General features: G+C 41.8%; 1 protein-coding gene across 3 annotated transcripts; it reads left to right on the forward strand.

The window, feature by feature from the left end:
- The first annotated feature begins 11,079 nt into the window (after window positions 1-11,079).
- Window positions 11,080-80,213, forward strand: RNF144B (ring finger protein 144B). 3 transcript variants are annotated; one of them, XM_056483965.1, is made up of 8 exons: window positions 11,080-11,121; window positions 50,751-50,940; window positions 63,606-63,710; window positions 71,395-71,455; window positions 76,020-76,224; window positions 77,329-77,473; window positions 79,169-79,258; window positions 79,453-80,213. In XM_056483965.1, the coding sequence occupies exons 2-8, from the start codon at window positions 50,776-50,778 to the stop codon at window positions 79,591-79,593; spliced, it is 912 nt and encodes a 303-aa protein (XP_056339940.1). In that variant the 5' UTR covers window positions 11,080-11,121; window positions 50,751-50,775; the 3' UTR covers window positions 79,594-80,213. The 3 variants fall into 3 exon arrangements, with proteins under 3 accessions (XP_056339940.1, XP_056339939.1, XP_056339941.1); XM_056483964.1 differs by lacking the exon at window positions 11,080-11,121 and adding an exon at window positions 33,712-34,055; XM_056483966.1 differs by lacking the exon at window positions 11,080-11,121 and adding an exon at window positions 34,003-34,038.
- The last annotated feature ends 63,966 nt before the right edge of the window (window positions 80,214-144,179 follow it).

Consider the following 144,179-nt stretch of genomic DNA (forward strand, 5'->3'; position numbering starts at 1 on the left):
TACTTGAGGTAATCCTAAAAATTAGATTGCTCTGTAAAATACTTGGGTTACAGCAATCCTTGTACAAGTCAAAATTATTGCAAGGCTGCCAGAGAAGGCGGAATTTGAGTACTGAATTGCCTGAAGATGAGTGATGCCACATGTGAAATGTGGACATTACAAATAGACTTTCCAGGAATAACATCACATTGCTGCCCACATGCATCTGTGGGTAGTTGGTTAAGCTTCTTCAGAAAATTCACAGACTAGCTAGGGGGTAAAATTCTTAAACTAGTTGGAATTTGCCAGTTAGTGTCTCTAAGTGAGACCACCTCCAAAACACCAAATTTGGACTAGCTGCTCAGGTAAAGTCAGTGTTTTTTTTTCCTGTTTTTTATTTTAGGTGATTGGTTTTTTTTCTTTTTCCCATTTTATGGCTTGGTGAATTGAGGATTAACATACTATGAATATTATTTAATAGCAGAACTGGAAATAGGCTGCAAGTTTTCTGATTTCCATCCATACTGTGTGGGCAGTGGAAAAAGAAAATGGAAATTTACAACATCTTTCCTAAAAGTCAGTAGAAAAGGGCAGAGTAAACCAATTAGTAAACTGTACAGTCCCAGAGGAACTTTAATTGGTAACAGGAACAGTTTATCTGGAAATTGTTCTGATGCCCATTCTGACTCCTTTGGTGGTTTTGCTGCCTATGAAGCTGCAGCCTCACTGTGCTCTACAGCTCGGTGTGTTAGGGTGAAATACTGGGTTGCAATCCATGGAAGGCGGCTGGGATTTGGGACAGAATCCCAAACATATACTGGGTATATGCTGATGACTTTTCACTTCCAAATATTTTTTTCTATGTTTGTGAATGTGTATGTGTTTTATGATGCATGTTTTGCTGGCATGAAAACTGTAACACAATTATTTTCTTCAGTTTTTAGGGGTGACTTTAGAACTTTGGCTCCTTGTGCTTTTCAGGATTCCAGCACAAAGCAGTCAAACATCTGTTACTGTAGGTGCCCTATTTTATTTAGGGCCAACAGAGTAAAGTATGCACAGGTCTGATGTCTCCTGCATTCTCACTCCCACATTTTTATGTACATTGTGAACAGATTTTAAGGTAGATCTTGAAATGCAAAACTGGTAATTTTTTTTTAATGTGTTTGGTAAGATGGTGCTTTATTTAGAGCATTATGTAGAACAACTGTTTCACTTAAATCTTACTAATGATCCAATATCCACTGATAGGTGCATTACAATAGTTTTGAAAGATTTAAGAATTGGTAAAGTAGGATTTGTTCATTTTCTGCAAAAGTTTCTGGCGTGTTTAAAATTTGACTCTATAGTTTTTATATAAATAATTTTACAAGACACTTCAGACTTTTTGTTCTTACAAAACCTTTGTTGTTGCAGGTATTTTTATTATTTCTTCAGTTTAGAGGAAGGTAATACGTATTTCAAAATAAATATCCCAGCTTCTCCAAGTAATTATTTTATAAATATGCTAAAAGTCTTTAATACTGTAAAAATGAAAACCACCAAACTTGTCAAAATTCTGTGATGCTGTGAAATTATCTACTACTTTTTGGAACAAAACATGCATAGTTATGTGAACAAAAGTAGCTTTGTGGAATAAAACAGATTCTTCTGCTTTTTGGTCATTCGTTCCTGATGCTGAACAAAAGTGTACAAAAATCAGAAGTAGAGATCACACAATATAGTGCCTGTGTCTTGAATTCAGTTGAGCTTTTTGAAATAAATTATTATGTTCTTGTTAAAATAGGTAGTAGTCTGTAGTAGCTGCTGAGTGGAAAGTTATGTAAGAATTTTCTCCATCATTCTATGTCTGAATGTTGTCTTTGCATATTCACAGTTTAATGAAATATTCTCCTTTCTTGATGAAAGTTTTATGTTTGGTTTTAGTCCAGAGGTTGACTTTCCTGGAAAGCTTATGGGAAAATACTTTGGCTGGTTTTGATTAAAAAAAAATTTGTATGCTTTTCCTATTTGAAATGTAGCTGGAGAAAGAGACTGGTGTTGTATAAACACAACTGTATAGTTTGACAGTTTTAGCCTGTCCGTTTCTCACTGAGGGTTTAATTACTTTGGAAATAAAAGATTGAAAAAGTATTTTAAAATTTTGGTGTCTGTTTCTACTTGCTTTATGCTGTTTCGAAAGACTTGCACCCTGGTTGCTACCATTTTGTGAGGCTTGTACCACTGTGCTTTTAAACTGCTGTAAATTAGTACAAATTAATAAATACCAACTAAACTTGCTGCTGCCTTTGGTGGGGGGAGGCTTTCTTGGATGCTTAGTTAGGCCTTAAGGGAGACACTTAATACCTGCTATGTAAAGCAGCTTTTATTACTCATGAGAATTAGACTTTTTAGTGGTGGGTTGCAGCATTGATTACAAGATCCTTGATCCCACATGAACTTTGTAACCCAAGTACTCTGATGTGTTGGAAGAAGTCTGCTTCTCAGAAATAGGTCTTGAAACCCCAATACTGTAAGTACCTATGAGAATGGTTTCCTGATTTGCTTACCAAATAAAGATGGATTATTCATACACTCAAGGCTTCTACAGTTGTGTGCAGGATTGTAGACCTTAATAATGTAACATAGCTGACATCTCTATAACAGATTTTAAAGCTTTATATAAGATTGTGCTATCTAATATTTTTAGGTCTGATTGTTCTATAACACTTCCCATTTTGGGCTTTAAAACATGTTAAAACACTAACAATTTGCTTAATTTTCCTTAAAATTTGGTACAAGACCTGCCAGGCCCTAAAACCTTGTAAAATCTTTCCAATGTTTTAAGTAAGTCCTGGATGTAGCAACTGTGAGAAAAGTCTTCTTGTCCATGGTAAATTGCAATCTGATGTATCCTATTACTGAAGCCAACTGGGAGTGTACTCAGACTGAGTGATTCAGTTGCAGTTTGTGTGTGTCACTTCTGACTTGTAAATGTCAGTTCAATTTGTAAATTTGAGCCTCTAATCTGCAGCAGGCTTTGCTGTGAGGGAATGCAGATGCTGAAAAGTGAAGCAGGATCTAGCATTAACTACAGAACTTAAGGCTTATTAAAAACAAATGCCATGACTCTCATCAGGGTAAGAATTTAGTTATGTTATGGCTATTTCTTATTTAAAATGTGCATATAATATGTAATTTTCTGTGTTTTTTTTTTTTTTTTTTTTTTTTTTTTTCTGATGTGTTTAAGAGGTGACTTGCCAAGGTAGAATTTGGAGTGCATTATGCATCAGAATGGTCAATAATACAGGGTGGTATCATACATGCATTTTCTTAGAAGTCTGAGTGTTGTTAGATTACTTATTTTTGTGTGTGTGTGTTTCATTGACTAAGCAATTATCCTTTAGAAAATGCACTCACCTTTAGCTTTTCCAAAAAAGTTTTGCTTGTCTTTTCAGACTACTTTTTACTTTTAAACTTTATTGAAACAAAACCAACCAAACCCAGATATGTGACCTTACTTGGCACAGAAGGTCACATATCTTGGCTTTCCATCTGGTTAAGTAATTTAGTTGAAAAATGAGCTAGGCAACAGAGCCATTTTTGTCATTTTTGCAAGTGCCTTACAAAAATACTTACTTGAAATGCTTTCACTTCACACTTCTTCATAGCTACCTTCCTGCCCAGTTTTAAACACAGCTCTCTGTCTTCACTGCATTTTCTGTCTCAGAAAAAATGAATAGCAGTCGCTAAGCTTGCATACATAGGAACATTCAGGAAAACTAGTCTAAATTACTACATGGACATTCTGTATTATGAATTTGAGCTAGCTTCAAAAGTTTATCAATTAAATCACATTCCAATCTGTTATGGATTCTTTTATTTGGAAGTGATTTTTGTTTGTGAATTCTAAGGTGAATTAAGTTAAATTTACTTTTTAAGTAAATTACACAAGAGCATTTTACAGTAACTTTTAAACTTTAGTTATGGTTTAACTAATACATTTTAAAAGCTTTTTCAAATTTATCTTCCCGAAAGTTCTGGCTAATAAACCCTCCTAAGTTGTGGTAGGGTGGTGGCAGAGGTTACTATGTCCAGTTCTCTGTTCTGCTCCTCTCCTCAGTCTGCTGGACAAAGAGCACCAGAACAACGTGGAGACTTGTTGAGCAGCCAGGGTGGTTCACAGATGGTACAGAGCACAAACTTGCATTCAGAGAAAGCAAATACGAGGGAGTGTGAGCTGGGGAGGCACGAGGCACGGACAGATTGCTTATTGTGCTGCAGCAAGGGCCGTCTTTTGCAGAAAGTGGGGCAGGCAGCAGAAAGGGGTAACATCTTCAGTGCTCCCTGACATCTTCAGCTGGAGGTTTTGGCAGGACTTGCGTCAGTGGCAGGAACATCTCTGTATGATATGTCTGCAAACAGTGAAGTAGGAATGTGCTTGCTCCTGGAAATCTGTGTTAAGTTAAACTGTATAGTGAGGTGGTTTTGGTGTCTTTTTTTTTTTTTTTCTCGTTTGTTTGGTTTCTGTTGTTGGTTTTGTTTTGTTTAAGTTTTTACTGATACTGAAAATGCTCCTTCCAAGGGAATTTTCTGGGGAAAAAGGCAGAATATACATAACATGCATTGCTACACACTGACTCCAGTTTTGGGTGCTACCGAATATTCTTGTTCAATGTAAATTATGCTGAATTATAATGCGTATTATGCTGGAGTGTTCAGCTCATTGCACATGGAAGTAGTCATTGAGTGTTTGGATTTGTACTATATATTCATACCCTCAAATAATACAGAGTAAATTCTTTCTGTAGATAAGCTGTAAGAGTCCTTTTCTTCATTCATGCAATTCTTGAATGTATTCTTGAAGATCTTTCCACACTTTTCAAGCAGTACAAAAGTCTGCTTCTCATGTGGACATTCCTGATTCCGAAGATCCTCACACAGTGAGGATCCACATCCTGGAGAAACTGTGCAAGAGGAAACTTTGAATGCAGTTAGTGGTGGGATAAGGCAAGCTTCCTTCTCTGGAGTAATGATTATATTCTGTACAGATTGATTTGGATGGACATGTGGAATCTTTCTCGTTTATGTGGTTCTGGCTGGGAACACTGACTGCTTTTCAAACTTAGTGTGTAGTAATGCATATTGAACTTCTTTATAACCTGTAAGTAGTTACACATCACTTTCTTCTCTGGTAATCCAGACTCAATAATCTGGAATTTTCCTGGTAAGTAACTTGAGAAAAGCTCCAAAATATGTGCCCTTAAATATTCCTGATGCTTCTCAAACCAAGTACTCCCTTTTGACTAGTGAAACAGATCATGTTCTCTGGCATGGGCTCTGCTCCTGACCTCAGAGAAACAGTCATGAAAATGAATTGAAACAGTTCAGAGCATTTGGAGCAGCTTCTTTGGAATTACTACTAGGTGTTGGTTTCTGATTTCTTCTGAGGATACCTGGTTTTGTGCTTGAGGGTCTTCTGTAAAGGCTGGTATAAGTCATCTTCATAGACTTGAAACTATTTCTATTCTGTATTTTGCTCATGTTTTATCCTTACAGGATATTGGGACTTTTAAATATTTATTTTTTGGAATACGGATTTTTTGCTTACTTGCATTCTGTCATCATTGCAGAGCTGAGTACTGGCCCATTTTGCTTTCTGTATTGCATTTTATTCTGGCAGATATAGTATAATATGGAAATTTGTGTATATTTGTTTCTGCCAGTTGACATTTTCAGATAAGTACAATAAAACTCCAGTGTTTCAGGATATTTTAAAAGAAAATTGTAGCTGATTGAGAAAATGAATTAATCGATGTTTACAGCTGATGAGGAGAGGGATGAAGGGAAAAACGTTGCATGTACAGTTATTGTAAGTTTGCATGGCAGTAGATTTTCAGATTTTTCTAGTGTACAATGAGATGAAAATGGGAAGAAAAAAAAAACCAGCTTAAGTGAAATGATTTGGTTTATTTATTTATTAAAATAGTAGTGGACTAGGAAGAGAACTCCTATTTATATATTGCAGAAGTGGTGCTGCTTTAGCAGGATCACTCTGCCAATCATTTAACTGTCAGAAGAAAATGAACAATACTGGGGAGTGCAAGGATGTGAAAAACTGTAGAACCCACTCAAACACAAGGAAGTTTCTCGCGTGCCTGACCATTCATCCATTGCAAGGGACTGTGCAGGGATTACAGAACGAATGTGTGGGTTGGTGCCTGTTGGCCTCACGAGGTGGAGCTCCTCTCCTGCCTTACCTTGCTCTGGGCCCTTGGAGGAATTGCCCTTGTCCTGCCTTGGCACAGAAATACCTTCAGTCCGTGCTTCTGTCTCTGTTCTCCTCCTGGCCATCACCAAATGGTGCTGCTCTCCTCCGTGCTACTTCTAGCATTTATTATCCACATGATTAACTGGATAATAGACATGGACCAGTTGAAAAGGGATCAGGTTTTTGTCATTTAAGGCTTTGCTCAGTGCCCAGACCTTGCAGTAACATCCCTGCACCGGGGCTATTTTGGCATAAATAGAAGTCACGACCCTCTTTTTTTTTGGTGGGGGGGGGGTAAGATGAAATTAGATCAGTTTTAGCTTTAAACTATGCCTTGAGCATGTGGCTGGATATGATGCTGTCTAGTACAACTGCCATCCCCATAGGAAGAAGGGGATTTCTATTACATTTTTGTTCCAATTCATGTACTTCCTCTGTTCCTGGGGCAAGTCCAGTACACTGGTCTGATGAAAATAGTTTTTCTTTTTTGGAGGTTGACAGAAGACTGACTAGATCTTCTGTCAGATGAGTCAGCTGGACGTTGTGTTTGCACAATTACCAGGTCTGGTGGAGAGGAAGCTAAGGAAGAGAGAGGTGAGGGGGAAGGAGGCTACTAGGAGCTCTTCTTTCAGGGGAAGACCACAGTTGCACCAGATTGGAAGGTGTTAGAGACATACTACATCAAAATGTTTAATAACAGAGTACAAATTTGAGTAAAATTTCAGTTGCGGGTACGTTTCTTTCTGTCCTCACAGTTCTAATGACTTGCTTTTGAATCAAAAAAAGTTGGTCTTTTATCATAAAGGGGAAGAATTAATAAGAATTAGAACTACTTTGTCATTAACAAAACCAGCCACTGTTTTAATTATTTTGAATGCTTCTGGGGTTTTTTAGCTCTTATGAAATATTTCTCTTTTTTCTGTGTGTTAATGAAGTCAGTCTTAATCATCAGATTTTGCAGTATCCACAGAGATTAGCTGACTTCGGCCTTAAAACCAAATGCAAAGTAATATGAATACTAGTTCATTGAATAATTTTATTTATTGAATAAAACATTAGATTTTTTACATATTTTTACTAGCAGAAGAAAAGTTACAATTATAATATGTCCTAAAACCTGAAAATTATACTTGCTTATTTTTAACATTTGAATACATTGATTTTTTTCTTACAGATGACTCAGATTCCCACCAGCCAGTGTTTTAATTTACAAAAGCTGTAAAAGGCAGGCATAAAAAAAAGTCATAGAGTGTGCAGTGTGCCCTTCAGCACTGATTACAGGCTCATTACCTCTGGCTCCCCTTGTGCAGTTTGTATCCTGATTCCTTAGTCTCAGAAGACACATGTGTGTGCCACTTTGTCCTGTGTTGCTGCCTGGGAATTAAGAGAGCTGTGATGGTCCTGTTGTCCATCAGCTCAGGAGATCCAACTAGTGAATGAAAGGGTGCATAAGTGAATTAAAGCACAGGCAGAAGCCGGACTGGCACAATGTGTGGAGGGATTGAGAGCGTGCACATGGTGATACCCTTGGGGTGGGAGGAGGGAACCGATGGCCCCTGAGAACCTCCCTCATCCAGAATATTGGTGTGTGTGGAATTACTGAGCCTCAATGCGTCCATCTTCTGGAGGAGTTCCACCAAGCACTCATTTGTCATTTGCCTGTTCATTATCCATTCTCTTCCTTTGGCCCTGTGACAGAAGAGTTTGGGATATAAAGCTATTAGTTCAAGCTCAACTCAGACAACCTGATGACATTAACAAGGGAAAGGGAGGATGTGTTCTGAGCAAACAGTGGGTTGTTTGTTCACTGACATTATTTTAGGTTTAGGACTGCTGCTTGTGCTTGAGGAGTACAAGCAAAAACTATTCAGCAAGTTTGTTGATGACACCAAGCTGTGTGGGAGGTTGACAGGCTGGAGGGAAAGGATGCCATCCAGAGGGACCTGGACAGGCCTGAGAGGTGGGACTGTGCTATCAACAATTGAGAGAGATGGGGACTAGTGATTCATGATCAGAATCTGAATTTACTGTGAGCTACATATGCTTATATACCATTTTCAGGAAGGCTAGTAATTTTTTACTACATTCATTTAGTTAAACATCACACAGACAAACTTTACATTTCTACTTAGTTAAATCTTTCCTGTCAGCCAGACTTGATCCAATCTTCTTGTAATCTTCACAGCTCTGTTTGCTCTTGCCAAGGCATCTTGGTTATCAAACTGCATATGCTGATTAAATCTACAGTGCTATCAGTCTCAATTACCACACTGTGCAAACCTCATGAAGTTCAACAAGGCCAAGTGCAAGGTCCTGCACCTGGGCTGGGGCAATGCCAGCCATGGATACAGGCTGTGCCACGAGTGGATTGAGAACAGCCCTGTGGAGAAGGTCTAGGGGCAATTGCTGGATGAAAAACTGAATATGAAAGCCTATTGCATTCTGAGCTGCATCCAAAGAAGCATGGTGTATGTTGAGGAGGGGATTCTGCTTCTGCTTTGCTCTGGTGAGACCCACCTGGCGTGCTGCATCCAGCTCTGGGGCCCCCAGCATAGGAAAGATGTGGATCTGTTGGAGCAAGTCCAGGGAAAGGCCATGAAGAGTGTCAGAGGCCTGGAGCACCTTCCATGTGAGGCCAGGCTGAGAGAGCTGGGGTGGTTCAGGCTGAAGAAGGCTCTGGGTAGCCCTTAGAGCAGTCTCCCAGTACCTAAAGAGGGCTCAGCTATGCCATGTGAGCCACAGATATTAAAGTACACAGTGGAGCACTGTGGAGCTGGACAGCTTTCCAGAGCAGTTGGTTTTACCCTCCCCCACTGCTTCATTAAACTTTAAACAAATAGCTAAATGTATAAAAAGACTTTTACAGCAAAAACTTTTAGAAGTTCCCAAATCCTATTGCCTTCCCAATTATGTTTATTTTAGAAGTGAAAACTTGCTGGTTCTAATGTATAGAGCCAAGTTCTAATACATTCTTTTCTTTTGTATTATGTCAGTGTTGGTAAATTTGAGCTTTGAAGGCATGACCATAAAGGTTTGAGTGTTTTTTTGTAGGAAGGGCAATTGTAGACACGATAGTTGATTAATAACTGATTAAAATCAGGTTCATAGTGTTGGACACATGCCAAACATGGTCCCTGGACACCTCTGCTGAGAGGTGAGCACTCCAGCTGCCTCTGGAAGGTCCAAGAGTTTGGCTGCTTTTCTGGTTGTTTACAATTATGATCTGCTCTGAAGTGCTGAATTTTAATGTCACACCATTCTTAATTCTGTATCATTCTACCAGTTTCCAGTATGAGGCCTGTGAAGGACTGGTGGCTGCTCTCTTTGAAGCTTTCATAGCTAGAAGTGGACATTGAGTACAGGGCTACAAACTCATTTTGCCAGGCAGGATGGTGGCTGTAGCATATACTGCCTTTGTGCAGCAGTTCCCTGCTTTGTTCTGTGTTCCACACAATTTTAAGTAGCTTCAGTTTCAACTAGGAGCTCAGTTCATACTTGACTTTACATGAAGTAGTTGTAAAATTTTTAATGGCTGACATTTATTTCACTTGAAATGGGTTGAAAGCATCTCGGGCAGATATATAAACCTCCTCATCTTTCACTTGTGATGTTGACAGGCATTTGAAGAGATCAGTATGAAGTCTTATGAGATCCATAAACCTTTTTGATTGCAGAAGGAAGATGCATTCATTTCTGAAATCTCTCTGGGAAGTGGAAAAGAAAAATAGGTCATTAATCAAACGTGGAACAGAAAGTGTGAAGTTACAGCTTGCAAATTATTTTTGTTCAATGTACTTTTAAAAGATGAAGACAGAAGCACTTGTAACCTTTGTAACTACAGAATTACAGATCTTTTTAAAGCATTTGCAGAAGATGCATATTCATGCTATGGTTTTCAGTTTTCAGATGAAGAAAATGTTCTTGCTTACTTGAGTTGACCTTTACAGAGTCATCTTTCAGTAGGGATCTGTAGGGCTTTTTTTTTTTCCTTACACTGACCTTTTTTCATCGAGGAGAGGAAAAAATGTTGAATGAATTTGGTGTATTGTGTCTTTCTCAGGGGATAGTTTAGTTGATAGTTTTGGTTGTGTCAGGGTGAAAATGAAACCTTGTGTTTGTGACAGGTGACCTGAGAGCAGCTGTCAAACATGTTTTTGAGTCGTGGAAGTATTTGAAAATGTTTCTGTAAAATAATGGCATATGAAGTTCTTTCCTGACCTTGGAAATTACTGCTTGTTTTAAAAAACAGTCTTGTGGCATCTCTAGTTTTTGTGAATTAGGACCACTAGGGTTCTTCAAAATTAATCTATGTTATCGTTAATATAATAAAACAATCCAATCCCCCATGTCAGAGCATCATAATTAATTTGTTCTAGTGTCAGTCTGCTTTCTTTCATGCTGCATTTCATTTTCTAATGGAGGTTACAGGAAGAGGGAAATCATAACAGGACGCTTAGAATTGAACCCTAATTTACATGGGAAAACATAAGAATAGTAAAGTAGCAGTGAATTTCCTTTGGGAAAACAAGGTTTTCTTTGGTACTGTTGTTCTTGGTGAAGCTGTATGTGCTTTGACCTTGTCGTTAATGACCTCAGTAGAATAATTCCATAGACTTAAATTCAGTACAGGATTTAATATATTTTCCTTTTTCTTATATTCCCTAGATAATTTACTGATTTCATAGGAAACATAAATTTCATTTACTTTCAGATAACCAGCTTGTGCTAATTCCAGGATGATATGAATATTTCTGAAGCTTTTGCACAAATGTTCTGTAACTGAGGAGAGTGAGCTGACATTTTCATTCCATATTTAAAATAATTTGCACTTCTTGTTCTTACAGTGACTGCAACACAGAAGTGTCCCTTCAAGTCCCTGAAGAAAGAATCCTGTAAGTAAATGCATGGGAGTTAAGACTGTGTTACTTATTCTATATTCTTCCTAATGGAAGTGTGAACAAGAAGTCACTATATGGCTTTTCATATGTCCAGCTTGCCAGACAGGGCTCAGACACTTCCTAACCCTGCTAATTTAGCAGTGATTTTAATTGTGCATAATACATACTTATAATCAAGCAAATGTAATGTGGACTTTGAAATCACATCTTGAGGACGAATATCAGTTTAGTCAGAGGGTGTATCTTTGCTATCAAACTTTATTCTCAAAACTTTTGCACAGTCTTTCTAAAAATGAAGAAGTTATAGAAATCTAGTATTTTTTTGTAAGAGTATTTAATATGTTAGCTTTTATCTCACTGCAGCAGTACATTTCTAGCCCTTTTTCAATTGCAATTGTGTCATGGATATAAAAAACTACTACAAATCATGAAGGAGCAGGAATAAAATATCATAATACTTTGACATCTATTGCATTATCTCCCTAAAGCAAATGCTTTGGTGTAGATGAAGAATTGCCTCTCTTGCTGACAACAAGGGTCCTTTGGGTTGAGAAACTTTTAAAAATTCACTTTCAATAGCTGTATCAAGGCTAGTTAAAGTGCTGTAGAAGTACCAGTGTAACCATTCAGTCCATACAAGTTGCATTTTTATAGCTTAAAGAACACAATATTTTTGTCTTTGCCATCTCATTATCCTCTAGACACATATATTCCCTACTCCTGGCATAGGTAGTGGAGGTGCCTTGTCCTGGACAGTTTTGGGTGAGTACTGGGGTCTAGGAGAATTGTGAGAGCTGGAGTAACCTCATAATCTCTTGTGGAAGTTTCATGTCTTTAAGGGTGGCAGTGTTACATCCAACTCTTTGCCATTGCTAAGACCAAAGGCTCTGTCTGTCCCTCTGTAAATACAGGATAGATAGGTCTTCAGCTAAACTAGAGGGGAGGTTTGGTGCTTTTGGGGGGCTTTGCAGGTGGTTGGTTTTTTTGTTTGCTTTTTGTTTTGTTTTGTTGTTGGTTTTGTTTTGTTTTGTTTTGTTTTGTTGAAAGCTTCCTGCAGAGCCTGGGTATCGAATTTTGTATTACACTCATTGCACAGTGAAAGAATAACTCTTTGGCATGTGTTTGTAAATATAAAAGTAGTTACTTAAATTTGAAGTGCAGAGAATATATTTTTCTTTCACATCTGGGATGTGACTGCAGTTGACAAAACAGTGTTTTTAAGGTGTAAGTGACAGTAACTTGCTGATATTAGGATAATAAAAGGAAATTAATTACAATTTTGTACTAACTTCATTCTAATATTACAGCTGCTTGGATAATAATCAGTTTCTGCTTAAAAATGGGAATGGTATTCATTTTGGGATAGCTGGCAACCACCCTTCAGGGGTAAATCTGTTGTGAGATTGTTACTGGTGGATGTTGGAAGATTCAATAACAAGTACTGCTAAACTAAACTTTTTTAGGAACAGGAACTCAAGATACTGCACATTACAAAGGGAATCAAATTAGTCTAGACTCCCTCTGGACAAAATTTAAACTAATAAAAAATAAAATAAAAATTTAAATTAGTATTTTGTCCTATTTGATGGGTTGCCACATCTCTGTTTTGCAGCTCTTTTCAGTGGAGGAATGGGTTAAAATCCTTTCTCAGATGGTGGATAGGGAACTTGAAGTCATATTCTCTATATGTTTTTTTCTACAGCCTGTGGTAGCACTGAGGAGTGTCATGCTGTGGTTCACAGCTTATCTCCACAGGCAGTTTTGTTGACCCAGATAAGGGAGTGGGGCATGTGAATGAATAAGAAATCTTAAGCTAATAGCACCTTTTCTCCACAACATGATCTAAAGGATTTTGTTTAAAGTGAATTAATAGTTTAAAGTGGAATGGGGTGGTCCTTCATGAACTTACTTGAATAGAACCTCTATAGAAAAAAGTCTTTCTGGAGATGATTGCAGTGTGACCTATTAGTCATTGACTTTCATCAATAGTGACTGAGAGAGCTGAATCATTTTGAAAACTGAAGACTCTTTTTCAATATACAAATAAGCTTGTATCAATAAATATTATTAGTGGATGACTGAAATATTGTATAAACACGAGTCCTTTAAAATTATACAGAAAGCAAAGTAAACATATTTTCCATATAACAGTCTTAACTATGGAATTTAAATTACTTTCTTCATGCAGATATATCACCCAGTGCCTCAAATTCATTTTCTTTCCCTTAGCTGAAGGTGTCTGGTAGAGCTAATAGGCATGGATTTGCTAGGAAGTTCCTTACTTATTTGAAATAATATATCATAGCTGCTGTTAGTGAGCACTAGAGGGCTCTTTAGACTAAAGCAAAAGAATACAATGTCATGTTTATCATCAAGGATATGTCTGAGGCATTTCAGTATTTTGATTTAGATCATCAAAACCACTGTTTTCATTGGAATAGTGTAAGGCTTCCCTTTTCAAGAAAAAAATGAATCAATGTGTTTGAAAGGAGAGAAGTATACGCTATTGTTATGTAGCAAGTGTTTGAATTTTTGAGAATTTTTGATGACTATATGTAGTCATCCTAATGTTTTAAATTTTTATATATATATTTTTTTTTTATTAGCAGTCAAGAGTTTTTTCAAGTTTCTTTTCCAAGTGGTTTATTTTAAGATAACTTATATTCATGGTTTATATTTCTTTCTGCTTGTCTGTCCACCTTTAAATGTTTCTCCTTACATGGTGGTTAGTTTATAAAAGCCCCTATATTATGAAGCCCAAGTCTGCCTTGCAATCTAATAAATGTGATTGCTGTACATATAGGTGAATGTAAAATGTAGCTATGCTTCTTTGGAAGTGTTTTTCAATCACTTTGAACTTGCTTTTCAAAAAAGGGCAAAATGTTATAAGTTCCATGAATGTCAGAAGCTATTCTTAGCTGGTCTGAGTTTCTAGTGCAGCCTGAACAGTCTCTGCCATCTTACACTGGCTGATGTGTGGACTGAGTGTGTTTATTCCAGTGTTAATTGATGCCGTTTGGGGGGAGAGGAGGAGCTGTAAAACCTACTCTATGCTGATGGGTAAAAAAAACCAACATAAAAGAGGACCAGTCTATAAGCTGTAGAGGAACAGTGGTCTCATTGTCTTGGTTTATACAGTCTTTGTAGTCAGATATATTTTTTTCATACATTCTCTTGATTTTTCCTTGTATAGTGGTTCTTGTGCATAATTCCTTTGAGAGTTTTTCAAGGACACTGTGGTGTTGCAGAAGGCAATTGATATTAGAGAAAGGGAGAGACATTAAAAATTGAGGTAGTTATTATGGTACCAAATTTACATCACACTAGGTAGCATAATTTTTTATTGTCAGAGGGAAGCCTGAAATTATGAACCAGAATTAATACAACTGTGCTTTCAAATGTAAAGCTTTCACATAGACACAAATGTGCACTTGTTTCAATAAGACTTTGTAGAGAACAATGAGTAGGCTGCTTATTTAGAAAAATTAAGGACGTTTTTTTCCCAATAGCAAGTCAATCATTAAAGCAACAAATGAGACTTTAAATAAAGGCTGAGAGATAGTTTGTTTGTGGGACCAATGTCCTAGAAATCAGTGGAGATTTTTCTGTCTTAAATAATGCTGGCAGCAGCAGGATAATTTTACTTGAGACACTTTCTTTGTCTGTCAAATGTTCCCCATTTTCTTGGATTTTCCTGGCCCTGATGTACTGTTCCCAGTCACAGGTATATGCAACTTATTTTTAGCCCTTGGTGGTGGTGTTCTGTACAAAATATTCTGCCTCCAAGTGGAATTTTTGGAAATAAAGAAATGTAATGTTGTAGTGGGCCCAAGAGTAGGAGATCTATTTGAATTGTTTCAAGATCAGTGATCTCTTCCCATCTGGCTTTTCTTTCAGGTTCCTGAGAATTGGTGATTCAAAATATCCTTTATTCAAAAGGGGGCTGTGAATTTACAAGAGGGAATATTTCCTGGTCAGGAAGGATTCTTACTGATGTTGAGTGAAGTGTTACCTGACCAGAACAGCTTGCAAGGAGAGCAAGGAAAGAATATTGTGGTCCATTTTATAATTTTCCCTCCTTCAAGTGTCATCAAGCTCACTTTATTGTTCTTACATGCCAGAAGCTCTCAGAGGAAGTGGGAGAAAGAGAATATTTGGAGAAGGGTATCTAAGAGTGATGGAGGTGGAATTGCCTGCCAGGGAAAAAGACAGGGAAAGAATACACAGTGTTGGAAAGCAATAGGCTGAGGGATTCACTGTACTGAGGTCAGATTGTGAGGAGGAATGAGGAGGGTTAGGGGGAAAGGAGGCAAAGAAGACCTGCTACAGGCACAAATTGTCCCTGACTGCTCCTAAGCATTCCACCCCTCTCAGAACACTCAAACTTCTTGCTGGTACTCTCTCCCTAGGGACATTTGGGAGTCCCTCCAGACCTCTTTCAGGTCCTCACCCCTTTTCTACTGCAGTCCAACAACTTCCTCACCTACCATAACCCCATTCCTATCACCTCTGCTCTACCTATACCCCTGCTCTGCTGCTGTTTCCAAATATTGCTGGCACAGGAATGAGGACAGAAGTACTTAGTTTCTTCTTATCCTCAGGGCAGTAGCATTTAGTTTTATCCATCCTGCTGAAGTGCCTTGAAGTGATTCCATGGAGGATAGCATAGCTCTCTTCCCCAAACTGTGCTAATATTAGACCTAACAATTACCAGAATCAAAGTAATTTCAGTTTTCTTTGAGGATGAATGCACTATCTGTGTAGTTCCCTTTGCTGCACACAAAGTGAATTTGAGCTATGGACTATAGACTTCATTAAAATATCTTCTGGACACTCTATGGCCAAAGCCATGTCCGGCTGTTATATTTCTGTTTTTCATCACTGATGAAGCATGATGCATGTGGTGACTTAGATTAGAAGATGACAGGCTTGGATCTGTCTCTGCTGCTTCTAGGTATCATAGAACCAAAATAGCATAAGCTACAACACAGTTCATAGAGCTTGCAAAACATACTTGCCTAGGGAAAATGCCAGCCAGGTATCAAATACTTTGGCAACGAGAAGGTTCCTTGGATACAATCAGCAGTTTATCCCGTGAGTGCAGTCTAGGATTTAAGGAGAGCCTGTGCTAGCACTAAGCTGAACAGACTGAATGCTCAGTGAAAAGAACATAATGCATTTTAAAAATATTTCAGTCTTCGTGCTATGGTCAGTTCTATTTGACTAGGCTTTGTTTGAATAAAAAATAGAAAAATAGAATGCAAAATACTGTGATTCTGGGAAGCCCGAGCTCCTTTCTAGCTCTACTAAGTTTTTGCTAATGTGACTTAATAGATACATATATGTAATTCCTACTTGAAATAATGTATTGTAATATTTTTAGCTTTTTCAATTCTAAGTTTTAGGGCAAGATTCAAATAATTGCCAAGAATTGCAGCATATTAGGAGGAAACTAAATTGTGACAAATAGAGTCAGGGAAGATTAATGTATTTCACATTATTAGAAGATAATGGCTTATGTTTAAAAGAATCAAGTAATTCTAAAATTCTAACTTGTCTGAGGACAGGACTCTTTGAAGGAGAATAATTTTTTTCTGTACTACATAAATTCTGAAGCAAAAACTTGCTGCAGACAACATTTGACTATATTGCTGGTAAAAACATTTTGAAAAATTAATGAAATGTATAATTTTGACATTTTCTAAATAAGTAATTATGCCAAGCCTAATCATCAACAAAAAGATCAGGAATTAAAAGCACATTTAGAACTCTGTCTTTCTGATGAAAGAAATTCCATTGGGAATTTAATAAATGTGAGGAATGGGAATTTTAACAAATGTGGAGAAGCCTCTTTCATATATAGTATTATTTGCCTCAATGCCTCTTTTAGTTTATACAAGTTAATATTAATATTGTTCTTCAAAGGCATGGCTGTTTCTAGAGGAAATGTTTTCCTGGTTTGTAGAGAGGGAGTGAAAGACAAGGAAGGGAAGAAAGTGAAATGTTAATGTTAGGCCCTGATTTCTGCTGATAGGGATGGGAATGCTGAAGAGGTCTGTGGTTTTGATGAAGTTTATAAACCCCACAGATATTAATAAGCCATATAAGCAATATAATTAATGTTAATAGCTTTTCATATAAAGGCAGCTTGTTCCTTTTCTCAGAAGGTGGGTGTTGGCAATTATAATCACAGCTCAATACTTTTCTGTGATAGGTATGCAGATATATTTTTCTCTACCTATTATCTAAAATTGATGTCTCCCAGTTTTCAGCTAAGAAGTTCAGCTGGAAGTGGGAAATTTGATGTGGGTAGTGGCAAAAAATAACCCTTATTCCAATGCAAAGCATACAGACACACTCAGTGTATCCATGACTGTATCCCTATCTTTCAAGTCTTGCTTTTTATTTCGTTTTCATGGGACAGCCTGTCCAAATATTCACAAAGACAGACTGGATCCTGTGAGCTTGTCCTATCTATCCATTTTCATTTTGCTAAGACTTCATACTTTTTCCAATTGCACATTTGCTCCACAGAGTAAATTTTGCTTTAGGCTCCATGACACTGTTTAAAAATACAAAAACCATGAAAACTGTCTGACTGTTATTGAGATCTCTCTTATAATACAGCAGCCAAAATCTTGTTAAATCTCTTGCTGATACAGCTCTGATATCTCACAGCCAGAGGAAACTCAAAAGCTGGCCACAAGTTCACTTCTTTTGAGGAATTGCATAGTGCATCCTCTTCTGTCATGCCATGGCCTTTCTGTAGGTGGAAGATAGGGCTGAGAACCTCAGTCTGAGGCAGCAGCACTGATCTTTTTAGATAGCTTCTTATTGGCTTCAATAAAATGCGTAAAACTTAATAACATACTTACTGGCTATTTTCTCTCCCTTGAGTTAGCTGTGCAAATAAACTCCCAGAAGCAGAAGTTGTGCTATGAAAATAATTATCCAGGACATTTTTGAAGAGTGAATTTTCTGGTAAGTCTGTCATACTGATGTGTTTCCTGAAAAGAAGCACCAAGGAGCATCTCAGCAGCTTTTTCAAGAGACTAGATTTTCTGCTTCCAAATAAAACACAGTGTGTGCAACCACCCTATGTATCCCTTTGTCTGTCCATCTTCCCTCTAATGGTGTTGGACTCACTGCCCAACTTGTAATGGTTCCTGCCAGGCTGGAGGAGACAGAGTTCAGGTCTAGTTCATTATGTTCAGCTGCTGCTGGTCACCCTTGAGTGCAGATGCAGCACTGGCAGCAGCTGGGAAGGAGGAAGGATGAGGGTGGTGACTCTAGGAAGGGGAAGGGCATGGAGAGGGGGCAGTGGAGAAATGCTGTGGGAGGACACTCAGGCAGGGCTGTGTGTGATGGAGCAGTTCAGGTATTGTTCAGGATTGCTGTGAGGGAGCACAGGGAATTCAGCTGTGCTGCACTGGAGGGTTCAGGCACTGCATTACACTGTGGGTGCAAAATGTAGGACGTGATTCTGTAGGAAACCAGGCTTCATTAGTCCTGCTGATCCCAGGGTGACTTACAGAACAGTAGCCAAGCTTTGACATATGGCTGTATACCAGCAAAACTTTCTGTGAATGGCTGGAAGACTGAGTGCTTTCTTTTGTTCCAAAGATGCATTTTCATTTCTACAGAAAATGGAATTATTGAGAGCCTGCTGTGGATAGAAAGCCTGTAATTTATCAGGGAGCTGCACTGGTAGGCATATCTAATCTGCCTAATCCATTGCCATTAGCATTGAACAGACAAAATGTTGAAAGCATACCTAAGCCTGCTGGTGATATAAAAGCGCCTACAGCTAAATAGATTTTTTTTTGTTTCTTGAGATTTATAGCTCACATATGTTTGCTATACAAAAAACCATATCCAACTGAATAGTATTACTGTAACTTAGTTAAAGCTTTCTATTGACAATATAAATCATGAGGACAAAGCTAGATTCCCGTTTATGTGCCTTTAGAATATTGATATAAAAATAGATCTTTTTGTGTTCATATTTCTTCACAATAGCTTAAGAGAATGCAGAGGCAGTAGTTCTACTGAAATGGATCTTTAAAATCGAGACTGGCATGTAGTTGCATCAAAAGGGAAATTCAAGCACTTCTGATGAGCTACAGTTTTGGAGGGGATGGAATCTTTGGTCCTTGTATGCAGCTCCTCTGCTGATTCCCACTGAATTATTTGAAAAGGATACTTTTATATAACATTCACAAATGTGATTGTTTAACAACATTGTAATGCAGAACAAAATAAAAGGAAGGCAGAAAGAGAAGTGAGTAAAGCTTAGAGAGCAAGCTGCAGTCAGTGTGGCAAAACAAACAAACAAAAAAGGTGAAGTGTAGTTTGGTGCACTGTTTGGTGCTCTGGATCTCAAAGGCATTTATACTGTGAGTGAGCCACTGGGAACACCACTAACTTCCTCCTCCAGCAGCATCTATCTGATTTCAGCTAACAAAGATCCTCATGAACCTATTTGGTGTAGTCTGAGGAGATAGCTGGTCCTAAGAGCTCTTATTTTCAGACATTATTCATCTTTTACACACTAGTGTGTTTTTCTTCAGTCTACTAATGCCAGACACTGTCCCGTTATCACAGCTCTTAATTTCCATTCTCTCTTTAATGTTTTCTGTGTTTTTGAACTGCAGTAGCTTTGACTAAGTAGTCTTCTGTTTTATTGACTATTCCACCTTTAAGCTAGAGTAAATAAAAACTCTGACTTGCATTTTGAAGTGTTCAGTTTTTTGTTCTTGAAGAACCACTGAATAACTGGTCAGAGCTGGTTTTCAGGTGACTTATGTTCGTTTAGCACTTTGCTCAGCAGCTCTTTGAAGGAGATGGGGTACAGAAGCAGAGGGCTTATATCACATTTTTTTTCCCCTCTTGGAAACCTTTTTGGAAATTCACACACAGTGTTAGTATGCAGTAGTGCTTTTGCCTTTTGCAGAAGTTGAAAAGCTCCCTAGAGACCATCAGGTTTGTTTTGTGCATGATATTAAGACAAATAATGCAATTATATGATCAAAACACTTGACTAAAGGTTGTCCAACACTCCAGATGTTGGTAACATCCTGTGGGAACCCTTTGACTTTCAGACTAGACCCCTCTGTGAGCTGTTTCTTGTTTTGCTGTAGTTTTACCCAACATGGAGCAGTCATCCTGAGAGGAAGTCTACAAATGTGGCACAGCCCAGAGGAGGATGAATAGCTGCAGGGAGCATAAATGGGCCAGTACTGTTTTCTTGTAATGGGTGTCAGTATGGGGAGAAGAAACTGCAAAATACATGTATATAAAAAAGATGAGACCTTGTTCATTTGGGTCAGGCTGGCAAAAATGATCATTTATTCACACTTTGAAGTAGAGGTGGAAATGGGGGAGAAGCTCTGGAGCCCATGATGTTTCTCAAAGGCAAAATCTTTCCCAGTGTCTAAAATCATGGCAAGGCAATGCTCAAGAGTTATCTGAGCTTCAGGAGAGCAGAGTCCTGTTCTGCACACACTGGGTTTCAATTACTCTGCCAGACAGTATTGAGTAGTATTGAATCTGCCACTTGACTGGAGGCAGGCTTGATAAAGACAGCATTCATGATAATTAAATGCTCAAACAGACTTTGAAAAGAGAAACGTGTCCAGCTAAGGACTGGGATAGTTGATCCCTTGCCGACTTTGTCAGCATGGCTTGGGACTTTGTATCTGAGAAAAGGCAAAGCTTTGTGTGACACTGCAAGGGGCTGAGTCAGGGGATCAGTAACCTGTCTGCTACTGCCAACCCCACTGACAGACAGACAGACAGACAAACAGAAGCTTTCTAGAGCCTTGTCTCTGCATTTTTCTGTGTCTGTTTTTCAGGAAGCTGATCCACAGAACTGTTCTTCCAGAGTGGTCTGTGGAGTGCTCCTTGATTTCATGGCATTTGAACACTCTGCTTTGTTTCTATCCCCTAACTAAGAGCTAATCCCTCCTAGAATAGTTTCCTTGTATAATTTTTCAGGACAATCAGTTACTGAGGCTCCAATTACAAATGCCAGGGAAAGTTCCTCTCAGTTGTGCATGTCAGCAAAATGTCTTCTTTTATTAAGGTGACTCCCATTGTGGAGGAAAGCTACATGGCAAAACACAAACTCTGCCAGAAACACCTCCGCATTTGAGGTGTTGGCAATATTTGTCATGATGAAGTAATTGGAGCACCCTACTGATTGCTAAAACAGGTTCTTCACTGACCTGTCTGAAACATTCAGGATTTTTTGAGGGGGAGGAGGCAGGTGGGGAAGGGGTTGGTGGATGAACTAGGAAGAGCTGAAAAGGGGAAATATCCTAGAAATTATTCAGTCCATGTAGGGACTGTCAGCTTTGTGATAAAATGTTTGAGATCAACTGATGCAGGAATGCTTTATGGGGCTCTTGAATCTGGAAAAGTGTCTTTGCCAATGGATAAAATCTGCTTGAAAAAGTTTGTTGTTGTTTTGGAGATTTTTTGGGTTTTTTTAAAGTGACAAAATGACTGATTCTGGAAACAGTGAAAGGAAGTGTGTGGTTTTGTTGTGAGTGTTTTTTCAGGCATTAGGTGCTACCATCAAACATCCTGTGGTGCTGTGGCTGTTCAGCTGTTGGTTCAGTCCCTACACCAGTGTGTGGCTTGTGCTGAGAGCCCTCTCTCCCACAGCCTGTCAGCAGGGAGGATTGCTGCTTCTGCTCTCTACCTTTCTGGTCCTCCACAACTCACTGCTACTCCTTTGTCTTGTGCCAACGGTGTCATCCTTGCTTGTGGTGTTACGAATTTTTATGTGGGCTCATCTATTAAAAAAAGCACCTTGCCTTATTATTCATAAAGGAAACATATTTCCTTTCAGCTTCTTTGCTTCCTCTATGACTTGTACCAGTGGCTAGCCAACAGTGATGACTAGTTAATGCTGGTCAAGAATTGCAGCTATTTATTTTCTTGATGAGGAGGAAAGGAGGCTGAAGAAGAAATGTCAAATGTTTTGACTGATTTCATTGTGTACAAAGGTATCTTGTATCTTCTTCCTGTCGCATTCTTCCTGCCCTGGTTTTTTTATTATTTCACAACTTTTCCTCTGGTTCCCTCAGACTGCAACTCAGACTGTGAACTCTTTCTGGCAGTGTGTCCCCCCCCTTGCAGGGGGACCACAGTCTGAAGTAGAGTACAGAAAATCTGTAACATAAGAAGTATTGATACCAGGCTACAATCTCACAAAGTACAGCCTCTTATCATTACTTTTAAAAGTAGAAATGTTGGCAGTTAGGAATTGTCAAATAGGTGTTACCTAAAGGAGTTGCCTTCTGATAATCCTATGCACACATTAATGACAAACATTAAAATGTCATGGTCATGCACGTTACATTTGCAGTAACACAGGGACCCAGCTGTAAATACTAGAAGAAAAACTGTTTGTTCAACACATTTCACAAGAAGGCCTTTAAGGCAAAAACAAGATCAAGCACACTGGTGCATGTTTAATATTTCTACAGATAAACTCATGAGCTAGTGCCATATTCACAGTGTGATATTTGGGATTTTGCTTACTGCTGGAAGTAACTCCTCTGAAGTAAAGGTGCAAGGACTTTAGACTTTTAGAGTAGATTCAGACAGATTTCAGACAGGTCATGCAGGAAGTTTTAGGAACTGTCTGCCAAACATTTTGTGTAGCTGAAGTAACAAGATAGAAAGGGCATGAGTCAAAAGGAAGATGGTGGGAAGGTGGGAGGAAGAATACAGGAAGAGATTCAGAAATGAGAGGTTTTAGTGGCCCCTTGGCTCCTCTGCAGGCATTTTGTATTTATTTTGTATTAGCATCTAGTATTTAGGCAGATAGAGTGTATATGGCATTTATCTCTTCTACCTTAGTTAAGGCAGGATTGATAGAAACACATGTAGACACTTTGTATTATTTGAATGATCATTTGTATTATCTTCCAAATAAATACACTTCATCAGATCAGTGATGTTCACTGGAAAGCTTCTTTTTAACTTTTCATCTTCTCATTCATTCATTCATTCATTCATTCCAGATTTCGCTTTGAAAATTTGTTTCACTGCTTTGCCCTTGAATGCAAGGCACTTTACAGTCTGTAACAAACCATACAGGGTAGCTGAGGCATGTGATATGTACTTTGTATACAAGTAAGTAAGGTTGTGGAGGTTTTTTTAGTGGTGTTATAGGTGATAAATTTACTGTGCTTTTCCAAGGTCAGAGGGTGTTTGTGGCAAAGCCTGGAAAAAAAAAGAAAAAAAAGTCTAAACCTTTTATCTGTGCTGCAGGTGTTTTTTGTTAAAGAGCTGGACAGCCTATTGCAAAACTTCTGAAATTGACTTCTAATGGTCAAAACCTGAATGTCAAATGAAAGCATTTCCTCTTTGCTTCCTACTGTGTATAATGAAACTGAAAGGCTCTACAGAGTCACGTATTTGAAGAGTACCCAGTAAAGTGCCCTGACTTTTGCTATGATTTTGTGAAATGATCAGGCTAATCCTAAAAGGTTTGAGCTGATTTAAATCTCCTGCTTAACTGAATTTCATAGGGACATAGAGCTCATGTAGATTACACTCTTTGTTTGCTGATACACTTGACAACTTCCTGAGCCATTGATGTAAAAAGGCAGGCTGGACTCTCCTGTTGTACATATCCTGGTACATCCAGTCAAAAAACCCAGCATCACATAAAAGGCTGATCAGTGTGTACGTGAGGCAGTGCAGTTTATGACTGCTCCAGGGAATCTTTGGAACCAATAGCAGGGAACTAGGGTTATTGTTTTAGTAGTGTTAAGGGACACAAATCATTAGAAACCAGGCTTCATCAGTTTTGCTGCTCAACCATTTCTTCACATACAAGTTTGGAGCATAAAATCTGCCAAATTAATAAACTTTCATTCCTCAGGAAAGCCATGGTTTACAATGCCTTCTGAATGAGGAAAATAATTTATTCACTGAGTGTTTTTCAGCAACATGCTGGAAACAATTGTACAAATATGTGTTATTTTAAATTCATAAGCTTTTTTCAATCTTTTTGCAACAGGAAAAATAAAGTTGTTAGGCAATGGATAGTATAGAGAGCAGAGATCTTATTTGTCAGTTTAGGGATGCTTTAATGTTAGAGAATCTTAAACCTTCATACAGTGCCAGTAACAGACTTTGTGTGGTCTAGACAGAGTGATGGATGGGCCTTGTGGCCCATAATAGTATTGAAACTCAAAACATCTTGGTATGTGGAGTGTTGCACATTTTTTATCACTAAGAGATAAAAAATTTATTGTGCACTTGTTGCCATTTGAAGGAGGCTGAAGCAACTTCTCTGTTTCCTGGAAAGGCAATCAAAGAATGAAAGCACATTATTGGAATTTTTCCTTCTCCGTCACTATCTCCATTCCCGTCATACTCTGCTGTGTTTAGTGGAAATTAACTGCAGCAGAACATCCAGAGAACATCTGATTTCCTGTAAAACATTAATTTTATTTATTCTTCGTGCATGTTTTTCAGTTCTCTCCTCTCCTTCCTAATCCTACTGACAACAAAAGAAATTACCCAAACATCAACTGTTGGCTTTATGTAAAATATTTCATCAAAAATAATGATTCATTGAAAAAAGATTTCACACAGTAAACACACCCACAAATACCCACTCAGGTTACAAAACCAAAAATGTTATCAATAAGGACAAAGGAAGTTGTTATTTTAGTTTTTGAACAGGCTTGATTCATGTTTCCTGTCATTTTGCTTGGGGAAAGAGAAACAATTATCTTTAAATAAACAATTTAACAGAACTGCCAGAAATTCTTCAAATCCTTAAACCAGTATTATCAGGAATAAATCCAAAGCTGAAATAAGCTGCGTTCTCCTGCTGTCCAAATTCAGTTTCCACATAAAAGTTTGAGTGCTACATCTCACATCACAATCTGATATTATTTTTAACCCAAAGGCAAGGAGCCATTATTGTAAACCCTGTTTCTGTGGCATAGTGGGATGTTCACCATGTTTGAAGATGATCTCAGGTGGAGTTTCATGGTTCTTACCAAGTTGTGCTGTATAGTTGCTCTGAGGTTTGCTCAGTAGGAAGCAGCCTATTTGTTCCAGTTTTGCCAGCCCAGAGAGGTGCTTGGTGCTGCTTTCCAGCTGAAGCCTGTGGCAGCTTGCTCCCTGAGACACCCAGTGAGATGTTTGGGATCACCAACAGGGGTGCTGGAGATGCTACTGTCTGGATTCTGACTTTGTTCTCTGCAAGGCTATTGGGAAATGCTGTTTGTCATCTTTTTGTTTGTGTTGTTCAAAAAGCCATGAAGATACACAAAGCTAAAAGGTCTTAGTGTTTTTCCATGTAATGTTAGAAATATTCTGTAAGTGTATATGATTCTTGCCTTTCACTTGCCTTTCTTTCAGTATAGCAAATGTACTCTATTCATGAACCAAGACTAGAAAGACTGGAGAATGTTATGCTCAGTCTCTTCATGCTGTTAATTTCATATTTAGGAGAGTCAAATGGTTTTCCTGCCTCTGGCCTCTGTTAGAATCGTGGAACATTTTGGGTTGAATGGACTCATCTAGTACAACTCCCCTGCAATGAGCAGGGACATCTTCAACTGGATGAGATCTCTCAGAGCCACATCCAGCCTAACCTAGAGCAATTGCAGGAGTGCAGCATCCACCACCTTGCTAGGCCATGTGTTCCATGGTTTTACCACCCTCTGCTCCTAATATCTAATTTAAACTGACTCTCAGTTTAAAGGCATTCCCCCTGACCTGTCACTACTCACCTTTGTACAAAGTTTCTCCCTAGCTCTCAGGTGGGTCCCTGGACCCTTCTCCAGGCTGAGCAGCCCCAATTCTCTCAGCCTGTCTTTGTAGGAGGTGTGCTCCAGCCCTCTGATCATCTTTGTGGTCCTCCTCTGAACTGACTCCAGCAAGTCCATGGCCTTCTAGTGTGTGGGACCCGAGAGGGGCAAGCATCACCCCAGGTGGGGTCTCATGAGAGCAGAGAGGGGAAGAATCCCCTCCCTCACACTCTGGCCATGGTTCCTGTTATGCAGCCCAGCATACAATTGGCTTTCTGGGCTGCAAGTGTGCTTTGCTGGGTCATGTTCAGCCTCTCATCCACCACACCTTCCTTGAACTTCATGCTAAGCTCCTCCTTAAACTTCATGTTCTCTTATACCTCCTTGGCAGATTTCAAGATCCTCAAATTTCTTCCCATCTGCCTTCTGCAGGTGGGATCTGACCTAGCTTTGCTCGTTTGGTAAGTGAGAGAGGTGTCAGGACTTCTTCCTTGCAAGTAGGCCAGTTGCTTCTCTTTTTGTCTAAAGTCTCTCTCTTCTTCCACCATGCAGCATTTCCATTCCCTGTGATTTAGGATATTGTTTTTCCCAAGATATGTAAATTCCATGTATGTAGAGTGTTATCCCAAGGATAACATAAGGAAAAATTTTGTTTAGAAAAATTTACTCACAGTCAGAGGTCATTGAATGGATTTCTTCACCTTGTAAGATAGAACTCATGGAAACTAAAAATTCCAGAGTTCACACTTCAAAGCTTTGTTTATATTGTATAACACAAAGTAATTCTCTGTGGGAAGAGATTTATTGATGCATTTTTGTCCTGACTGTGTTTTTTCATACCACAGAAAATGTGTATACATGTATGAAATCAAAACTTGATCTGTTAAAATTTCTTCCAGGTGAGTATAGGGCAGTTAAGTGGAGCCAGGGGCTTTTCAAAGATGAAGTCAAGCTTAACAGAAAGATGAGTTCATTTGTCATTTCTTCAATGACCGCAGATTGCACTGAAGCAGAAAACACTATTTGCTTAGATTTTAGCAGTGTTTGGAAAACCAAAGGTTTAGGTATACCTCTTGCCCTTCTGCCCCTGATCAGTCTTGTAAAACTCAAGTTTCTTTTCCTAGAGATTCTTTCTGTCCAGCTGGGTATCTCTAATTTTATAAGAGTCTTAAACAAATTACTAGGTCAAAAGCACCTATTTTTAATGAAGTTACCTGGCAGTTGATTGTAACAGATACAAAAATAAACAACCTTAAGTAAAGTCCTCCCAAATTATTTCAGTGCAGCTGAATAAATCCTCACGTCACCTGCAGCAAGCAAGCAATGTGCTTGGCTTTGAGTTCCCACTCTCCTAATTTTGGGATTGTTGAATTTAACAACTGCTTGCTAGCTGGTGCATGTTAAAGGTGTCCTTTCAAGGAGAATTGTCTGCTCTGCTCTGAGCAGAGGAGGGAAAAAAGTTTTATCACTGTCCTAACGAGAGACTGGGATGTGAAGCAATCTTGGATTTTGTTACTACAGCTGTGATGTGATAAGAATGCTGCCAGCAAACATTTGCACGTGTTTTAACATGTTGGTGCTTCTCATCTAGGAAGTGGTACTGTGTCCTTGCTGGATGCTGCCATTACAAAGGTGGGCAGCCTAAAGCAGCAGGGAGGAGACAGGCTCACTCAAACAGCCCTGCTGGGGTGCACTGAGAGGCTGAAATCCTTAGAAACTATTAATTGTGTTATCTGACCACATGATTACATTCCACAGAGAGAAAAGTGGATCTGGACAAACCTTCTCATACCTGGTCTCACCATAAATGGGTGAGATGTAAATTCTGGTAGGTGACTGTTAAAGGGTTGGGGAATGGCATGGAGACCCTTCCTGGAAGTTGAGTAAGGAGAGAGATGCTGGGAGAGAAGGACAAGTTCTTGGTTTTCCCCTATGGGTATGTTTCAGCTCTGTTATTTCCCTGCATAGCCAGTCAATTGGAGTAACCCCTCTCCAACCCCTCTTGGAAACTATTTCTCACCCTAAATCAACCAAATGCTAAGTGTGTCATACTTAAATACTAAAGAAAAGTTACAAATCAAAGGTATCTATTAGCTCCACACCTTGGTCTTCCTGCCAGATGTCTCTGAAAGTCCTGTTGATGGCTTTTATAGCCATAAAATTAAGTGCCTGGACTCTGTCTCATCTCTGACCTGTCCATCCTTGACTTCAGAAGTTAGTTAAAACAAAAAGGTCTGGGCTGAAATGTATTATTAGGTACTCCCTGCCACCCTCCCTCCAAATTCTACCTGTGTTTTAAACCTGCAGATAGAATCTCATTAGGCTAAGGCAAAGCCATCACCTAGGAGACTGGATTGGGTTGGAAGGAATAAAGCTGTCTCTTAATATTTCCAAATAAAGCAGTTAAGAGCTTGAGACAGGACAGAAAACACAGCAGAATCAGAGACATGAAAACAGTGCACATTTTTATCTCATGACACAGACAGGTTGATGACCTCCTCTGCTACAGAGGAAGCTTTCTGTGTTGGCTGCCAGGATGGTTTTCCCCTCTCAATTTTTAAACTGATGGTGATTCTGATGTCTGAAATCACTGCAATTCCAGGTACGTTACCAAAACACTTTGTTAAAAGTCAACAGAATGTGTCATTTTGGGCACACAATCAAAAGGAAGAAAAATGCTTGTGCATGATTGCAAGTCTGTGCCATGCTCTGAAGTTAGCTATAAGCACAGTTAATAGAAAATAATTTATCTGAGTTTTAAGTTATCCCCATGGAATCTTTATATACTCTTGTTAAAATGTGTGCTAACTTTAAGAGAAGGCAGGAGACGAGGACAACTTCAGTGTCTCCTCTTTCATTTGTATTTAGTATGATCCCTTCAATGCTACTTTATAAATTACTCTTTTCACAGCTAGAGAGTCTCACCTGTTACCTGATGCCCATAAGAACTGAGCAACTCCACTTCTGTATGTGTAACACAAGAATATGAGAGCAAAGCAAGCTGTTTGGTTCCATTTTATTTTTTATCATCAGTTCACGAGGTGGTGCTGGTCTGGGGGGAGCTACATGTGCTGTCCAGCTGGGGAACTGCACCTGCTTGCACAGGGTGGCCTCTGAGCCCAGGTGGTATCCCATGTCCCTGGCTGCAGGGCTGTCACCTCATTGATGATCACTGTGCAGCTGGGGAGGGACATGACTGCCTTGTGAGCTGATGGCTGGTACTCCTCGTGTCACAGGAGAAGGTCAAGGGGCAGTGTGACAGTAGCCTGCAAGGAGGTGGCTGGGGACGTGCCCTGGGGCTGAGGGCGCTGCTCTGGCTGGATGGCTGCTGCTCATCAGTGTCTTATTTATGGCAGGCTCACAGCAACGTGGCTTGTTTTCTTCTTGTAGGCTGGTTCTCCATACTCTTAGTGAGCAGGAAGGAGCTAGCCCAAGCAAAAATTTCTGTAGAGCTGTTGCAGAGCTCTTTGGTTGCCAGTGGCAAAATGCCTGCTCCTGGTGGTACTGCCAGTGGAGCTCTGCCACCAGCAGGTTTTGCTATGGGGGCAGGTACACTTTGTCTCAGTGCCTCCAGGTCCCAAGAAGACAAGCTGTGCTGCAATTCTGGTAATACACTGTCAAAGCCATTGGCCTGGATACTTAAACTGAAACTTCTAAGCATCTGAAACCCACCCACTGAGGTAGCAGGCTCACTCTTATGGTTTTCTGCTGAGGCTCTATTTTTTTTTCCTCTAGCACGGTTCTGTATGGATCAAACACCAAAAGACAGTTTAAAGTATAAACACAGGAAAAAATGTGGATATAGAAGAAATACAAAACTTATGGAAGCCATATGATTGTGTTTGGAGATGGTTCACTATGCCAACAAAGTTTGATGAATAGTGCATTTTGCATTGTTGGAAGGAGCAGGATGAGTGTACGTCACCTACCACTTTTCTTTGTGTCTGAGACAAATCCACACATTTTGAGATCATAATCATAAATGTTCAGTAGACATTGTGCCATCCCACTCCCTTTTTTATGGTAAAATAAAAAGCTCTTTACACTGCACCTATTATTCTTTCAAAATAATTTAACTTGATTTATTTCACTACAATAGAAAACTCCTTATAATAAAGTTTTATGTTTTAGCTAAAGGGATTAATGAAGATTTCAAGCCTGGTTTCTCAGTGAGTGACTTGCATACCAACTCAGAATTGTAGAACAATAGGGTTATTTAAAAAGGAAAATATGTGGTCCTGATTTTGTTGTAGCTATGCTGATTAAAGCTTGTCTGCGTGCAAAATATTACATAGCTCTTATTTTTCTGCACTGACATCTGATTTCTAGCATTGTATGACTGCATAAATGCATATATGGAATAGAGATTCCTTTTAAAACATTTGGTTAATGAAGGTACCACAAATGACTTTTGATGGTGTAATCCCCCTTTAAAATAGTTCCCATTGAAGACAACTATTTAGTCCATGATATCAGGGGTGTCACACTTGCAGCTTCAGATAATGTATGTATACTCCCTGTGCATAACCTCTTCCTGTTTTGTTTTCAGCTTTGGTTATGTTACTCATTAGTATCTATTTTTGTTGTGAAACTGTCTCTCTTACATCTACAAATACTTTCTTTTTCCATAGGGAAATTGATTATTTACATGTACACTAAGTAAAATGGACAGAGATTCATTTTTTAAAGTTAGGCTTTGATTTTAAAAAGCTTGTTATAAAACCTGTTTTAATATTACACCTATGGATAGCAACTGCTTTTCAGGTTATTTATTTTTTGTTAGTTGAAAACTGTGAAACAGGGGAGTGAATTTTTTTGTTTTTTCCCCTCATAAGCAAATCGTATTTCTTTATGTAGAACTGCAATTAAACTGTTAGTTATATTCTAACTCAGTGTTTTCACTTGGTATTTTGTTTGTGGGATGTGAGTGATCTTTTCACTGGGCACACTATTACTTTTTTACCTATCTATGTCAAAAATTAATTAGTAATTTCAGTTAATGCAGAGTGGCTTAGTCATTTCTGAAGTATTTCAAATCACTGCAAGGATGACACAGCCATGTTAGTAATTAACTATGCCAGCCTTTATTCTTATTCTGGCTAGAAACTCAACTAAAAGTTTCCAGTGATATTGCATTTTGACATCTCAAAGGCTCAGCTATTCCCCCAGCCTAGAGGTATAAAAGCATCAGTTAAGAGTGTCCAAAAAATTAATTGGACCCTCTCAGTTTTGTGCTTTACATCACTGCTATCCAAACAGAAAGCAAATAGGGAGAACTTAGCTTGTGCCTTGTCTGGAATTGTGTGACAATGTGAACTTGTGTTTTATTTGTTGGCTCAGAAAGGAAGCCAATCAATCTGGGTTAAGAGATTCAGGGATTTGAGCTGGGTAGCAATTTTAGCATGACTCATAACATTTCACAAAATTAGCTTGCCAAGAAGATGTGCTTCTGTGCAACTGTGAAGTACCTGGGCTTGAGGTATAGCTGGAAGAGAAATCATTTTGACAGAAGAGCTCATAAAAGTTCAGCTCACGTCTTTTGGTGATGGCAATTGGAAGAATCATCAGTATTGATCATCTCAAGTCCTTATAGCCTGAGCTCCTGCAGTGCCACGTCACCTTCAGCTCCTCTTTGCTGTGGGGATCCTGGGTAAGCACAAAAGTAGTATGTATATATATATATATATATATATATATATATGTACTGAAGAGAAGATGGAAGCAGGGGCATAGCCAGCTGTCCACAGAGCATCAGTAAGTGATTGCCCAGTGTGTAAATCTGGGCCCCACAGAAGAGAAGCGTTTGGAACAAGCATATCTTAACATTTCCAGTTAATTAAATCTCTTGAGAAACATCTTTGATTTTCCTCACCAATTTTGTGATGTCTAAGGGAAAATAATTTTCTTGTAAGCAGTTTTGCACGTTTATGCAATCACATTTTAACTTGCGTGGAGACAGTAGGAGATAGGATAAAAATATGATGGGATGCTTGTAGCTGAAGTTTCCAGAATTTTTGTGCATTTTAATGTACAAAGTCTAGTTTTCATAGTTTAAAAGAACACCCCCTTAGATACAAGCTGGCCTCATCATTTATCTGAAAGGAAGATGACTAATCTTTGTTGTAGTTGTGTCTCTTCACTGGTGGAGGCTACTTCAGTGAAGCTTGTTTTTGTTTTGTTGTGCCAGCAATGAGTAAGAACCAAACCAGATGTTACTTTTGCTACTCTGGTATTGGCAGCTGCCCTGCTCTGCTTCTGAACTTCATGCCCTGCCATTTCCCCTACACCTGCATGAATGACTTGATTTCCTTCATCCTTCTCTCTCACCACTCTCCTCCTTGAGATAATTGCCTTTTGCTGTTCAAGTGCTCTGGTGCTGAGCACAGGGGCTGAGAACAGGAAGAGTTTTCTTGCTGAGCTTCATCTGTGGCCCATCAAGAAATAGTGTGATGGAGGCAGAACAACAAAGGGGGCAGCTGCAGGAGGAAAACATGGAGCTGGAAGCAGAGGGAAGGTAGTAAAGAGAGCAGTGATGGCCACTGCTGAGAATTTATATGTCTGCTTCTGCTGGGAAATGCTCTGACAGCTCAAGTGGCACTATATGTGACATGGCTCTAGTTTGCCTAATCTTGTTGCAGCCCTGTTGATGAGCACCATAGGGATCAACAAGATTCCACATGTTGGAACAGTTATATTTTTTCTTGTTATTATTCTCTCAGTCCCTAAATATATATATAAATAATACATAAATATATAAAAATTGTATATATAAAATTATATAAATTATATATATTATATAACTATATATAAAATTATGTATAACACCCAGTGTTAAATAGATAAATTCTAAGTTTGTACTTATTCTGAGAGGAAAAGAATATATGATGTAATTCAAGCAAAGCTGTAATATAAAGGAATAATTCAGCAAAGAGGCTGAATTAAAGTTGCACAACCTTTTTTCCTCCCTCTTAAATTAATCTGATGCAGTATAATTGTCTGAAAATAACAAAAATAACTGAAAAATAACTAAAAGCTCAGCTGTGAGCTTTTATATACCCCGGAAGAAATGCTTATATATAATTTTTCACAGGAAAGTACTGAAGGCAAAATGCCAGCAATGATTGCATGAAGTACAAAATAAATTTATTTCATCTTAAGAAAATTGTAGATTAACATTTATACTTCCTTCTGTTTTTCTGCACCTTCTGCACTCTTGGTATATCTGTGTTTCTTATCTGTGGGTGTGGTGCATTTCGTACAGCAGGAAAAGTTCTTGCGGGTTTGGTGTCATGTGGCACAATTAGATATTCTCCTGCTACTTGCTGTGAATCACACCCTTAAGTCTGGAATACAGAACTGCAGGATTCCCAACCCCTCTTGCACACAGGGACAGCTTAAAGAGCGAAATTTTAGTATTGACAGAACAAGGTGAGCACCATCATCATTAAACACTCAGATCTGAAATTACACAGGTACTTTACTTTTGATTTTTTTTTTTTTTTTTTTTTTTTTTTTTTTTTTTTTTTTGGATGACATTTCATTTGGATGACAAGCAGAAGCCAGCAAGGTTTCAGACAGACATCAGCTGCTGTGCAAACAGGTTAATTTTGGAGGGCTTTGATGGGTGTCACATCAGATGCTTAAAAGCGCTCCCAGTTTTACCTGGCCAGGCTGGGATGGGCGCTGCGGTTCAGAGCTGCGCAGAGACCCAGATCAGCACGGCGGGGCGTGTGCATTGGCTGGGAGCTGACGGGGTTTAAGGAATCACCTGCGGCGGGATGGAGTCTGGCATGGGAAGTAGGAAGTGCTGTGCCGAAGCTTCCTGTATAAATAAACGCAGCTTTCCCACCGCCGCTGCATGCGGGCGGTGACGCGCTCGGGATACAATGGCTCGGTAGCCGGGCATGGTTCGGCGGAGCGGCACCGGGGCTGGCGGACGAGTCCTGCGGCAGCCCTTGAGGGTGTCCAGCTGGCCGGCAGCCGGAGGAGAGGCAGGCGTGCGGGAGCGATCTGCCCTGTGCGAGCCCGGGTCCGTGACATCCTGCGCTGCGGGAATGCCCCGCGCCCAGCGCGGCCGCTGAGGAGGCGCGCCGCGGGCAGCGAGTGCCGCTCTGCTTTCCAGGTGTGCTGGGATACAAGGTGTGCTTCTAACGAGTGCAAAAGGCTGCTCTTCTTCTTCTCTCTCTCTTTTTTTTTTTTTTTTTTTTTTTTTTTTTTAAGGTAAGCACTAGAATGATTAAATAGCTAAAATAAACGTTGCTTTTGGTTTGGCCAGAATCAAACTATGCGGTGCTTAGAGCTGAGGCAGAAGGAAAGCTTGGTCTCCCCTTAAAGGCTGAAAATAGACATCAAGTACTTCCCAAAAGGGTGTAATGACTTTTGTCAGTGTAACTTTTGGAGGAATATCTGTTCGAAGTGTTTAAGAATGCTGCGCTATTAGGAGATGTGTGAAAGGCAATTGCTAAAATGGCATACTGTCAGTATGTTTTAGTTTAAATGGATTAACTTCTTTCATGCTGGAAAAAATACCTGACTAAGCTGGAGGAAGCCTGAGTTTAAAATGCTGATACTTCCTCCTGCTTTAAAGGCATTTCTTCTGCCACGGTCTCATGCAGCTGGTATCAGGAAGGAAAAAAAAATGTTTGCCTGCATTGTAAGTGTTAACTTCTAATCCGTGTTAATGTACACTTCTAATCTGCTCAGGGTTTAGGGTTACATCATTTATGTAAGCACATACAAAATATACCATGCTTTTGTTTTCTAGTTTGCATTTGAAATTTTTTGACACTAAGAATAGACAACTGCATTTACTGGAATGTTTGCACTGCCTTCTCATCATAAGGCTTTCTCAGTGCAAAGCAGCTTTAGTAATGAAGATGCTTCAGTCTAGTTTGTTTTAAAGCTCTGCATTTTCTGTAATATGAAAGCACTCTGCTTTCTAACTGCTTACAGCAATATCAAATGTCTTCCTTCAGAGAGCACTGTAAGTTGTAAAATATTTAGAATTACTGTAGCGAAGAAAGCACTGCATGACGACTTTGAATCCTCTTGGCCAATAGACACTGAGTGCTTTAAAGAAGTAAATTTTAGCAGAGGTACAGGCTATGACTGAAATACCCCCATGCAGCTTTCCAGCAGGCAGAGCAATCTGATATGTTTGGCTGCCCTCAGCCTGAAGGGCAAGTTGTCTCACTTAAGGGCAGGCACGGGGTTTGGGATTCCAGTATTTACATAAACAGAAGTTTCAGAATCCTGTCCTTAAATATTTTTCAAAACAAATATATTGTCCTGATTCTTGTCCTGTATAGGACTTGTCCTTGCATGAATGTGAGTGGGTGTTTGAATTGTTGCTTTAACATGAAAGTGACTGAAACACTTCCATCAATGAATGTAAGCTGTTTTGGAGAAAGTACTGCACATTGATAAAGGCATGGCTGCAGCTATGGTGCTGGAAGTAATGCTTTAGATTATGGATTGAGAGGTGTGTCTTTGCAGAGTGTCTAAAGCTGTAGTAAAGTGGAGTTATTCTCTCAAAATAAACCAGAGCTACTCCAGAGCCAAGCCAGTACGATGAGAATCAGACTCCTTTTCTCCCATGCATCTTACTGCCTGATGGGGGTATTTCACACAAAGTCCTGTCTGCTCACACAAGGACACAGAAACCTCCCTAGGCTTCATGTGGAACTAGCATTTGGCAACCTGGAATAGTGTCTGTTCCCCATGCTGAGGTATATTATGCATGTACCTCGCTGGTGGTCGTGGGCTTCTTTCCTGCAGATTTTGGTGACTCTGTGTGATAGTATGCTTTGGGGCAAAAGTTAGCAATATAAATAGCAAACAGTATGGAGTTTTTTCTCTCTAGCTAGGTTCTTGGATTGCATTCTGTTCTATAAACACTTCACAAGCTTTGTAGAAATAAATAGTGTGGAAGTGGTTGCCTGGCCTTTCCCTTTTGGTGGAGGAAAGTATGTACTTGTCCATATTATTATTGTGAGTTTAAAACACAACTGTGAGAAGCAGCAAGCCACTCCACAGGGAAACAAGCAGTGCTAATGCTTAACCTGGTTTGCAGCTCATTAGTATACCTCTGATAATATCTGTGGTGTGAGCCCAAGCCCTGTGCTTGCAGCTCACCCTGTTCAGACCTTTCAGTGATTTTCAGTGGTGAGACCCAGTGGAGTGTGTTGCTTTGATGTAGCTTGAAAGAACTGCTACAGACTTGCTGTCCCTCTTCTGGAGTGGGGAGTTACCTTGAATGTGCCTGAAACTTCACAGTGCCTATAGGTTGTACGTATCAGATCCATAAATATCTCCTGGGCTAGTAGTACTGTGATATCTGAGACCATAATTACAGCTCTGGGCCCATGGATGTCTCAGGCACACGTGAACAAAATACTGTGGCAAGCTGCCAGTGTTGCTGTGAGCTGAGTCTGTCAGACCTCCTTGCATGTCCTAAAGCAGACATTGCCTTCAGTGTCATGAGGCTGGAAGTGATTCTGGAGCTGTGCTTTTCCTCTGGTACTTGCCCAGAGCTGGGTGCAGTTCCCTTCTCTTCCTCTGGTTTCTCCATGGCAAAGCAGAGCCCGGTATAATGCACTTCACAAATTGTCTTCTTTGCCCTTCTATTCATTCCATTTGAAAACTAATCTTTTGGTTTGCAGAAGGAAGCATTGAACAAAACAAGAAAGAACAGATCCAGAGGGAAAGACAGCAATGATACTAAGCTCAGCCTCTAGCACTTTGTATTTCTGCTGAAGCATAGCTGAGTTTCAGTGCTAGACTATGAGCCTTCTCACTTGACAGAAGCACAGGTCTGAGGGCCATCGTGCACTGCAAATTTACCTAGTCTTGGACAAACATTTACAGAGATGCTTGTGCCAAATAACTTTGTGCTGATCAGTAAGAAAATAGTGTTCAGTACTCGTTCTGTGTCTCTTCTAAATGGTTCCGGCTCAGTGGGAACTGAGTGGGCTTTACATCCATAAAGTAGGTCACTGCTAGGAGATACTAAAACACTAAAAAAAAAAGAAAGAGTGTCTCAAATTACAAAGGTCCTTATCCTTCCCTTCCTGCTGAAGTTTTCCAACTCCTAGTCTTCCAGGAGGAGCAGAGGTGCCAAGTAGAAATTTCTAGGCTTGAGAGCATAACTAGGTTAACTACATTGCAAACACACTTTCAAATAAAAAGTGCAGCTATGTGAAAAACCACTTTGTTTCTGGAGTTTCCTAGATCTCTTTGTATGTATTGGTACTTTTGCACAATCACATATGTGTTTCTCATTCCTGGTTTCTTTTACTCTGTTATAATAATGAAAAAATGTCATGAGTTGACCAAGGTCTGGGTGTTTTTTTATTGTATTTTTGGGGGAATCTGCTCAGCCCGCAGGAGAAAACCCATAGTATGTAGTTAGAAAGGTCACCAGTTTGTCTTCTGCTTTGAGTGTCCTTGATTCCTGCAAGTACAGTTTCAGTTTTGGTGGAGCTTGGGCTAACTTAGCTATGGGACCTACAAGCATCCTTGCTCCTTCTGAGTGAGTCAGTATCTCTGGAGTCCCAAAGCCAGCCAGCACCAGGCACAACGATTTGGGACGCATGAATCTGAATTTTGGACCTGTGCACACTAGAGCAAATTCCTTGCATGGAGTTTCTTCCTGTGGATTTCTTGAGATTGTTGTAGACACAGCCATCATGGGTACTTGTTATACATGATTTTTGTGGCAAGGAGAGACAAGAGAGCATAGAATCATGCAATAGCTTGGGTTGGAAGGGACCTTGAAGACAGACCATCTAGTTTCAACCTACCTGCCATGGGCAGGGACACCTTCCACTTGACCAGGTTGTTCACAGTCCTATCCAACCTGGCATTCCATGAATGAGACATCCACAGCTTTTCTAGGCAGTCTGTTCAGTGTTTCACTACTCCTCTGAGGAAAGAATTTATTCCTAGCATCTAATGTAAATCTCCCCTCTTCTAGCTCAGAACCATTCAGCTTGTTTTATTGCTATCTGCCTGTGTAAAAATTACTTTTCCTTTTTTTATAGACCCCTTTTAGATACTGGAATGCCACACCAGTGTGTTCCTGGAGCCTTTCCCTCTCCAGGCAGAACAATCCCAGCTCTCTCAGCCTGTCTCTGGAGGAGAATTATTCCAGCCCTCTGATCATCTTTGTGGCTCTTTTCTAGTCATGCTGTCTCAGGGTCACATGCTTGCTGTGCTGAGGACTCCAGGGCTGGATTCAGAATTCCAGGTGGAGTCTCAGCAGAGTAGAGGGGCAGAATCCCCTCCCTTGATCTGCTGCCCCCATTGCTTTTCATGCAGCCCAGGGTGTGATTGGCATTTTGGACTGCAAGCACTGATGCTGTTGACTCATGTCCAGGTTTTCATCCATGAGAACCTCCAAGTCCTTTTTGTCAGAGCAGCTCTCAGTGAGTTCTTCTCACATTCTGTACCCGTGTCTGGGATTGCCCTGAGCCAGGTGCAGCACCTTGCACTTGGACTTGTCAAACCATTTAGTTCTTAAGCACCCACTTCTCTAGTTTGTCCAGATACTGGTTAGGAGACAGAATACAGAATCACTTTTTATTAGAAGGAAAAATTACCATTTTACTGCCATGCTCATGCTTCTACCCTTTAATTGAGGCTGTCAGTATTTGTGTCTGTTGCAAGCTTTTCTGCCTTTTGCTTTGTTGTAAAAATGAGAAGAGGATGGAAAGTTTGAGTCATTACTCAAGGAGTGGACATTGTCTGGGTATCTGACAGAGGCTTTGATGATACTCATGTTTGGTTATACAAACTTGAATTTTCAGATAGATGGGAAAAACACCTAGCAAATCTGAAAACATTTAAGTGTTCTATATATTTGCAAGAAGGAAAAATCACTGGAACAGAAGAGCTGTATGTGATTTCTTTGGGGCTGCCTCTGCTTACACTCTTATGTACTGTATGTTGCTATGGCATGGGGAAGATTTCTTTGCTACATGTGAACATGTAGCTGCAAATAATTCAAAATTACACGCTCTAAATCTCTATGTACATAGAAGGAAAAACACATTTCATGACAACCAGCATCCAGGCTGATCCTTTGCATGCAAAGAAAATTCCAGAGTTAAGTAGAAGCAGTGACACGCAGGCTGGCACTGGTTATGTCTGAGCAGTCGATGGGAGAGTTCATGTGTCCTGCCTGTGATTAATTTTTGAAGCATTCTGATGGAGGTGGGGAGATGACCAGGGAAAACAAGCCAGTCTTCCCCCTCCCCTCTCCTTTCAAAAAAAAAAAAAAAAAAAAAAGAAAAGAAGGTTATGAAGCTGTAGTCATTGGGGAAATCAAGCTGATCCTGTGTGCTGTTTACCACTGCACTCACTGGAACATTTTTCACAGCAGCAGGCACTCTGCCAACCACTGGTACTGGAACTCTTCCCCATGGGGTTTACCCATTTTAGGGCTAAGATAACATCCACGGGGCCAGCAATAACTTGCTTGCTGAAATTTTTCACAATAGAGAAGATGCAATCTTGCACCCTCTTGACCTCTCCACAGTTGCACTCATGGTTTCAGTGGTGGGGACTCTTCATCACAGTTTCCACAGAAAATCTGTGGGAAAGGCAGTCATGCCCTTTGCCAGGAGTGAAGCAGAAGCCACGTACATGTACATAATTTAGACAGTACTACTATGAGGAATGTATTTTTTGGATTGGTCAATGTTTTTGTTGCAAATGCACAAGCAATGTGCATGGCTTGAGCAATTTCAATCCCCTTGTTAACTTTGCTTATCCTATTTTGGGAGGATGGACCAACAAATTAAGGAAATGTACACTTGTAAAGACTAGAGAAAAAGTCAAGAATTCTTGTCTTTTCTCCACATTCCACAAAAATGAGGACAAAATGCCTATTTTGCCAATGGGCATTAGTTGTCACAGTCATGATTAGAATACCAGCTAGCAGAAAGTTTCTAGAAAGGTTTCTGTAAGACTGTCATCCTATAATATAACAAATCTATGAGTTCTTTTCAGTTCTACTTCCTCATTTTTCTGAGAGTTTGGGAGGTGGGGCAGCTTCTATCAAAGATAAGCTTCCAGTTGCTTATCTTTGCACACATAATGCACAGGTACATTGAAAAACACTCCTTTGGAGGCACTCCCGCTGGCAGGACTTTGCATGGATCATGTAGAGACTAGCCAGTTGTTCCCAGATGCTGAGGCACTTGAGGCTGAAATCTTGTATGTTTACAGGTTGCTATTCTCCCTTGTAATTATTTCTGTAATGAATGTTGAAATTTGGAGTTGAAGTGAGGGAGTGATGAACACAAACTTCGAACTGTGTTTCTTGGACACTTCTGGTTTATTACATGTCTTGTGCTAACATCTGGATTTCTAAGTAGTTGCATCGAGCCCCTGAGAAACTAACTGTGTTCCCTGTGCTTGGCACAGTACAGGCAAAAATCTTTTTGTGAATCCTTGGAGCCTGAAGTACAGAGACAGAAGGGGGATGTGAAAAATAGAGTGGGAGAGGGCAGGGCAGCAGTGAGACAACATTGGGTTGTGTGATAGACAGTGTCATCAGTCAAACAGCTTTTTTACTCATCTTTAAGAAAATATCATATTTGTCTTACACTGTTAATAAAATGCAGAGCAGAATAGATAGTGTGTGTTAAAAATGTTTATTTATAAAAATGGGAATATACAGTTGTCTTAAAAATGCATGGCTGTTAAAGTTAGTCAAGAGTGTAAGACTAATAGTAGTTGAAGGTATTTTTCCTGTTCCAGCATAGTTTGCAACTTCTGTTCAGTAGCATGTATATGAGGCCTATCAGAGGTTAGAGGTGCCCCAAATTCAAAGTCTGGGCACATGGGGCTCCTCCACACTGGAGTAGTAGGCGATATGGAAGGAATTACCTGCAGCAGAATTCCTCCCAGGATCTCTCTCACAGCATGTCTGGCTCTTACCTTTTCCCATCCCTGGGCTGGGAAAGAGGGAGATGAAATGTGAATACTGAGAGTACAAGCAGAGAGATGTTCAATAATGGATTGTTACTGGTGTTTACTTCTCCTTTTTGCCTCTGCAGATCTGGCCAGAGCTGGAACTTGTCCTTTCCTCATCTCCAGTTGCCCTTGGAAGGACTCATTGAGGAGCTTGCAGAGGAGTGGTTTAGGGATACATTCTGACTAGTTTAATTGCCAGTTATGAAAAGCAGTAGTAATAGTTACTTCAGTAAATGTGTTTGGTTTCAAAACAGCCTCATGTCCGGGTCCAAACCTCTTCTTGCCAAATCTCAGCAAGTCAGTAGCTGTTCATGTTGTTTTCTTAATGTGGCAAAGGCTTTTGTTAGAGATAGTGACTTCCCCAAGGTCTAATCCTCAGCTTTGTCTCCCAGTGTTTGATTCACTGACTGTCCTTGTAGCTAAGATTTGAAAGTTTCCACTGGGTAAGCTTTCTAAGTCATTGAGATACATTTGATACATTGGCAGTTGTCAATGTTTTAATTGTTTTAATTTTGGCTACATTGAATAACATATTTACTGTATAATAATCAGCAATGTATTTGATTGTAAGATTACATAGGGGCAGATTAAAATATTATAGGTACTATTTTTGTTCACTGAGCAGTCACACCAAAATTGTTATGGAAGGAAAATCAACTTATTCCATTATTTCTGTTGATGTAAATCTAAAATTGTTAAAAGTGCTTTTCAGTGCTTGCAGTGGAAAAAAGTCTGTAGGACCTTATTCTTGCAAGTTTGCACTTTTTGTGGCTTGACAAGATGAAATGGCAGAGTTGTTAAAGGTACCATCTTATTGCAAGTGCTGAAAGAAAAATTCTCAGATCACCCCTTCTGAAAATAAATACATGGAAATTTTTTTTTCAATAGATGGCTTTCAGTACATTTTGCAGAATTCAGTGCAGGATCAGTTTCCTTGTTCCTGTCAGTTGAGTTGTTCCTTGGCTTCTGGCAAGCTCTGCATGCTTCTCTTGATGTCAAGAAGTTTGTTGCTGGCCCTTTGGAGGTCTGGCTTTGTGTCACATCTCTGTTTGCCTTGATCTGCTTGCCTTGCAGTCAGGACACTGCTTGCTCCAGACACAGTTTTGGCAATCTCCAGCCAGGGGACCTTGAGAGCCCAGTTAGTTTCTTGTTAGAAGAAGGGTGCAAACTGCAATGACATGAAGCTGGTCCCTCTGTTTTCCACTGCTTTCACTTTAACAGTGTGTGTTTACAAATATCTCCTAAAAGTCCTTGTTTTAGAACAGGCCAATGTTGCAAATGTCTTCTGAGCACACCCTATCTAAACTGTAAACATTCCAGCTCAGAGATTTAGCACATCCCAAGGTTCTGTTATCCGATCAACAAAAACAAACATTTTTTTTCTGTGTCAAAGGCAAATTGTTACATCTGACTTCCTATTCCTGTTTCAGCAGAGACAGCTAGCCAAGTTATCAACCCATTTGACCTCCCAAAAGCTCAATTCCTTTTACTTAGTAAATGCCACAGTTACCAAAAGCCTTCATGTGGTCTGACAGAAAGATTTATCATTTGTCATTTTGAAGAATGTGTTTTATTTAATAGTGCTATATTACCTCTTGTCAACAGGATGTTAAAAGTAAAGTGCACCAAACTAGTTTGGGTGGAAATTCCTTGCAGCTTAGCATTAACATATGTTGCATAGTGTCATTAAGAACAGAGGATGTTATTTAGAAAAGCTTTAGATTTTAATCTCAGACCTGGTAACCAGTACTTGGAATTCCACTTGGTATAATTTTGTTGTTTGAGTATGTTTTGGAAATATTTGGAAATGTTTGATGCCAAAACACTCCAGTTCTCTTGTCTGACCTCACTTTGTTTCACCATGTTTTGTGCTGATCAGCTTTGCTGAGCACTGTGACTGGGATGAGCATAAAACCTTAGGAGAATCCTGCTGTTGACCTCCTGCAGGAGCAGAACATGTCACCATAAGCAACCCTGTGCCTGGGGCCAGCACTATCCCACTGCTCAGGCACAGTAAGCCTGGTACATCTGGGTCACCCCAAGACAAACCCACAGGCCTGCCCAGGACTCACATCCAGTAGATCTGGTGCAGGAAGCTGTGGCTCTCTCTGCCAGTGTTGATAGAGCTGTGTCCTGAACTTTGGTGTGTCCTAGTTTCAAGCACAGAACTGAGTGAAAGTGGTGGCTTCTGCAGTAAGGTGTGACCTCATCCCATGCAGAATGGATTGCTCCCATCCTCATGGATTCAATGAGTATTGCCATTGTGTGGCTCCTGTCAGTTTTGGAAAGAGTCGAATACCATGGTTTGATTTTTGCATTTCAGTTTAGTAACAGAGTTATTTCTCTTTTAGTTGACATGTTTTTATCTTTAAGGGATCCAAAAGTGCTTTTCCTAGTTCCCTTCAGCTATGAATGGCAGCATTTATTTCATCATTAGCTCATAGACTTCCTGTTCTTGGACTCTCTTGCTTTTTGAGAGTGGAAAGGGGAAAACCCCACTTTTTTCCCTCTTGCCTGTTCTCAAGCACTATTGCAAGAAAATCTGTACAGAATTCCCACAATTGCAGAGTCACATCTGTTTGAGAAAAAAAATCAATTCTGCTATATTCAATTAATATCCATGATCTTCTTGCAAAAAAACCCATCTCCCCGAGGACATACTACTGACATAGGGTCACAAGAAGTTGCTGTGGAGAACTGGTGTTCTAAATTTTCAGTTATTCATACCTCACAGAATTAAAGTGAAGTAGACAAATTATCCAACAACTGTACTCTCAAAGCCTTGTGGAGACTGATATGTATATGTGTCCTAGTGGTGTTTTGGTTTGTTAGAATGTTTTGGAATGATTGAGTGCATGTGACATTTGGGAAGCTGTTCAATGTGTATTTTAAATATCCCAAAGTGCTGGTATAAAAATTCCTGGCAGAAGTCTGGATCATATTCTGGATTACTGTAGTCAGTTCCTTAACTTTTTTGTGCAAGAGGCCTTCCACTCACTGCATTCCAATAAAAGTATTTGATATATTTATTTTTTGGTTGCTAGCATGATATGAAAATACTCCATATAGCTACTGCTTCTTGAACAGCAGCTCAAGGTTTTGGGTTTTTTTCCCCAGGCATTTCAATGAAAACAAGTGAGAGAAACTGCCTCTGGTGTGTTCTCATATACCAGCACATTTACCTAGGCTGCTTGTCCTTTAGACAAGTTTTCTGACAAAAAAAATTTTACAGTGTAGAAAGCTGTAATGAAATGTTATACATCTGACTTTTCTTAAGCCTTGCTCAAAGAGAACAGATACTGAAATGCTTTTATTCTCTCTAATGCTTCGGCTTGGTAGCATATTATGGTAATCCAGAAATGGGTACTCCTCATACATGCATGTAATCAAGTGCTTGCTGTTTTAAGGCTCAGAACTAACACAATAATTCTAAATATATTAAAAATGTATTTAAAATGAGATCTTCTATTTGTGGATCTGGTTGCTTTTTTTTTTGAGACCATGATTTCAGAAAATCTAAGTACTTGTTTAACTTCTTAATAACCTCGTTGCAATGAAGCAGAATATTCAGGCTTTGATACACAGGAGCACTTAAACATATGATTAAATGTCATTCTTGAAGATGAAGGCTTATTTAAATTGAGGCTTTAATCATATGTTTTACAGCCTAACTGGATCACTGCCTGATAAGCAATGCTGTGTGGACTGGATAGGTAGCTCTGTGTAGGCAGTGCATATCATAAGGAGAAATTATTGCACTGTGGGTTAGTGGTCTGTCTGAAAGACCACAGAAGCTCCAGTGTACTTGACTAGGACTAATTCTCTGAGCAGAAATGCTGAGTTTAAAAAAAGCTGTCTTTGTAATGAATTTTGAATGACATTATCTTATCTTGAGAGATTTGGGACAGCTAAGGACTGGTAACCAAAACTGGCAATGATGGCATTTCACTGAAATTGATAGAAATGTGGGCTTCTGACAGTTGTCTTCACAAGTCCTAATTTCATATCTTGTAATTTGACCCCATTATCTTAATACCCCTCTGTTATATTTTTTAAATCTTTCTGTAATTGCTCTTTTCGCCCAAGGGCCTGATTTTTAGCATTGGTTTTTAACACTCATGTTTTTCAGGCAGTTTTCTTTTTTTATCTTTTAATGAGGGAACCTTAGTTACAGGAAACAACAGAATCCTGAGTGAACAATGTCAAACCAGGTTTTTGTATGGCACTGAAGTAATTTCATAATGGGTGGAGTACTTGAAAAATTTCTAAGGCATGAGAAAGAACTTGCAGTGCTTGCAAATGTTTCTCTAAGAGATTTTAGCAAATACCTGGTACACTAAATAGGAGTGTAACACACATGCTGAGACTTTGATGCTAAGTTTGGGGTTTTTTTTGTTTGTTTGGGGTTTTTTTGGAGGTTTTTTGGGTTTTTTTGGTAAAAGAGGGAAGTGCTGTGTTATATATTAGACCAACATGTATCCTTATACCTCTTTTCAGTCTCACCATGTTTATCCAAGTCCACATGTCTGAGTGCTGGTTTATAGGTGTACTGGGGCAGAGAGGCCTCTCAGGTCTCACCCTGCTCACAGGATGGACCTGCCAGCCCAAGGGGAAAACATATTAAGGACCCTTTTTGTTCCATTGCTGTTTCCTGGAGCAGTGTGTTTAATACTTGTGCATTCCTTGCCTTCCTTTAAATTCTATTTGCAGGTAAAAGCATACAGCTTGATGAACTTCAGCAGAATTGTTTATAAACACAAGACTTGAAGTAGCTTCTCCAGGAGCTCTGCTTTTGCAATTGGATGCAGCATGTGAAAAAATGAAAGCAGAATTTGTGGTGCTGAACATACTCCATTCATTCTCCTCCAGCTTCAGTGCAGGAGGCTTTAATGATTCTATGTGATGTTTCTAAGTGGTGAAAGTCACATTCAGACACTTTTTTTTACTGAATACAGTGAGTTGGTTGCAGGCATGCCGACAATGTCCTGATGTTGCAGGTCAGGAGACTGCCTGGCTTGTTTTCTCTATGGCATACACAGAGTAACTTCTGTTCTTTGGTAGTAGTCATGGTTTGAGGCAGACTCAAGTGAGCCTTTGTGTGACTCTAACAAGATGTTACCTTAAAATTCCTGCTTCCAGGGAAAGTTTCAGCAGTAGGTTGCATCAATTTTTTGATACCTCTGTGAAGCTGGGGTGGCTTGACCTTGGCTGTCTCCCAGACACCCACCCAGCTGCTCTGTGACCCTCATCACAGGGAGTTTGGGACTCTAATGCCAGGCTTTGCAATGGGTACCTGTCTAGAAGCAGGCATTGCAGATACTTGCTGTTAGGAAGTCATTTTCAAGGTTAGACATCAGACACACTGCTGTCAGGAGGCCCTGAAGGCAGACAAGTTCTGCATTCCTTCCTCCAGTGCTTTACTTCTGCTTTTAATATTTCATTCAAAATCTCCATGCTTTGGTGTTAGTGCTTCTGCTTGTACTTACCCTTTTCAGCTCTTTCTGCTTTGAGCACTCTCTGATGTTTTCTTGCTTGTGGGCAGTGTTGAGATGTTTCAGGGCTACAAGAAAGCACAAAGCTGTGTCACCTCCCAAAGCGAAAGTGTCCACAGGCAGATGAGTGCAATGGAAATGGTGACAGGTCTGAGTGCTTGGCAAGCTGAGGTCCTGGTGACCCTGCAGTTCACACCCCACCAGGGCTGGCTCTCCATAACTCGCTCACATTTGTTCAGACTTGCTGGTGCTGCCTTATCCTGTGGCAGTAGGGTCACAGCCAGGGAAGTATGAGTCTTCTTAGGAGGTGAGCAGCGTACAATTTGAGGAAAGATGCCCAATTTCCTGGAAATCCTGTGCAGTGTGAAAGGAGTGTCATCCGTGTGTGTGCGTGTACGTGGCTGATAGAAGTAGACAAAAAAAGTGGATCTTCAGAGTTCCTGAGTGTTCATGGATCATGGGGCCAGTTTGACCCTTCCCAGCCATGACTCATGCTGTATATTTCAGTACATTCAAACCAGTATATTTCTCTGGATTAGAATGCCCCCAAGAAGCATTTATCTGTATTCCATAACATCTCATTGAGCCTGTGCTGCTGTTAGGTGGAGATTTTTTTTGTGGAGTTGAGGTGCTGCATTACAGTTTCAGTGACACATTTCTTGCTTTGGGATGCTTTCCTAAACAGGTAATTTGTGTTTGTAAGCACGAAAGGGAAGGTTTTAATGCTTCACAATGCATTGAACTTATATGAATGTCCATTGTTTTCCAGAAACTTTCCATTTACTTTTATTTCTGATCACTTTTGTTCGTATAACCCAATATGGAATGGTCTTTTACTTTTTGTTCCTAACTCAATCTTCAGTGACTCCCTCTTCCCTGCTCAACACATACACCCAAGATGCTTTATTTTCAATCTACCCTATTGGCAACTCACTTGTAATTACAATAGGAATTTTAATGGATGGATGTGTAATTAAATAATGACAGTCTGTGGGATAAGCATAGCAAAGTGAAAGCCGTAAAAATTCAGAGCAACTGAGGTGGAGCTTCATGGCTTCCCTGCAGCACCTGGAAAAGTCAGTTCTTCTGGGTTGATAAAGTTGAGGAGATAGTTGGAGAGCTTGAGAGAGGGCAATACATTTTTGAAGTGTTGGGGAAGAACAGGAGGGGCAGAGGCTGGGAGCTGGAGGAAGATGTGTCTTTCTTTCTTTCCCCACTGTTTCCACCATCTGATGTGATGGTGATGAGAATGAGCCTCCCCTGCAGAGGGGATTCCAGAGCCCAGCTGCTGTAGGATGGGGCTCCCTTGGGCAGGCAGGTGTACAGGATGGCTGTGCCTGTGCCAGCCTGACCTGGAGAGCTGCTCCTGGACAAGCTGGCCCTGGCAGGAGTGCTCTTCCTGGTAGCCACAGTGTTTCCTTCCAGGACTGAGCAGGCAGGACATTGAGCTATTCTCTGATCCTGTTCACTTCATTTGATGAGCTCTGATGGAGTTAATGAGGCTGTGGTGAGGTGAGCCAGCCTGGCTGTCTGGAGCTGGATCCTTGCATGTGCCAGGCTTGCTTGGTGTTGTCTGCTGGAGATTCCCACAGGATGCCCTGCTTATTTGAGGGAGAACCTCAGCTGTGCTCTGGCATTGTGGTGTGAGGGAAAGATGGATGTGTGGAGGGACAGGGAGCAAAACTGAATTTAAGCTACAGCCTTCAGGGACAAGGGTTATCATCAATGACAATGGGATATCATAATGAGTCCCTACAGCCATCACACTGTGGCATTAGGTTGCTGCTAGCACAGTATGGTGTATCAGGAGCCTGCTCTTCCCTGTTACACTGAGTGCTGGATTTAGGCCATCTAAAATTAGCCTCTAGCCCTAGACCTCAATCATACGCCTGAATCTTCCTATAGCTGCCTTAATGCTGCCTGCATGCAGGGTCATAACCCTTCTAGTTACAAGACTTTTGAAACAGCTGTATCCATTTTATATCCATTCCCATATCCTGAAATATTCCTACCTGTTCTTTTGTGCATCCATCCTTTTAGCATTGCTGCCTTTTACTGTATAAACGAAGAAACTTCAGAGCAGTGCAGGGTGAGGGTGAGGAGCTCACCTGTACAGATGCAGCTGCCTTTGAAAAGCAGCCCGAGTAAATGTGTTACAGTTCTCCTCAATACTGAGATAATGTTTAGCACAAAGGTTTAAATAACAGGTAGTTCTTGATCTGCCATAGTGTTTCCAGTGACTCAGTGTTCCCCCCTCCCACCCCCCTGCAGGAATTACAGAAGGTTGTTGCAGTTCCTGACTCAGAGGGAGGCTTTCTCCTAAGGCTTCTGGCCGTGCTGGAGCTCCAGCTCTGCAGCTGTGTGGAGCAAATTGTGAGGGGCATCATGGTTGCAGGCCCCAGGACTGGAACAAGAATAATGTGGGAATAGCATATGTTATGAACTAGTGATGGCAAGCCATAAAAAGAGATTTTGCTTTGGATTTGTGGTCAGGAATTTGGTTGCCAGAATCTTGGCCATGATGCTCGTATCTCTGAAAACTGCGTGCTTACAAGAAAAACATTCCAAGCTACAAATCTGATGGCTTCTCTGACAGGCTAGCTAAGAAACTGCCAAGTGTTAAAATTAAGAAGAGGTAAATTTTCTCTGACCCAGATTTGTTGTGGTTTTGTGGCTTTTGAAGAGAAAGTGTCTTCCTGCAGATTGTGGGAGCGCAGGGCATGAAGCTTTGGGGACTGGCCTGGGGCTGGGCTCAGCTGTGAGTAAGGTTATGAGGTGGGAGCCACAGGGAAAGGTTCCACAAACTCCACGATCCCCATGATTCTCCCCCTGGGGAGGAATTCAGCAGGCAGTGTCACATATGCACTGATGGTCTGCAGCTGCCTTGGCCACTCAGCAGGCACAGAATGGCAGCAGGGATGTGCTGCCAAATGTGACCTGACAGCCCTGCCCACAGGGTGCTCAGGGCTGCAGGGGAGGCCAGCACAGGAGGACCAAAGGGCTCAGGTCTCTGGTTTGCCTCCTGAGATGTCAGATCTCACAGGCACATCCATGGGTCTTGATTGGTTTTGTGTTCATGCAGCCTTCATTTGTGATGCAGCTCTTCAGATTTAGTAGAGCTGCACTCCTGGTGCTGCTGCAAGCAGCTGTGCACAGCTGGCCATCAGGTCTCTGCTTGTAAAATATGTGTGAAGGTTGTATTGTCATCAGCAAGGTGTATTCAGAAGGAGGTCTGTGGAAGTTGGGCCAAGAGATGGGGATAGATTTTCCTGTGCTTTAAATACTGCTGTAAACCCCACAGTCTCTGCTGAGGTGAGAAAAATCTACTAATAGACTTTGCATTGTTTCAGCTTAGGCACAAGGATATTATCTTTAATTCCTTTTTCAGTGTTACTGTGTAAGAATGAGGATCTTGAGATTTTTTTTTTTATGATTATGGTGCAGTATTTTCAAATGTTTAGGCCAGAAAGCATTATATGCAGGCATGACAATTCCATTTGCTGCTCATGAAAGAAGAGAAATTTCATCCCCAAGCACTGCTGTGACATGTAGTGAAAACATGGCTCTGTTGAGCTTCTCTCTATCAAAGTGCTAGTGCACTTGGTTCACAAACATCAGTTAAATGCCTCAGAGGTCTAATGAAATAAGTAGAAGTGCTGGATGGCAGGAAGTGGGATGCACAAAAGCTACTTTTTGGTATCATCAAGGCAATGCAAAAAAAGAGGATTGCACATGAAATACTCATTTGGTTTTAAGCTCCAGCCCTGTGTGAAGTAGCACATGAAAACTGAAGCCCTTTCCTGGGTTTAGATGTCACTGTCTCAGTGACACCTCATGGAGAAGGTGGAGTTCATGGTGCCCAGCACCTACATTACAGACTAAATGTTTAAAGTACTTGCTTAGAAAGTTCTTGTCTTGCACTGCCTAGGGGAATTTCCAAGCCACACTGGAACTGTGTGGGTGCAGTGAAGACTGAAGAATCCCATTTGGGTAGGAGGAGTATGAATCTGAAACTCATTTGAAAAGGCAGAGTGATGTATATATGTGTGTGTGTGTATACATATGTATAATGCCTCATCTGTGTGACTTTTATTTTATGTTTGTTTGTTTTTTCCTTTATTTTGATGTTAAGCAGCCTGACTGAGGTGGTTTGTGCTAGCAAGATGAATGTTCTCAGAGAACCCGGCCAGTTGGGTCTTTTGAGGAGGTGTGCTCTCTTTGGAAATTTTGAATGGCCTGAAGTTGAGACTGGCCCCAAGATGCTTAGTAGTACATTTGGGTGTGCAGGTACTTGTACTGATCTGAGATGTGGAAGTGACTGCATGGCTTATGTGATATTTTAGCTACTGATTTCTCTTTTCAGGCTGAGTTGCACCATTAATGACCTAATGGACTCTGCTGGGAAGGATTGTCCTCACACCATGACAGCTGATGAGTCAGAAGCTGGAGAGTTAGCTCTGGAGCCTCTCCTCACTTGCAAGCTATGTCTATGTGAATATTCCCTGGATAAGATGACCACTCTTCAGGAATGCAGCTGCATCTTTTGTACAGCGGTAAGATCTGTCAGTGCCTTTTATTTACAGAAGCAGGGTAATGGGAGATGGACAGAGCTTGAGATGGCATTGCTTGTCTTGTACAAGAAGCATGTGCTACCCATGCTGACACAGGATGCTTTTCTAAAGAATGATGTTAGTCTGTCTTGCCTTATGTAAAAAATTTCTCTTGTCATTTTGCTTTTGATAATTTGTAACTAAGATGTGTTCCTAGGCAAGTACTAGTAAAACCCAGTAATAAAAGGGAAAAAATATGCAGTTTAAGAGTGTTGGAGAGCATACACAGTCTGCATGCAATCTCAGTATTTACTTCTTTCTGAAGCAAAGCCTTGAAACATCATAGGATAGCTGTGAACTTTTGTTTCCCTGCTATCCTTTTCTGAGTTCTCAGAGACCTCTTAAGACCTTCTGTGTAACTTCTAAGGGCAATCAGAAAACCTAAACAAAAATGGCCTCTTCAACCTTTGCCTCTGTGCTGCAGAGATGTTGCCCAGGTCACGCATTGCCTATAGTAGTCAGTAAGGACTTTTTGGCCTGCAAATTCAGATCAAATAAAGCTGGTGGAAATGATAGAGGGAGAGGTTGAATGAGCTGATAAAAGCCCTACAGATAGTAGTACTCTTCTGGTCTCTTTGTCAGCATGGGAAAAATAGACGTAGTTTCTGTGGTGATAGAGACTTTGATGTACCTCACTAACAGTAACTAATATACCTGACCTGAAAACAGGCCAGAAGTCACTGGAGGATGTTGGTGTGGTGTTTCTTTGTTGTTTTTCATTTGTTTGCTTGTTTTTTGGTTTTTGTGATTTTTTTTTTTTTTTGGGGGGGGGAGGTGGGGCGTTTAACTCTAGAATAAATGTACTTGGTTTTATTTTTAAAAACAAATTGTGAGTAAGCATCAAGCAAATATGTTTAAGTTTTACCCTTGATAGTTTGAATTAATGAAGAAATTTGATATTTGTGAAGCCAGCTAGGGTGAGAATGTCTTCACTTATGCTGAATTCAGGGTAGCTTAAACAGGATGAGAATCTAGCTGTGTGTTTCAAGAAATTAGGATAAGATTGATTAATATGTATTTCAAGCTGAACTTCATAAAGTGTGTTTTCCTTACCAACTTGCACAGAACATTTCTGTATTTTAGTTTGTAACAAAAGTTTCAAGAACACATACTTGAAAGGTCAGAGTGAAGTTACTCCTTTAAATACAAAAAAAGAAAATTGGAGAAGTTGATACTTTGACAGTGGTCCCACCCCTATCCAAGAAAGAGCTCAGTGTCTCTGATTTAGTATCATTAATGGAACATTAACCTCAGTGTTAGCTGGGTAGAGTAACCCCTAGGGAAGGGTGGGCTGCTGAGGACTGTGCCAGGCAGAGCTGGACTCTGCACTCCAGCAGGACGCTGCCCAAAGGGAGAGGTCAGGGATAGCTGGGGATGTTGCTGTGCCCACATGTCACCTGTTGGAGCTACAGCTGCCACCACATCCATACACTCCTTCCCTGGCCCCTGTGAGCTCGGTGCTCTGGTGCAGTGACAGCGACATGGAGGGTGCAGTCGCAGTTATTGGCATCTGTGCAAACTTCACTGACTTTGTCTGAACCAAGAGCCAGCCTTGAGTGAGCTCAAATGCAGCTGGGGAAAGCCTTTAGACATGCTCTGTTTATTTCAGGGGGCATAATAGGTCTCAGTTGTGTTTATGCTCCAAGTCCAGCCTTTGTCTGACTGTTGTCTGTGTCCCAAAATCCTCCCAGTGGATGTGTCTGGGCTAATGCATGCCCAGACACGCAGATCTTGCATCCTGTGACAAAGAGGGCTCTGGAAGCTTTTAACCTGCCTACATGGCTTTCTGTCTTGAAGCCAGAGCAGTTTCTGGGAGGCCATATGAGTTGCACTTTTGGGCAGCCTCCAGAAAGCAGTGTCAGGAGCAGCTTGACACGGAGTGCCAGGACTTGCATGGGGCATTGCTCAGGGCACAGCCTGCAGCAGCTCTACTGGTGTGCCATGCCCTAAATTTCCTCTCACCCATGCCAGGACATCTAGATACCTTCACACTACACTTAAGAAAGGTTTTGGGGTAAGAGCACTGTGAGCTATTGGGTTGAGCACCAATCAGTTTTTGCAGGTTTTCAGCTAACAATGGTCTCAGCTTGCATAGCTTCTGTCACTAGGGTAATTTTATAGATCCAGGAGTCGTATTAAACTTGAAATAGAAAAGGGCTTGACATGGCCATAATAGATTCTGCTTCAATAAGCTGAAACCATTGCTTTTGTTAATTTTTCATTCTGTTACGTGGGAAGTTTTTTTTTTTTTCTTCCTAACTGTAATGGTGATGCCGCAGCGATGATTTCTGGCTGTGGAAATAATTGGAAATTGTTACTATTTAGATATCTGTGGGAGTAAGGATATATTTCTTTTCCATTTGTAGCCTGCAAAACCAAGGCATTCAAACTACTTAGAATTGTGTACAGCTATTTTTTTCAGCTAAGAAACTCTTGCAATAAACAAAATACCCCATAAAAGCTGTGTTCTAGCCAAAGGAAGTAAACTGTGCTTTAGAATGTGTATGTTTGCATTTCGGTGGAATGTTGCTAATAGGGCAGGAGTTTTTAAAATAACTGTAAACATTTTTACTCTCTCTGTTCCATCAGAAAAAGCAGATGGCTTGCAGAACATACTTGCCATCTTACTTGGTAGCTCAGTCAGGTCCGAAGAGGCATCAGCCCTGCATTTTTCAACATGTGTTGCACTTGGCATAAGATTCTGCTGCAATGAGAGAGAAAGCACACATTTACACATCCCAAGAATTTGGAAATGGCTGTAGTGTACCAAATAGCTTGGTTTCATTGTGTTCTGATTTATATTAGTTTCGAATGAAAGACTGATCTCTGAAGAGGGTTAGGAAGGGATGTGAAATATATTTTATATGTGAATATTTTAGAGGACTGAAGTTTGCATTAGTCAGTTCATTTCCTGTATCTATAAAACCTTTGCAAAGTGCAATGCTGTGGTGCACACTTTTACTATAGATATTTAGCAATATATGTACCACTCAAGCTGCACAATTTTATGGTCCCTTTGTCACCTTTACTTGTCCCTTTCCCAAAAGTGGAGGGGGTTTCTTCTGTTCTTGATACTGCTCATCTTGTTCCTTGTCTTCCCACTCATCATTGTATATTTGGGGGGATGTCCTTCTTATCAGCAGTCCCTAAGGGACCTTTTGTTGCAATTTTTTCTTCCTTGGATGTGCAGCTACTCAGATTTTTGCCCCCATGGTGGTCACGATGCTCACATATGCATGTGAGATAATTATATACTGTGTATGTCCACACCATTATAGTGTTAAAAAATACAGTATTTTGGTGCACTTCACTGCATCTGGGTCCAAAGCAAATGAATGTTAATTACTTCTTGACTGATCCACTTACAGAATAATACTTTGAATATTGGTGCTCATTAGACTATCTGGAAAGTGTGCATCTAGGAGATTCCTGCCTTTTCAAAACATGGCTGAAGCTGGGAAAGCAGGAGGGAGAGGCAGTGAGTGGTGTGATCATGTGCATCTCACATCCCCTTTGCTAGGGAATGCTCGTCTGTGTGGCACAGCACAGAGGAGTGCAGCACTGGCAGTAACACTGAAGTACCAAGGGCCCTATGAAAGACTCAATGTGAGTCTGTAGCCTGTAAGCAGTTGTGGAGATGAGGTTATAGCAGGTGAGATAAGACTGCCCTGGTGGCAGTGGTGACAGGAGGGAATCAGTGCAGTGCTGTTGCAGAAATGTGGTCTTAGGGGTCAGTAAAAATCCCAGCATTGGCTTCTCCCTGTGCTGCAATTCTTTCTGATTTTGTCTTTCCTCTTTTCCCTCTTTTTTTCCCTCTTCATAAGCATTTCAGGGCTCCAATAAACACCAGGTGAGCAATAAATGGGATTGCTGCTATTTATGTCTAGCAGCAGCTTATGTCTGTCTGTCTTGTGTGTTACTTACTGGCACAGGGTTTGAGATGTTGAAAACAATGTTTGACAAACTGTAAACAGAAGATGCTTTCAAGTATGTTATTCTGTGTTGTTGGCTCAGGTTTATGCAGAACTAGCATGATTCACCCCCTTTTTTGTTCTTTCCCAAGCAAATTCTTTGTTGAGTCTTGTACTTCTGAGAAGTGTGTGAGGCAAGTGGGTTACAAAATGTGCAAAAAAAATACCATGATTGTTATTTTGGTGCACACAATGCAGTACAAATGAGGTTAAACTTCATGCAGCCTTAGGAGAAGAAGTCAGCATGCAAGCCCAGGTAGCTTCTGTGCTTTCCTGTGCTTCTGCAAGTAGGAGGGGTTCCAAAGGCAGTTGGAGAGTAAGATTTTCTGCTCTAGCTCTTATGACAGCGGGGCTAGGGCTCGACATGGGCTCAAAAGGCTCCTTTGCTGCCATGGGCAGTGTGGTGCCGTGGGCAGCAACCTGCCTGGGCTTGGGGGGCTTCAGCCTTGGAAAGAGGCTGCTGCCAGCTACTTCTACTAGAGGAGAAGGAGAAAGTCTTAGAGAAATAGGAGTTTCTCTGTTGGTACTTCATCAACAGGATGGTCTAAGGCCCCTCTGCTTTTCTTAATCTTTTCAAGAGCAGCTGTGCATTGTCCTGCCTCCTTTTGTTGGCTGAATAGTGACATTTCGCCCTTAGCGCTGTGAAGTTTCAGATGGTTTGTGGAGCGGAGCACTGGAAAACTGGGAAATCTAATGCGAGGAGTCTTTGCAAAAAACATGAACAGAAAAGTCTGAGAGCAGAGGAGACTTGAGTAGATCAAGGACAAGGAGGAGGTAGATGGCAAAAAGAATGGGATTCCTGCGAAGTGAAACAACTGAATAATACTCAGTAAAACTTATTCATAAGGGAATATTTGGATTTGTCATCATCTAGCCAACATTGGGTTTTAGTATCACTTCTGTTTCTTTGTGCTCATTTTCAAGAAGGGATTTATTCTCCTCTTTTTCTCCCCATTCTGTGAGACATCTTCTCACAACTGCACCACTCATTACCTTCTCCTCTTCCTAAATATTCCTTTTGCTGCGATGCCCCACTTACTTTAAATAAAGCTTACCTCAGGTTGTTTTCCATTTGGAAGTGTTGACATTTGGGATTCTTTTTTTCCCCTGCTCGACATTTGAAATGTTTCAGAATAATTTTTTTTTCAAGTTTTAAAAAAGAGAATTCCTACACCTGCTAGTATTGTCATGAGCACAGAGCTATAGTAATTTAGATGGTATAAGAACTTCTTGCATGTATTTCTGTGCAGAGTAACACCAAAGGCAAAGCTGGGGTACCAAAAGAGTACAGATGTACCCATTGACTTTTGATGGATAGTACTATTGAGAAAGAGGGACTGCATGTTTGTGAAGTCAGTAGAGGTGGCAGCCTCTGGATAGTGGCCAAGGGAAGACAGGAGGAAGAGGGAGCTAATGTTTTAATGACAGCGTTGTATCGATGCAGTTGGTGTTATCTCCATTTAACCAATGAAGAAATCAATGTGAAGTAAGTTGTCAGTGCCTTGAAGTGCCACAGTAACTGAGCCAGACTGTGACATAAGCCTTATGCTCATGTCTGTTTTGTAGCTATTTGTAGGGCCAGGTTTGGTCTGACACGGATTTTTGGGAAGAGAAGCTGTTATTTGCAGCCAGTTCCATTTTGTGAAGGGTGAGTTTCTCTGGTCCTGTTCTCTGGTCCTTTTCTGTTTGGTGGTACCTCTTCATGGCAACAATTACCAGGAGCCTTTCCTGCTTTTTATGAGAGGCTGCCAGGATGTGTTGGGCCATGAGTAAACTAGTTTCATACTGTGTTTCTGAGCAGAATTGAACATCACTGGTAGATATTTTGAGACAAAGCTGAAGACAATATATTTCTCAGGTTCATTTGAAGGATCCCATAAAAAATAGGCTTGTGGACCAAGGGGAAGCAATTGTATTGTGGTCCATTGTCAGGTTTGCTTGGCGTTTTCACTTGGTTGTGACAAAATTGAATTCATGTCAGTGATTTTATTCCTTCCTTCATACTGAGCCATGAACTGACTGTATGTTCTCTGAAGCTATGGGGGAATTTTCTCCCTTTCTCTCAAGCATCTTTCTTGATAAGGCTCTTATGTGGCCTGATCTTCTATCCATTTGATCTTCTATCCATTCATTCATTTATCACTGTATCTGGTCCTTAGCAGTTAAAATAGAGATTGGGTAATATGCATATTTCATTGCAATTTTGTTTCTCACTTTAAACCATGCCTATCATAAGTTAATCTGTAGCAAATTAAGAAATTACTATTTTTGTTGTGTAGTTTCTAAAAACTTTAATTGGAAAAGCCTCACTTTTTTTCCAAGTGAAGTGCAAATGCCTCCAAGCTAATTGCCATTACACTTTTTTCATCTAGCTTTAAGACCTGCTTGAAGGACTGCAGGAGTTTGAGTACCACACATTGAAAGTGACTGATCCATTTTGGAGATTGAACATGCAGAAGTGCAGATGTCACAGCAATGATGAGCATATCATTAAACATTATACAGATCTGCCATAAACACTATGAGTACTATCTAGGGGGGTATATTTATCTTAGTAATTGATTAGATACTGGGTAGATCAGGTGGTTAAATTCAGAGTTCTGACGTGAACTATCTCACCAAAATTAGTAATACCAGCTTGTGTACACACTGAAGAACAGGTAACATTTCTAAAGTATAAGAAATAAATGAACATTATGTCTTACTGAATAAAAAGTACATAATCATGGCCCAGAACTAAAATAAAAACTAAATGCCTGTCTGTTCATCTGTTCTGAATCATGAGACACTCTGGAATGTCAACTGAAAAGTTAAGTATTCTCTCCATATACAGTATTTACACGCCCTGCACTCAGTCCTGGAGTTTGTAAAAAAGCCTAGGCTAGACAAAACCCAAACCCCAAACAAATACAGTTTTGAGGACAAATCTGGAAGAGAGATTTAGCATTGTAAATCATGCCTGTGGATTTTAAGAGGGAGACCTGAGTTTTTTTTGTTTTGTTTTCGTTTGGTTTGGTTTGGTTTGGGTTTTTTTTGTTTGTTTTGTTTTTTTTTTTTTTTTTTGGCATGGAAATTGTCTTCAAGTTACATCTTAGGAGGAAAGACCTTGTTTTGGCAAGGTGCCTTCAATCATTTTGTGCGTTTTCACATTTAATGTAGATCATGGCCTAGTACTGTCTGGGAAATACTGTAAATCTGTTCTTTACTTTTCCATCATTGAATTAAAGACAAATACCCTTTCTTAGCCTGTACCAACTGCTACACAGTGACTGGCAGCAATATTGATAGTATTTGACAGGAAAATAAATCAGTATTTTCAGTTTCTTTTTTCTTCCTAGCCCTCTCTCCATGTTTCTTAATAAAGGTACCTGTTCAGTTTTGTCAGATCACATATGAGGTTTCTTTTATGCTTTTGTATCCAAAGTAATGAGGCTGCATTTTGGGAGCTGAAGAGCTGCAAGCAGGTCAGAGAGGAGCAAGGTAATGGAACATGTCCGGGTACGTGAAAAGCTCTATGTAGGAATGATTGAAATCCATCTTTTTTCTTTGATACATAAATTATCTCAAAGTGGATTTGAATAGAAACTTCAGATTTCACAGTGAAAGGGGTAGTGTCTTTGTCACATCATTACCTAGCAACATAACACTGAAGTTATACTTTGAACTCATTTTTATGTTAAAATGCAGAACTGTTATGATTCCTTTGCAGAGTAAATACATAACCAAACAGACATCTTTTTTTTGGTCAGTACATTAAAAATACCCTCTGTACAATATACTTTGGTGAAAAGAGAAATTGAAGTTAGAGCAGCATGTAGAAGTGTTGAAATGAAAAATCCATGAATAGCCTGAATAGAATTTTATTTCTTGGGCTCAAACCTGACCATAGGAAGCACTTCTGTTTATTACTGAAGAAGGAATCTTTTATGTTACTAGTTTGTGCATTTCTTGTTTAGGCTTTCCAGTGTATTTTTAAAGATGATGCTGTCACGTTTCAATGTATTCTTTCAATAAACCCTTAGCTCTAGGAGGGGAATATGTGCTTGGGGCATTTTTAAGAATTTGCCTAAATCATAATCTTTCCTACAAGTCTTGCAAGATAAGAAAAAAAAGGGATTCGTAAACGTTGCATGATAATTTGATCCAGCTACTTTATAGGCCTTAATTTACTAGGCACTCATGAGTATGAAGTAGGTGACTAGATGTTGATCTTATTAACTAGAGAAAGGTGGTATCCTGAAAGACAAAAATGAAGAAGAAAAAATCTTGCTCCAAAACTCCTAGCAAATTATTGGAAAAAAATGTCATTATACATTATGAATCTCAGGCAGAGAAAAAAAATATTTGTAGTCCTCTTTTGACTGAAGTTGTTAGTAGTCCAGCAGGAGCAAAATATGCATTATGTTTCCCAGAATACAGATATATACATGATATAGTTGCTCGGTGGGGAAAATCTGGGTAAACTGAATGTAACAGATTAGAGCATGCTTGCAGGTATGGGAATTAAAACTACTTCTGTTGGTGTCTGCTTTTTATTTGAGGGGTGAACATAATGGAATGAGACCTCCGGTGTGTGATCTGCAGTCAGCAGGATTCTAACATGTTCAGCAAGATCTTGGTCAATTTTTAGTTTGTTGTCTGAGCCATTCTGCCTTGGCTACGTGACACATTCATGGAAACTTTGCTGGCTCCGGCCATGGAAAGTAAGAGGACGGCATTAATATCACTGTAAGCCACACTTTCTGTGTTGAGGCCACTCCAGCCACTGAGTGCTTTCCGTGCTCAAAAGTCACCACATTGTGGGAAGTTGGTGGGAGAGTGTAATCCAGGATGTTGAGATCTCATGGTGTCTTGGATGTCAAGATTTAAGTCCCTTTCAGGCAATGCTTTGTATCACAGAAGGCAGAGCATCTTGATTTTTTCCTTCACTTTGAAGAGCAATTAAGTAGCATATGTAGTGTATGCAGTTTCCCTGAGATACTGCTGATTTTTGTAGACAGAATGCACAAAAAAAATCTTGCCATTTTATGTCTGTAATAATGTATTCTCTGAAGTGTGGGAGGACACACTGCTGAGAAGGTCAGTTGTGATTCATTATAGAGACATGGAAACATCTTTTCATCACGTTTTTGGCTTGCATCTTTTCAGATACTCCTAGTTGCCACTTCTCAAGTAAGCAGCTAAATTAGTAGCTGAGCTGTAAATAATGGTAAAACACCTCTGAAAACAGTTTTGCTGCAAAGTTAGGGCATATTTTAAAATTTTAGTGATTTTTCCAATGTTTCTTTGGTGCTAAGAGGGAGCAAGAAGTTCACATCTTGATCCATGTACATATTTTGGTAAAAAGCTTAATCCTTCAGCAGTAAATATTAAATGCTTCCTTCAAGTTTCCCAGCAACTTTAAGCCTTTCTTGTATTGCACCCAAAGCACCTTCTCCAAGCACAGAAAGTCAAGGCAAAAGATTTTAATATCTATAAAAAATGATTTAACAGGGAGATTTTCTGGGAAATCCTTGAAGATTCATGGCAGTGCACAGCCCAATTACAAAATCTCTCCAAGCTGAAAACACAGTGGGCTCTAAAAGAACCACAGAGGGCTTGGTTCCCCACCTATGCTCACCTACAACCAAGCAGTGGGTTAGAAGAGAAGAACTCACATCCATTAGCAATCCTCAGGAACCTCTGTTCTCCTGGCTTGGTACCCCTAATGACTTAGATACTGGGTGTGGAAACTGAATGCAGAATCTATACTGTGGATCGAAGCTCCTTAAGAGCTTCATGCCCATCCTTGTAGGGAAGCGGAATTGCCAGTGCTCCGAGCTCCTGTCCTGAGAATCTAAATTAAGAACAAGCCTCTGGGCTGCTGCTGGGCCTGCAGTAACTTCTCAGGCTGTGTCCTCCCTCTGTAACCACCTGACCTGAGCTGCCCCCAGAATACAAATCCACTGTACCATGCTGTCAAAACAAATTACTAAAGAACAGGCGGCACCACAGAGGAGACAGAGCCCAGGATCTTAGCAAAAGTAAAAGGTTGCTCTCTCATGCTTGCTGAGGAATTAAGGCAACCTAAATGCTTTGATGGGAGAGAAACATTTGCCCTTCACCAAATGCTGCCCTGAGACTTGATCCAGAAAGTAAGCAGGCCTCCCATGAGATGGAGTGAGATGTAAGGAGGCTCTGCCCACGTGTCCAAGAAGTGCACTCAACACACGGCAGCGTGTGCAGGCATTGGGGAAGGGACTCTGAGGACAGAATTTTCTGTTTACATTATTTGTGGAGGGAGCTGGGTACAGGTACAAACCTGGGGGGACATCTGCACGGGTACAGAGCACTTGCTGCCCCGTTTCTCCTGTGCTGTGTGCTGAAGCATGTGGGCAATGCTCAGGGCTTAATGGATATGGAATGAATATGGATCTGCAGGACAAGGTCACCCACAGCCTCAATCTGCACCACTAATGGCACTGGGAGCCACCCTGGGCATGCTTCTTTTGGGCTTTCCCTATGTCACCTGCTGCCACTGCCCAGACCTTGGTGGCAGATGGGGGCAGCTCCAGTGTCACCAGAGTCCATTCCCAGGCACCACGGTGGTTCCACAGCTGCTTCTGTTCATTGCTCAGTGCTCTGTGACAGAGCTGCTGTGCTGGGGGGGATTTGATCCCATGGGTGAACTGACTTTGTACAAGCTCTGTGCCCAGGTGCCTTTGGGAGAAGTGGGTGAGAAGATAGGACAGGGCACCGAGGCTGCTGTTGGAATAGTAAAAGAATAACTCCTGATTAAATCTGGGCTGCTAATCCCTAAGGAGCTAATACTGCCCTCAGTGACTGACACGATTTCTTGCTTTTCACCTGTGAGTATCTCCCTTGACTCCCACATACTGCTTGCACCATCAATTCCTTACAGCCTGCTCTGCTGCTTTCTTATAGAGGTGCATGCTGGATCTGAATACATTAGTTCTTAATGAGATACATATTTAAAGCTTACCAGTTATGTTATATCCCAATGTTCTTCTAAGAGAATACACTTCAAATATTTACAAATCAAAAGTAAGTTAATTTAAAATGCCACTAAGTTAAGATGATTCTGCTTGCTTGAGGTAATACATGTGTATAGCTCATCAGAATTAAGCAAAATGTGGATGTGGACATTTCAGTAGAGAGACAGAGAGAATAATAAAGAAATCTCTTTTCCATTTGTAAAGGTCCTAATTATCCTGATGCTTAAGAGGGAATCAGTTTTCCAATAAAAAATACAAATGAGGAGATTTCTTTAATCAGACCACAGTATGCAAGGCCTTCTCAGGATAGTCCAGACTAACACAGAGTTGAATGTTAAATGCCTATAAATAATAAAACAATGTTTTTTGAAGAGTCCAAGGCTGCCATACTCAGAAGGGCTGTGATTTCCCCATCACTCACCTATTAGGTTTTGAACTCAGTGCCTCTTCCAAAAGTTGGCTGAGAGACAGAGGTCTCTAAACCATATTTCCCTTTGACATATTTCTTGAGAATTGATGGGGCAATAAGGGAAGAAGTCAGCAGTACTGGGGAGGAGGTTTGTAATGTGAGCATGAAATATAAAACGGTAGGGGAAAAACTACACTAGTCCTACTTTTCATAACATATGTTTATTTTCATTTACAGTAAACTATCTGTCAGAAAGAAAGTCCATGCTTTCTTGTTCTGTTAATGGTGACTTGCAATTTATTGTATGCTTTGCCATTATTTTGAGGAGACTTTGTTGTTTTGTTTTATTTAGAAGTGACCTTATTTACTTATCTGTGCAATTTGGAGGGACAGTTCAAGCACCATTCTTCGGTCTGTTGCATGAGTCTTGTGCCATGATTTTACTGAAAACTATAATATGTGTTATAAAGACAAGTTGAATATATTTGAAGCTGGCATGCCAAATAAAATGTGAGGAGAATAAGGGGCTTTTTTGAGCTTGGAGGGGAAGCCTGCTGTTTTTGTGATGGAGCAATTTGGAAACATTCATAAAGTGGCCTCCGTGCTGGAAATAGACTTTGGATAGAGTAGAGGCTGACGATAAATTGTGATAAATTTTGGAAATTATTTGGATGGTGGTGATGGGGAAGGGAGTTGAGGGAGAGGAAGAACTGGTAGCTGCACATCTTCTAGGGCAGATTATAACCTCCCAACCAGGTGCTAAACCTCTTTCCCATTTTGGCAGCTGGGAACAGTAGTGTCTTTCTTGTAAATGAGTTCTCCTACAATGGAGACTGCTGGCTGAGAGTCTGAATTAAGAATATAGGAGGAAAAACAAAGACATGAAGCCTGTTTAATTAGGATAAAAGATACTCACCCCTGCCAAATGCTCCCATCCCAGTTTAGCAGAGCATGGGGGTTGCTAGGGCTGAAAGGTCTGACTTGCTGACTTAGGTAAACGCAGTGCCTGGCAGATGAAGTCATGCATAATTAATTGTTCTTTGTTGCATTCTTTCCAATGTAATGACTTGTAGCATTCACACTTATAATAATTGATGTTTGCTGTGTGCTGGAGCTTCAGGACAGCCAATTAAGGCAGTGAAGGTGGGAACTGCACAGCATCTCTGACATCTGGTTGTTATCAACATGTGGGCTATAACTTGGGTTTTTTTCCATTTCTTTGCTTGTTTCTAGTGTCTGAAACAGTACATGGAGCTGGCAATTCAAGAAGGTTGTGGTTCCCCTATCACATGTCCAGACATGGTATGCTTGAATCATGGGACACTACAAGAAGCAGAGGTATCTGTATTTCTCATTTCTTCCTTTCTCTCTCTCTCTCTCTCTTTTAGATTTTTTTTAAACATATATCCCCTGAATTTCTTTATCTGCATAATAACAAAAATATAACCATACACTTTTCCCTCCCTTTAATTACCTTTAATGAGCTTTTGGCAAAAGGCCTGACTGACAAGAGGAGGTAGAAACAAACAGATGTTTTTCAAGGGTTTTGCTCCTTTTTCCCTCTCTCAGTGCCTTGGGGGAGAAGTTCCCTTGGCATCTGGTCAGCCTCTGCATTACCTATGCAGGTGACTTAACCAGAATACCCTGTATGCCAGAAGTGCTGAGTCTCCATTAGGCTGTCAGTTCAGTCAGATTTCATTTGACTGCAAACACTAAAATTCTTGCATCTTTCTTAAGAGCAAGAACTCAGATTGATGGCGTGCAAGGCCAGAATTTCCTTGTGTATGTTGATCTTGGGATGCAGCAACCAATTTGCAGTCCAGTATAATCATGCAGGGCTGTATAATTATATGGAAAGAAAGGTACCTGCACAACACCAGGTAGAATTAGGTCTTAAGAGATATGGAAGGTATCTCTTGGGATACACCCAAGGGATGCTTGCTTGCCTGCTTTGTGAGGCAGGAATGTCCCTGCTGGGCCTGAGAATACAATTAGGACCCAAAAAACCCAACAGGAAAATAAGATGTCTAAGGGATTTTGATTGGTTTTGTGCATTCTCTCAGCATTTGTTTGCAGGAATAAAATCAAGGAGAATTAGATCTACATCCCTGAACTGAAGAAGAAAAGTTTGTCCTCTGGATTTTCTTGAGCCCTGTGCATACAGATGCCAAAACTGCTGCAGAAGTATATAATCCTATTCAGATGCCATCATTGACAGTGTAATTCCCTATAACGAAAATTACTTTTTCACTAGAAAAAAATCTGGATCTGCTCTCCAGCATACATTTGAAATGCTGTACTTAGTTGAATCAGAGCATGGGACTTTCAGCTATGTTTGTTATGGTGTGCAGGCATATGGTGGAGCCTTTTTTTTTGGCTGAATCCAGCTATTGTGAAAAGCAGCCAGCTGTTACCCTTCCTCCTCTTTCTGCAAAGATACAGAGAGGGTGTAGCAGTGTCCTTCAACCCATTGCACCAGATTGGAGGCATCTAGCCTTTATGGAAAATGTATTTTTAAAGGAAAATTACCAAATGACAGGGAGAATTCTGCTCTGTTCAACCAGGGTTATAATGCTATAGGAATTAAGAGAGATATATTTCCCCTTAGTAAAGGACACTCCAGGGGCATGTATTAATGGACCACTGGCCTAATCCTTGGGTGCTTTTTGGGCTGACAGCAGAATGACTAAGCAGCCCAAATGTGCATTAGTGTCCCATGGATGACTGAATGTTCTGACACTCCCTTTTGGTGATATGCTTGAAACACAAGCCTTCTGCTTGAATAGCAAACAAATCCACAGCCTGGTTAAAATTACTGCTTATGTATTTTACCAAATACCTATTTATTTAAGGAAAAAAACCCACCCAGAGAAAACAGTAGTGACAGAAAGAATAGATTGGCTTCATTCACAATCTAAAAAAACAGTATGTAAACTACAGATTTATGTATGAGCATTCTCTATTCATTTTTTTTCCCCTCTATAAATGAAGGCTGTTCTTTGTGAAAATGTGGCCTTTTAAAGGTGTTTCTTAAAAAAGCAGAACCTTATCAGATGATACAGAATGTGCTTAAATAGGGCTATTGTTTGGCATGGAAGTACTATTTAGATTTACAGTTTATTCCTTGCACACTCTCAAACTCCTGGTGTAGAAGTATGAGGCTTCTCACCTCTGGGGGGTCTGGATTTTTTGTCTCTGGCTTCTGGCAGGACAAGGTTCTTCACCAGGACCGTGGTATGAGGAATGACATGTTGCCTGTACCATGGGGAAGAATAAAAATAAAAGGTCCTTTTTTTTTTCCTCCTCTAAAATGACATCAGTGTTTTGAAAAGGTGTATTTTTCATGTCATGTTCAGTTCCCACAGACCTGCTGTGACTGCTGTTCATCAGGTACTGTTACAGTTTGGAGAAAAAATAGCAGTTCAAGCTGTGTCATGGATGTGATGCTAAATTGGTCCCCATACTTTGGGCTAAATGCATCTCGTTATGTTATCTAAAGCAGTTATTTTGTTTGCTTTTTAAAATGCCTTTTGTCATAGCCTGCACAAAGGAGATAAAGGTGAATTTTGGCAAAATTTGAAGTGAAGGAAAGCCTCTTCATTGACTTCAGTGCATTTTGGATTGAGCTTTCTTTAATAAGGAAACTGAACAATTAATAACAAAGCTTATAGGCATATATAAGGTATGAAAATTTGTATTTTTCTCCCCTCAAGGTTCTTACTCAAGGTGTGTAACATTTCTTCAGTGCTTTCCAGTGGTTTGTTTGTCTTCATTTAGACAAATCAGAATTAAGTCCTGTTTGTTTTCTCAGTAAAATTCTGAAGAGTTAGTCTAGTTTTGTACAAAATTACTAGAGTCTTTTCCAGGCTTTTGCCTTGCTTCTGATTCATGTTCTTCTTCTGTTGCTTTTGGGGGATAGAAGGAGGCAAAAACTTTGGTTAACAATTTAAACACAGAATATAATTTCTTCTTGTATGTCTCATGAAGAAATGAGCAAGTGTGAATAGTAAGAATGTGTTTCTCTAAAACAGTTGAATATTTCATCAGTGCTTGGGGAATAAACTGCTTATTCATAGAGTATAGGAGATGGTGGGAATTAAGGCTTTACTTTCTGAGGTCCCTCTAGACCTCAGAAAAAAATGTTCCAGGTTTTTTGTTCTTAAAATGCATAAAGTGAAAAGTAGTTTGAACTAGAAAATTGTACTTTTCAGTACTTTGAAAATATGTTTTCTGAAACCCCTTCTGGCTTGAGTTTCTTTTTCCTTCAACAAAATCAAATTGAAACTGGTGTACTTCCCAGTAGATTTTTTTGTTTTGACAAATAGTGCATTCAAACAGAAGGAACTGTTCCACTGAAGTGCTTGAAATCAAGTGCAATCCTAGGTCATATTTTGACCTGCTACATCTAGATAGCAGCTGCTTTTAGTATAGCTGTCTTTCAGCAGAGAGAAATGAGGGGTGGTGGTGCTAAGGCAATGGTTTTGGCTACAGACTTTCTTTCAAATAGCTGGTTACACAAAACAAGGAGAGTTCCAAAGCAGTCTTGTTAAACAAAATGTTTGCCCTTTCAAGCTCTAATGGTACAATAAACAAAGATTATTTGGATTCCTTCCTGGAAGCAGAAGGTAGAAGGAACATCTTATGTTAATGCAGTTGTCTTTAAACATGTAGCCTTCTTATGTCTAGAATATTCCTGTCTCTCTTGGGAACTTGCTCCATTGATTTAATTGGAGGAGTTAATATCCCTAATCTAAATAAGGGGTAATTTATCATGGCTTGAAATGGTTTTGCCTGGTGTAAATCCAGGCACCAGGGTAAGCTGTGATTCAGGGTCAATCTTCACTGCATACAGGGATTTCTAATGCAATACTCACTTGGATAATATCTAGGGCATTGTGCTTTGCTGTTCCTGATTTCTGTGTTGTTCTAAGGTTTATAACATTGATGCAGTGATCCATGTACACATAATCTGATTTGGATTAAAACTGTGCTGCAGTCAATAAAGGAGGTTCTGATTTGGGCTGTCAAGTTTGTCAAGAATTAGCCCTTTGCATGCTGTGCAGATTCTGCTCATTGTCCCTCTGTCTGTGTAAATCTGTGATCCACACCAGTGCTAACCTGACAGAGGGTTGTCAGCACTCTGGAAAGCGATGCTGAAATAGGACAGTAACCCAGCTCTTAGAATTCTTAATTGCATTATATTCCATACATAGCCAAACACAAAATCCCACTGGGACTCGATTTAGAATACCAGTTTTATTTTTAATTTCAAAATTGGTTTACGTTTTGCTGCAGAAGAGATTGAAAAGGTAAAATGAGAAGGGACGTGAGGAAGTGCTGCAGGCTGTCCTATCTTTTTCAGGGTCAAAATAAAATTTTTTGTTCTTCTTATTTACTTGTTTTTAAATAGAACCGAAGGGAGCAAGTGAGAGAGCTTTAATTTTGTTTTTATTTCTTGCTAAATAAGAGACGAGCTCTTTAATGGGGAATCTGAATAATTTAGTATTTCATTATGACTCTAGTGAGCATGGTAGCTTGACAAAGAAAGTTGTGGGTGTAATTTCTAACAATATAGAGACTGAGCTCCCTTACCCCTTTCAAAGGCAAACCAGAGCCCCTGTTGAAACCGTTTTACACTGCTTGGAAAACAAGACAGTGCCTCTGTGAGTGGGGCTTTGGCAGAGGTGGGCAATGCCATCCTTTGCAAACTTCTGCCAGTGCAGAATCTGCCCTTGCTGTGTGTTTGCTGCAGTGAGAAAGGGAGACGCTTTTGTCCTGCTGAACTTCCCTCCCTTGGCATTATCAAGGTTTGATTCATATGGGTGTGAAAGGAAGTAAGATCTATTCAATTGCTTGATTGCCTCCTTGCATCTCCCTTGAAAGCCAGAGAATAGGTGGAGTAGTGATTTTCCCTTTCCACTGTGGTAGCCAGTGTTTACAAACAGGGGAGTTGTTCTTCCTTGGGTCCTGGTTACTGCACTGCCTGGAAAAGTTTGCTGCTATGTAGACTGACCCAAATTATTTTGAACTTCTTCAATTTCCTTTCTTTGCTCTTTTGTCTCATGTAGTTGCAGGGATCCTGGTTATTGTGACACATTTCATGACATGATATTTTTTGGATGCTTGACAAGGGCCCAGCTGGAGCCCTTTGTGGTAGTAAGCCTTCAAAATTATGCTTTTGTCCATGGATGTTTTTACTTCAGGTGACTGCTGCTGTTCTTAGCAATAGCTCTTGTGTGTTCTTGTGCACTATAGCAAGTGTTTTCATTGCAAATATTGCTTATACGGTATGGGAAATCAGAAAACTAATTTCAGCTCCTGACAAGCCTGGTAAGTCTCAGATCAAGATATTTTTAGGAGAGGAGAGCTGTTGCCTGTATTAAAAAAAAAAAAAAAAAGTCAAACTCTTGCATTTCTTCCTGCATTGAATAATTTCATAGCCTAGAATAAGAAAAGCCTGCTTTCTGGTCTGCTCTTGGTCTTTCTATTTTGGCTCTTTGCCTTCAGCTGGGTTGCTGGTTTGCTGCCTCCCCAGATTTCCATGTCTTGAGCAGCCCAGAGACATGAGTGGTTGTGCAGGAGAAGGAGGTGTTTGGGATGAACAGACACCCAGGTGGATCTTGAGAAGTTGTCCAGAAATGAACATTTAGACTGATGCCAAGAAGGAGGAGATAAACACCTAATCCCCTTATTGTACTTATGACTGTCCTTGATTAGGTAGGTGTAAATGGGATTAAAAGTTCACTGAGGAAAGGATTTGCTGTTTTTTTTATGCGGACCTGATAGTCATGTTTGCTTTTTTTTTCTTTTTTTTTTAATTAAGTATTCACATACAGCTTTTACATGGCGCTGAGTTCAGGCAGTAGGAATTTGTGCATTGTTTTCCTCATGCCTAAAGACACCAAATCCATGAGAGGCTTTGGCTGAGCACCTCTCAGGCTGACCTGTGTGTGGGTGCCATCAGGACCTTTCCAAACCTGTGGGAGGCAGTGGCAGGGGTGATGGGTTGCATGTGTTCAACACCCAGAACTGCACAGAGGGAGGGGGAAGCTGAGCTATGAAGAGGATACGTAGGAAAAAGAGTGGAGCTGAGTGAAGCCAGTGGGGAAAGCTGGCATGGTAAGCTCAAGTTTTCCCCAGGAGAATGGGAAGCTTTCAGCAGTGCCTCTGCTTCCTATTGAAATCTGCATTAAGATGCATAACTCTGCTCCCACTGCAATCAAAAAGGCTGATTTTTAATACATGGGAAATTCTGGGCTCAATAGAACTGCTCTTGAAAAAAGTGTTTGTTAGAAGTAAAAGCAAGTACAGAAGGACCCTAGCCAACTAAACAATTCACTCAAGTGGCTCTTACAGCATTGAGACTCACTGTTTTAATTTAGTTGTAATGAAGGAAAATTTGAAGTAGTTGCCAATGCTCAACCAGCTAGAGCAATGCAGATGACTCTTCATTTTCCAAACTATTTATATGTGAGGCTGCCCTGGGGAGGAGTGGGCAAAACTGAAATGATTGTGTCATTGCTGAAATTGCTAAACTTCACTCTTTTTACCCATTTGATTTGGATTTTTTGTGTTTTCCAAGAGTGTTTCAGCTGACTTCTGATGAACAAGTGAAGAGTTTCCCTGAAAAATCTGTCTTACAGTCATATTAATCTTAAATATTAATTAATTACAGCCATATGAATCTGTAGATTGTTAAATCTTGACATAATTTGGATTCATTTTTTTCATTTTTGTATTACTCTGGCTTAAGTTAAATAAATGATCCAAGCATCTGCTACAAAATATAGTTGTGTGCAATCAAGTCCAATTGATTTGAGATATTAATAAAGCAATTTTGTGTTTTATAACACAAATTTATTTTCTTTTTTCCATCTGTGAAAGCAAATGTATTCACAGCATGATGTTGACTATTTATTGTAGCTTTGTCATTATGTTTCTTCTCATGAGTGCTATACCCCACAACCAAGAAGGACAGCAAGGACCAGTGTCCATTTCACTGAGGGCAAAATTTGCCCTTTACAATAATCCAAAGGACATTGGATATTGGATGTGAGATTTGAAAGCCTGCAATTTTGAAGCTGTCAGTTCTACACTGTCTCACAGTACTTCAAATGATCAGGGCCCAGATCTGATATTAGTCTAGGTTTATTTTCAGTAAAAGAGAAAAATATTTCCAGTGCTGGTACAATATTACAAACGGATCAGATAAAGAGAATGATCCCACATTCTGAATCTGACAAACACATGACTCCTGCATTGCCTGTGAAGTTTCTTTTCAACCCCTCCATACCTTGCATGCAGGTTTGATTATTAGTTTTAAATAGGGCACTTGTTCTTCTTACGTGGACTGTTAATTGGAGATTAGAGCACTTAGCCTTTTAGGCTGCTACTTTAATTAGGGTAATGTGTAAAATGTATCAGCAAAGCCTGTTTGTCTGTGCCAACTGAATTTGTTAACTTCAGTCAGGTTCCCAATAGGCTGCTCTGTGTCTAAGGCAAATTCCAACAGCAATGGCATTAGCTGTCTTGGCCCAAACCCCATAAAATGAATAAAAAAATGGAAACCAGATTGGCTTTCAGTTCCTGAGAGCTCTGACCCCTGCCCTTAACACTGGGAGACATGAATGAAGAATCATTCATTTGAGCTGTATTCTTGTGCATGAACAGCGTGCTGCAGTCTCCAGGGCTGGCAACATGTCACCCTTTGTTACACTAAACCAACATGAAATAAAACTGGGAAGCCTGAAGTAAATACAGAATCCACAGAGAAGGTTTTTGTGTACGTGGTAAGAAAGGCATGGGCTGTGCTACTGGGCTGTGTGGCTGAAATAGGGGAGGTTAAGAACTACATTTTTAAGTTTTGGAGAAGTGAGGGTATGGAAGAAAGTGGTGCTGAAAGCAAGCAGGAACAAAAAGGTGAATTTGAGAGCCAGCTCAGAAAGCAGGTGTGTAGAACATAGTGCTTATTAACTTTAAAGTTTGTATTTCTAATGCTTATTTTGTGTATTTCTCATTTCAGATTGCCTGTTTGGTTCCTGTTGACCAGTTTGAGTTATACAAGAGGTTGAAGTTTGAACGAGGTGTGAACCTTTTTTTCTATTACCTTCTCTTTTGTCAGTGGAGGCAGCACTGTTACATGTGGCAGAGAAAGAGCCTGTTGAGTGAGTTAAGGGAGAGAGAGAGAAGATGTCTTTGCTTTGAAATAGTTTAAGAGCATTCACTAGGTCACACAAATGTGAAATTCTGTGTTTTGCAGAATCAAGAAAGCAACATCTTAGTGATTTATCAGATTTTTACTCAAGATTGTGGGCAGCACTCTCAGGTTGTGTGCCTGGGGCTCCATTGTTCTTCTGATGGCATGTTCATCTTGGGTCCTTGAGGTGGTTGTACTGGTAGAAATTGTCAGGGTGCTAGAGGCTGGTGCAGGCCAGGGCACTCAGTCCTTGTACACATCCATAGGGATCTTCAGAGCTTCTGGGGGACACACATTCTGAAATGCTAGGTGAATTTTTGCAAGCATCCCTGCAAAATAGCTTTGCAGAAGTCTCATGTGTGTTCATCTAGTAGAGTTTTTCTTCCCAAGGAATAGTAGGTCCCCTCATTCCTGAGGAATGCTTGCTTTGTAAAGAAATTTGAACCTGAAGGTCTCACTGAGGCCATGCTTTCCAATGCCCAGAGGTAACCCTTCTGCATCAAGAGATGGTTCCTTGCCAAGGCTGAAGAAGAAACTTGCTGGTCAGAAAGATGAGATCCATTCCTGGTTTTAAAGACTGTCACCAGCTTGAGAGTTTGAGCTGGAAGGTGCAGTGCTTTTCCAAGAACTCAGTGTGTAGTGGTGTACAGAGTGGTGTATCAGAGACTTTGCCCCACTCTGCTTCTTTCCTTGAAAGATTGTGTTTATATTCTTGCTCTGCATGCCTACTTAGATGCATAAGACAATGCAGAGGTCTGTAAAAATTAGGCAAAGTAATGCACTTGAAAAGTTGATTGAAGAATATATAGGTTTTTACAGAGTCTCATCTGGCATACTCAAGCAGGCCCAAGAGTTTATGGGCAAGTGTAGATTGTAGCTACGATTTTCAGGGACTCATGTAAAAAAAAGAAAAAAAAAAAAAAAAAAGAGAAAAAGCCAAACCTTGCTTTAATTTTTTATTTCTTTCTCGTGTTTTGCCACCTTCTTATTTATTCTTTATTCCCTTATGAAGTCTCTCCAGTTCATAAGCTACTCGGTGGCTTGTCCACAGTTCTAGACAGTGGAAATCAGAGCTTGCTAAATCATCATATTAAAGGGTTAAGAAATAGAGTTTCTTGGAATACATTAATCTGTTTTATGTAAAACCCTTTTTAACTGAAGACTTTGAAACTATTGGTTTCCTGGTATCTCCTTCTCTATAACTAGCCAAAGCTGAACTCATGATCTTTTGTTCAACTCACTGTACATATTTTTTTTTACTGCCTCCCACACAGAGAAGTCTGAAACTATTTTTTAAACCCTCCTTTTCTTTCTTACCGAAGTCTGACAAATCCTTTTCCAGCTCTGCTATCTCTCTATGATTCTAAGATCAGTCCTTACTCCTTTATGATAAAACTGGTGTCCAAGCAGCAGACTTAGACATAGCCCTTTTGCCTTGCCTTTTGGCCCCAGCAATAAATCCAGCTTATTGATGTCTGGGAACAATGATTCCTGCTAGCTAAAGCTCTGACCTGGACACCCAGCACTAATCCCAGCCCTAGCCAAGACCTTTTGCCTTTCTGGATTTAGTGCTGAACCCAAAGCTAACCTTTCTGCACTTGTCAGTGGGACTTGGCTTATTAGCTTCTGCTGGCCTGGACTTCCATTCTTGCACCTGAGCCTTACCTGGCAAAGCCTGCCTGCCCTGATCTGACACTCTTTTTCTGAAACTAGCAACAAACCTCACTGATGGCATCTGCTGGGGGTGAATTCTGACCCAAAATCTGCCCAGAGACTCCTTGATCTTCAAGGGATTGGTAGAGCCCTTCCAGACATTGTGAGATGAATTGTGAAAATTTGAATTTGGAAAATTTTGGACACCTGAAGAAGGACTTACACATCTAACAGCTATTTTCTCCATCCCCCATCTGTGTTAGCTGTGTTAATAGGATATATTTCTTCTCAATTTCATTGCTTTATTTTTTTTAATGGGCCAATAATATTGTGTGAAAACATTATGAGAAGTAATTGGTATAGAATGGTGTATCTATAGACAATCATTAAATTTAATAATAGATGCACTGACAATGTGCTGTTCTCTTGTGGATTTTGTGTTTGTAGAATGCAAATGTGTTTTTAAAAACAAGATTTCCTTGCATATCTGTAACTTCTCTGCATCCAGTCAGGTCCAAGCCACAGAGCTTCTGTGAAGTGTATTTACTAGAAGAAACAAGAATTGCTCTATGTCTGCTTAGGGTGGGGTTGATGTAGTCAACAGAAGTAAAGGAATAGAGGAATGGTAAGTGGTCAGGACACATGCATAATGTTTGTTTCTGTGACAATGACTCAGTAGGCTGAGTGGTAGACGAAGAGAATCTCCATTTTATGCCTGACTCAAAAGCAGCCCATTTTAAATGGAGATTTCTGCGAAATACAGTCACAGTCTTATCCTTTCAGTGAGTACCCCTTCTGAGCTGGAAATTATTTTCTTCAAGGTGCTGCATTCTCTCTGTGTGCCACCCACATCTCACCTGCTTGCTTGCATGTTTTATGAAAACTGGCCAGATCCCTGCCCAAAACTGGCACTGTTTGGGAGGGCTTTCCTCCCTAGAGTGGAGGGAGCTGCAGCTGAACTGGCTGCAGGGAAGCAGGGGAAAGACTTGGGAGAGAAGTGGCCCTAACCAAGAGATGGAGCAACTTGCCAGAGCAGGATGATAGCCTCTTTCCTTTTTTTTGGCCGTGCCCTTTTAGTTTTTTCTGGTTTCGCTTTTACTCCATGGTAGACCAAACAGTATGAGACAGCATGGATTGCAAAACACCATCTGTAAGTTCTTTGTAAAATGGAGGAAGTGGGAGAGGAGGGAGTTTCGTCTCATGAATTACATCTTGCTGCAACAAATTCATAAAAAAACAGGTTTACAACCCAGCTCCCCTCCTCCCAGTGATGTAAAAACCAGACATTCTGTCTTTCACCCAAAAACAGGATAGGGGAGTTTAGGTTTCCAAAGCTGAATTTTCAACAGAAAACATACAGAACCTATTGTGTGAAGGATTAAATGCAATAGCAAGTACTAGGCCACAGTCTTACTCAGTTCAGGGTTTCTTTTAAGAGACACCAAAGGAACTAAAAGAAATAAAGAGTTCTCAGTCAGGGCATTACTTTTTAAAAGTACAGCAATATGAAATGATACTTGTTTGTCCATGGCTCTCTTCTACCTACATATGAAGCTGAGAACTAATTTGTTTTTGCTTTCATTCAGTAGAGAGCAAAACATTTGTTTGATTTTGGGAGGCAAAGAAAGCATGTGCAAGACAGTAAGAGAAAAGAATGCAACTAGCTCAATGAAATGGCTGAAGGTAGATGGTACAGGTGTTTTGCTGTCACTGCCTAAATTATAAGTGACAACCTTTGCATGGATATAGAAATTCTCTAAATCTGTTGGAGCACTCTGACACAGACTCAGAAATTACCTGAGGTCAGAACACTGTGTACCTGTGTGTCCTAAAGCCAGCAGAGAAGATGAATATCCATATGTGCTTTCAGCAAAATTTGCCAGAGAACATATTTGTGAGGTCCTTGTGCAGCTTTTTGTTTCAGGTGGGACAACAAATTTTATCTGCTGGAGATACCTTGTAGTGGCTTTTGCCATCTCACAGTCAGGATTCCCACTGACTTTGGAGACATCCTCTCCATCTATTTATTTTCTGTGATGGTACCAGAGAGCTCCCAGGGAAGGAGGAGGAACAAGGTAGCTCCTGCAGGCACGACAGCCCTTTCTGGGGAGGCTCTGCAGGGTGTGAGTGTTCAGCTGCATCTCATGGAATTGAGTAGCAAATGAGCAACAGTGAATGTGTCCCTGCTGGGTCTTTGTTCCAAATTCCTTGAATAAAGATTGGGAAGTGAAAGAAAGGATCAACATTTATCCTTCTCTGCTGTGTGGTGATGACTGTAACTCAGTGTCTACACCCTGAATCTTGACTCCTGTAATAATCTGATACTAGACAAATAGTAATGATATGATACAGTGAATATGAACTGCAGGTTATAGATAGAGGAGAGTAAACAAGGCATGGAAAGTGACTTGACATTAATTTAATGACAGTCTTGCTGTTTATATGGAAGTTGCTGCATGGCTTGCACATGTGGAAGACATGGAATGGCCTAGTGGTACAAAAGACGTGCTTCTCAGCAAGCAGTTAGGTGCATTTCTTGAACCTCCCTATAAAAAGGCAAGGAACACATTCTGTGTAGTGTATTTCTGTTGTTGCAATGCTTTCAGTGGAACTGCTTAGCAGAGCACAAATTCAGACCTGCCTGAAGGAAGCGAGGGCTCAAACGCCCATGGGCGTGGGTGCGGAGCGCTTTGGCTCCCACACCCTTGTGCAGAATGGGTGTTGTATACCTAGACACATGTCACTGGAACAAGAAGGGGACTGTATGAAGAGTTTTATTTCTCTCTGTTGCATTCCAGAAGTCCACTTGGACCCCCAGAGAACGTGGTGCCCCACAGCTGACTGCCAAACAGTGTGCCAGGTGTCACCGAGTGAGTCGGGAGCGCCGGTGCCAGTGGAGTGCCCTGCCTGCCACCTGACCTTCTGCTCCTCCTGCAAGGAGCCCTGGCACGGGCAGCACCTGTGCCAGGAAAGCCAAAATACTCCACTACCAACAGAGCAGGGGTAAGATGGGACTCCATAGTGGCCATGCAGTTTTGCTTTTTTTCATTACAGGTCCTCACATCAGGTTTGTGGAGCAACTTCTTTCTAGGTCCACAGCTTCAGCTCAGATGTTCCTAAATACAATTCCAGTCTAAATATTACTTTAAATGATAAATTTTATTTTTTAATACTTAATATTATTTGTGTACTTGTCAAGCTTGCAACTGACACTTCTGAAAGGTGAAGCCCTCCAGAACTTTAAATCTGCCTAAAGGCTTTGTTAACGTGCTGGAATTATGACCTGTGCCCATACAAAAAAAATCCAATATATCAATATTGCAGGATCCAAATTTTGCCTATACTGTGATTAAGAAATCACCCCTGCTAAATATTTATAGAATTCTCTGCATAGAAAAACCTTAACTCCCACACAGAGTGTAAATTTCACTTGGTGTGAGAAGCCTGATTTATGCTCGTTTTCCTTAACTGCAAACAACCTACAGATCAGGTTGTAAAAGTCATTAATCTGTAGAGGAGAGACTTTTGTGCTTAAATTATGCCATGTCTTTGGCTATCCATATTTGTTTTCATTTTCAGGTTATGTTGAGTCATGTGTTTAAAATTTTCTATCATTTTTTTCAAGAAATGAAAGACTACAGCATTCTGCTTCCTAAAGACTCCATTGAATAGAAGTTGCCAAAAAGCTCTTGCTATGATTTTTCTTCTCTAGGTGTGATCTCTGGCTGTGTTGGAGTTTAAGCCTATTTTATTCAGACAAGGAGGGTGCTGTGAGTTGCATAATCCACTCCTGTTAAGTGAATTGTGCAAGGTCTCTGTAAAAAAGTCTTGAGTTTTAATGCTATAGGTGATTAATAGTGGATGTAGTGAGTGTTGGTTTTATATAGGATAAAGGAACAAGGCAAGGGATTTTCACTTTTATGTGATATTAATAGTCTTACAACTAGTAGTGAGTATGCTTCAGTGTATTGTATTGAATATAAGAAGCTGAGTGTATTAGGACAACTTTAGATGCTCTGAAAAATAAGCACAGTATACATCAGGCAGTGGACTTGAATACCAACAATTATGTTCACATCTCACTTTAATGTTTCCTTACTTTTCTAGATTCCTTATTGGAGCAGAGACAGAGGCACCAATTAAGCAGTGCCCAGTTTGTCGAATTTATATTGAGCGGAACGAGGGCTGTGCTCAGATGATGTGCAAGAACTGCAAGCACACGTTTTGCTGGTATTGTCTACAAAACCTGGATGTAAGTGCTGCAGAAAAACCACCAGGATGAAGAATAATGGGGTTAGGGTTGGTTTGAGGCCCTGCACAAGCTCTTTGTTAGTTCATTGCTGTCCCAGCGAGTTTTTTGGCTCAATTCAGCTTCTGACTCAGTTTCTTTCTCTCCTTTCACCCAGTGCTTCTAATTATATCAATATAGTCATGTCCATGTTAGTTCTTTGAGGAAAATGGGACTAACACATTGCTTTCTGGAGGTTTGTTCCAGCAATACCTTGCTCAGATTCCCTCTTCCACTAGCTAAAAACAGTTTGGTTGAGAGTGAAGGAAATAAATATCTTCCATCTGTTTTAACAACAAAGGACACAGCCTGTATAAAAAATGGTGTGGTACTGAGTGAAGGGGGTTGTTCCATGGTGTAGTGGCTTAAGGGCTCTCTGTTAGGGAGGACTAGGTCTCCTTTACTAGTCAAATCTCTAATGCTGTTTTTGCTGAAGAGAATGATGGGTTATTAGGCTTGAGGACAAAAATGTTGGATCATCAACATGGATTCTGAAGTGTGTGTTGCTAGTTCTCAAAAGTTGCAAACCAGTCTCAGCTTGTGTGGACTTCAAGTATCCTAGCAGCATGAAGAGTCCTGGAAGTAATGCACTTGTATATATGGCAGCCTGCCCTTTTGGCACAGTCATCAGTAACAACTGTGGGATTGTGAAAAGGACTTTACCAGCACTTGAAATAAAATGTTATGTGCTGCGTGGCTTTTCTTGTCTTCCTTTTTGTACTCCACAGCCAGCAAACAATGAGACTTCCTCAGTCTTCAGCCTTTACTCAGCACGCTAAACAGGTTTCCCTCAGTGTTATGTCCCCTTTCTGTGTGGGTGAACGTGCTTTTTCAACATGAGTCTTAGGGATTGCCTGAGAGTACATGCAGTACACAGTGATTGCTTAACACTGTGCTGAACCAGAAGAATGTCACATTCTTGCAGACTCTGCAGACATGCCCTTATCGAGTTTTTGTCAGTTCAAAGGGAGAAAGAGAGAAAGAAACTGTAGTTGTGTGATTCAAATGTAGTTTTTCTAAATGTGTGGGGCTTACAGGAGCTCCAGGCATAGATGAAGGTAATACCTGCAAAGCCAGAGAGCAGAGCTGAAAAGTGAAAGGGGAATGAGCATCAGGTTACAGCACAGTGGTTTAGGGAGGGTAAGGCAGGGCATGAGTCACCTTCTGAAGAAAAGAATAAGTAGTTTAATAAGTATTAATGGTGAAAGAGAAATGAAACAGGGTTTTTGTACTTTTTATATTTTCCTGTTAAGTCTAAGAAGAAAATTACTGTGAGTAGGTACAGCAGGAGAACAGAAGGTAGAATACTTCAGGAAGATGATGCCTCACACTGCTAGTTTTCAGAAATGCCTGTTGTTTTCAGTCTCCTTTATCATCACCAAATTATAGGTACTTGTGCAATCGGTGAAACTCATGTGCTTATGCTTTTTAAAAGTGGAGGAGGAAAGATGCTGTATGATAGCTCAGGTGCCAAACATATGCCAATTTCTGAAACTGTGAGAAGTTACTCTAGGTAATTATTTAGAAGACAGGTGAACTTGTCTGCTGGCAACTGGCAATTTCGATGCAGTGCCAGGAAGGTTGTGTTTCCACTCTGGTCTTGAACCTCTCCCTACAGTTCTGTAACCTGCCCTTACAGCTTCTCCTTTTGTTTTTCAGAATGATATTTTCCTACGACATTACGACAGAGGCCCTTGCAGAAACAAGCTGGGCCACTCACGAGCTTCAGTGATGTGGAACAGAACACAGGTGTGTTCCTTGCCAGCTGGGCAGAGCTCTCATGCATGCATGAAGCAGAGAGATTTTACCTTTCAGAGAAAAACCAAGATGATTATTTTCATATTTTCATATTTTTTGTGACCTATGCTATGTTTATGCATGCACATGCATATTTTATTTTCCATGCTATCTAAATAAGTATTTTTCACCACCCTGTCTTTCAGGTTGTGGGCATCCTCGTTGGACTAGGTATCATAGCACTGGTGACCTCCCCCTTGCTGCTTGTGGCATCTCCATGCATCATCTGTTGCATTTGCAAATCTTGCCGGAGCAAAAAGAAAAAGCCTAGCCTGCCAACAACCTAAAACTCTGTGTCCTTTTCAGTCTCCATCTGTACAACATATGTATGTGAGAAAGCACAAAGCTTATGTTTTGGTGCCATACCTACCAAATAATGCTCCCTTTTTTTTGCCAATTCTTGGGATAAGTGCCTATTATTTACAGGCTACTCTTATCACTAAAAAGTCCTGGTAGGGAAAAAGTCTAGATTATTATGCAGTACATATGGTGTAGGTTTTGCTTCCTGATGAGGAAAACAGGACACCATTGAGTACTTCATACCATAAATATGATCCACCATTCAAGACTGATAGAACATTCCCATTTTCCATCAGCTGCACATGACTTGATCCTGCTGCATTACTCTGGCTTTGCAGATCCAGTTGTTACGGTCGTGCTTGCTGTTGGTTCTTGGTGACACTCAGATTTCTCAGAAAGTCTTGGGTCTTTTGTAAAAAAGGGAGAAGGAAAAGCCTGATTAGGTTCTTCTGTCTGTTAGCTTGTGTCCAGTTAAATGTAGCAAACAATTAAAAAAATATGTTTGGTAGTTTCCTGTCAATTGGCTGCCAAGGCGTTTCTTTCAGCATTGAAATCCATTTGATTTTTACCATTGATCTCAACTACAGAAGTAAAAAAAACCAACAAAGCTGTTTCTAAGTTAGGGCTTTCTTTTGAGAGACTGGACTACCTGGGAAAGCTGCTATTTTTTTCATGTCAAACATGACATGAAATATTAGGAATGTACATATTTTCCTACCATTGGGCATGCCTTTTGTCAGTACCATGGATGTATAGCAAATGCCAGTGAAGGTAATATTGTAAGAAAGGCTGTGATATAGTTCCTATTTTGTGCAGAGCATTGGGATCCTGGCTGTGTGTGTAGAGAGTGGTGGCATGGGCACAGATACACCAAGTACATGTGGGCAGTCAGTGTATTTTTCTCAACAGTTTACACGGGGTGGCAGCAAGAACCTTGTTAAAAAGTTATTGAAACTAGGCTAGGCCAAGCCCTCCTTCAAAACCTTATGGACCTGCTGAAGTGAGTACTTGAGAAATGCTGTGTGTGAGCTCCATCCATGGGAGTATTTCTTTTGTTCTGCTCAAGGTTAACAAATTCTGTTACTGGTATTTTTTAGTTACTCTAAATCTGGAAGGCTATAATTTAATAAGTGCTTCATTTTAATTTGGTGCTTCACCACCAAACCAATTCAGGCCTGGTATCGGTTACACCTGTGTAAGTTCACAGAAAGCTCACTGAAGAGCTGGAATTACTCCAGGCTCAGTCAGGAGTAGCTGAGATCAGGCTCTACTCCATGGAGTTTATTTCCTTAATGGATGGTGCTCCTCACAGCCGGGGCCGGTGGCGCTTTTGTTCTGGACTCCTGTCTGTGCATTCTGTATCTGTGGGAACAGATACAAGTTTGCACCATATAATTGGTTGTAATTCCAAACCCCTTTCCATAAGGGCTGCGAGGTTTGGAGAGATGCTCAGCCCGGGCGTGGCGCCGGGCTCTGCCCCAGTGTGAGCACTCGGCACGGATAACCCGGAGAGAGCTGCCAGGGCCTCCGTGTGTGGTGTTTGGCCCAGCCTCGGGAACTTTGCCTTCTTGGCAGCTGGAAATGTGACCTTTTTTCTTGTTTAACTTCGCTCTCTGGTTACTGTAACAGAAGTGGCAGGTGTTCTTCTTTTGAGAAAGTGTAGTCTGTTGAGCAGACGAGCAAGGACAGAGGCCTTAAATGATACTGTCTGTTTTACTTTTTAATTGATTCCTTTTATAAATACTGTCTGACTTGGCTACCAGTCGTGGCTGGAGGGCAGGCAGTGCTTTCCAGTGTGAAAAAGCTATATTTATTCTTCATCCTCAGCTTTGAAGGGAAGCAGAACGGTAGACAGTACATTCTAAATACAGAGTGCAATGCAGGCAACTGCCATTTATAATAAATAAAGAATGTTTTCTGTGTGTGTTTTCTTGAAGAGCACTAATGGTAGTGCTTTGGGGTACTTGTGACAGATTAAAGTGTCCAGCCCTTGGCTTTGCACTATTTTTCTACCTACGTCTTTATGGCACTACTGTCATTTCCATTTTATTTATTAACTTGAAGTTGCAAGTCCTACTTTAACAAAGCCTCAAGGACAAAGATGTAGGAGCTGTAGTCTCTTTTAACCATAACCAGCATTGCAACATACCAATATCCTTTGCATGTGAAAATTTGAGGGTTTTTAATGTTTTGTGATCTTACCCATGACTGATGCATCCTTTGCTGATCTGGTTTATTTCTATGTCCTCTCTCCCTTTCTGTTGACTTGGTTTTGCTAAAATGCCTGTTGGAATGAAGGTGTTGGATCTTTTTTTTGTCCTTCATTAATACTGTTGTTTTAATGAAACTGTCAGGTTCTTCCCTCTGTTAAAGAAACACAACTGAAGGCAGCTCTCTTGCACCAGTTTAGATGCCTGGTGGGTGTACCAAAACTGGTATAAATTAATCATGCAGGAGTTAACACAGCCTGGCAGTCTCAATGCCAGTCCAGGTATCCAAGAAATCTAGATGTGGATTGGTAGCCAAGACTTTTGCTGGAGGTCTTTACAAAGACTGGATAAGGAGTGCATGAGCTGCAGGTACGCCTTCCTTTGGCTGTGTAGGTACAACAAATGGACCAAGAAAGAAGCTCTAGACATCTTCAGAACTTAAAATTATATCTTTACAACAGTGATTTTCTTTAAAAGGCCATGTCCAGTGCCCTGGCTTTTCATTACATGGAAATACTTGAGCATGTGCATTTAGCCAGTAGACCCTAGTTTGGTCAAATTGAACAGTACCTGCACTCAAGTGCTGGGAGCAGGAAAAGCAGGAAAGCCCTTTTGTTGTTTTGTTTTCCAGAAGGCAGCTATTTTGAACCAACTAACTATGCTTACAGAGTTTCCAGAGAGACATTTTAGCAGGAATCTTTTTACAGTGTTGGCTTTTGCTTTTGTGTTGCTTTGTTTTTGTTTTTTTAATTTTATAAGAAACATTGAAGTCACTTTATAGAAGATTTATTGAAAGCATGACAAATAATACTAGTAATAGTTAGGGAGAATGAAAAAAAATCAGGATTCTGACTACATCTTAATCAAGGTATCTGTAAATCCACCCTCCTGAGCTCCATCTGTGTGATGTAGTTGGTGCACATTACTCCCAGGCTTCTCTCATCTCTCTTCTTGCCCCTGTGGCAAGTGGCTGGCGTGGGGGCAGCAGCCAGGGGAGAGCTCAGGGCTGTGGCAGTGCAGGTAGCACACAGGAGCACATTACCCACTCTGGACTCATCACCAGTTTGTTCTTGGGCCTTTAGCCACTGAGAGACACCTTGGGGGTTTTAGGCCTTTAATGTCACATTGAGAGCATTCACTGATGGCTCTCTGGGAGAACAGAAGAGGAATGTACTCTATTCCTTCTGAAGCAGGCCTTATGAAAATTGGCATCTAGGTCTTTAAAGGTCAGTTCCTAAACTTAAGAGACTAGAGCTAGAAATCTGGATTTGTACTGCATCTGGCCACAGATCTCCATGGCCACATATATCATTTCTCATCAGCCACTGGGTCCCATTCAGCATTTTGTGTATTTGTGTTAAAATAAGGATGATCATACCTGCTCCCAAATCCATCTCTTAATAAAAAGAAGATATTTGTCATGCTACAGCATAAGTGCATCTGTGCAGTGTTTATTCCAGAACTATAGTGGGTGTTCAGTGCTGTCCTTCAGTAAGTGATGGTTTGTTTTTGCTGCATGGGGTTTTACTTACCCCAAAGAAGGGCACAAGGGGTAACAATAATGAATGTTTCTCAGTGTGTTGATGATGCTAAATGCTACATCTTGTTGCCTGTCCAGTAACACAGCATGAAGTCCAAAGATAAGTTTAAAATGTACACAAATTTTACTTGAATGAACTAAGAGAAACTGGATATTGCCTCCATAATTGCATGAAGAAATAAATGCAAGTGGACAGATACAACTGCATTTCCACAGTAGGACAATAAAATCTACTTTTGGCCGCTCCATTTTTTGGTACCACAATAGATGGTTGTGCTGTAGTGGTACTTGCTGCTTTAAAAATTTGAAATCTGTTTTCCACTGTAATCTCCTTCTCCCAGTCATTCTTTCTCAAACTAATTCCTTTTATGATCTTATTTTTCATCCTGTATTTCAGGCCAAAGATTCTTAGAGCAAAGCTAATAGATTTCTTTGTATGAGGTTAAAAATCTTCTAGCCATTTTCTCCAGGTTTTAAAAAGAAATTTGATGCTGAGTTACCTGACCAAAGATAGAAATTTCAGACTTGGCTTGTTTAGAAAAACTTACTGAGACTTAAGAAGTTCTCTTGTAAGACCTAAATAAGGGCTGCTTTGTTAGAGCTCATAGATAAGGGAGCCCTACAGCTTTTGAGCTTCATGGAGGAGATGCTTCTATTGTTAAGCAGACTTATTTGGAAATGTGCTGGGGGGAAATTTAAAAATCTACTACATGTATACATATTTTTATTATATAATAAAAAATTCTCTTGTATAGATTCATAATTTAGGGATGCAAACTCTCTGGAAGCTTTCTAGGGTATACTTACCCAGGAAGATAATTTTGTAAATATACTGAGGCAGTTGAACAGAGTGTGCTGGTTATAAAACAGTTGTCAGACATCTCTCACCCATGAGTGTGTAGGATGAGATCGTAATTTACATGGCTGGAAATAAAGATGTGAAAATTTACCTTTCCTGGAACAGCAAGAGTTGGTTCTTCTGCAATCTTCTGAAAGGTTAACTTACTGGTAAGACTCTGGAGAACTTCAGGCTCATTTTCATTTGTCCTCTAGTTAGTAAAGTAATGAAGTGAGAGCTGCATGGTGTTGCTGAACTGGAAGCCCAAAGGTCTGTCTTGTGTCATGACACTCAAGTTTCTCATAACCAGTGTGGTTTTATAATTTATTACTATAATTTATGCAATACAAATATAATTTATAAAAAACTATGGATGAAGTATCATTGCTTGTATCATATGATAGATTTATTTTAATTACATTCCTACTGGAAGGCTTTTCTCTGCTGCTTCCCGTAGAGAAGGTCATGGTGCACCTGGCCAAGTAAATTTCTTGATCTACTGCAGTCCACAGTAAATGGTTCCTACTATTTTGTAGTTATATCAGGATTTTTTATGATGCCTCAAGTTAGTTCTTTGACTCGAGCAAATCTCTATTGTTAGGAAAGGTAATTTCCTAGCAGTGGATTGCATTGACCATCACAGTCTGAGCTGTAACAGATGATACTGGTTGACAAGGTCCACCAGCTCTTTTGAGGACATAACCTCATTCTTCTCCCCTTTTCCCAATAAACTTTCTCTTTTCTTGGTTGAAAATTAAGGATGTCAGTAACTTGCTTGTGCCTTCTGGATGTCCAGGCAGAAGCTGCAGCTTCTGGTGGCCACGTGCCAGGAGATCCCAGACAGGTTGAATGTGCGATGCTGCAGCACGTGTGCAGTGAGTTGCTTAAATTTCAGGAAGGTGCCTGAGCTTTATGGCTTCCTGGGGCCCATGCAGTGGATGTGGTGCACAGGGGAATCATCCAGGTGAGGCTTCAAGTGCCACCAGGTCTATGGCACGTGTTGTGCTGGGCTGTCTCACCATGTTCAGTCGTATCCTGGATGTTCATCAGGGGCCCTCTCTCAAGCTTGCCCTTTCCATAGCTACTCACCCACCTCAGAACTCAGAGCAAACCTGTTCATTTTCCAAGTCTCTTGCTGCTGGCCTGGTCCAGTTTCACAGGAGCTTCAGTTCACATGAGCTACTTGGAGCTCAGCTGGTCTGATCATTCACTTTTCCCAATGAACAAGGCTTGGGAATGAAGAGCAGCAGAACTGTTCCATACATTGGTATTGGCATCATGGGCACCAAGGGTGGCTGTGTGAGAGCTCTTTTAATTGCCCCAGCATTGCTAATTTCAGAAAAAGCCTGTGTTTTAAGTGTGTGTAGCTGGAAGTGTCCAACTCTGACACTGGGTGTGTTTGTGGTGCGAACCAGCAGCAGCCACAGACCCCTGTCCTGCCCCTTGCAGATTTTACATTCTGTTTGTCTGGTTTTTTGGGTTCTTTCTTTTCCTCCAGGTAATACACTTTCTTCACCACTTTTCTTCCGGTGAAGGGCAAAAGGGTTTGATCTTTGTAAGATTTGTTAAAATATTTTTGTGTTTATAAGAAGAAAGATGACTTGTATAAAGAAATAAGTGCTTTTGTAAATTTTTTTTTTGTGGTATGATTCAGCATTTAAATGTTTTACAGATGCAGGTTTTTGCACCCTCTCTGCATATATTCATAAAATTATATTTATTTTCTGTCTTTAAGGTTTACTTCAGGTTTTTTTTCCTTCTGATGTTATAAAATGTGGTATGTGCAACATTAAAAAATTAATGTAAAGACATTGTCTCATTTTGTTGTAATCTTCATCTGCCTTTAAAAAGATAACATAGAAAATTTATGGAAGGAATTTGAATACTTCAGATGTGCTTAATGGAAATTTTGAGGATGAAAGAAGGTAAAAGAGCTGAAATTAAGAGTCTTGACTCTTATTTAGTATCTCAAGAATAATTGACATTAAAATCCTTTTAAAGAGTGTGGGGCAGGCTCTGGATTAGCCCTGGAAGCTGCTGCAGTGGTATTTGCTCTCTGTAGGTGGGATACAGGATTACTAAAGATCTGCTCCCCTCCAAAGTCTGGTGAAGACTGTGGCTTGGGAGCTACCAGGAGCTGTAGCTATCCCAGGAAGTGGATGTGGGATGTGGGGCAGGCTGCACAAAGCAAAGTCAGTTCCTCCAGAGCCCCCTTTCTCTTCTCTTGCACCCCCAGCCCTGCCTGTTCTTGCAGCAGAATGGGGCCTCCTGCTCCCAGTTTCCAAAGGACCTGATGGAATGCGACATCCTGCTGTGCTCTTTCAGACATCCATGCTCCTTAGTTTCCCCACACTCCCACATCCCACAATGCTTATGAGAGACAATCACAGCTGTGGTTTTGAGCATCACACATGAAGGCAATATTTGCAGTTAAACATTTCTAGCTCAGCTACAGTTACTCAGCATCTGAAGGTAGAATTTTCCAGCTGGCTGACACATCCTTGAAAACTTTGCGTGTCATCTGTGAGGCTTTTCACCTCAATACATTATCTGAAAGGTCTTGATAGTTTTGCCTCTGAGAACATGTTTTCAGGATGAAGATTGAGGTGAATACTACCATTTTCACTTAATGTGCTGGTTTGAAAGAAAAACTAGTGAGAGACTCCAAGTCAGAAATACAATTTAATAGGAAAAAAAAAAAGAGAGAAAAATAAAATGCATGCAACAGGACAAAAGAAAAACCACTGACAGAGTCAGAATACAATCTGACACCCCTCTAGTTAGAGTGGTGGTAGCAGTCCAGATTAAGTGGTCTTGTTGAAGCAGTGATCCTGTAGAATGGTCTGGTAGCTTTTGTCCTCTGGAAACCAGTGGGTAAGGGTGGCCTTGGTGTTCCAAATCTCAGTTTTTATCTAGGTAGGAAAGGCTTGGCTTCTCCCCCTGGGTGGAGCATCTCACAATGGGATGATGTAATTTTATCAGTCATACAGTGGGACTCAATGGCCCTTTAACAGAAGATATCTTCCTGGAGGAAGGGTGGGTCATGGGAAAGATGAAGAACATTGCCCCATCTGGTTTTTAACAGATGGCCCATTAGCAGAGGATATCTCCACAGAGATAAGAATCACTGCCCCGCCTGGTTTCAGCGGATGGTAATAGAATACATACCTTTGGGCATATCTTTGCATTGTAACCTAGGACAACTTAGACCTCAAAATTTTGGTCATGCATGTACATTTTTCTCCCCACTAGATGCTTAGAATAAATTCAGCACTGATACTATTCCACTTAAACACAGTAAAATTTTTTTTAGCTTTTTTTTTTTTTTTTCTTTTTCAAATGCATGTGGGTATTCTGGTCTTGCAGCAAAGCAGGAGCAACTTTCCAGTCCAGCACATTAACAAAGGTGATGACTTGCAGCAGACTGAAGGTTTCCAGCAGCACTTTTCCTTCAGAGGATCTTGCTGGTTACTGAGGCAGCAGCTTTCTGATGGGAATGTGTCTGTTCTGTCAGACTTGTGATGGACACCAGCTGCTGGCAGCCAGTGTGCCTGGTGCCCTGCCAGCCTGCCAGCTGCCAATGGTGGGCAAACTGCCCGGCTTCCCACCTGGTGGACGAGAGAACTGCCAGCTCCTCACCTGGCAGCTTTGAAGAAAAACACCAACAAATCTTTCCCAAGGAAAAGACACACATTTCTAAATTTCCAATATTTAAAATTCCAAATCAGACTAGTCTACGCAACCCAAACATCTTCCGGCCAGTTTTGGAATGTTAAAAAAAAGTCAATGGATTCAAATTTGATTTGTTCCCAGCTTCAAGGTGCAATTTCCAGCTCCTGCACTTGTCACGAAAACTAGTTTTAATCAAAAGCCTTTTATTTCAGAGTTAGTTGTTACCAAATCCCTCAATTTTAAATTCTTCATGTTTTTTGAGATTATGTAAGATGCCATTTACCTTTTAAACCTCTGTTTGTGCACATCCATCCACCCACCCACACCCACAGCCTTTTCTACATTACTCTCAGTGTGATTCTTCCAGTCTGACAAACACAATCCACATAACCCTCTTAAAACACCTTTCCTGCTCTCCCATTTTTGCTCTGGGGAGACCTTGTGGGTGGTGCCACCCACCCCATCATCATTCTCTCACATTTCCCTGTGGGGCTTGTGACTCCTCCTGGGAATCTTTCCTCTGTAGGCAGTGATTGCCCACCTCTCAGAAGGATTGCCCTTGCAAGTACCTTTCCCAATGTCCTTTGATCCTGGTGTCTGCTTGGCAGCTCCTTTCTCTTTCAAGTTCTACAACTTTTCCAGTCAGAAAAATTCTTCATTTTTGGAAACCAGAAATAACAGAAAATTAGAACAAAAACACTTGTCTTTCTACAGAGCTTTCCATCTATGTTGCATAGTTAAAAACCACCAAAAAATCCAAAACCTCAAAGCAACCCCCAAGAAAAATAAAACCAAACCAACATCCCATATCACCCACAACATCATACTGCTCAGAGGAAACGCTTTTCCCTTAGTGCCATGGATTTCTTGCATGGGATGTCTCATGCTGAGCTTCTCAGCCCAGAGAACACCTTGTTAACACCTCAGTAGTGAACCATGTCTGCAGCCACTGCCATGCTGGGTCTCACAGGTGTCCAATGGGCAAACTCAAGGCTTCAAATCTCTACTGTGATACTCCATATAAAAAAACCCCTTAATCCTTTCTTGTCATTCCTTTCCCAAACCTGAGCTCTAGTTGTGCTGGCAAGCAGTGTACCTAACAATAAGTGCACTTTAAATTTCAGCAGGGATGCTGGAACAGCCGGGCCAGAGCTTTTAACAAGTCTTGTGTCCACACCTGCCTGAAGACGTGTTTGTGTTTTATCCAAAAGTGGAAGATTGCAGGATCTCCAGTTTCTCAAAATAGGGTTATAAAAAGTGTCTGCAGAAGGGTGAAGCCTCTAAGCAATCAAGAGCACCCCATGTCTTTTTCCTTAGTAGTGTCACATAGCAAAGACATTAAAAATCCTTCCTGATGCTGACTCTTTCTTATCATAATCCATTGTAAGCACAGTCAATAATTTCAGTCTCACCTTCTTGAGATCTGTGCCAGTGTCAAGAGGTCAGACTTTGAGAAACCTGGAGGACTGGCCAATTAGTAGGTAATTGTGTTTCCCTGGGTCTTGGCTAAAAGGTTTGTATTTAAGCCCAGGTGGGTGCAGGTGCCTATGTTAGTGTATGTGGTTCCCTGTTGTGAGAGGTAAGAGGATGCTGCTGTCTTCTGTTCATTCTGGGCACACAGCTAGTGGGAAGCTGCTCTGGGAGCTCTTGGATTAACCGATGTTAGTGTGTTTGATTGGGTTGCCCAGAGAAGTTTTGGGTGCTCTATCCCTGGAAGTGTTCAAGACTGGGCTGGATAAGACTTTGAGCAACCTGGTCTGCTGGGAGTTGTCCCTGCCTGTGGTAAGGGGTTGGAACTAGATAATCTTAAGGACCCTTACAACCCTAACCTTCTGTAGGATGGGAGTCTGTGGGTCAGGCCCTTAGGAAGAGGACTCCAGGGAGTGCCCTGTGAAAGCACCCAGAAGCAGCTCTCTGGATACTGGAGGAGGTAGTTGAGGACCTTGAGCCTTCCTCAGTTGAGAAACTCAGTTGAGTTTCTCTTGAGAAAGCTTTGGGTTTTTTTTAACTGTTCCTGCTCCAATTTGGAGGTTTTTCCTCCTGGTCTCCTTGGGATTCCCAGTCAGAGCAGACAGTGAGAGATGCAATGGGAAAGATGGAGGGATTGATATCTGACTCCCTGGGATACTGAAGCCTGACTAAGCTCTGTGCTTCTGCCCTCAGCACTGCCAAGAGAGGGGAATTTATCTGTTTTCTGTTATGCTGTGTTCAGTTTTGCTGACCCATACTTTGCCTGTTTAGCTGTTGCCTGGAAGGGACAGTGTTCCTGATGATCTTTCAGCTGGAGAAGCCTTGGCACGTGTCTGCTACCGAAGTTGGCTGGTGTGAGCAGAGGCACCAAGTGAGGTAGCGTCATTTTAAAAACATAATCAGAGTGGAAAGGAAACTTCTAGCTTTACTCAGGCTATAACTACAAACAGCTAAGATGTGACACATCCTGGGGCCTCCAGCCTGTGTCATCACAAGGTTCAGTAGGCAGCAGTTTGTGGTTCCTCAGGGGCAGTGGTTTCAAAGTGGTAACAAGGATGTTCTGGGCTGTAGCCAGACCTGAGTCCCTCTTGGCTGGACTAGGCAGTGCAGCAGGGCCTGATACAACTGTGGTGGCTCAGAAACCATAAGAATGCTTGTGGTAGTGGTGGGTTGGCTGAGTTTTACACTCATTTCTACCACTTCTGAGCTATGTTATCTTCACATCACCCAATATGTGGTCTAGGGCTCTTGGCTGGAGAACTCTGATAGACAGAATGGAGGCTTGGGGTGGCTGTAAGAAAACTTTGCTCTTCTCTCTTCTACCAAATGTATAACATTTGACATGTTGGTATGTGTGTTTAATTAAAGGCTTCAGTCTGTATTGCAGGTAGCTTTTGGGGGAACAGACACTTCACTAGTTAACCAAAGGTGTCCTGGTTAAAGTTCAGCTGGTAAATATGATCCTCTTACTAATTAAATTATGAAGATGGCTGATTTCTCATAATGTCCCATCCCTCATACAGACTGTGATGCTTCTGGGTTTTCTCTCTGCCTGTTCCCTCCAGACAAGTGGCACAGCTGTTCATGCTGTTATGTGATTGTCTGAATTGGCTCCTGGTACAGCCACTCCAGAGGATCCCTCTGCCTGAGCAGGTGAGAGGTGGTAAATGTGTCTCCTTTGCAGGGCTGTGCTGCTGCACAGAGCTTGGCTTGGACCTGTTCATCACTTGTAGGGAGCTTGGACTGCGTCCTACCATGGTGAGGTGAAGGGAGAGTTTTGTCATTAATTTGGTCCTTTTACCCCTCTTCTCAGAGTAAGAGTCGATTTCTTTCAACAATGCACTAATCCCATCTTAGATGAGCCAGTAAAACTCTGAGTTTTATCTGAGTGCTTAAGATGAGCCCTGTATAAACACAAGGAGAATTGGACATGGATGTAAAAGCTTTTTGTCCAATGTCCTGAATCCCAGCTTGGGACCAGAACAGGGCATATGAAAGAGGCTTCCCAAGAGTCTGGAAGAGGAGGCAGGTTTGGAGACCCAGGGGGAAACCTGATTGACCCTGACTCTCCTGTCTTCCAGGGCTCTGCTCACATTTGCTTCCTGGCAGCTCCTGGTGTGGCATGACCCTTCCTCTAGGCCCCTCCAAATTCTTCTGGAAATGAGTATTGCAGAGAAAAAAACCAAACTGACTGCAGGGAGAGAAAAACATTTTCAAAGTAGGGAAAGGCAAATGCTTGTGTAGGAGAACACATCATGGGAGTAATGTGTAAGACTACATTATTTTTGTTAATTTTTGTAAGATGATTTGATTTAGCTGCCAGAGTTGAGGCATATGGGATCAATAAAAGGAATTCAAAGAAAAGAGCATGTATGTAAACAACAGGGGGTAACTCAGCAAAAATCAAGCATGTATTTCTTTGTTAATTAAAAGCAAGCCCCTAATTCTAAGGTTCTGATGGTTCATAATCCCTCTAAGGATTTTGGTCACTCTTCCCAGCTGTGGCTTGGGTTTTGATGGTGCCTGGGCTTGTGGTTGTGCTTAATGTTATGTGTGTCCCACTGCTGCCAGTATGGTCTGTGCCAAGTTTGTGCCTGTGTATGGACTTTTGTGGGATGGCAGCTCTGCAGGAGACAAGCCCTGAATGGCAGTGAGCAGGGAGGCTGGTGGGATTGCATGCCTGCCTCCTGCCAGCAGCCTCATCTGTGGCTGACACCACCCAAGGGAATGGAGGGTGGTGCCCCCTTCCTTTCCTAAGCACCTCGTGTCTCCTGATCCTGCATCCATGTATTTTCTGAGTGAAGAGAGTCTGCTGTGTGTGACTCCAGTAGACCTTGGAGCCTGTGCAGGCTGGGATGGGGGATGTTACAGCTGTATCTACCCAGGTTTCTCTGGCACAGGCTGTGATGGTGGCCTGGAGGGAAGTGTGTGCCCCCACCACACATAACCTGGCAGGGAGGTATGTCTGCAGCTCACCTCTTCTGCCCCAGGTCGATCTGTACAGGAGCAGCAAGGCACTCAGCAATCCTGCCTCCACTCCTCTGGGAAGGTGAGTCCCTCTCAGACCCAGGGTTTGGTGTCAGTCCACATCTGCAATTGTCATTAAACTGAGGTCACACTGGAAGGATAAGCACCAGTGACAACCAGGATTTGCTTATGACCTTGGCAGCAGAGGTGTCATTATAGGCCCCATTACTCGTATGTTATCATTATACTATCATATAATTTTATATAATTGCTATTATCTAACTATTTATTTATATGCACATGGTGATCTTGGCACACCTGAAGTGACCAGTTTCTTCCCAAACGTGATTATGCAGTAGTGCATGTGAGACTAAAGCACATGGCAGTTATCTAAGGCCAGGAAAAGTCTAGGGGTGATAAGGCACGTGAGCTACATAGGGCATTGCTTTGCTGTGGGAGGATGGAGGCTTTTTCTGGGGGAAGACAAAGTTATTTTGCTCTTTGCAAATCATGTGTCACCATCTTCCTTGTCCCCCTTAGCCCTGGCTCATTCTTTGAAATGACAGTGATTTTGGCTGAAGATGTGCCCTCTGCATCCAAAGCTTCCTGTAAAGCTGGCCCTGATGGGATTGCTGCTGGGCTGCAGCATTCCAGTGGCCTGGCAGGACAGAGGAAGAAGAGACTGCTTTATGCTCTGTGGACTGCATCAAGCAAAGTATAATAGTTTCCTCCCTGAGCTTTATTTTAAAAAATGGATGCTAATGTACTAAAAGCAATGATCCCATTTATTTTTAAATAGGGTTTAACTACAAACCTATTTCATGCTGTATCATTTGTGTTTCACTTACATCTTTGGGAAAGCAGTGGGGGAATGATGTTCAAGTTCAAAGTGGGAAAGAGAGGAAAAAGCAAGTATTGCCTCGGATGTAGGATTCTGCTATTTACGTTTGTGGTACCCACAGAAAATCCATGGCCTCCATTTGGTGCTAAGCTGGTAATACTGAGAGTCAAATGCCATGGGGTAAAACACAGCTCACCACCCTCCTTGCATCCCTGAGGAGCACAGGGCAGCTGATGTGTGAGAGAGGAGCAGCAGCAGCGCAGGAACAGCGACTGCTCACCAGTGACTGTGTGCAGAGGAGAAAGTGAGGGTGGGAAGGGAGAAGGAGAGTAACAGGGAAACGCTGATGAGTGTCAGAGAGATCTGTCTTGCACTTTTAAAGTCCTCCTTGTCCATCATAGCCACCACTGGAATGTTGCTGCATGTTGTACTACATCACCTCTGTTCCCAGGAAGGAACAGATCTGCCAGGAAAGCTGTGGAGAGACATCAACTGCTGGCTCTGCTCCTTGCTCTGAGTCTCCTGCCTGTGCCATGGCAGGGAAACAACTTGTAAGTGAGGGATTACATGGGTGAGCAGGCAAAACAGGGGCCAGGAAACAAAAAGCAGGTTACAGTAATTGTCCGACTCAAAGCAAAAAAACAATGTGGGATTCTTGCCAGTTGATTTCATGGAGTGATTTGGCTGTTTTTCCTTTAATGTTGCCCAGTCCCTGCTGGGAAATAGTTAATATGGGCACACTGTCAGAATTATGCTCCTGGGGGAATTGGAAGTGATTCTGGATGTTGGAGGTGGGTGTTGAAGGTTTGGAAGTTGGGTTTCTCAAAGGGACAGCTCAGGGACTGGCACATGGATGGACACCACAGCATGAATTACCCCATGGGGAACTGCCTGTGCTGCTATTCTGAGCTGGTGTTGGTGTTGGCTCCACAGAGCACAAGAGAGGTACAGCTACCCACAGAGGGAAAGCATGCCCTGCTGTCATGGGATGTCACATGAGGTCATGCCTTTTGCCTGGTGGATCCAGCACTGGGGTGGGACAGAGCCCTGAGCTGGCATACTTAGATACCAGTGCCTAATCTTCTCCAGTATTTCAGGGGAATTTTTCAAGCCTGTATTGGTGCTTCAGGTGGGCACATATTCCTTGACTTGTCCCTGCAGATGTGGCTCTGCTGCATAACTCTTACAGGCACCTGACTCGAACATCCTTGAGCAATAATGGGAGGCTGTGTTCGTTCTTGTCCCTCCCTGTTCTCCTCCCCCACTTCCCCCAAAGGTCTTCCTTGTGTGGCCTGAAGGGTGTGTGAAGCTGAGACACTGGGCAGAGTCACATTCCTGCTCCAGAAAGTAGGATATCCTTTTTCTCAGAGGTGTGGATCCACCATGGTTCTGCACTCTGCCACAGCTGGGCCAAGTCTGGGGGCTCTCAACAGTGGAAAAAAAGGGTCCTGGAGGGGTTGCAGAGGAAATTGAATCATGCTATGTGTGGGCTTGCATGGGGCACCTCATGGCTTCTGGCTGAACAAGTGCCAACTCCCCAAGTCTGGGAAGAGAGGGGCAGGAGGGGATGGGGCCATGCAAGCTGCCAGATGATATCCATCTCTCTTCTCTCCCCTCTAGCAAGGGTGGGAATAGAAATGGAATAAACTAGTGAGGTTTGGCCCTACATGGATCCATACAGAGCAATTTCTCCTTTGCAGTAGTGGGAAGGTTAAATACTGATGTGCAGCACAGTTGAGTACAAGCTCTGCACTTGCACTCTTCCCCTGCCTGGCTGTGCTGCAGTGGTTGTTTCTCTGGAAAGAAGAGAAAATCCAGCCAGAGGAAGTAGGTGCCATAACATCTGACACATCCAAACGTGGTTTGTGTTGCTGGGGTGATGCAACTTCCCATTAACTGGGATAAGGGTTTTACCATGGATTGCTGTGCACTTCTCTGTGATGTGGGAGCAAAACAGTCCTTTCCATGGAAGTTAAGGGATGTCTCTGAAATGCTTCAGACACTTCTCTTTATGGAAAATTTCACTATTACTTAGCCTTTACAAGGCTGGAAACAACCTGGTTTTCTTCTGTGTGCTGAAGGGCTTTCTAGGGACTTTTCTTTGCTGCTCTTCCCCTTTCTGCAGGTGTGACCTGAGGCAATGGTAAGGGGTAGGGTTAAGGGAAATCACTGGTGTTCTTGCCCCTGTGCCAGGCAGCTCACAGGACAAGGCAGATGCCTAATCCAGAGGTTTCAGCTGAGCCCCATTTTGGAGCCAAAGCTGCATGAGTGCTCTGGAGCTGCAGAAGCAGCCACTGTGGCAAGGGCCAGGGAGTGACCTTCCCAGCAGGTGGTAAATACAGCTGATGATGGCAGCCAGAACTTTGCCTTTTAGAAAATTAGTATCTTTTATCTCTGAGTGAGCACAAGAAAACAAAGGTACACTTTTCCTGCTGAAGTCTTTATTTTCTTCTTGGCATGGGCTCTGAAGGGTCTGGAAATGCCAAGGATTCCCTTCTGCTGCCTGTGAGGTTTGCCTGGACTGCTGTAGGGCTGGATAGAGGCTGAAGGTTGGCTGCTGCTAGCAAATATCAGGGGAGTAGTGCTGCAGCAGGTTGGATTAAATGCTGTGAAAGAGAGAGAGAGGATGAAATTGCAGCCTGTGAGTGAAATCTGAACAGAATCACTGCCAGAGTGAGGGGTACAGCAGCAGGCTAACTGGGTCTGGGTGAGACATCAAAGATCAGAGGGTGTGTTTTGAAGGAGCAGCTTTAGCAGGGAGGAGGAAAGCAGCCTTAACAGGGAAGGAGAAACCACATAGACTATGAAAGAACTCCCTATTTTCACTTTACTATATTTTTTCCCTGGTCTTTAGAAACCCAGTGAAGGAAGTGCAGGAAGGAACCTGAGCTGAGTTAGCAAAGAAGGAAGAGGAAAGTCAGTTTAGCTGGCCATGTTTGTGCAACTTTAAAGGTACAAAGCCCAGATCTGCCCAAATGACCTCTGGCTCTTTCAGGTTGTGTCAGCACTGGCAGCTCTCACATATTCCCCCCCTGCCATGGGACTGGGGCTATAGCTGGGGGATGCTGCACCTCCCAGCTCTCAGGACACACCTCCCCAGGTGTGTCCTGGCTGCAGAAGTTGCTAGGGCAGGTCCTGGCCCCACACTAGGCACCTGTGGCAGAGCAGGCTGCAGAGGAGAGATGAGATATGGGGTTCCTTGAGTTGTGGGCTGCTCTGGAATAAGTGTCAGGGATTGGGTGCTGGGGAGAGGAGAGGATGGTAAACGGGGATTATGTGCACATGGTGCTAAATGCACCTGATGTCAGGAATTGTAACTGGAGCTTTGGCTGTCTGTCAGATCTCATCCTTCCTCTAGTAAGAGGTGCTCATGGTCTCCCCTTCTGCCAGTAAGGCATTGAAAGATGGTTATTATGGATATGGGACTGGGAACTTGTGTTTCTCCTTACCTTCTGTGGCTGATTCAGGAGGGGTTCAAGGCTGGTGCTGGCAGATTTGGGCCCCCCCAGGGTGAGTCAGGCAACGTGCAGAAGTAAATACAGGAGATATGTGTAGTATATTGTGTGGCATGAACATAAGCACTGTACTTCTGTAGACAAAGGAGTCACCTCAATCCTGCCCTGTCATCTTCACCTAAAGAATGAGCTTAAAAATGGGGTGTGACAGATGATGTACCCTGTGGGAACAAACTGGACTTCTGAACAGCAAATCCAATATCATTTTGTAGAAGCCCATTTATTGCTTACAATTCACCCCAATTATACATTTCTAGAATCATCACCCATGTGGGAACATACTCTACAATTGGTAATTTTAAGATATTGATCCACCCCTTCAACCCCCCAAAAGTCTGTAATTGGTGGTCTTCAAAATCTTTCCTGCCCCCTGCCATCTTGAATCTTCTAATCCTGGTATTTGATGTTTTCAACTTCTTCTCTCCTGATTTAGCATAGCTGATGTTCCAGCGGCCTGGGAGGGTTTTAAACAAGTTATCAAAAAACTCCTAAAATTTTCTCATGCTGTGCACCTGTTGTAAACACCGGTCTAAACTAAGAAATACACAAAAACAGCATGTGAAAGAGACATGAGAACGAACAGCAGAAATAACTGAACAGAAAACATAGCAACTAAATATAGTTTTTGGCTGGTGCACACACACAAAGCCCAGATTGCTACAGACCTGTCCAGGGGGTCCAAACCCTGTTCAGCCTTACAACAGTGCCCCAGTATGACCTCCTCAGCTCCCCTTGAGCAGCACTGGAAGCCCTTAGAGTAATGTCTCAAGGTGGCCACTGGTGTCATTGCTCTCAGAGGCTTATGAGGGGTGCACAGTTTGAGAAGCTGCACAGCTGGGTGCCTCTATGTGAGAAGTAAAGCTGGGGAAAGCAAAAGCTGTGAGCAACCTCATTGCTCCTAGTTCTTGTACCACAAAAGAGTTTGAGCCTGTTGCCATACATTTTAAAGATCCTATTCTGTATTTCTGTTTCTACTCCTGGATAGGAGAAACCAATGTGTTGACAAAAGCAGGATATATGGGTGACCCTTCTGCCCCCTGAGAGGAGCTGTCATGGGATGTGGTGTGAGGAAATGCACAATGCATAGTCAGGTGGGTGACTGAAGCTGTCCAGGGCCTCTAAGTGAATATTGAAAAGAGAACAAAGTAAATCCAATGGGTTATTCCAGTTATTTTCTCTTCTCTCCCCTTCCACCCCGTCAGGCAAGTAGGAGAGCATCTCTGTAGGTATGTCAGGACAGAAGAATGAGCTGGGGCAGCCAAATGCAGTTCTGTCATGCAGATCAGTACAGTTATATAAAAGGTGGTTCTAATAGAAAATAAAGCAAAAGAGAGGTTGGTGAAAGAAACAGAGGTGTTAGAGCTGAAGGGGAAGTGGGTGTCTGTGGGAACACCCTGAAAAACTGCTCCAAATTATCAGTAGGAGGAAACAGCTTCACCAGAGGGGAAGATGCAGGTAGTGGGGGATGTGGAAGGCTAAGGACAGATAGCTGGTAACTGAGGAAGGCTTTCAGAAAGCACAGAGCACTCTGCTGACACCAAGTGTGTGTGACCCCTGCTGCTGTAAGCACAGCTTGAGAAAGCGTCTACTAAAGAAACCAGGGGCCAGGGGAGGAAAGATGCTCTTGAGGAGGAGTTTCCTGCTGGAGGTCCTGATTTGGGATGGGCTGGAAATGCAGCTGGCTGAGGGCTTTTTCCAGCAGATCCCTCTCTGCCACCTGGATGTACAACATTCGCTGGTGGGAAAGCAAGAAGTGATATGAGGCAGGTGTGATAAAAAGAGGATAAAGAGTTTGGAAATGGGAACATCCCTCCAGCTTCTTGGTCTCCTGCTTTGTGAAACTTGTGAGGTCTGTCTATGTGATCTTGTGTGTTAAGGATGCTGTTTGGTTTGTAATGCTGCTGGTCTGCGATGGGCAGCAAGCTGTATCCCGAGGGACTGGTGTCCCAGGTAAAAGGGATGGATGCTCCCTGGCTAGGTGAGCTCCCAGCCCCAGAAGCTGCCCCGGGACCCGCAGGTGGGCAGATGCCCATCAGGCTGCCAAGTGCAGTTTCTTGCTGCCATCTAGTGACGTCCTTGGGTACCTAAAAATGTCCCCAAACGCTTGGTTCTGGTGCCGGGCTGCGAGCGGAGCCGCTGAGCTGGCGAAGGGCAGGGAAGCAATCCTGGAACACCGCGGGGTCTGGATTCTGTATCTCCTACAAAACTACCGTGGGAAGCTCAGACAAGCCAAAAGTTATTTGGTTATTAGGCATGAAGTGTATTTGTCATTGAATAAGGTAATAAGGCTTTTCCCAGATTTGAGACAAAATTAAAGCTGGGTTTTAAACTCCATGGCACTGTGGCTCCGTGTTGGAGCAGGCTGGCTTTGTTTGGCTGTGCTCGTTCCTTGTAACAGTGCCCTGGTGATGCCCCTGACAGGGCAAGGATAAACCCCAAGACAAACCTTGCTGATGAATCTGGTATCAATTTAAAAAAAAAAAAAAAGGGAAAATTTATTTATTTTTATACTGTCAAATGCTTCAGGCTCCCTGAATAATGATGGACCATGACCCATAATATTTTTCCCATGGAGAAGTGTAAGGCAGGCCTAGAAAAGAAGACAGGTAGGGCATTAATGGATTTTTTAAATGGTTTATTTGGATCACATAAATCTTGACCCTCTCAGCTCTAGAAAATGAATAGGATTCCAATTAATCTTAAATTCTAACTGGCCTTTCTTGAGCTTACAGGTGAAAATCTGTGCATTTTCTACAGAAATTAAATGAGCTTCTATAACTTCTGATTAGGCTGAGATTTCACTATGAAACTTGTGAGTCCTTTTACTGCTTCAAAATAAAAATGCAATAAAGATAATATATTTTTACCTTGGAAACATTTTTAGAAAGCTTCCTGGAGCTCCTTTGTGGGTGCTGCTGCTGGGGCCCATTCATCCCAGTATAATGTTATGGGTACTCAAAACTTTCTCCTGTGTCTCTAAAAACCCTTGACAAGCACCACCTTTGTGTCCTGTTATCACCTAACAGGCTTCTTCCCTCCACCTCCAAACATCACCTTGCAAGATCTGTGATGGAAGCAGCCTATTACACAGTGACTTTTCCTTATATCCCTTTTTCTGTGCCTTCCTCCTAGCCTGAAGCTTTGCAGGGAGACCCACTAAGAGGTCTTCAGCTGCTGAAAGCAGGATGCCTAGAAATACTGCAGGTGTCTCATTACCATTCCTTCAGTCCTTTTTGTTCCCTGGCATCTCAGGGAGTCCTGGTGCCAGTGGTGATAAATCATTGCTGCTGGTGGTGTCTTTGGGGGCAGCTGTAGTAATTACTTGGAGTGACCCTTGCTTTCAGCCATCAGAAAACTTCTTGCTGTCATCCCAGAAGAGCTTAAATCCTTGATAAGATGCAAACTGCTGGCACCAAGGGCAGTGCATGTAGCCAAACAGGAGCATAACACTCAAAGTACTGCTCTCCAACCTGTGTATTTTTAAAACAAGGTTAATGATCCCTTGTTAGAAAGGGAACAAGTGTGTAATGGCCTTAAAAATGTGACGACTGTTTATCCATTTATAATGTTTTAAAGACTGTTACAAGGGGATTAGAGATGACAGTCCCCTTCATTTGAGTAGGGAGGTTTGTTTGGACACAGGAAGGTGATGTGTGTGTGACTCCAGAGGAGCTGACAGTGCAGTCAGGTGGGGAGGTGACAGGTGAGTTGGGGCTGCTGGTGACAGCCTCATGAGGAGATGGTGAAGTACTTCCCTGCTCTGAAGGTGAATCTATCTTTGTTATGTTAGGTTTGCTATACTTTTTGATCACTGGGGAGGTACAAAATTGGACAGAGGTAAAATCAAAAAACTCTTAGAGGAGCTCAGTTGAGACTAAGGTGGTGAAAGGTACACGAAAAGCAGAGCAGTGACTTTCACAAGGTGAGACACATGCCATTTCCACACCTGCCATGTGCAGACAGGCCAAACTTTCCCTTCCTGGGCATGTACCATGGCACTGCATAACTAATAAGGTCCATCTGGGTTTGATGAGCCCCTGTTTTGCCCCAGCTGGTCCCCAGTAAGAAGCAGGAGAGGTGTGCCTGTAAGCTTTTGGGCTTGTGGCTGAAAGGCTGCAGTGTGGGGGCAGCAGGGTTGCCAGCTCCTGATGGCCACTGCATCCCTCCTTTGCTGCTCCCTTCAGGGGGTGAAACATCTGGCCACACCACATCTGGGCTTTAATTCTGGACCAGGGTAGAACTTTGGGTGCTACAGGGTAGATGTGTCCCCTGCAGCAATGGAGATGTCACTGGTCCCACTTGATGACCAAGAATCACTATTCAGGAAGGATTTTGCACTTTGTTTTGTCCCACTGAGACCTCTAGAAGAATTTAGCCCACAAATACCAAACCTTGGGCATGTAGCACCAAAAAGGTTTAATAATGGCAAGCTATGAGTGGAAAAGTTTCTCATGGAGCATTATCCTACACACATGGTGCATGTCCAGACTAGAAACCAGACACAATTTGTAACTAGGAGTGTTACTCTTGGAACAGTTTTTCTGGGCTGTACGGTGAAATCTCCATCATTTTGAGTTGCCAAATCAAGATGCAATGTCCTTCCCAAAGTCATAGTGTAACAAAGCTGTGAATAATTTGGCTCAGGGCATAGCAAAAGCAGCAGTATATAACCCAAACCTATTAGATGGTAGTTCATAAGGCTGTCATGTTGGTGTTGTCAAATCCTAATGTGTTTAATATCTTCCTTGAAAAGGATTCAGTTGCCTTACATTTCCAGAGCTGTTCTATGCTACTTTTTACCTTTTGCTAGAATAAAGATAGGGGAGCAGAATCTAGCAGAGGTCACACTCATGTCCTTGCCCTCTATACTCTCTTTCCTCCAATATATCTGAGGATGCAGAAATGACCAGCTGGCTTCAATGAACCAAATCAGAAGCTGACTCCAATGAAGTAACATTTGAGGCAGAGGAAAAAGAGAATTATTCTATTGTATAAAAAGTCCCATTCACAGCCTTTCCTCGTGCTAGGAACCATGCACATGGCAAACATTCAGATCAACTTCACAGCCAGCTGTAAAAGAGGACCAAAATTGGTACCTCAAAACTCCTTGTGAAATTAATGAAAAACATCTGAGAGTGCTTTGCTTTACTTGCATGGCAGGCAGAAAATTCTGCGTGTCTTTTGGAGTTTGGATAAATATGTGTAAGCACATGGGTAAACTATAATCCTCTGATATTGTTTGAATTAAATAGATGGATTAAAAAAATTGGCCTGGCTTTGTCTTGAAAGGATGCCAGAGAATATTACTTGGACAAAAAAACTTAAGATTGCTGAAGTTTATATATCAAACCTAAAGCCCCCAGGCTGAGTGTTGGATGCTAAGGCAGGAAAAATCACAGGCTTAAAATTTCAGCCATCATCTCTTATCAGTCATTTGGGCTGGAACTCCTCAAGCAGAGAGTTTGATTTAAAAGTATATAATTTTTTGTTGTGCTCAGCCACAAGGGTTTAACTGAGGGCAGCCTTCCCTGGAGGAGGAGATATGCAAGGGCCTCTAGTGGTGGATACATGCAGAAATCAAACAGATGTGATCACCTTGGATTTTAACATTGCAATCTATTCATTCCCAGCTGGAGCATTCCTGGGGTGAGAAGAACAGCTAGAGTATCACAGCATCCACACAGATTCCCTTTTCTGTTTGATTTTGTGGCAAGAGACTGTCTTTCATCTTGTTACTGGGTCATGATGCCTTCCAGATTTAAAAAAAAAAAAACAGTTCTTCTATCTGGGCAATAATGTTTAATGAAAACCTCTTCACTGATGTTTTCTGCATCTGAAGGTGTGCTTGCTTTCATACAAATGAGAATGATTTTGGCCTTTGCTTCCAGTGCCCTTGAGGTGGAAAGTAATAGTGGTTTGTCATCACATTTGTCTAGTAGTTCTCATGGTAGGTAAGGAGGGACAAATTCCTGACAGGGTAATCCTAATCAGTCCAACTCATCTCATCAGCATTACCTCAGGTCCCTGTCTGTCCCAAGGGAGCTGCACTTCTGGGCTCTGTCAGACAGAGCTGGGTAATTGAAAAGGAGCTGGCCTTTCACAGGGAAATTTATTGACAAGGCTAACAATTTTTGGATGAGATTTTAACCTCACAAGGATTAAAAATGTTTTGGAATTTAGCACTTGTTCAGGTAACCCCTAGAGTCAGAGATCACGCGTTTCTCGAACCTCCTTCAAGGTGTGCATGCTCACAGAAGCAGCTGGGACACTGCTGTAGGTGGCCAGAAAAAATCTCCATGGTCCTGGCTCTTCAGCAGCTCTGGTGGCAGAGGGGCTCTGTGGTGGTGGCTTGGTACAACAGCTGGGTGAGTGGAAGTGCCAGGTCTGGGTCCAGAGCAAAAATTTTTCTTTCAGCCTTGGTGTTGTTCAGCTGTGCCTTGCTGGACCTGGAGAACACAGAGTAGCCCTGAGTGTTGTGGATTTGATCTGCAGCAGGGATTTGGCCCAAATTCACCAGAGGCTTGTTGTATTGGTTTATTTAGGCTTATCTGTGCCCTACTCAGAGTGGCTTTCTTAGAGTTTGATTTCATGTCTGCAGTATCTACCCAAGCAGGCACTTGGTTGATAAAATGTCTGTATTCCAAGAATCCTTGTTTTGCTGAGTTAGTAACAGCCCTCTCAGACATATATTCCCGTTGACACCTTATTTTACTTTTTCCTATTTTAGCCAAGGATTGTGTGTATTATTAATATATATTCACAGTGAATTAAGTTTACTTATATTAATTTATTAGTAAGATGCTTGTTAAATGCTGCCTTCAAGTACATCTTGGCACACATGGGCACTTTTTTGGTTAAAAAGTATTTTGAATGTAAGTTCTACTTTTGACTGATGCCCAGTTGAATGAGAGTCTCGAGAAGTTCCAGCTGCTCTGTATCTGTTGCAGTGGACATTGTCACAGTTCTGATCTCTGGCTGGAAGGAAACTTAGTCCATGAAACCAGATTTCCCTTGTTCTCTGTATTCTCACCCAGCACTCTTGGCTGCCATGATGCTCAGTGGACCTTTAGTCTCTCAAGTCAGCATAGCTGAACTTGACTGTAGTCACTAATTGAGGACAAAAAGAGTGCCACCACAGCCTTCACTGATGTTGATTTCTTCAGCTCAAGATGCCTACAGAAGAGACACCAATGTTTAGTCAAATCCCATCCCTGTTGTTTTACCTGATTTTTCCCCTCCCTAGTGTGGTACTGCAGGGCATCTGTTTCTTGTCTTCAGTATATGAAACAGATTTCCTTGGATGAAACACTTATTCTTAAACCCATCCCACTTCTCTCAGTCCTCTCTTCTCTGAATAAATTGGCATTGTTCAGACTAATTTTTCTCATAAAGTAATCCCTTTGAGATGTAATTGTTTCTGTGGCTCTCTAAATATTTTACTATTAGTCCTTATCTTCCTCACAGTGTGATGCCCAAAACTGGAGACCATATTCCAGCTGAGGCCTTACTCATCATCCTGAGCAGAGGAAACAAATTGCTATGTATAGAGCAGCAACTTTTCTTTCCACTTCCTCTGCAGCTTTCTAACATTGGTCTTTTCCAATCAGTTTCCAATCATTTTCTCTTTTCCAGAATACTATCAGTGCTCTGTCATGCATTCATTCCTCAAAACTCTGATTAAATCACTGTCCATGCCTCTGTTCTGCCTGCTCCTGGGTGTGCAGGCTAACACACACTCTAGGAAAATGCTGAAGTGTGTAAAGCCTGTATATGCTGGAGCAACTGCTGAAGTAGCTGCTGCTTCCCTCCCAGCCAGATCATACCCAGCTTTCTGCCACCTCATCCTTTACAAAATCTTCTTGGTCTGAAGTCTGGAGCAGCCTGGGACCAGGTCCATCTTAGAAATATTTGTCCACCTGCACTGCTACAATCACTAGAGGAGATTCTTTAACAGGAGAGGGCAGCTACTAAGAGGGCTTTTTAAAAATCTTTTGAGTGGTTTCTTATTTTTTTTAATATTTTTCCCCTTTTCATTTTATTTCTATGTAATGTCAGTCAGTGATTCCTCAGGAATAATTTATTTCCCTATCTTTTCAAAGGCTTCAAAGTTAGTCTTTTGTTTGGTGTGGGCTAGAACAATTTTTGTAGGACACTCATTGAATTTTTCACTGACTGATATAATTCATTTATCTGCAGAATATGTATTTTCCTATATTTTTAAACTGAATACTGGTAGAGCTAAGAATTTTTAAGGAATCCAGGTTTATTTGGTTTTATTGTAACCTGGTGAGTTTCTTCCACTGGATGGAGGGTAAGGGAAATACTTTGGTGAGACACCTTGGTAAATAAAAACCAGAGCATCACTTTTAATTTCCCTGTCGATCCAAGGTCAGACTTTATAATATTGAAAATATCAGAGCAGTGTCTGTTTTAAAATTTGACTCTAAAGGATGAATGGATGGAGATAAACCAGAGTTAGAAAGAAATTTGAGTGAAAGCAACCATGAAACAACAGAATCACTGTTCTGGGGAAAGAAAGGAGTGAAAGGAGCAGAAAAAAAGTTGTGAACTTCAAAAAGCAGACGTCAACAAGCCTGGGAAACAGGCAAATGTGTGTCTTCTGGGAAGATAATCCTAAAGGTAAATGAACTGTCAGTTACTGAACCTGCTGCTAACAAAAGCAGAATGGTAAGCTATCCTTATGTGAAAGAGAGAGGAAACCGAGCAGGAGAGCAGCATCCAAACTTGGCACCAGGAGCCAAGACCTGGAAATCAAAGGGACTCATGTGATAGGCAGAAATGGGGACTCGTAGCTGCCAGTGACTGCAACAGAGCAGCATAAAACTGCTGGGGTGCAAGCAGAAAAAATCACATGTGAAGCCAATTAGGAACTAAAACCTAAACTGCTGCCTTTGCATAAGCAGGCAGAGGAAAATGCGAATATTTAATTTAATGAAAAGAAGTGCAAATAGCAGATGAGGCATAAGAGCTGGGAAATCTAAGATTTCCTTCACTGTATTTGCACAGCCCCTTTGGTGGCAGGCAGAGTGTGTGGCATGGCTGCACAGCGAGGTCGGGAAAGCACAGGCTGCACATCCAATGGAAAAATTAGAAAACTCTTATGCACAAAATGACTCCTGCCACGTTTATGGTCTGTTTTATGGCTCTTATCACTAGGCATTTTCAAGGAGTGAGAGCACATTTCCTCTATCTCCTGCAGGAAGGAGCTCATTATTCCTTATTAATTAGGTCTTCAGTCACTAATCTGTTATGTACCTTTCCAGCAACTGTTTACAGATAAGTGTTGTAGGATCTAATTGATGGAGGATAATTAGCTCCTCCCTAATTAGAGTGAAGTGTGCTTCTTTTCACTCTGTGGATGATCGCTTATGAATGAAAGGCCACAAATGGAAAGCTCAAGATGTGCAATGTGTCAGGAACTAATTTGCTTAAACTATTTCTGAAAGCTTATTCAATTAATACCCAAATAGTAGGCTTATGCATGAGTGTGTGCAACTGACTTCAGTTGTAGGCAGGCATGTGGTTGCCACAGAGCTGAGCATTAATGTCATGCTCAGTTACCATACGCTGTGCAGGCACCAGGAGCAGCAGGTCTGCAAGCATCAGCACAGAGGATACAGCATGTGGAAATAAAGACAAACCTTCTGGAAGTTTTATCCACAGCTTCATCATCTCACATCATTTTCTCAACTCCGAAAAAGGATGCGCTGCAGCCTAGTGGTTGATAAATTTTGAATTTTGGGGTGTCTATTTTTTTTTTTTTTTTTAATGGTTAGCCTGTGAAACTTGCAGAGGTGTCTATTGCCAGTGAACAGATATTCAGTGTCCTTTGGAAGCCAGATGCTTATATCCCATTTGGCACCAAAATGGCTAGCTATTTTCCAAAAAGCTTCTCTAAAAAGACTCTAGATTATTCTTTCTGTAACACAGCTATGGGTTATTGTCATAATTGGTCTCTGTTACAACACTTTTACTTCTTCCCAAAACGTGACTGCCTGTGACTGCCTATGGTCTCCTGGCTGCAGAAAGAAAACTGTAGATTGGCTGATGATCACTGCAAAGTACAAGTGCTGAGGCTTGGCATATGTGCTGATGTATCAGAAAACCTGTATGAGGAGATGTGGAATTTATATGATCAAAATGTGGATAATTTATAATTATATAACGATCAATTTGTAATGTATATGTTTAAGATATGGATTCACAGCACAATCTGAATGCAGACTTAGGTTTATAGGGAGATATGCTTCTTTCTGGATTAAAACAAGGTTTGGTGTTTGACATAAGCCCACTGCTTGAGAGCCCACTAAAGTTAATATAAAGTCTCTCCTTAAGTTTCTGTGTACTTTAGCTGAGATGACACAGCTAGAAATACCCAGGGAGACCAAATAGGCCTTCTTTCCTAGTTATGAAAAAATCCTGAAATGTGTCCCTTAAGGATTTGAAACCCCGGAAAACAACAAGACAAATCCCATAAACTTTTTCTCCCCAGGAGGTTTAAATCAGTTTAATGATTTGGGAAGCTATGTTCTGCTGCATTGCTGCCAATCTAACACATTGAGTGCGACAGAAGCTGGGGAGTCAGAGGGGACAGGATGAGGTTAGGATTACCTGCAAATTTCTCATGTTCCCTGAGACTGGAGAATTGCTTCAGTTCCCTGGAAGCCTAATACTGTTAATCAGCAAAGAAAGATTTCACTGTTTCATTACTTGCTGCAGCTGAAACTCAAGGAAATTACTTGGGTCTCATTATCAGATAAAGCTAAGATTCCAGTATAAAAGAAAATTCTTTTTCACACTCAGGTCGAGAGTAATTTATTTTTTGTAGCTCAGATTTTAAAAATAGAGAGCCAGCAGAGGAGAATACGATAGAACTGCACAAAATCTGGATACTGCAGATCTGCTTTGATACAATAACAGTTTCCAGCCTCTCTTTTATCTTCATAACCATTCCTAGGTATGGAGGGAAGAGATTAGAGTGGTAAAACGAGCAGTGCATCTGTCCACTGTGAGGTGCTTGGCCCACTCTATTATTTTGTGGAGGCTGGAGCTGTAAAAGGGGCTGTTGCCATCATTGGGAGCTGGAGCTGGCCAATGTATCCTGGAGATTAAAGAATGCTCAGGGGACAGAGTGTGTAACCTTGCAAATCCATGCAGGGAAGCAGGGTCAGACTCTGTGTCTGGTGTGATTCCCAATTTTTGCTCGTGGGGAGGGACCCTACAGGCCTCCCTTGGGGCAGGGTATCTCTCTTTGGCATCATTGGCACCATGCTTGGGCTGGGATGCTGGGCTCCCCCTGCTCTTTGTGCTGTCTGCTGCCACAGGGGAAGGGATGCCTGGGAGAGCTGCTCACTGCCGCTGGCATCCAGCCGCTCCTCAGGACCCTCCCACCTTGCTTGGGGACAGGCTGATGACAGATGTGTGCTCCCAGCAGAGGCCATGGGGGTCTGTGAATGGCTCTTGAGTGGGATTGGCGGTGTGTCTGCATGTTTTACTGATGCAGAAACCAGGTCTGTGACACTGTAAATCCTAAGGAAACCCCTTGCTGTTAGAGCTCTGGGCATTTTCTCCTGGGAAATCTTGCTGTAATGAAAGCTGAGCTGAAGGGCTTGGTTACGTCCTAGGCAATGGCCAGTTTCCAGAGGGGTTTGATGCCAAAGTTCAGATGTTTTTCTTTTCCTTGATAAACACAGCACTGACTAGCTTAGGCTAGTTACAAGATGTGAACTTGCAGAAACAGGATATGCCAGCAGGGATGACAGCATGAATGTCCCCTTCTCTCTGGTGTCATTAGAAAGAGAAGCAGCTGCCAGCTCAGGTGCCTGAACCCAGAGCAGGACTGAAACAAAGGAGAAGCCCAGACGAGTTCTTGTTTTCCTTCTAAATAACTTGGTAAGTACTTGGCAAATCCTCTGGGAGTCTCAGCAGTGAAATGTAAAACCTTCCTGTCCCCTTGAGTCTCCAGCCACATCTGAACAAGGACATGCAACTTTGTGAAGGGACCTGACAGGCTAATTGGGAGGTGCTGTGACCTTCACCCTGTTGGGAGTGTGGAGAGCCTGGTTTTACACCCCAGAGGAAAGTCTGGAATGTCAGTGTTGATTAAAAGGGGCAGGGGAGTCTTCCTTGGCAGAAATCTTGAGGGCTGGTGTAGCTCCAAGCCCCAAATCATCCAGTCTTTAAGTTAAAGAAAACCTTTTGGATGTGCATTATATTTACTAGAGGACTATTTTGCTTTCTCTTGTTCAGTGACCAAAATTGGCGTGCTTTTCCTACATCAGCTAAATATGACATAAGGACCAAAGCTAAAAGTTAAAGTTATTCCATGGAGGAGAAAAGGCTGACAGAGAGCTCAGTTGTCTCTGAAGTCAGGTGGTACCTCCCATGCAGAAGGTTGTGTTACCCTGAACTCATTAGCAGACAAACACTAGAGAAGGCTGCCTCTTTATTCAAAACCCCCATTCCCCATCACTTGCCCCCCAGCTCAAAAACCCCTTTCTCCATCTCTCCTATGGGCTGTGCACTGTGGCACACTGATGAGGGGCCTTTTTCCTTCTCCACCTGGATCAGCTTCTCTCCATCTCCACCTGTCATCCTGGCTCTCTGAAACCAAGCTCAGCCTTATCATTTTTAACTGAGAGACCTTTGATCTCTAAGGCATCTTATTTGCCTTGTTTTAGGAGAGTAAGATGCTCAGCTTTCCATTTCAGTCATCTATCTGTAGGGAGCTAGAATTAGCACTTTGCACAGAACTGAAAGGATAGCATCAGCTGTGATAGTGATATGAGTCAAATAACTCTTAGTTGTCATCTTAGCTGTTAGTGGTGGCCAAGGCAAACAGCTCTGGCTATAGAAATTGTGTGTGCACATTTGGATACATGGTTCATTTTCAGCCTTCTTTTTTTGAGTGGGAGGGAGGTCTGAAATGCCAGCACACAGCTATGACCCTCAGGGAACATAACTCTTGCAGTCTCTTTTCAGGTGCAACATCACTGGCCTCTCCTAAGCTGAGCTCCCTGTTCTTTCTAACTGGGAGTAGAACAAGATTTAAAGAAACTGCAGTAAATTTCAATATCCATGACTTTTCTCCAGCACTGTTGTGAGGATGGGGACTGGATCCTTTGCAGTGCTTCAAAGAGCTTCCCACTCTCCTGAGCCTGAGGACTGCTCACAGCATGCAGGGAAGCAGGGTTGGGAAACCAGAATTGAGCCAATGCTGAGGACACCTTAGAATGATCCAGGAGACTTGTACCTTCATCTCATTGCTGCCCCTTAAATTTGACCTGGTGCACAAGTGAGCAGCAACCCAAAGAAATGAACCACAAAAGCAGCTTTGGAGAGAGCAGGATACACCTTCCTTTAACACTGGCACAGAATCAATTCCTGTCTGAGGCTTTCCTTTATGTATTTCTTTTGTGTACCTGAGGTGCAAATGAAAGGCAAACAATATGGGTCAGGTGTGATGGTCTTGGGTAATGAACAGCTGGGAATAATTACCTGCTACCAGGAGGAAGGATGATGGATGGAGGCGAGGAGCAGCTGTGTGGCATCTTCAGCTGGCTGCTGTGACAGGAGGGGAATCAGGAATGCCCAGAGAAATTGCTTGGAGGGGCTGTGGGGCTGAGGCAAAACATTAGTGCTAGAAACAGGCTATGGCACCCTGCTGGGGAAACACTTTCAGGGACATTTCGTATTGTGAGACCCTTGTGCTTCCTTCTGGAAAATTTAATATTAGCCTTGGCTTCCATCATGACATATATTTCCCTAATGGGCTGTGGGAAGCCTCTGCTCCACTCTTTTAGTGAGCTGAGGTGTTTCACTGTCATTCCATGAAATAGGAAGCAGGAGCAGAGAATGTTGAGGAGAAAGGGGCAGCAGGCTGAGGTCAGCCTGAATGTTCACAAGGGAATAAATGTCCTTCTAAAGCTCTGGGATGTTGTGCCTCAGGAGGGAGGAATGGGATAGCAGAGCCAAACTCACATGTCATGGGCTGTGTTATATGGCTGGGACAGTTCTGTAGACACCAGCTTCTCCCCATGGCTATTTCCTACAGCTGGGGCTGGGAGATTGCTGTCCCCAAAATGCATGAGAATCGCCTGCATAGCCAGGAGGCCAGTGAAGAGCCCAGGAAACTGCTCCCCTAAATAGTTAACCGGCTGCCTCTCGACAAGCACAATGTCACATTGAATCCGAAACAGGGAACTTTTTATATTTTCCCCCCTGATTGTGCTGGCACCTGGCAGATGCCTGTTTACCACAGGCATCCATACACACAGCAATCAAAGGAAATCAGAGGCACGGATTAGCAACAGCTGCAAGTCATTAGTGGCAGCCATGGGAAAGCTCAGCTCTGCCCCCCGCGCCGTGAGCGCCGCGGAGCGCGGGGTGACCGCGGGGCGCGGGGACACCGGGGACACCGAACAATCGCCCCGCTGTCCCCCGAGATGGCTTCTCCCCGGGGCAGCAGCGCCTTATCCACCAATCAATCGCACTCCGTCGGCCCGCCGAACATTAACTCTTTGGGAAGCTGAGAGCTGGAGGATGGGGTCTCCACCTGTACAGCTGTAATTTCTTTATTTTCTTCGGGCTGGCTGCTGGCATCTTTGGCAGTGTCTCAACACAAGGGTGGACTTGGGATCTCCTAGAGTTAATGCTCATTTTACAGGAAGTTTTATTAGGGCGAATGTCAAGCAAAAGCTGACCAAAAGCTTTATTTGTGTATCTGATTTCTTTATTCAATTCATTTTGAACCAGAATAGAGTACGAATTTTATTTAAAAACTTAATGTTGATTGAAATTTCCATTGCAGATTTAGGCAGCTTGGGTTTCTATTTTCATCAGTCCCCGGAAAAGCTGATTTTACTTCAAAGCATCTCTGACTCTTGGAGGAGCAGGAAGCTGGTGCCCTATTAATAGAGAGCAGAATCCAGCATCACTGATTCCCCAGCAGTCCTGACTTATTTGGCTGTATCTGCCCTCCTTTCTCTCTGGCTCAGCATGGCTTTCATCATCACAGGTGCAGTATCCAAGCTGTGTATGGTCTTTGTGGTCCACATGAAGGGCCTGCCTGCCTAGCCCTTCCCAGATGAAATCCCATCCCTGCCTTGCACTTGACCATTGCTGTGGGGAGGTGGAAGCATGCAAAGGAGTTGCCAGCAAGATGTACAAATGCTGATATCCAGTACTTCAAAATATGCCTTGAGCTTCTGCTTTTTTTTTTTTTCTCAAGGAGGAAAATAGGAGGAAAAGGAATGGAAGCAAGGAAAGTAGCCATGGAGACTAGAGAATTGGAAAGCTAGGGGCACAGAAAAAGACCTTTCTGGAAAGGCCATGGTCAGCCTGACCCTTGTAGCCCCTGGGTTTGTTTCCAGCCCTCAAACCTTCATTTACTTTCAGCTTCCCACCACAGACCTTATTTCTTATCTTCTGTCCCAAACCTTACTAATTACCAAGGTTTGGTCAGACCCAGCTTTCTTCAAATCCCTTCCTTGTATGTTCTCTGCTGTCACTGGAAAAGTTGAATTTGGTTTCCCCATGCATATCATCATTTACATGGAGGAAAAATGGGATTTTGCCTTGTCTTCCAAGGCCTCTTAAAATGGCTCTGCATACAGCAAGGAACATGGAAACAGGACATTAAAGGCAACAAAGGGAAATATAATTTTAAAGTGAAAGAAAAGTGAATAGTCTCAAAAGACAAAGCATTGCAAATATATCTTCTAGTGCAAAGGTGAAACCAAGGAGAAAAGAGGGTGAAGGTGTGTTCAGATCTGCAGCTGTTTCAATTTGAGAACTATTTTAGGATTACAAAAATCTACAGAGAGCAAGGCAGGTATTTGAAAGGAGCTTCACTGCTACTAGCTGCAGAAAGTAGGGTGGCTTTCTGTGTGGTGCCTGAGAGAAGTAGGCCAGCTTTGGGAAAAGTCCTAGGTAAGTCTTGTTTTTAAAGGACTTACTTATTTTCTCTTAAATCTGCGAAATGTTGAAAGAGTGCTTTCCTCCTTTGTACTTTTGCTAAAATGGTGAGTAAAGGAAGATGCATGTTTCTGAAGAACTATTTCTACTTCTTTTTCTCAGTAGGAGACAGTTTTCTGCATGTTTTTCTGTCCTATCTTCAACTTAGGAGTTAGTGTTTTACTTGCTGAGTTACAAGTCATGCTGGATTTTGTTTTGGTACTTTCAAGTAAGACTGTGGTTCCTCCTGTACTTCAGCTAAATGTAATCTCACTGGCTGGTGTTCAAAGTACAGTGTGCTGTGTTCACACTGTGTGTGATGCTCAGGGGCTCTGGGCTCCTCTTTACCTTTGAAATTCATTTTGCAGTTCCTTCTGTTCCAGCTAGATGTGCTAATGCAGACATTTGCTTGCTAATGTTGTGAGAACAGTGGATGATAACTTGTACCTACACTGTGAAAGGGACTTTGTTGTCAAAACTAGAAAATAGCCTTATTAATACTATGCCTGTAGAGAAATTAACTTATCTTCTTGATATTCCTTTTTTTCTTTTCTTTTTCTCCCCCTGCCTATAACTATCAAGTTCATGTTGAAAGGACCATAGTCCATCTCTGAACTCTTAGTAGAATCAGTGCTGAGGTGCAAAGAAAATCTGAGGCAAGGTCAGCAAAATGATGGTGTTAGCAAATCTGTTTATGAAGTGAATCAAAAGAGGTCTGTGCATTTCAGTGAATGAGAAACAGATGAGGGATGACTTGACCATTCCATATAAGTACCTATATTTGAAGATATAGACACCTTTTCCAGAACTATTTTTTTGTGAAAGAGCTGCTGTCTAGTCCCTGCCTGCTCCCTGAGTTTAATCTTGGTAAGAGAGATGGTGTTACAGGTATTTGAGTAATGCAAATAGAGGAACAGCTCAGCAGAGGACCTTCACTTGCAGCTTTAGAAGGTAAAAAAAAATTACAATTTTTTTGTTGTTTTGTGTAATTTTTTTAGTAATAAGATTGTGTGTGCTCTCAGCAAGTACTTTTAGGTACAAGGATCCCTTCATTCATCCCTGTCTTTAAGGATATTCAAGAATAAAGGGTTTCTTTTAATGGGGTAGAGTGCTGTGATTCCTGTTGGACCACAGCCTTCAGAATGGATGTCAAACTTTAATCTTGCTTGGTAGTAAGGGGTTTTCCAAGCTTGGGGAATTTGTTATCCTCTTTTTTAGCTCTTATTTTTCTCTGAAATATCATGGTCAGCAGAGCTCTGGATAGAGGATCTAAACCCCTATGGATGGGACTGGTTACATGATGCCCAAAGTCAGAATGATGTGTGGGGTCAAAGACCTTAAGGCTTTGTTTGCTTTCCTTTGCAATATAGGACACAAACTTCCTTTTCCAGACTTCTCAACAATAGAATTTTCAGCCACCACAGCTCTGGGGTCTAATAGTGTCATCAGCCCTTCCAACTCTTTCTGATACACAGGCAGTGGTGTAAGCTCTTGAACAAACCTTTCAAAAGTTTAAAACTTGGGCTTTGTGGGCAATGTGCAACAACCTGGCATAAGTAGGAAAAAGTGGTCTATCAGACCACTGTGGACACTTATGACAGTGTCCTGTGGGAAATACTAATCCTATGTTAAAGGCTTAATTGCCAAGTGTCAGATCATTCACATACACGAAGAGGGGATATTAAGGACAGATATTAGGAAGAAATTCTTTACTGTGAAGGTGGTGAGACCCTGGAACAGGTTGCCCAGGAAGGTTATGAATGCCCCATCCCTGGCAATGTCCAACACCAAGTTGGATAAGGTCTTGAGCATCCTGGCCTAGTGGGAGGTGTCCCTGTCCATGGCAGGAAGGTTGGGACTAGATGATCCTTAAGGTCCCCTTCCAACCCTTAACATTCCATGATTCCATGTGTAAGTAACAGAGTTTGGTTCTTACTTTCATAATGAGGGGCAGCAAGTACTGCTGGCAGCTTGCTTGTACTTGGGAAAACAGAGATCTCCTGTAGGTTATGTGTGTACCATAGCTGCAGAGCCTACAGGGAGACAGGGTTGTGAAAACTGAAAGATGAAGATTAGGCTCCCTTCTGTAATTAATGACTTTTGTGCTAGATCAAAGTTAGTGTTTTCAGCTTTTCATGTTTGAGTGTGCACAAGCAAGTAGGTGAAGTACATGTCTGGGGAGCCTTAGAAGGAAACTGGGATTTGGATTTGTACTTTTTACTGTTTTTTGTCAGTTCATCCCTAAAGACTAAAAGGAAAAGTTTATTATTGCAATTCTGATTCTTCCTTCACTCCAGCAGCCAGGGAAAAGGATATATCATGTTTTGGCCATTTTATTTCAAAGCTCCCTGAAGTGCCTGATTATAGCCTATTAGCTGGTTTCAACTGGTTTTCTTGTGTGAGGTCTATTGCACACAGGTCACTGACCTGTATCTCAAAAAGTTCTTGACAGAGACCAGTGGTCCTCACTCAGCCCATCCCACTCTAGTCTAGTGTGGGGAGTCACAGCAGTGCTTGGTCAGTCTCCTCGCTCCAGGGACTGCAGAGGAATCTTGAGCTGCTGTGAGTAATGTCCAAGCTGGATGGCAGGAATGCTATGAGGATGCTATGAATACCTGTCTTTATGTAGCACTGGCATCTCTGCTCAGGAGGACCTTGAATGGAACATCTATACTGACTGAACTGCTTTTCACATCTGTTGGAGGCTGTATGTGTGTACCCTTTCAGGTCAAGAAAAATGATTTTGTAGAAACCTTGCTGTTAAAATGACTTGCTGCTCAGGATTAAAAACCAGAATGATTCCATTTTCCACTCCTGACAAGGATCTCTAAGTCTCCACGAGCACAAATACTCTGGAAGACTATCTCATTCTTTCCAGGGAGCTGTAGTGTTTTTGACAAATTGCAGGGTTTTTTTCCTTTAAATAAAGCCCTGGGGTGCTTTGCAAGATGCTCTGAGTTCTGATTCACCATCTGAGTGTGTTTGTACGTTCAGGGGGAATGAGGCTGTGCTGCACGTAGCCCTAGAGGCCTCATTAAATTGTGATGTGTGGTGTCACATTTCAAACTCACAGTTCTTGCTGTCCCTAGCTTAAAACTTGATGCAAATGATGAGTAACAATGGTCCAGAAGTTGTCTTGACAAAAAAAAAAAAAAGTGTAAAACAATGTATAAAATGATCTGAGATATCCAGTTGTTTTATGTCCTTGGGTTTTCAATTGCTCAACTCCAAGACCATTGTGCTTGAGTTGTCAGAGGTGTGATGTGTCCTTTACTCCCCTCCAAAACACAAAGCATTAGAACCAAGTAAGCACTTTGGAAAATGCTCTTCATGACTAATGTGTGACTGGTTTGGTCATGTCTTTACACTCTCATTTGTGTTTCCTCAGGAAATCTATCAGTGCTGTTTTGATGAAGGTCAGCATCTGTTTGTACTCATTTAACTAAAAGAAATGTATGGAGAAGGTCAGCAGCTCTCTTAGACCTGAGAGAATAATTAGCAATAAATTATTCCACTACACAATTGTATTTTTTTCCCTATTTGTTAATTATCTTCAGCCAACTTATAAAATGTGTCAGCACTAAAAGAATTATTCACAAATAACTACTTGACAAATAGTTTGAAAGGGTGCTGGCAGGTCCTATGGAGGTGGCATATTCCCTGCCTGGAGGAAGGCCAACAGGGTCACACCTTGGTGGAGAATGGACAGGACACATGGTGTTGGGCTAACCTTGCTGTGTAGAAGAGATTCCTCTTGGCCACACACAGTTTCTGCTCCTTTCAGCTCCAAGGTGCACTCCTGATACCCCCACAAATCCCCAGATAGGCAGCAGCAGGATAGTCCAGAGGTTTGAGAGAATGCAAGCTGCCATTTGTTTGCTCAGAAGAAAAAGCTTTATTTGGGGTGTATTAATATCAAGCTCTCAAGACCACCAAACAGAAACAAATCATGCCTGGGACAGGAAGAAGTTGGTATTATTTCAGAGAGGTCATGGTACTGTGAAATGGCTTCAAACGGTGACTCAGTCAAGCTGTGACTTCTTTTTATCCTTTTTCATTTATTTATTTATTTATTTATTTATTTATTTATTTATTTATTTATTTATTTATTTATTTTGTGACTTCTGCCCTTTGGTGCTGAGCCTAAAAATATGCATGAAACAAGATGGAAGAACAATGTGCTGATGGTGTTTTGGTGGATGTCTGTCTTGTAGAAGTCCAAGTTGAGATGTTTGATTTGCACCACAAAGCGTTAAATTATCTCCTTCACGAGTCAGCAATTATTCTCATGAATAGAACTATTGGAAGAATCTGTCTGCATCAAATTCAGCTCCAACTCTGTTCTTGTGTGAAACACTAATATAAACCAGGAATATTAATTGTTGATGATCTGTGCAGTCAGTATACTACTTCTAAATTATGAGACGCAAGCTGTTCTAATAGTTGCTTAATAGATTTAAGTGATGCAATTTCTGACTTAACAATATCTCAGAGGGCAAAATAAGTCTATAATAAAACACTGCTTCATTGAGAATTTGTTATTGTGCAATGGGACTTATAGGCAACATCCTTGTGGAGTCTGCCTGACGGTTTTAAAGCTCTGGATTTTGTGTGTACTGGATACAGGAGCTTGTTGACTTTTGCTGTCCTTGTGTGTGTCCTTTTTCTAGGAGTATCTGAAAGTGTTGACCCAAAGGCCACTTTCTATAGTGGTAAAAGATAAGCCTGTCCCTATCTAGATTAGTCTTTAAACTTCAGGGGCATAACTCAAGGAGGACAAAGATGTAATGTTAATGAAATGAGCTCAAGTACTGGCAATCAAGTTAATTCCTCAGGATATGTTTGATTGAGTAATACACTGGCTAGTAAATAACCCTCCACCTGCACTGATTTCTTTTAAAATTTGTTTGCATAGTTCATGCTTAAGTGGATTTAAGTTATCTTCAGAATAATCTTGACATGAAGAGGCTGCCAGAGGACAAGAACAGTCTTTCCTCATTGGTTTACTCATTCCACAGCTTGGAGAATCACAGCTAATTGATACTGTTTCCATTTAATTACACATAATTTTTCTGTTTTGCTACCCAGTGAGCCAGGAGAAGAAAACAATTCTCCGTCTACATGCAAATCTTCCAATCAACAATTTAAAACCTTTATGCTCTCAAATTTGTTCTCTTTATTTCAAAATGAAAATGTATGTGCTTGGGCAGGTTCTTACAAGTTTTCATCGTCTGGGGCTGCTGTCACTGATGTTCAGACCTGTAATTTAGCACAAGAAGCTTCCCCCTCCTTTTCCCTGCACACTGGGGCTCACAGTCATCCTTTGTGCCAGTGTTCCCATCTCCCATCTTTTTGGGAAGAGGTGGCCCACAAGGAGCAGATGTTCTGGTCCATGGGCTTGTTGTGCTTATAGCTGAACCCCCTCCCCTGCTGTCACGTCCCACCTCCAACGCTGAGCAGGAGTGGCTGTCCCTGAGTTTTGGTGAATGCTCTGGTGCAGATACCTGTAATCTTGTACTGATTGCACTGGTTTAATGAAAGCTGCTGAGGCAAAGAGGAAATATAGAGGGATAGGGTGGGGAAGTTAGAGGCTTCAGAGGAGAGTTTTTAGAATTGATACTCCAAGGTAGAAACCAATGGGATTTTCCTGTGGATTTGGAAGGTGCTCTTGGGTGAAGAAGAATTTTTGCATGGATAGCAGGAATGTTGCTGGAGCCAGGCTGGAAAGATGTGTATGTGTGTCCAGTCCCTCTTGGCAGCAGAGTCTGCAGAGGCCTATGCAAAGCTTTTGGAAAGAAAATAGGAAATGCTGTAGGGAGGAGGAAAGGGGGAAGGCTAGAAAGTATTTTTAGTAGAGAACTGCCCATGTTTCCATGAATGATGGCAAAGCCTTCCTGCTCTAGTTTGGAAAAGTAAATATTGGCTGTGGGAACAGTGCTCCAGATGCACTAAATCTGCTTTCCTAATGTTGGTGGGCTCAAGCCTGTGGACCTGAGGCTTATGTTTGATTAATCTAGATGCTTCAGAGAATAGGAAGGCTGATTTTTGCCTTGCCACACCTTTTTCTTTAGCCAGGCACCAAGTATGCTCCCTGAGCAAAACCTGAGTCCCAAGCAAGCCTTACTGACTTGTACTGCAACTTTATGATGAAGACCTGAAAGCTGATCCTGCAACATGACAAAAATATGGAGGATTTTAAAGAAACCATTGATAATGTCAGCTGTGCCTTTTCTTTTTCATTTTCAGCACAAGTGGAGTGTTGAGTCCAGTTGTTTGGATGAAGGATGGGGTCTCCTGGCACTTTGTTGCAGAGAGGTGGGGAGCCACCAGGTGCTGTGGACCAGCTGCTCTCAGTGGGGCTGTACTGTGTGGAACCTCCCCAGCTCCCATGGCCAGGATGCCCTTTTGCCCTGGAGACTGTGGCATCTCTCATATCTTTCTTTCCCTTCCCCTTCTGTTTTAAATTCTTGCAAACCCATCTGTTTGTACCAGGGCTGGTGACTAATGCAATAACTCTTATTAGGTCAAAATAGCTGAAATCATACTGCAATTACACATGCACGCTCCCATGCACACAGAAGGGTTGTTCCCCCTGAGCCCCCCTTTTCCCATCTCTGGAACAAAACATTCCCTCACTGTTCTGAGGGCTGGAGCAGCTGCCCAGCTGGCAGGAGCAGAGATGTTAATGCTGTCAGTGAAAGGATGAGTCACTTTGCAAAAGTTATTTAGGAAGGTCACCCTTCTTGTCCCCTTTCCCCTCCAGCCACCGATCCTTTTGGGTTCATCAGATGCTGGAGGTCTGCACTGGCTGCTGCCCACAGAGAGCACAATGAAGGCTTGTCAGGGCAAGAAGGCTCCTAATGGGAGTTATAAAAATGAGTAGTCCCATGTTTGAGTGATCTGTTAGCCTCCTGAAAAAAGCTTCAGCCTGTCTTGGAATCATGTGATACCAGCTCCAAGGCTGCCCTTTTCTTTATTTCTGTGTGTGGTGCTTTTTGTTGGTTTCTTCAAAAAGTCAATTAGAAAGGAGTTCCCAGTGTGTGAGAGGAAATGAGAAGTAAAAGATGTAAGGAGAACAGAAAACTATTCCTTTTGGTTCTTATTTTTTTGGAAATAGGTCACTAAAAATCTGTGTTCTTCCTAGAAAAAAACAGCTCCTTTCAGTTTTTTGGAGGATGCAGAGCTCTTCTAAGACCTGTCTGTAGCTGAGACCACTTTCATGACCTGAATCTTATTCTCAGCCAATTAGATTGTGACTGATGTTTGCTGCCTCTCCAAACTCCTGTGGGACCAGAGTGCCCCAGGAGCCAAATTTGGTGCACAAGCACCACTTTCTCCCTCAGTGAGAGCTTAGCAATGTGTTCCCAAGTCAGCACCAGGTTTGTCATGGGGCACACTTGGCTTGTTTACTTTCTCAGCTGGGAAAAGGCTGGCTTTTGTGAAGGTAGCTAGCATTTGAAAGAAAGCTAGAGGCCAGCTGCTGTGGAGGCTGGAATTGGTGTAGTCATTGTAATTTTGCTTATTAGATATGTTTTGATAAAGATAAAATAAGTCTGTTTATCCTGACCATTTGCTTTGCTTTGCAATTCTCCCTCTAAACCTGAAATTGCTGAGTGGTTGCCATGGCTGTGCCCATGCACTCTCACATGCATGCAGGGATGGAGACCAAGCCCTGCAGTTCCCCTTCCACAGAGCATGGCCCTTCAGCACAGAGTTGTGCTGAGCAGGTGTGCTGTCCCCTGCATGGCCTAAACCTCCTTTGGTGAGGATGCCTGCACAGCTTTGGTTATCATTGCTAAAACTGAGCCATTGCTGGGGTCATGCTGATGAGGTGGGACTGGAAGTTATTCTGGGCTCTTCTGTGATTTTTCAGTGTGTAAAATGAGCATGTGCATGGCATGCATGGATCATCTTCTCCTTGATTCTATGTCACTGTGAGAGGCTGCTGAGAACTTCCTATCACTTCTTAATGTCAGTAGTTTCTCTGTCTTCTAATGTGTGTCAGCAAGTCTGCTAGAATTTGCATTGGCTGCTAGAAGAGTTCAGTTTCCTTGATTCATTGATCCTCATTTCCTGTCATTGGTTTGGTAATTATAGGAATATTTTTAAAATTTAGTGGAGGGAGAAAGAAGAAAAAAAAAAAAAAAACAGAATTTTTTGGAGAAGATTCAGACATCCTTGATGACAATAGTTCTGGCTGGATAGAGGAATAAAATTCTAAATCAAATCTTTTGTTGCTTTTAACACTTAAAATGTTTTGACATTCTTCATCATTCCTTTAGAAATGTTTCTCATCACTTCTTAAGTGATCTGCTCATGACAGACAGGCATGCAGTCCTTTTCAGGCTGTGCCACAAATGGAGAAGAGCTGGCTCACAGTACTGATGTGGCAGAGACTTCCACTGATAGCCAGTTGCATGTTCCCTTCTGAGCATCCTATACCCTTGCTGGAACAGCTAAATCTAACTGATTAATCCCACAATTAGGTTTTTTAAAATTTATTTTTCTTCTAGATGATCTGTTGCTGCTATAACAAAAAAAGTTCTTTCCTATTTCTAAAAGCCAGGAAAGTGTGCATGTGTGCCCACGTGTATGTGTTTTCCTCCTTTTCCTCCCTTGTGCAGCTTTCCCCTGGAGTACAAAGGTGACTGTTTAATTTGCTAGATAAATTGAAATTCTGGTGTTTGAAAATGGCAGGCAACCTAGTTAAGCAAACTTGCATATGTAAGTGGGAAAGAATGGTCTCTTGATGGAATTTAAATGAATATCTTTTTAAGATAATATGTTTCCTCCCTGGAAAGACACTGGTAAGTTGACCATGAAATAACAAGTGACTAAGTGTGCTGACAGAAGAAATACAAACCCAGCATACTCATCAGTGGCAAACCAGTCTCGTGTCATTTTGTGGATGTCTAATTGTCTCCATGTAAAATACCAAATTAAGCCTGAATTTTCAGATTAGAGGACTAAAATAGCCTTTATCAGAAGTTTATTCTGTTCTCTGATATTTTTGTCCTATTTTCAACCTTTATAGAGGTGACACATCCCTGCTCAGCGTTACTGGCTGCGTATCGTCAGTCTGGAGTACTGGCGCTCCATCTGTGAGCTCCGGCTAGCAGCAGGTACTGTAAATCATAGAGATTCATGACAAGGCTGTGAAGTTTTCTGAAGGGCAAATCACAGTACCTGTGTAGAAAATTACTGTATCTGGTAACCAGGAATGGCTCTTGGTTTGTTAAACGCTGCTGGGATGTGCTTGGTGATGCTTTAACCATTGTGAATCAGATGTACAGAAACCACAAGTGTATTCATGTATGTTCTGCAACTCCCATTTCCTCATGTGTTCACTTTCACACTCATGCATATGTTTGTTGCCTCCAGAAGAACTGAGCTGAAATGGAGCCTTGGGCTGTTCCAAGGCTTCCTTTTGGAATTGGGAATGGAGAAGGTTGAGTCACCCAAGAGTATGTGTCCCCACACTGCTACAGGTTGTACTGGCTTGTATGGGAGGGACCAGAGTGTAGTGGGTCCAGTACCTAAATAGCCACAGTCTGGAATACTTCCAGTGTGTAATGACACAGGCTGCTTTGTGGTCATGATGTCAGTTTGGCTAGTTTGGAAGCAGGTGCAATTTGGATCCAGATGTGCACCTTTTGCACACATTTTTGGATCTGTTCTTCCCAATATTGTAGGTCTTAGCGTGTCCTATGTGATGCCAATAAATGAGTGCTCCCAGATGGTGAAGACTGATGGTAGGAGCTCTTGGGATTTAGGAAGGAGCTAATGGTGACCAACTGGATGAAAACAGTTAAGCAAAGGGACCTGCCCAAGAGGATGAGGCAGCAGCAGCCTGAAGTGAGTAGTTCCCACTGTAGGATATGGTGGAAAAGTGTTCAAAGCAGACAATTTATTGTGAATCAAGAGCAGCAGAGCCCAGTCAATGCAAACCCTACAGTGCTGATGGTCAGAGCTTGTCCCTATGTGTTGGTGGGAAGAAGGGGAGTGGCTGGGAAGGTGGAAGCCTTGGGGCCTCTCTGTACAGCCTCTGCTTGTGCAACCCTGCTCCATCTCCTTGCCTTCAGATAATGTGCAGAGACACCCTTGGACTAATAGGGATGTACTCACCAACCATCTGCAGGGAGCTGTGCCTGGAGAAGCTGCCCTGGCACGTCTCTCAGTACATCCCTGGGACATCTGTGTGTGCCTAGCTTCATCCTCTGTATTTCCAGCTCTTCACATGAATTCTTGAGGGAGACGAGAAATGAAACTATTCCTAGAAATTCCACTGCAGTTACATGTCTTTTTTTCCTTAACTGGCGGACTCGTCTTTTTGGTGCCAATGTTAACACGTCTTTTGGCTGTTAAGGGTGGTTTTTAGACTTGTTTAGAAGAATCCCCTCCCTTTTCCTTGTGCCACTTGCTGTGCTCTGGGGAAGGTGCAGGCCATGGCTGTTGAGTATTTCACTTTGTAGGCTTTTGAGTCAATACATTTCTGTTCCAGTGAGAAACTGGGCTCTGCCCAGAGCAGCACTATGGTGCAGGGAGCAACAAATGCATTGCAAATGGTTTCTGTGCAGTGCCTGTGTTGTATGTAAAGCACTCTAAGAAATGAAGCAATATTTTGGTGTTAGGGTACTTGTTTACAGCCTGTTGTGAAGACTGTGCATAAAGCCAGGAGAGAAGGGCATTTATGTATGTTCTCATGTGTCAAATCTCCTTTCTTGGGCTGCCTTGCCATCCTATGTAAGGCATTCATACAGAATATGGCTCTGTCCTTGGTGTGCATGTCTTTGTGCTCTTGAAAACAGGTGAGAGATGTGCCTCCTTTAGGGCTGGCCCTGCTCCAGATTTCCTGGAGCCTCAGATGTGCTCTGCAGAGCACCCTTGCCACCACTGAGCAGGACTGTTAATGCTTCTGGCACCAAAGTACAGCTGGTGACTTCTGCTTCTTCCTTCCCCCTCAATCACAAAGGGGAAAAGAAGGGGGAAAGTAAAAACAAACGAACAAAAAAAGGGTAAAAACCCAAAAAGCACATGTGTGGAAGGAGAAAATCTCCCAGCTCAGTTTGGGACCAACCTCCTTCCCACCCTGCTGTCTGGGGGATGGATTTTGATGGTGATGCCTTTGGCACTATGCCTGACAGCAGCCATTCTCTTCAGTTTGCTGCTCCTAAAACACACTTTGGGCAAACTGTGTTTCTGAGCTCAGTTCACAAGAGTGTTCTCTCTTAGGACAGAATTTAATTGCACTCTGGAGTCAAACTGAGATTGAGTGGGACTTGAGCTGTAACTGCCCTGTTGCACCAAGCCAGACCTGCATCTGAGGCAGGCCTGGTGTCTCTCTAATGTATATTATCCAGCTGGACACAAGGAGTGAAAGTGGGACTGACTCCCCCTGTCAGGGCAGGAGTTTGGATTTTGTTGATCCTGAGTGCATCAGTGATGTGCAGGCAGGAGTGATGATCTCCATCCAGCTGCACAGGTCTGTCCCTGGACCCCATCTTGGCTGAGGTGCTATCTCTGGACCCACAGATATGATGCTGGAGGGTCTCCAGAGAGAGACCAGAGCTGTGGCTTTTGAGGGGGCAGGATGTAGATAGAATGGGATGGGAGCCCTGCACTGGAACTGTGTTTGGGCTGCTGCAGGAATGGGAAATACAAGGTAACTCCTCTTCCTTGTCCTTGTTCCTACAGAGATTTCATACAGGGTTGATGCTGTTGATCCTTTTCCTACTCCAGCAGGGACTTCAGGCCTGTGGGGACTCTGTGTGTCAGAGATCAAAGGAAGGGTATGGAAATAGGGTTTCTCCTATATGTCCCTGCCTGGGAAGCACTCCCACCAGGCCTGTTTGGCTCTTATCATCCCAGACCATGAGAGATAAACTGCTTTCCTCCAATCTGGGTAGCTCCAGGTAGTTTAGGATTGACCCCATGGGCAAAGGGTGAGATGCTGGCTTTGCCCATTGCATAGGTGGGCTTTAGCTGGGGTGGCTCATTGCCAAGGGCAGGGAGTTTTGAAATGGTGTTTTCTGGTTTTGGCATCTGCTATCAGAAATGTATTGTGGTCAAAACAAGTAATTTTCTCTTCAGAGGAGTAAGCCCAAGAAATCTGTCTAGCAAACTTGTCCACCTCTGTGGAGTTTTAGTCTTAATTTCAACAAGTAAATTGAAGAAAAGAAAGTGTGGACCTCACACAACTGTGGTTGAAGAAAGCATGCTATTCCACCGATGAAGCAGTGTTTCCTAAAATAACAGCTTCGGGAACCTCTGCAATCTGTTTCCCTGTCTCTTACCCTTTCACAAGAACTGAGGAGCCTTTCAGCATTGTGAAGCAAGGCTGCGAAATAGCAACCAGAACAAGAGTGCCTCAGTCTCTCACACTCTATCTGGGGACCTATTGGGCTATTATTAGCAGGGGATACCAAATACATTCTGTAAATATTTGAGAAGCCCTGCGAAGACACATGCTCTTTTATGAACCCTGCAATCGTTAAACCCAGGCAAAACGAGATGGAAGAGCCAGAGCAGCTCACACTCATCATCCTGTTTTGTTCTTGTCTGTGGAAGGAAATGCACTTGGATGCCTCTTGGGTCAAGGCTGAAAATTCTGTCCCTAATTCTTGTCAGAGAGGGTTTATTTGCAAGTGGAGAATGGACAGCAGGGCTCTGAGCCCCTGGGCTGGCACAGAGTGATCTCTGGGCACAGAACTCGTGTGCTGGGACATGGTCTGAAGGGTCACCCGGCTTTTCTAGCGTACTGCGAGGTGCCTAACATTTATTTAAATTATTATTATTATTATTTTTTTTTTTTTTTTTTTGGTGGGGGGGATGGGGTGTGTGTGTATCTCCTAACATCTTCTTGTCCTCTCTGGGAGCAGGCGTGACCCGCAATCTCGGTTTCCATCGCTAGAGGGAGGAAAACTACACGGAATTATCGCCCTCTCCGGTCTCTGCTCCGTCCACCCACTCCAGGCTAGAGAGCAGATGCTCTTAGGACCTAATAGGTGAGAAGCATGTAGGATTGTAGTGAGTGGACTTTTTTCCTTCCACAGAATTTAATGAAACAAAAAAGCCAAACCCAATCTTTAACAAGAGCAGATAGGAAGTTTTTTGTATTCTTGAAGCAGTGCACCACAGACACATCTTCTTTTTTATTGAAAACATAGCGAATTGAAATTGGTTTAATAGAAAGATGATGACAATTTCAACCCAGGAATGGGAGCACGGTTGTAAAGACAATCTGATCCCACGAGAAGTACTGGAGAACAACTTCCCTTTGCTTTCAGGACCTATTTCACGAAACCTGTACCTCTTTACCAGTGTGATTACCTAAGGCCAGCTTTCTCACCAGAATGGCACAGAGTAGCTACGCTGTTTTTACCTTCATCTGCAATTAAGGGGACCATCAATTTTCCCTACAAGACGGGGTTTGGTTAAATTAGACATGTCAGAACGAGCTACTGTCCCTATGAGAAGAAAACTAAATTTACATCTCTGCTCTACAGTTTTTTTATGATGGCCATGGTCATGGCACTGCGCTGTAAAGTGCTGCAGGCAAAGCTGTCGCCATCTCTTGGAAGATATGCTTTTGAGAGGGTGCTCTTGAGGGATGACAGCAGATATTTTTTAAAATAATGTTTAAAAAGAAAGAAAAAAGGTAAGGCAGTTCATTGCAGCATGGAAGTACTGGTAGTAAAAATAGTAAATAAAATAGTAATAAAAATGGGAAGCAAAACTGACCAAGGATGAATAGGGATCATAGGGTGTCTGCTGCTCAAGCCTGAACAGATAAAAACCAGAGACACTAACAAGTCAAGGGAAAAAGCACATGTGTGGGTTTTTGTTCATTTTTCTTTTAAAATTTACTTATAAGTTTAAGTACAAGATATCATATGTTTTTGGTAGCAGTAGAAATCAAACAAAAAAGTCAACACTTTTTTTTTCTTTCATAATGAAAGGAAGCAGGAATGGTGCATGACTCTAACTCTGGAGAAAATTAAAAGATGGAACAATAATGAGATTCTTAATGTGTGACTCAGAGGTGGTCACACTTGTAACTGTCTGGGTCATTATCAGGAGGGGAAAAGGACAGGGTAGAACTATACTGAACATACACCCCCTCCTTCCTCCCGCCTTTATCTTTTGATGCAAAAAGAAATGCGCGCATCCGTGTTGTGCAAAATGTGGCTTCTGGCAGTGAAAACAGCATGAAAGGGCTGAAACAGCAGCAGGTCCCTGTAGGACAGGACAGGGGGGTATTGGGCTGTGCTCCGGGCTCAGCCTTGCTTGGGGAAAGCCTCGTCTGGCTGCAGCGTTGGATGGCGCTGGCAGTGGTGGAAAGGAGGCAAATTTCTCCATCCAAAACCCGTCTGAGCATTGCCGGTGCTCGGGAAGAGAGGATGGGTTCCAGGAGGGGATGAGTGCCCGAGAGGAGGGTGTGCCAAAAAGATGTGGCTGGCAGTGGAGCAGCTGGCCTCTGCTGCTAACTCAGATTGGCTTGCCCAGGAGGATCCTAATTACAGCACAACTGCTGTCTCCATAATCGCTGCGGCAGGAGCAGCGTGGGCCATAAGGCACTGGAAGGGACCTGGATGTGGCAGAGGAAGATTATCAGACTTACTGTGCTCTGTCCTGGCCACTGAGCTGCACAAAACCTACCAGATGTCAGGGAGGAAGAAATGGGTCATCCTCAGCGTAGGCTTTTGCAAATAATGTCATTGACTGCATATATGTGAACAAAGTGGTTGCACAGTGGGTTATGCCTGACTGAGAGTATCGTGGGGAAAGCTTTGGAAATGCAACGAGTCTGCTTGGGCACGTGGGGCTGATTTGCAAAGCAGCAAAATTGTGCAGCTACTTGTGTGGCTGGGGTCAGATGGGAATAACAAAAGATGCTCAGATAACTCCTGGTGAAGGACTGTAGCTGTGTGGGATGTTCCCTGTGTACCAGGAACGCTGGCCCTCACCCACCCGCACCGTCCGCTGACAAATGAAATCATCCTTGACAAAACTTGGGCCTGGCAATTATCAAGAAAAGCAGTGATGAGCAATAAGAAAAGTATGCTTTAGGATATGAATGTTATTATTTTTTGTTTCCTGGTATGCTTCCAAGGTCGGCTTCTTCAGATATATTTTGAAATCAAAATAGTAAGCTCAGACAGCAAGCATTCGGGGGGAATGCATCAAAGCAGATGTCATTTTTGTAGTATGGGCAGTGTGCTGGCTACTGGAAGTTACTGCTCATGCCTGGTGCATTTAGGATCTAGGGTAGGAGTTGCTCCCACCACTTCATTTACAAGACAGAAGCATCAAAGATTTTACCATGCTCCTTTTGGAAGTGGTCCCCAGAAAAGGACTGTGATATGTTAAACCGCATCTTTGACTTTCAGGCCAAGGGCTCCCTGAGTGGAAAATCTGGAGCTTAGTCCCTAGATGGAAATAAGGAAAGCGGGGTGCAGGTAAAGTGCTATTCCCTGCATCCTCCCACTTGCTTGCCAGCAGAGGAGAGCCCCCCTGCTTCCCCACAGGCTGTGCCCGGAGCGCACGTTTTCCCTTGCGCAGACTTTAATCACAGGCAATCGCCTTACAGAGAGCAGGGCAGGAATGGTGATCTTAAACATTGCTGGATGCCTCCCATTGGTTTATCTGAGTCTGTTCACACTGTTGCAGCTTTTCTTGCTGGTGACGATGTGGCAGAGAAGGACAGAGTGAGAGGGTGAGATAGTGTGGAAGTGGGAGGCCGTGCCAAGGTGACGAGCTATTTTGCATTGGCATCTGATGGTGCTAATCAGGAGCCATGCACTTTAGAAGGTGTCTTTTGATAACGTGCTTTTATAATTTAACCCTCCTTATATTTCTGGATATATAATTTGTGTAGGGTTTACAACCTGAATCTGCTTAGGTGCCTCTGGTTTCTGACACAGCAGCAGCCTTTGAATCAGCGAGTGTCTGCTCTTGCTGCTTAATCTCTGAGGCAGCCAATTTGGGGACAGAAGGAGTCTTTACTTTATCTGCTCCAAACACACTTGTACTTTATTCCTTTGTATTGCAAAAACAGGGGGAAAAAAAGCAAAAAAAAAAAAAAAAAAAAAGGAAAGAAGTGCTGTGTGTGTGAGCACGTGTGTGTGTTTATATAGCATGGGAGACAGAGACTAAACTGAGCAAGTGTGGGAGGGTGAGAACCTTTATTGTGCAACAAACTGATGGCACCAAATATGCTGCATTTGTTGTGAGTTAAAAGGTTTATACAAAGATTTTCTTAGTAGTGTCTAAGATCTTAATAGGGTAATTAATCTTTCTAAGTGTTACTGCCAGATTATGGGATCAGCTATTACCCCTGGCTACAGAGTACTCCTTTGTGTGTTGCTATGAACAGGACTAAGTGATGAGACTACTCCATTTGCCAAACAAAGATATGGTTGCTGCTAGCTTGTTTATGTTTGAAATGTGTTTTCTGGTGCAGTAAGAGAAGGCTGCACCATTTCTTTGGGAATATTGGTGCCCTTTAAAATGAGCCTTATTAGGAGAAGAAGGGCATGAAGCACTGTAGAATTTCCAGAGCTTTATAGAAAAGTGCATATAATAATGGTGAGTTGTTTGGTTTGAATATTTTTTTCAAGTAGGAAAATAAATAGATAGCTAATGTAATTGTAAGAAAGCAGCTGTAGGACTAGATAAAAAGTGGTCTCTACTTAAAAACTTCTGCATGGAATGCAGAAGCCAAACACTTTAGCTGAGGAATTAAAATCCTAGTTGTGTTGCAGCAGGATAGAGTAGGACATAGAGGACAGGGAAGAGTTTTCTCAAGAAATAAGCATTGCTCAATCCTGCTTATTCATAAAAGTGAGTCAAAACTAAAGGTTGTTTTATTTGCTAGATAAGGGAACTTTTTTCCCAGTGACATTGCCGCTGGGGGGGCAGGGAGAAGAGGAAAAAGCTGCATATTACCTCATGGTTGTCAATGTTGAAACAACTGGGTCATTCTGGAGAAATGTCTGCTTGGCCAAATTTTGACATGTCCTGTGCTGCTGAATGAGCAGCCTCTGATCAAGGTCAGTATAAACTACTCTGCCTAGTCTAGTGAAGGCTGTCATGTTCTTTAGTGGCAATTAAGGAAAACTCCAGCTCCAGGCTTTAATACAGGCTTTAATAGTTGGCTTGGACCTAGGATTGCTTTTAAGCCATCCCAGAGGCATCACCTGTAAGTGACTGTTTATGTGTGGGCAGGTGTGCTGCATGTGCAGTAGCAACCATGGTGACATTGTCATGTGTTGAGATGAAATGCTTTGGGCTGGGCCAAGTTGCTGACTTTTTTTCTAGGCTTTGGCTGGGAGAATACACTCACAGGGTATATAGGAGGAAATCTTTGCTTTGTGGCTGGAGAGGTGCTCAGTTTGGAGAAAGGCAAGGAAAAGGGTGTTCATGGGGGCTGGACTAGGAGGAGGAGGAGGGGAAGTTGCCATCTTCTGTCCTGCTGGAACACAGGGATGCTGATGGCATGCTGCAAGCCTGGGGTTAACCTTCCCTTTATAAGAGCAGGTACCTCATACAGCTGGTGCTGCCCACTCCTCTCTGTGGCCACCATGGGGTTGGGTGCTCTCTTCTTTCTCTGCTCTACAATGATTTACAGCTGAGCAATGATGAAAAGGAGAAGCTGCAGAACCGTGTTCATCCTCTTCTCAGTCTCAGCAGGAAGTTTACATTTACACAAAGCTTGGAGAATCTTGAAACTGTGCCAAGCCACTAGAATAAAGTCATAATGCTACAGCTTGGCATAGTGTTGAAGAAGATTCCCCCAGGGCACACTGTGTGAAGTAGGAAGTAGGACTGAAGCAGGTGGTCAGCCAGACCTTGTAGATGTTTATTCTACATGGTGACATGTTCCTGCCTGGCTTGTCCCCGGATTGAGATGGTGAAATGCCATCACAAGCCTGGTAGGGCTTGTACAGTGCTAAGCCTCTCCTGGTGGGCTCATTTGGCTTCATTTGTGGCAGCTCCTGCTGGCTGGCCACTTGTTAGGACCCAGGGAGGAGCGTGACTTTGAGGATGCCTACCTGGTCCAGAGGGTCTGGGGAAAGGAGCTGTGATGGTGGTGGGGTGGGAAATCACCAATTCCTCCCTGGGCTGCATCAGTGGGGCTGTTCACAAGGACAGAAAAGGAGGGTGATCCCTAGGAGTGGTTGAAAGCCCACCATGGTTTTCCAACCTGCTGCAGAGTTACCATCCTTGCTTCAAGTGATTGGAGTATGCTTCCTAGGAATTGAATGTTTGCCTGAAAGCTACAGTGAGCTTCTGGCTCCATCCTGGTGTCCCAGCATATGCAGAGCCTCTCCTCCCACACCTAGCACTGGGATTTCTCACTCTGTAATGCTGCAGAGATGTGCTCTTTTTGTAAGCAGATGCCTTCACTGGTCAAATTACATTTACAGCTTTCTGCATTCTGTATTTGGGATGTAATTTGCTTTATGAGTCTCAGTTTGATTCTAGAGGTGATATGCAACATGAGATGCTAAAAACCCAGAAAGTATTTGAAGATAATTACAGCTACCTTACCACAAAGAAGCTCTGAGGGTTATGAGGAAAAAACCCAAACAAATCCCTATTAACGCAGAGTTAAGATGACCCAGTTGTAGCAGAGACCTTTCCAAATGGAAAATTCAAATCCAGGATGTACAGAATCAACGTGCATGCCAATAAAACATTAACTCTGGCCACCTGGAGCTGGTGCTGCTCACTGGGAATTATCTGCAACCACTCCAGCTGCAGTCCCTGTATTAGCTGGAGCAGTATTGAACAGTGGGAGGATTAGCTGGAGTTTGGCAGAGCTTGGAGGATAAAAGGAAAAAAAATCAGGATGGGTGAGAAGGGAAGTTGAATGGACGTACCTGTGTGTGTATGCATGTGGGGGAACTTCAGAATTTCACTTCAGCACCGAAATGCAGTAAGGAGACATACCTAGAAATTGGAGTTTTGTGGTAGAAAGGAATAGGATAATATTGACTTACAGGTTTATTGCTGGAGTGAAGTGCTGCTGTAGGCTGTGTCTGGGTGTGGGTTGGATGTGCAGAGCTTCCCTCTGGCACAGCACACCTGCAGTGCAGTTAGCACTGGCACAAGGAAGGGGTTGGATGCTGTCTCACTGTGGTCATTCCTTGCATCTACAAAATGTGCTGTTGGGAAGCTGAGGTCAAGAAACAGTTGTGCAAATGAATTTTCTTATTTTCAAAGGATTGCTTATCCAGACTGATTACTGGGCAGCCCAGGCTTTCTGATAGCAAAGATATTTGCCAGTGAATTTTCTAGGTTTATTCAATAGTAATAGAAATGGGTTTTTTTTCGTCCTTTTTGTTGTTGTTGAAAATAGTGGTGACTAAAGCAGTTGAAGTTAACCTATAGGCTTTTGCTTGATATATATATCACTAAAAATGAAATAGGGTGTCATGATCAAGTGGTTGTGTTCTTTTTTATGTAGAAAAATCAATTTTACTACTGTGTAATGGAAATTATAGTAATGTTTTGAAACCTCTGTGGGCTAGCAGAAGAGGAAAGGAAATCAAAATTGTGGTCTGTCTTTCCAAAGCTTCAGAATTTTCTCCTGTGGGGTCTGCAACAGCAGGCTGATACCTCTCCATCCTGCCTCCCTGCATTTCAGGCAAGGTGTAGTCTGAGTCAGCAGAGATTTCAGACCTCTTTGAAGACTCACCCTTTTAACAGGAAAGATTTCCTGGCCTGTGTGTGAGACAAGCTGGCCCTCTGATATGTCAGATGCACCTGAACCTCTTCTCTTATCCCTGGTTTTTGGCAAACCCACAATATGAGGAAAACATGGCAATGAAGTGCTAACATTATTTCGAGAAGGAGCTAAAAAAAGCCCTTGGGAGAGAAGGGATTTATTAACAAGTCATGGGACTGTGGTATGCCTCGGGCAACATTTTCAAACTGTTGCTCTCCCAAATCAGTCACTATAATTATACTACTTCCCAAACAGAAAAGGACAACATGGGAAATGTAATATCATAGGTCTGAGCCTAGGAACAGAACAAAGTGGGTTATTGTAACATAATAGTAAAATAGGTGTGACTGCAGAATAGCAGGTCAAAGCAAACCTTCAGATGAGTAATTATTTCTTACTATCCTACTTGTTCTATTTCATCCTTAGGTATTTAATTACACAGTTTTCTTTTTCTCCTGTCCTAACATGCACCACCAGGCAATTTTTTTTCTTTGAGCCTTGGAAACAATATGACTTGAGTGCTTTATTGGAGCTGCTTCCCTGAAAATAAAACTTGGAACAATCTAAGCAGTGGTAGGACCAGATTTTGTAATTACGGCTCTGTCTGGAGGGTAGAAGATGGATGAGGGTGTTCTTTTGCTGGGTGCTGTACCTTCTTGTGTTAAGGCAGAACTTAAAGGCAGTAGAGCTCTCAAGAAAACCACTATATTCTGTGCAACTTGCAGCCCTTGTCTGGAGTTCATTCCACCCTTTGAAATAGGTTAGGTGCAAGTTCAAACAGGATTTTGCCTCAACAGTGTCCCTATCTGGGGATGAGAGACTAACTTCTTTGCTAGGATGCTCACTGGCTAAATGTAGTAAATGATGCCTCTGTGTTACTAGCCTGGAAAAATAGGACTCAAGTGTTTTCTTAAAAAAACCCCCCAAAATCCCTGCCTGCTTAGGTGCTTACAATGTTCCTGTCATTTTAGTCTTCAAACGCCTACTGTTCTAACATCTCAGCTGATAGCACAGCGAAAACTAAATCTCTCTCAAGCATTTTCCTCCCTCTGAGTAATAGCTAATCTAATAATAGTTTGACTCCTACCACCACAACAGCTCTCTCTATAAAGTAGAGGGAGGAGGCTAAAGATTCTGTCTCCTCTGTGGTGATCCCAAACTCCCTGGAAGTAGTGCAAGAGTACTGAACTTGGGCCCTGCACTGCCTGTGTATCACCCTGAAGATGTTTTAGAGGTTTAAATGTCTCTCAGATTTGGCTTTAAAAAATCCAGCAAACCCAAGCAACACCCGTCCCTTTTACTTTTTGTTCTTTCTTTTCCCTCTTCTGTTAATATTTCCCTTGTTAGTGTTTCTGCATGAGATCTATTTATTCATTTATTTTGTGCTTTTACATCAGCCCTAAATGATCTTCCTATTAGCACAGGAAGCTGGCAGCAACCAGTCTGCAGCCTTTGGATAGTAAACTAATTAAGGGAAAAGCAGGTGTGGATGGATCTATTGAGTCTATAAATAAGTGCCAAAATTTTAAGTTATTGGTCTGTGAGTGTTAACAGGTGGAGCACAGTTTTTACACCTTCAAAAGAGAGAAAAAGAAGGGTTAGAGGAAATTATTTCTTCTCCCATGATTTAAAAGCTCTTCAGTAACAAAATACGTCTTTTCTCAAAAAAAAAAAAAAAAAAAAAAAAAAAAAAAAAAAAAGGAAAGAAAAAAAATTCCTTGTCTTATACATGTTTAGTCTTGAAGAAAAATAAAGGTAGTGTAGGGGTTCTTATTTTCATTAACCTGGACTGGGTGATGAAATGGATGGTCTGCAAAGAAAAAATTCATAATCTCAGGCTGACACTCACATTCTCAGGCTGAAACATAACTCACAAATGACTACAGATGTTAGTGCCCATTGTTCCTTTGCAGTTCTGTTTATAAATAAAACTTTCTCTGCCTTCACTCAAATGCTCAAAATGTTCTAATCTGCAAAAAGCCTCTTCCCTCAGTGCTAAAGAAAAATATGATCTATTGAGCAAAGAATTATGCAAGGGATTTTGTGTCTAAGAATATATTCTCTCCTCACACTGATTTATCCTCCTCCCCAATTTCTGTACTGGCTTTCTTCCTTTGTGCTTAATTTAGTAATTTATTCAAACACTTCTAACCAGGGGGTGTTTTTCACCAGGGTGCAGTGGCAAGAGACCACAAAAGCATTTCACAACACATACAAAATACATTAAACCATTTTCAGGGTAGTATAACGTGATAGGATAATGTTGGAATAAAAACATGTAAACCAACCACCTACTAACTCAACTGGTTTCATTAATTTTGATCTGACTGATATAAAAGTCTTCATGGATATATATATATATTAATCTTTTATGGGCTGTGTCTAAATTTAAATGCAAGCAATAAATGAATGCTTATACTAAAGCTTGCATGTGTCAATCTGGGAAAAGCAAGGTAAGAGAAAAACCCAGCAGTCAAAACCTGTGCATTGTTTATATTTTAAAAAACTCTGGGAGCATCTAACCAAGCTAACAGGTGTTGATCTGGAGAAGTAAGGAAGGGGACTTGTGGTCTGGGAGGCACTGATGGTTTTAGGGACTTTAATTTCTGAATATGTGTCTGGAAATCAGAATGGGACATTTGCTTTCCCCTTCTTTTCTGCCTCTTAAATGCTTAGAGATGGGGATGGGAAGGGTTTTTGAGGTTAGATTGGTCACTGTGGATCATCTTTTAGTGTCAAGTCTGCTTCTCAGGGCACTCAATCATGTGCATGTGTGACCTCTACCTGCTAAGCTATAGAATGCTCTGGCTTGGAAAGGGAGATGTTTATAACTTGTTTTTTTGCCCCTGGTTCCTCTCTGTATGGTTAATGAGATATTCACTGGAGCAGGGATTGGGACAGGGTAACCAGCCTTCCCAGCTAAGTGTACTAATTAGTCTCTCTTTCTCTGTCTCTTAATGAATTCATACATATTCATTGAGAAGCAGAATAGCTCCAATAGGAGAGAATCAAGGAAAAAATGAATACCCTGCAGCCTACCTGATGGTTATAACTTTCTCCTGATGGTTAGAGAGCATGGCTTAATTTCTTTGAAACAGGTGGAGGGAAGAAAAATGCTTTTTAGCCTCTAGGGTGAATACTCTGACCAACAGACAATTGCAGGCAAGAGTCTGGTCTCCTTCTGCAGAATGTGTGTGTGCTCATCCTTACTTCTGATCTTTACTTACTTTCATTGCTAGTGTCTTAAATACAAACTTTTTTCCACATTTTGGATTTGAAGAAAAGGTTTGGCTTGCACTTGTTTCCTAGGCAAAATAAATCTTAATTTATAAAGCTGATTTAGAGCAGTTAAATGTTTCCCTTCCTTATATTGCCCCAGAAATATTTCTTTGGTTTGATAAAGGTACAAGGAATCAATTACTGATGTCATTTTACTGAAGTGCTTTTTAAAGTACTCAAACCCTACTCTGCTTTTATATTTAATCCTCAGGAACACTTATTTCTCTCCATCAAAAAAAAAAAAATTGTCACTAGAACAGAAATTAATAAAAAAGACTTGAAGGTAGGTGAGCAAGCATAGGCAGAGAGTACTGACAAAATCCATCCTGCTGATGTAAAGCTGGCTGTGAAATGGATGCTAAAAATAAACCTCAATTCTAAAAGTCAATTCTGACAGACCTGGGTCCTGTTTCTCTCTGTAACATAATTTGCCACAATCTGTGGGCTGATGTTGCAGTAAATTAGGTTCGTGATACTTACTGTTAATGAGTCACTGAATAAATACATCTGTATAAATTAGCCCACAATTTGCCTGTTGCAAAAATAAACAGTTTTGATTTCCTATGTGAACAGCATGGCAAGCATTGTACACATGTAGTTTTACTAAACACTGAAGATGTTAAACTGTGGGAAGAGAAAGTGTTCACAAACATGTACTTGAGTGGCATCTGGTGGGATGGAGAGGCTCAACCCTACTCTGCATCCCACTGAGTTGGAATGGGGATCTGAAGGGAAGGCTGGGGAAGGAGGGGTCAGCATATTGAGAATCAAGACCCCAAGGTCTTTAGAGCTAGCACCTTGTTTTAAACTGGGTGTCCTCTGTGTCAGCATGGATGAGAAGAGCAGCAATAATTCCTGTACTCAACAGCAGTGTTCAAGATGCTGTGTTTTGGTAGCATGGTGGCTTGAGCCTCATTGCACTAGATCCTGTGTAAGACCAAAGTAGGAAATGTTCCTCTCTCAAAGTATTTTACAGTTCAAGTCTGAGAAGATGTAATAATACTTGGAAGGAAGACAACAAAACCAGTAACAAGGACTTGGGTTTATATAGGCCAGATATTTGCACAGTCACAGTAGATGCTCCTATGCTTCTTGTGTGTGTTTTAATCTCCAAGTATGGTAGTCCAAGTGTTTTACAAGTTACCAAGTCTGGAACAACTTGGCTACCTGTTTTTTTCCGTGACAACCTCCCTCCTCCCCCACCTCCCATGCAATGACTTCAGCTGAGGATATGTGGAAACAGAACCCAGTTCAGTTCTCAGTCCTTGTGAGCTGAGTAGTGTGTTTAGCTGTGGAGCTGTGCAGCAATACAGAGAATAATCATATCATGTCAGTCTCCCTGAAATGGCTGTCTGCATTAAGCTCTGGGTCATTTCCAAGGGTTGCAAAGAGCTGCCTGTCTGCTGGCACTAGACATGTGACCTTAGTGAAATGTCTCCTTCAGTATCTACAGGCTGTGATGTGTCACACTGATACACATTTCTACCTTAACACTCACTCAACAGCAGCTCCCTGATGTGACAGTGCTTTTCTAATTCATAGATATCCAAGGAGATGGATGCCTGTGTAATGTTATGTCTCTTTGCCTAGCTGGTCTGATAAAATGAATATCCTCACACAAAGTCATTAAGCAAGTGGCTTATGATAGCATGCAGGAATAGGAACTTCAGTGCTTATTCCACCCCTGTTCTGTTGCAGACATTTCTTCTGGAGATGACTGACCATATTGTTAATGAAATGGATCTAAAGAATACTTAGCAATTTGTAGGGTCATTTTTGTGGCTTCTTTGGGCTGGAGATGACTTCAAAAGCACCTGGTAAACCTTTGTCTGGTTGATACTATTCTGTATGGATGGCATTTTCTAGGCAAAGAGTTGTGAGCTTTTTATGCAGCTGACTTCTGTCTCTCCTGCCATCAAGCTTAGGTCCTTGCTTGATGGCACAAAATGCTGTGCTTCCTCATGGTTTTTATGTCTCAGAATGCTACATGCTCATGGTCAAGCTGGAATTTACTGGCTGGCTGCCAGCACAGGGAACACATGGACCCTGCTAGAGGATGCTTTTGTCAGGATCCACCAGCAGCAACCAGCAACCATACATACAAATCTCACTTTGTGATTGCCTTGTGTGCTGTGGGAGGAAAAAACCCAGAGAGGTTTTTTGGAAAGTACAGGATGAATTAATGAGCCAGCTAGGCAGCAGGAAACCGTAATCTGACCAGGAGGAAACAGGGGAGAGCAGGGCTATTTAAGCTTAACCTTTTAACAATGAAATGCCTCTCTGAAAGTCTATTGTATACCCAAACAAGAATTATGAAGTTGTTTATTGTATACACTTGAGTGTGTATATGCACATAGACACACAAACATGCATGTGTGTGTATATATATATATATGTATGTATATGTATATATGAATAAATGTATATGTATAAATATACCTGCACATGATCTATACATAACATGACTCAAGTCAATTTGATTCTTCAAAGTAGTGATCAAGCTTGTCCTGGATGGGAAATTTGTAAACTCTTTCATAGTGCTAAAGAGGTGTTTGCAGAGGTTATCATTTGCCCAGCAAGGTTAATATCTTCAGGCTCATGCTCTGGTCAAGGGGAAGGCAGAAAATTCTCCTATGTGCTACAGCAGCAAAGATAGGATTTTTCTTCTGGTAATTTCCCTGTGGGAGAGCTTTTCTTTTGACAGAGACAGTCTTTTTGGTAAGACTGAATAAATGCCCATCACAGGGAGATGTAAACTAGGAGAGGCCAATTTTTTCTGGTTTTGAGGGAAGTGTCTTTAAAGTTAAGCTCCTATCTCAGTGCTAAAAACAGACTCATGGCTTTCAGTCAGAAGGAGGGCTCCTGGCTTTGCCCCCAGCTGCCAGCAGCAGGACCTGGAGGGCCTGCCCCTCTTGCTGCAGGGCAATCTGGGGGCCCGAGGCTGCACTAGCTTCCCCCTCGATATGCTCCAAGCCTTGGCTACATTTCACAGCTCTTCATGGAAATGACTCCCTGTTCTGGGAGGGACCCAGTCTCTTCTCAAATGATAATGCAATCCAGACATGAATTGGCAGAAATGTCATGGGACTTCTTATTCTTGTGTATTTCCAGTGTGAACGCTCTCAAAATATCCTGGGAAGGCAGCCTTGGCATTTTTTCTGATGAACTGACACTGACCTGACAGCTTATTGTGGTTTCTTCCCCCAATGACAGTTATATGGAAAAGAAACAGAAGAATCCCTTTCCCATCCCTAGTTTGTTTTCCAGCTGTACTTATATTAAAAACTATAATTTTTCTACACTGTATTTTAATAATTGCTGCTCTATCAAAACACAGTTCAACTCCACCTTTAAGCATATGACAGCTATGACTTAGAACATATTAACCTCTGAATCATGGGTAATATGCATTTTAGGAGGCTTAGTGCACCAGGTAGAAGATGGCAAACAAGAATTTAATATCCCTTGAGCACAAATTTGGAAGGGTATCTTCCTCTCTCAATATAAGGGCAGCTTAGGGTGACTTATCTTCTTTACTGCCTAAAGTTGGGCAGTGAATAGCTGCTGGTATTTGTTTGTATCTTGAGTTGACAGGATCCCTCTTTCTCTGCTTCCCTGTTTCCTCTGGTCACACACAGGGATTCCTGATATATCCCAAATGATAGAGGGAGAAAAGGTGTTTCACAGGCTTTCCCCAATTTTGTTTTCATATGTGAAGAGGCTACTGATGTGGTACAAGAATAGTCACTGGCAAAAAGGCTCTGAGGATGGACTGGGGTCAAGTACTGCTTTTGGAATCCTCTAGCAGCTGGGAAACATGAGTGCCTGATTTAGTGAGCTCTGATGTACAGTGATAGGGAAAGACCTTAATCCAGATCTTGGTAGTCTCCCCATTTTAGGAGAAGGTAGGCTAATTCTAAATTCTCTGCCTTATCTAGACAAACTTTCCTAAGAAAGGGATTCTTGACTGTCAAAATCAAATAGGTGATTCAGGAAAGAAAATTACATTCCTTCATGTGTCTGTCCAACATATTTATGAGTGGGTACAACAAGGTAGGTGTGAGCAATTTAGTTGAGTGTCACAGGAGAGCTGTATTGGAGTTAAGAACAAACACTGATTTCAGCCCCATGGAGCTGACCTTCCTGTGGGCTCTCTGTTCAATCCCTGGACCAAAATAGCAGCATTTTATACCATTTTTCATGAGATGGAAGATGGGTACTGGAAGGCTGGATGTACTGGGTTTTTTTCTAGCTGTTTTTTGTTGGGGAGCTAAGTTTGCTGCCTGTCTCCTCTGGCTTTCCCTGGTGTTTCTGTGGTTCCTGGATGTTGATCTTTAGCCTCCAACCACTGAGATGCCAGAGAAGATGGGATTGTTGCTCAGAGTGGAGAAGATTTCTTCATGTTTCTACCTCTCCCAAACACTTCTCAATGGCAGAGATGCATCACCTCTGGACAACTGAGCTGCTTCTCCCTTGGATAAAACCTGGGAGAGAAGCAGGTCATCCTCATCAAGCTGGTTTTGGGCTAGTGGCTGGGTTGAGCTGATAGTTTGTATACACTTGATAGAAAATCAAATGTGTCACCTGGCCAAGCACATAATTTTTAAAGCAAACTCAACTTAGATGTGTTGGTAACACCTGGCAACCTGAATATTTGTTCACAGAGAATTGAACTGCTGCACACTTGTTAGAAAGGCAGAAAACACAGCCAGTACCAAAGCTGCAAAAGCACTGCATGGTAAAGCATCATAGCATGACAGGCACATCACAAATCTGTACTACAGAAGAGTTTGAAATACAGTGTGTAGAAATATTTACTGACCATGGAGATTAAGAAATATTGCTGACATGGTTGGGAGAATCAATACATGAGGGTAATTATGAAATGCCACTGCCTTCTGAGGCAAAAAATATAGGTCCCTATCCTACCCTAGGAGTACTTATTGTGGGCCTTTATAACGTTTTGCTGAAAGCAATGAAAAGTTCAAGCCATTTCTGTTCCTCAGCTGAGTTATCTAACTGAAGCCAGTATTAGCTTATAGAAATGTGTCCCTTTCTTCTATCTCTTTTAAGGAAAAATAAAAAAATAAACCCTGGAAAGCAGGATTAACAAAGTGATAAATGAGAGGAGAAAGGAATATTTAAAATGCAGAAAATTTAAAAGTTGTAAAAATATATCCGCAAATTTTCATGTAGCTCCAAGTTTGGTTCTGGGAATGTAGGGATCAAACTGAAGTATGTAATTTAGGATTTCTTTTTTCTATTGGCTTTCTATAGGTGTGATTTAGTTTTCCTTGTGCTAAAGCAGTTGTAGGGAGGATAATGCCCCTGACAGTGTTTCAATATAGCCTATATTCATAGGTGCCAAGTGGATTTTAATTTTTTTTCTTTCTTATTACTGGGGTGTGAATTATTATGTGGCCTGTCAAGTATGTTGGAAATTTAACTATTTAACTCTTGTGAAGGAGAAGGCAACTCATCCCTGCAGTAAAGCTATGAGCAGGATGGAGCTGGAGGCAGATTGGCCTCCTCTGCTTTAAAATTAATCTGAGCTGCAGTGACCTGTGGTTGCTGCCTGGTTAGGTGCACTCTGCAGAGAACAGGATCCATGGAAGCCATCTCAGACAGCTGAGAAGGTAAGGAACAGCAGAGCTGCTCCTCTGGCCCTTGATCCATCTGTGCCAGCCCAGCAAAGCTGCAGTAAGGTCACCTACCAGCTAGGGCTTTGATGCTGCCCAGGCAAGATGACACCTGATGTAAATGGCAAGGGAAGCCATCTCCAGAAAGTGGAAAAACACAAAGCTGCTACATGGGCAGCCTTAGAAGAGAGGGGGTGAGTAGCAGCCATGTGTTGCTCTAGGTCTCTTTAGATGTTAGTTGGATGAAGAGAAGTTGCAGCAGAACCTGAGGGTTTGGAAGCAGCCAAGGAGGAGGAGCCAAAAATTCTGGAGGCAGCAGAAGCTGAGTTTCTGCTAGCACCAGAGACCAGTCGACCCAGCCCAAGCATATTGTTACTGTTTTATTAAAAGGGTTGATTTGGAGAATGTTGTGTTTGCAATTCAGCATCATGCCTCGGAGCCTTGATTTCAAGCCTTTATTTATATGCTTAATTGTTGCTATGGAAATTCAATATTTAAAGAGGTAATTATTGCTGATCTTGTTGCATGTGTCCATTTCTGATGTCCAGCTGTTAGCTCTTTAGCTCCAGTCTAGCAGATTAATTACTACTATTGATTACTTTGAGCTTCTCTCTTCACACCTGCAGTCTGTGTAATTAGCCAGTGGCCTCCTCTGAAAATTAGGAGCAGTTTCATTTTGGCACCTTGCCATTTCTCAGCCATGTGCCTTACACTGATGAACAAAAGCAAAGCTATTTTAAATAGAGATATCTGGGCAATGAACTCTTTGTATTTTTGAACTATCTGTGGATAACTCAAATTAATCCATGTTAGCAAACATTGCACCCTATTGGAAGACCCCTAATAGTTAAAAAAAAAATCCAAAGTACTGGCATTTGTTTTGTCTGCCCACTAGTCAGTAAATGCTGTCCTGGCTATTTGAAGTTTATTGTCCACAGTGGTTTTTTTCACTAAGTGGGACCCAATTCTCTGAGTGCAATTATTTCTCCTTTCAACCTGCTTTCCTGAAGTGGAGCTTTCCTTTCTCTGCTGTGTGTGAGAGATTTCCTGTTGTTCTTACTGGATGCTACCAGGGCACATCAGAGGAACTGTAAGTAGGAGGGCAGGAGGGGTGTGTGTGTACCCAAAAGGCCCTCATCCATCCATCCTATCTCTTCCCAAGCACTGTGTTTGTTTTCCAGTGCCCACTCAAGGCTCTTCTTGGAAAGACAAATCTGTCCCACATTCCCCTCTCTGCACATCACAAAGGCAAAGACTGAGTGTTCAAAGGCTCTGTTTTAAGAAACAAAATATAATTCTTCTGCCACCAGGGTCATGGCTCTCTCCTCTCAGAAGAAGGAAGCCTTTTCTTTACATTTGCTGTGTTGCTAAGCACAGGCCATGCCAGCATTGTGTGATTTTGACATAAGTAGTGTGCTGGGTGGAAATGAGAGCATGGGGACAGCTCTGCCTTTGCTCTCTCTGGGCGAGCATCCAGTCTAGATTTATAGCAGGGCAATAGCAGTCCAAAAGCACAATACAGGTGGCCTGTGAACCAAAGTGTGCTGAAATTCACTGTTCAGGAACTAACTTTGGTATTAATGCTGCATGACTGGATGCTGTCCACATATTAGCAGTTTAATGTGCCATGCTTCAAGGTTGTGAGTCTCCAGAGCCAAGGCAGCAGTGAAGGACCTCCCTGCTTCATGGGTCAAACACCACCCTGAAAGTTGCAGGGAAGTTCAGGGGAAGAGAAGAGACTCATCCCCTTTCTGGCTGGATAAAGTAGCTGCTGTAGACTCTTTGGTACAGTGCTGGCCTCCAGACCAGAAGGTCCCCAGCTGGAATCTCATCACCGCCACTGTTTCTAGATTAAATTCTAAATTGTGTACTGTCATTTGGAGGCCTTCTGTGCAGGGTCTCACTGAGTCACCAGTTATTAGGAATGCCTCCTATTATCACAGCCCTAAAAGCTATTTGAACAGAAGCCTAATGTGGCTGTGATTTCCAAGGACCATTTGCTGTTATTGCAGCTCTGCTTTGCTGTGAGTGAGAAACAAACCAAAGTTGCTTTCAGATCACATGAAAGGGAGGGACAGCGAAGCAGTGGAGCTGGAGTGACATTCAAGCTGCCAGCAAATGTAAATTCACCAAAAATAAACAATCTTTTTATTAACTAAAGCAGGGTCATTTCTACTGCAAGAAAACAAACAGGTTGCTTTTCTTCAAGCAGCCATATTTTGAAATTCTTGCTTTTTCAAAGAGCTGAAAAATTAGTTGCTGAAAAGTGTGCAGGACCTTTGCACTGCCATACCCCATGGGCCAGAAAGACTTTCTCCTCTGCAGAGGAGGAAGACATAGCAGAAAGGCAAATGTCTGCTCTCAGGGAGGGGAAGGCAGTATCTTGTGTGCACAGAATGGGACACTACAAATGCAAATACTATTCTATAGGACACACAGATGCATTCAGAAATCTATATAGTATGGGAGAGCTTGGAGTCTGAACAACACAGTTTATGGGCTGGATTTCAGAGCAGTCCTGACTTTACTTTATTGCTGACTCTTTCTAAGACTTCTTAGTCCTAAATCACCTCCGTAAAATGGAAGTGGAATTTTGCCCAAAAGAGGGAAGATTAAGGTAGTAGGAAAACAGGTCATTCATAAAGAATTTTTTAGAAGTTCTGTTGTATCTACAGCTAAACGTGCTGTGAACAGCTTGCTCCAGTTTAGGAGGACTGATGTGAAATGGCATTGGTCCATTACAACTAGTAGTGCTGGGTTTGATGCTGGTTGAATATTTGGACAAATACATGTATTAGTCCTGTATTATACTGTTGTATACACAATTTAGCTCTGCCTTTTCCTTAGTCTAGTGCTGGGGTGTTTGGCAAGTATGAGGGGCTACATCAAAGAGTC

Source organism: Oenanthe melanoleuca, chromosome 2 (assembly GCF_029582105.1).
Source record: "Oenanthe melanoleuca isolate GR-GAL-2019-014 chromosome 2, OMel1.0, whole genome shotgun sequence".
In the NCBI taxonomy this organism is placed as follows: domain Eukaryota; kingdom Metazoa; phylum Chordata; class Aves; order Passeriformes; family Muscicapidae; genus Oenanthe; species Oenanthe melanoleuca.

Bases quoted from the DNA above. Each gene is read 5' to 3' on its own strand.
- RNF144B (XM_056483964.1), top strand. From the start codon at position 33,775: ATGCGGGCGGTGACGCGCTCGGGATACAATGGCTCGGTAGCCGGGCAT. The intron at 34,056-50,750 runs GTGTGCTTCTAA...TTCTCTTTTCAG, and splicing joins CAGGTGTGCTGGGATACAAG to GCTGAGTTGCACCATTAATG. The intron at 50,941-63,605 runs GTAAGATCTGTC...GCTTGTTTCTAG, and splicing joins GCTGCATCTTTTGTACAGCG to TGTCTGAAACAGTACATGGA.